Genomic DNA, 105,904 nt, shown 5'->3' with positions numbered 1-105,904 from the left:
AAAATTCTCCCGCTCTCACGTACAGTATTATATGCGGATGACCTTGGTGTGGTACGGTCGTGTCGTGTGTTCGCACTTCAAATATAGTCTGTCAAGACGTTTCGTCACTAGAAAAAAGCGGCAAATTGAATAAATGTTGGTTTTTTTTTTTTTTTTTTATTCTTTATTTGAGGCTTTTTCGTTTCACGAAGATGTCGCCTCTACAGCAACATAACGACTTAATTAACAGAGTTAAAATTGAAAACAAACTACAACCAAACCTAACTTTTATACGTTTCTGTCTTTTAGACCACATTTAACCAAATTTAAAACTAAATCTATAACCTTGGACCTGGGGTCCGACAGGTACGCACATTGTATTGCACAATCCCACGCAAATGTTGGTGTGATGTATATCTTCCCATAGAAAATTAGAATTTCGCGTTTATTTCTGGTGACGAATTGTTTGACCTGCAGGGTGAGCAGGGCAATCATGTTCGCGCGAAAACATCAGACCGTCCCTATCGCACTTACAAATAGTATGATTGTGATTGAGCCTCCGAGGGTTCCATGGTTCTTAAACGCTGATTTTGGCCGTAATAAGATAGTCACTGCACATAGATTAAGATGTGGCCATGGACCCCTTAAGGCTGCTTTCAAAAAAAACGTCAAAATAATGTAAAATTGATAGTTTTAGTCGGTGAAATACTACACTTTCCGTTATCCAATAGATTTATTTAATTCAAGTTCCACTTAGAGCATCTTATTATCTTGATTTTTATAAGACTGGATTTTTGAAAACTAACTCACTAAATTAATTATGAATTTTTCTCTAATGCACGTTTAGAAAAACGCACGTATAGAGCTGAATCAGTCGATCTTATTTGTAAAATTTGGACAATTTTGAATATTAAAACGGGTAAATTTATAATTCGTATATCCTGTACCACAATCATTTCAGACTAGATTTTTATTTTAAGTTTTTGAAAAAGAGTAGGTAAACTAGCCTAAGGCGAATTCAATTTTTTCAGCAATTACCTAAAATTAAGTGACAATTTCTTTGAAAATCTACATCACATCGAAGTAAGTTGTGTACTAAATTAATCTGCAACGTTTACTTAAATTGCTGTTATGCCTTAGTGATTATAAATTGCTATTATTGATTTTTGGCAAATTTTTGAAAACGAGCCTTCACCGGTACAATTATTACCAGTTTTGGACATTTTCTCATATTTTGTTAGACCAAGTAGAAAAAGTCCTATAATGTGATATATATTTATAAACCACTCGCAAAGCCCTTTAATTTGATACCACACACGGTATGATCGAGCGCTCGGTTGCGATTTCACTATTTTTAACACGAAAGCCCTCTTAACAAATTTAAGTTTTTAATGAAAAAAGTCAATTCCCCTATTTGCGACATCGCGCTCTTAGCCATAGAGTATGGCTTGTTCAAACTGACACTGACAAGACACTGACAGATCTGTCAGTGTCAATTTGCATACAATTTTTGACGTGATAACGTCTAATAACTCGTTACTACGGGCAGCATGCACGAAAAAGATGACGTCATTGTCCCGTTTCGCAATATAGCTTAAGCGCCATCTATTGGCGCGCGTTGGAACTAAGCGGCTGATCGATGCGCTCGGTATGGTTGTAGCCTGTGGCCTGAGTAAGCCTCCCCACAGACGAGTCTTAATTTTCATAATCTTAAAAAAAACTTGTATGCAATCTGACAGTTCAAACTGACACTGACAAGACACTGACAGATTTGAACTGTCAGATTGCATACAAGTTTTTTTTAAGATTATGAATTTTTAAGACTGTCTGTGGGAAGCCTATAGCACCGCAGCTGCGACAGGTGGCGCGCCCGTGTGTTGTTCTCGTTAAGCTGAGTTTAGACCAGCAAGTTTTGAGACGCAACTATAGGTAAGAGTGAGTGGCAAATATCTGCATCTCTTTCTAGCATATACTTCTGTCTCAAAACTTGCAGCAATAACTTGCATGTCTAAACTCAGCTTTACAAAATTAATTATTTTAATTTATACGACTTTTTACAGAACATATCCCGTCTGAACTCATCATAGATTTAGAATTATTAAACTAGATTGTGTAGTTAGGTCAAAAAGTGTGTCCACATGAGAGGTCATTGTTTGGGCTGGTGTCCCTCTCGCACTTACTGTCAATGTCAACATTATTCAGTGAACGTCGTTTTTAATTATACAAATCTTTGATTTATTGGCATCAAAATAATTACATTGTCATTATTTTCCAATTCTTTGAAATATATCGAAACCCTAGTTTGAATATAACACTAAAATAATATAAGAAGTTATAAAGTCAGGTAATATATATATATATATATATATATATATATATATATATATATATATATATATATATAAATACTACTATTATCACTTCTAACTCGTTTTATACTAGACACGCCATAGTCAAGCAAATAGCAAAATTATTGTGACATCTAAATGGCTCAACAATTAAAGCCCTTGAGTAAACTTACAACCTACCAAAGATCTTAAAAAATCGTTAGGTTAGCATTGCACGTATAGAGTATAGACATAGCGGAAACTTTAAGAGGAAGAGGATACGTGTTTTTATTGATTTCCGTCAAATTTAAGGGAAGGTTCTTTAGCTCTTTTTTTACAATAAAGTTCTAAGAAACTAGTGTCTTAACTCATAATACGAGTTATTCAAAAATAGTACATTACGCATGTGTATGTGTGTGATTTTCATGTGTGTTCAATACAATTGCGGCAATATAGAGGTAGGTAAGTAATTCTTGCATTTGAAAATCTCATCTTTTAATGTGCTTTTAATCTATACTACGGTAATGTTTGACGTTATCACGTTAAAACTACCGTCCGTAAACCGACTTTACAGACAACCAATTTTTTTTTTAAGATTATGAATTTTTAAGACTGTCTGTGGGAAGCTTAGCCTCCGCCACCCTAAACCCATATGACGTTTGCGCCTTTATACAGATTTTGAGTAAACTAACATCAAACACAGCCAATATGGTGTATAGGTTGGCGAACGCTATTCTTAACAATGTAATTTGAGTTATTTGAGGCCATGAAAAGCAGACTGACAGGGCCGATATGTAATTTTTCCTTTTGTAGCAGGATCAGGTTATAAAAACTTCAATATAAGTAGACAATATTATATTCCAAATAGGTGCTGGTTTACAAGGGTGATTAGACTAAACGGTTAAGTATGGAAGTGGTGTTTAAGGTAGCGAAGATGATGAAAGAGTGATTTGCAAGATTTGAGCTGTTAAAAACGTTGGTTAAGTTTTAGGTGCCTCATTGGCCGCGATACATCGTATGTGGTGCGCTCCTATTGGCTCTAGATAAATCTTACGGAACTAGCCGAGCGATAAGTATACAAATAAAAGGTTGCGTTCGCAACATACTGTACGGTTGGCGGAATAACAATAAAATACGGAGCTCGATTACATGTGTTTATTGTTCAAACTCAACTTACAGACTACTCAATACATGGATGATACATGACATATATATCTATAGATACACATACACCACACGCCCCCTCTTCATTTAAAAAAAAATACATAATAGAGAGTGTGTTTTTTTTTTTTTTTTTAGGAAACATATGGCTTAGTCCTATTTTTGTGCAATATATTTTGCTTATCTATATAATATAAAGCTACAACCCGACTGACATTTTTCAAAAAATAGGCAGAGGGGGTTTTTGCGGGTGGCAGTGTTTGGTGTGGTCGTATAGAGTTTGGTCCTGCGACCCCGGATAGATCAGACCGTCGGTCTACCGGTTCCGGGTAAAAAAATGTTGGACGGCCTGGCCAAACGGCTGGAGTTAGCCGGGGAGTGTTCGACCAAATGTCATAGAGGACCCTGGGCAGTTTTTGACGCCGCCATTTTTTTTTTCAAAATGGCCGACTTTTTTTTTTGTCAATTTTTCAAATTTATCGTAGAGAGCTCAAATTTTGGTCGTAGAATCTCCAAGAGGCCTTGATTCGAATGAAATAAAAAAAAATTGAAAAATGCTACAAATGTGGGAAAACTGGCCACTTTTATTTTGTATGGCAACTTTTAAACCGTAAGAGATAGCCGGGGGGTGCTCGACCAAATGTCATACAGGTATCCGAGTAGAAAAAAGTTGCATTAAAAAAAAATCAAAATGGCCGACTTTTTTTTTTTAAATTTTTCAAAATGGTCCTAGCGCGCTGAGATTTGGCACACGGGTGGACGGTCGCGCTAAGATTAGTATTCAAAAAGAAAATTTTGAAAAATTCAAAATGGCGGCCTTTGAGGGCCAATTGAAATTTGAATGGAGGTTTTTCTTTTAATTACCATAGCTCCGTAACGGTACAAAGAAGTGAAAAGTGCTCAAACAAATGTTATACAGTCACCCGAGGTCCATCGAATGGCATTAAAAAAAAATCAAAATGGCCGACTTTTTTTTTTGAAAAATTTCAAAATGGTCCGAGCGCGCTGAAATTTTGCACACGGGTAGACAGCCACCCCAAGATTAGTATACAAAAAGAAAATTTTGAAAAATTCAAAATGGCGCCCTTTGAAGGCCAATTGAAATTTGTATGGAGGTCCTTTTTTTAAATCCCCATAGCTCCGTAACGGTAGGGAAAAGGTTAATAGTGCTTGAACTAATGTTGTACAGTTATCTGAGGTCCATCGAATGGCATTTACAAAATTTCAAAATGGCCGACTTTGAAATTTTTTTTTTTTATTTTCGGTCCGAGCGCGTTCAAATTTGGCACGTGGTAAGAACGGGGGCCAAAAATAGAAATGAGAAAAAAAAAATTTGGAAAAGTCAAAAACGGTGGCGAGAGGGGACAAAGTCAAATTTCCCTACCAGTTTGTATGGAGGTTTTTTTTTTAAATTCCCATAGCTCCGTAACGGTAGGAAAAAGGTTAATAGTGCTTAAACTAATGTTGTACAGTTATCTGAGGTCCATCGAATGGCATTTACAAAATTTCAAAATGGCCGACTTTGAAATTTTTTTTTTTATTTTCGGTCCGAGCGCGTTCAAATTTGGCACGTGGTAAGAGCGGGGGCCAAAAATAGAAATGAGAAAAAAAATTTTTTGGAAAAGTCAAAAACGGCGGCGAGAGGGGACAAAGTCAAATTTCCCTACCAGTTTGTATGGAGGTTTTTTTTTTAAATCCCCATAGCTCCGTAACGGTAGGAAAAAGGTTAATAGTGCTTAAACTAATGTTGTACAGTTATCTGAGGTCCATCGAATGGCATTTACAAAATTTCAAAATGGCCGACTTTAAAATTTTTTTTTTTATTTTCGGTCCGAGCGCGTTCAAATTTGGCACGTGGTAAGAACGGGGGCCAAAAATAGAAATGAGAAAAAAAAATTTTTGGAAAAGTCAAAAACGGCGGCGAGAGGGGACAAAGTCAAATTTCCCTACCAGCCTGAGGGAGCGTTCTACGGCCCGACGGTCATTGCTCCGGTCCAAGTTCCGAGCTGCGTACAGACAGTGCTCCCAAGCAAGAAAATATAAGTAAAAGTGTCTAAAAAGCGACGCGGCGGGCCGGAGGCCGCAGGCCGGAGGTCCAACTTCCGTACAAATCCTACAATCCCCACAGTAACTACGCGGAGGGCCGAAGGCCCGGAGCGTGTCTGACAGGCTCCCAAGTACGCGAAGTCCGCAGGCCGAGCTGCGGGCAGAGTGCTCCCAAGCACGCGAAGGCCGCAGGCCGAGCTGCGTGCAGACTGTGCTCCCAAGAAAACAATAACAAAAAGTATCTAAATAAGCGAAGCGGCGGGCCAAAGGCCCGACGCGGAGCTTCGAAACCCAGCGAAGGCCGAAGGCCGAGCTCCGCGTAGGGCCGAAGGCCCGGAGCGTCCCTGATCGGCTCGCCGGCGGACCGGGAAGTTGGAGTTTAAACACGACCCAATAGTAAAAGTGTCTTAGAGAAGCGAAACGACGGGCCGGAGGCCGCAGGCCGCAGGCCCGTCGTGAGCTTCTCAAGACACTTTTAATATTGGGTCGTGTTTAAGCTCCAACTTACCTACAAATCTCACAGTAACTACGCGGAGCGTGCCTAAGAGGCTTCCAAGCACGCGAAGGCCGCAGGCCGAGCTGCGGGCAGAGTGCTCCCAAGCACGCGAAGGCCGCAGGCCGAGCTGCGTACAGACTGTGCTCCCAAGCAGAACGATAATAAAAGTCTCTAAAAAGCGACGCGGCGGGCCAAAATCCCGACGCGGAGCTTCGAAACGAAACCCAGCGAAGGCCGAAGGCCGAGCTCCGCGTAGGGCCGAAGGCCCGGAGCGTCCCTGATCGGCTCTCTGGCGGTCCGGGAAGTGCGGCCTGCGGCCTCCGGCCCGTCGTTTCGCTTCTCTAAGACACTTTTACTATTGGGTCGTGTTTAAGCTCCAACTTCCCTACAACCCCCACAGTAACTACGCGGAGGTCCGAAGGCCCGGAGCGTGTCTGACAGGCTCCCAAGCACGCGAAGGCCGCAGGCCGAGCTGCGGGCAGAGAGTGCTTCCAATCCAAGCACACAAAGGCTAAAGCAAAAAAGCAAACAAGTAAAGCAAAAAAACAAACAATCTAAGCAAAGAAACAAAAAAGCAAAAAAGCAAAGCAAAAAAACAAACAAGCAAAGCAAAAAAAAAACAAAAAAGCAACAAGAAAGACCGCGGGGCCCTCGGGCCCCGCGCACCTTTAAAAAACTAGTTTTTATTATCTAAAATGATTACATTTGGTTGTATATCCTTAACTACCTTATATGGGCCTAAATATAAAGGGTCCAATTTATTGGCGCGAGCTTCATTTTTTACCAAAATTAAATCGCCTTCTGCATATTTTACAGTGTTTACATCAGTGTCGTATCTGTATTTTCTTACCTCTTTACTTTTACAAAGATTTGTCTTAGCATCTAATTGCGACTTTTGAATCCTATATTTTAATTCGCATGGGTAATCGTTATGGTTATATAATGGGTCTAAAGTATCTGTTAGATGTGTCGGTATACTACATAATTTGCCAAAAACAAGTTCAAATGGGCTATATTTAGTTTCACTGTGTACAGTGGTATTGAAAGCAAAAGACCAATAAGGTAACCATGTACTCCAATTTTGGGGCGCGTTGTTTGTTTGAATACGTAAAAAGGAAATTAGATTTTTATGACTATTTTCTAACGCACCTATAGTTTGATGATGATAAGCGGTTGAGGTTAAGTGTGTAATTTTTAAGAGTTTGCACACTTCTTGCATGGTAGCTGAAATAAATTCCGTCCCTCGATCGGTAACGATCTCACTAGGTATGCCGTAGCGTAGAATGAAGTTGTTTACAAATGCAGTAGCAACCGCCACCGTTTCTTTAGTTGTTAGGGGATAGGCTTCGACATACTTTGTGAGGTCGCATTGTAATGTTAATATATAATTATAACCATTGTCATCCTTAATTAACGGGCCAACTAAATCTAAAAATATTCTACTAAAAGCTGACTTACCTGTGTCAGTTATTGACATTGGTTCTCGTATATACTTACTGTGTTTCTGTCTCTGACATGAATCGCACTTTTTCACGAAATTTATGACATCTTTTTCCATGCCGTTCCAGAAATACAGTCTTTTAATATTGTTTAACATTCGCCTAATGCCAGCATGGCCACTAGTTGGCAGCATGTGGTAGTCATTTAGTATGACACGGATTGTGTCTGTATCGGTAATCCTTTTTATTCCTCTTAAAATATGTAACCGTGGGCCGGTCCACGTTGGTAATTTATTAATGGCACGCGTTAACTCTTCTACTTTTTCTTTATTATTGTCATTCTTTATAACATACAAGTTATTTACATTTATATTTGTACAAAACAAACTCAACGCCCTCGCAAAGGCAGCTCGTGCGCAATACGATCGGGATGATGGTTTGACGTAAATTATAGACTTCGTTTCCAAAAATGCGAAGTCTTCGCTCTCTTTTGTGACATAATGTTGCAAATTATTGATATCTTTGTCATGTAGATTTAGCAAGAGTTCTGTGTAATTATTTGGTACTTTTAACATGTCTACCACTCGGGGTTGGGGTGTTATAACTACTTGACTGTCAGGAGATTTATTTTGTGGTTGTAACATATTTTCATGTTTCCTTCGTTGAGCCCTAGTTAGAACTGCTATGATGTTTTCATGCATTGCTTTTAATTCGTCACTACTGATTCTTATACGAGATAATGCATCGGCTGCGACATTGTTTGTCCCTTTGACATATTCGACGTCAAAATCGTACTCTTCCAGTACTAAACGGAATTTCATTTGGCGACTATTTGGATTAGACATATTAAATAAATATATTAGTGGTTTGTGATCTGTTTCGATTTTAAATTTCTTACCATACAGGTATGGTCTAAAGTATTTTATTGACCAGACAATCGCCAAAAGTTCTTTATCTATAGTAGAGTAGTTGATTTCCGCTTTATTCAGAGTGCGACTGGCATAAGCTACGGGTCTATTATCGCCGTTACTCAGAATCGCACCCAACGCATAACCACTAGCATCAGTTTTCAAAATAAATGTGTTATTTTCGTCAAAGTTTGGGTATTGAAGTATGGGTGGATTTGCTAATTTTTTTTTTATTTCATTAAAGGCTGCATTGCAGTCATTTGTCCAAACAAATGGCACATTTTTCCGGCATAGTTTTGTTAATGGTAAAGTAATTTCTGCAAAAGAGGGTATGAATTTTCTGTAGTAGTTTGCGAATGCAACAAATCTACGAACGTCATCTATATTTTCTGGAGTTGAATAGTTATCAATAGCTTTTGTTTTTTCTGGATCAGGTTTGACACCGTCTGATGACACTATATGCCCTAAATATAATAATTCTTTCTTTAAAAAGTTGCATTTATTAGGATTTAATTTTAGATTAACTTGCCTAAGTCGAGATAATATGTCTATAAGATTTTTATTGTGGGTTTGTAGGTTTCGGCCGTAACAAATTAGGTCATCAAGGTACACAAGACATTTTTCATGATGCAAACCCGCCATTGCAATTGTCATGGCCCTGGAAAAACAATTAGGGCTTGTTTTCAGACCTTGGGGTAATCTAGTTAGCTGGTAATGCCCTGAGTGTGTAGTGAATGCTGTTAGTTTTCTACTATTTGGATCTAAATTTAATTGATAATAACCTTGGCTTAGGTCAAGATGTGAGAAATACATCGCTCCTGAAAGCGAGTCTAAAATGTCCGTTATATTAGGAAGCGGAAATTTGTCATCAACGATCTGATTGTTTAGTTTTCTAAAATCTATAACTAATCGCCATTTTTTTACGTCAGAGTTAGATTTTTTTGGAACTAGGAGAACTGGGCTAGACCACTCACTATTGGATGGTTCGATAATGTCGTCTGCCAACATTTCTTTAATTTTTTTATCTATTTCATCCCTATGAATTTGTGGCAACCGATAGGGTTTCACATAAACAGGAACGGAGTCTGGTTTCAGTGTAATATTAGGTTGATAAATGTTTGTGGTCGACAACTTATCTCCTGGTAAATGGAATACGTCAGAGTATTTTGCGCAAATATTTTGTATTGAGCGTCTTTCCTCTGTATTTAAATGAGACAAATTTAAAAACGACAGCATTTTTCGAACACGTTCACTGTCTATATTGTCGCATTTTTCAAAGTTACAAATATTGTAGTTGTTTAAAGTAGTCAATTCCGGATTTAAGTTCGTTAAGGTCACGCCATCTTCCCGGGTGTTAAGTATTTGTATGGGAATTTTTCCATTAATAGGCGGACTAATACTTCCTGCAATGAAAATCCCTTTACCTATTTGTTTCGGAGTTACTATGCAATCTTCTTCGAAATTTGTCCTTATAAATATTATTTTTTCGCATCGCGGCGGTATGAATAAGTTATCATTGTCATCCGGTTGTCTTGTACATATTGGTAACGTAATAATCTTATTTAAGTCATGGTTAAATAATGAGAACATATCGTCGTAATAATCTATGAAGCAATAATATTTTTTAAAAAAATCTCTACCTATCAATGCATTCGTCCAACACGGCCAATCTTTTATGACGTGAAACTTGTGTTCAAATTCCGCACCATTTATAATGAAGCTAATGTAAACATATCCTTCGGTATCGAGACGTCCCCCGAGGCCATTTACGGGAATGCTACTTTTAGTAATCGGAATGCTAAGCTCAATTACAGTTTCAAGGCTTATAGCGCATAATGATGAGCCCGTATCTAATAGCCAAGAACATGTTACGTCATTGACGGGTAATTCTATGTAGTCACTACTATCACATGAAAATATGTTATGCACGAAAAAACTCTGATTCATTTTCCTGTGTTGCCGGATTATTTGTAGTCTCGCTTGAATTGGGTAAATTTTGGTTTTCAATGTAATTTACACTCGGGCGGTTGTAGTTGTAATTACCTCGATACATGCTACGCGAGTAACGATTACCCCGGTGCATGTGTCCTCGATAGAGCGGGCGCCCGCGGCTGCCCGTACTATAAGTCGCAGTCGAATCATTTCGAGTTGCGTGTGAGTAGGCGTGTTGACCCCTACTACTTTGGTTGTACCATGTGTTCCTGCCTCGGCCTGTAAATGGACGGGTGTTATACTCACCTGAGGGTCTTCCTCGGGATCCCGTAAACATCTCCTCTTGCGACTGCTGCTCCCTTGAAGAAAGTTCTTCGTCTTTAGCAGCTCTTATGACGTCCTTTAAGGATTTGTAGTCACGCGCTGTTAATATAATGCTTAAGTTACGTGATCTCAGGCCGTCAGTGAAATTTCTAATTGCTAATTTTTCATTAATCGGTTTTAACACGTCGAATGCTTTTTTGTCACCGTCGGCCTGCGATATCGTTAAGTCTACGAAAAGTTTTTCTAATCTTTTACCATACTCATCGATAGTGCTAGTGCCTTGTTTTTCTTGAATTAGTTGAGCGTGAAGCGCGGTAGGGGATTTTTTTGTTAATAAATGCAATTTTAGGTCGTCTATCAGGTTTTTACAGGACGTATAAGAAGATGATAGGCGTAATTTTGCGCTTTCTGTCAACCTAGTTTTTAAAATAAATTTTATTAAATTCGGTTGACTATCCGAGTCAATCATGTCACTGTACAATTCTATGGCGTCAATCAACTTCTTGACGCTGTCTTCATCGCTCGTTATTTCAGGCAATAAAGACACCGCCGTTTTAAGGTTAAACTTTTCCATGGTGTTTTTGCTTTCAATGCCCTGTGCCGTACAAAATTCTTGTAACTGTACGTACAAGTTTTCTATTCGAATACAAATTTCTTTAATAGGAATTATGTCACTACCCTTAATAAGATTTTTTGATATATCTGCATCTAATGTCTCTGAACACTTTAGGTATTGTGTATACAATTGAGTAGCTTTTAACAAGGTTTTTTGCAACACATTAGGAGTTCTTTTAATTTTTGCTAATTTTTGTGTATTGTCTTTAAGTTTTTTTTTTAAACTGTCGAAGACACTAGAAAGTTCTTCCACCATTACATACTATAACTAGGACACATTGCACTATGTAGCACACTGTTTTTTTTTCTTACGTGAATTTAACACTCACTATTACGACACCGTTGTTTAACACTGCTCCTGCATTTCCTCCTGCACTAGACGTCGTCGTCTGCTGGCCGCTTATCCCTTCTACGATACGAACGATCTTCTGAACATGACGTGATGGTTGATTTCTCGTTGAATCCACTTCTTGTGGCACTTATGGTATATTTTATATATTCCGTAAAGTAACGTCAGCAAAACAATGAATAATATAATGGCTAGGATGATGTTGGTGGTGGAGGCATGAAATTTCAATTGTTGCAAGTCGACATTGTTGCTGCCCCCTGCTGCAGTTTGAGCGATTATCACTTCTTCTTTTTTTCTCAGTGGAAGTTGAAGAACACATTTGGAATTTTCGTTGCACTGGTGTTATTAGACACTAAAACTTTTCCTGCTAACGGTTGGACTGCGATTATGCAAATTATCGGCTGGAATACTGTCTGTTCTAGTAAGGCCGCAAACAGTCTCGGTTTCGAATCACTCGCGACGCACATATTTGGTCTGATCACTGACTTATTAGGCAAACACGCGCGGCGCGTGGCGACTGGCCAAGGGTCGCCATGTACGGTTGGCGGAATAACAATAAAATACGGAGCTCGATTACATGTGTTTATTGTTCAAACTCAACTTACAGACTACTCAATACATGGATGATACATGACATATATATCTATAGATACACATACACCACAATACTCCCGGGCTTTGAGTGAGAGACTCAAGATAAACAAGGATAAAAGGGAAATTAAAGTTGAAAATTAACAAGCAAGGAAGTAAAACGACAAGCGACGTAATAGAAGAATACGGATGTCTTTTTTCTTCGGACGGATGTCGGCGACTCTGGTGACGATGTCCATGCCCAGGTGCAGCTTCGTGACGCGTCCCAGCAGTCACAGGAGAGGCGGAAGTGCGCGGTGTGCCACTGCGTCTTCTGCTGGAGGAGAGTAACATACTCATTAGAAAGGCGGTTCCAGTACTCCCCGGAAACTTTTAGGCCTTGAGATGTTTTCTTCAGTCCGACTTTTTGTAAGACTGACAGAAGAGAACGTCCAATAAGGAAATTAAAAGTGATAGGTATGTATTAGGTAAGATCAAATGAATCAGAAGGTAAGGGTGTAAGGGGCCTAGAATTCGAAATAGCTACTATCTGAATCAGGCAACAATTTAATTCTAAAAGGTATATTGAGTGTAGGTATAAAATGTGTTTAAGATAACTGTTTTCTAAGATCCGCTAAAGAGTAGGTATGTAAAAAATGAGGCTAATTTTGAGATAGGTAGAATTTGCTGCCATACCAGACTGCAGCTTAGCTTATTGTGTTAAATTAAAAATTAAAAGGTTACGGAGTTCGTTTGATGTCCTAACAAACGAAGTATGGTTGACACAACACAGAGTTTGAGGCTTTCCACGACGACTCATGAAGTGGTGGAGAGCAGTAAGAAACGACTCTGCCTGAAGACTTGTGACAAGTTCCAAATGCCTTGACTGAAAGACAAACAAATGTTAAATTATATGATTTAATGGTTTTGCTACCCCTACTCTTCGATGAGCGATAAGCATTGGTCCGGCAAAAAATAACATGTGTAAAATCGATAATTTTGAATTCTGTTTTATTTGTAGGTATATTTCCCATAGACATTTAAAGACGTTTAGCCTTGAACCTAATGCAATGCACAATTTGTGAAGTGAGTAACGAGCTGGGTTTCTACCTACCAACGATAGATAGTAGGCATTAATGTATGTTTGCTAGATGTTTACAAGTAATAACAGGTGGGATGGTGAATAACGACATATGTTGCATTATTAAAGACCAGTTAGGTTTAAATACAACACACAATAAGATTAAAGGATATTAGATAGGTAAGAAAAAGATAATATTCTTTAGGGGAATTTTGTAGGTATTTTACGAGTTCTAAAGGTTTCATTTATTAGATTGTATATTTATGTACGTATATATATATTATATATAAAGTAAGATATGAATTATGATTTTATTGTTTTATAGTTATGTATAATACGTATTAATATAGGTAGGTATGTTAATATATTAGGCAGTAGGTATATGATATTTATGAAGATATGATTTAGGAATAAGATATGTATTATACGATGTATGTATATTAAGATTGTGACACCAGATCTGCCGGGTTCAGCTTTTATATGCCTTTAAGACCAGCAGGATCATAGGGTCAGACCAAAGTAACTATGATCAACCTTCACGGTCATCGATGAAATAACTTTTGCCCGGAGTCTTGCACCAAGCAACGTGTAGGATTTGTCTCCTCATCATGCCTGAGGAACGAACAAAAATATGATGGGTTCGTATTTTTACAATAGGCAGGTATGGATCCGCACACGATCCAACCTAACGATGTTTCACGTAGTTGAGTTTTATGTTTACCTAATTTAATACGCGCAGTACCTAAGACGTCCCAAAACACTTCCGCCGCCCCGACCAATATATCGATCACGGAAGGCTCGTAAAATGAAGGGTCTGCCAATGTGATGCCGGCAGGAATAGGTATATTTCTAAGATCTATGCGACTCGGCGGCAGTGATTTATTTATTACCTCCGCAACGTAACAGCTAACGGTCGTCTTATATTTGTTATGAAGTGAATGAATAGTAATATCACAAGACTCCGGACAATGTGAAGACTGCTCATTGATACCTGTGATCGTAGCTCCAGCGCAGTGTGTCGCTAGGCCGAGCTGCCCGCACAGATCACGCGTCACAAAGTTGGGGGAAGCACCGTTGTCCAGGAGCAGACGCGCCTCATGCAGCACCCCATTCGCGTCACTCACGTGCACCAACGCTGTGGACAGTAGTCCGGAAGTCTCAGTAGGGTTGAACAGTTTAGTTTGTAGGTGGCCGCTAAAATGAACTGCTGGCATCGGAACGTCACTGCTAGAAGGCTCTTTTTCAATGTCCTTATGTAAAAGAGTATTATGTTTATGTTTACAGTATTTGCAATGAGATAATACACATTGTTTTTCTAAGTGTCCCGGCCGAAGACAGTTTTTACATACTGCGTAACCGTTCACTTTATTTATTCTACTATCAACATCTAATTTGCGAAAAGATTCACAGGTAAATAAGAAATGATCCTGTGAACAATAAGGGCAAACAATAGGTTTGCGATAAGACTTGTTAGTAGTTGTAGTTGTAAGATAAGTATGTATTTTTTGCGGCTCGTAATGAGACTGCAATTTATGTTTCGATGTTTTGTCACAATTGTCACTAACTTTATTAAAGTTATCACTGCCAAGAGACTCTAATAAGTCGGCCCTGTTATTTAAAAATGTAATGTATTGCTGCAACGTCGGCGAACCTGTTAACAGGTTCCTATGCTCTTCCCATTCACGCTTAGTTACTGCATCTAACTTCTTAGACATTATATAAATAACTAACGTGTCCCAATGATCGGTAGGTTCTCCTAAAGTACTGAGCGCACGCAAATTTTTGTTTGTCACGTCCACCATGCCACGTAACAAACAGCTCGACTCACGTTGCATAGGTTCAAGGTTAAACAGGGCCTGGATATGATTATTTATTAAGAGGCGCGGGTTATCAAACCGCTCCGACACTAATTGCCATGCTTTATGATAATTATCACTGCTAAAATCAAGACTTTGAATAACAAGGGCGGCACTGCCTTTTAAAGATGCACGAAGATAGTGAAATTTGCTAATGTCGTTTATTGAGGGATTATTATGAATAAGGGAAATATACGTATCTCTAAATCCGAGCCAATGCTGATAGTTCCCATCGAAGTGAGGCAGGTCGATCTTGGGCAGACGAACGAAGTCCTGCCGGCCGGCGCCGGCGCAGCATGACGTGGAAGCCGCTCCGCAGCCGGAGCCGGCCCGGTCGCCGCTCGCCTGCACCGTCGGACTCAAAAGAAGTCGAGCAGTCGAGACCAACACAAAGAAATGGCTTTCAAACTGCTCCCGCTCCGCGTACGCCTCCTCGGGCTTCTCAGATAACGCTTCGATCTCCATCTGCAAAGCGTCAAACTCTGGATATACCGATTCTATTTTATCTAAACGACACTGCAACTCCGTTATTTGTAACTCACTTAATCTTTCACACGATTTAGCCACGTTAATATAAGTATTAAAGAGAGTTAATTTAGCCTTAAGACTGCCACGTTTCTTAACTAACTCTTTTAATGTGTCAGCCATTTTGATTTAAACGTAACTTTAAAAATTAAATTTACCTAATATGCGTACGAGAGGTGTGAACACTAACGAGTTTAAATGCAACTGATGCGAACAAAGGAAGCGGATTAAGATAAGCAGCTGCGCGCGGAATATGATGATTTAGCAAAAATACGTTACTGAGGCGATGATAATAATTTATGGATATGGCTTTTTAATATGTATTAAGAATTATAGGGAATGCAATGTTGTGAAGCTAAGCTATTTTATTTTGACGAATTATGATTTAAAATGTAATAAGAAATTGATTGTATGAAATATGAATTATTTGTGCCTGATACGTAAAGAGCTATTCTAAATTCCAAGAAAAGTAGGTATAGAAGGGAAATGAAGGATATTGGAACGAACTCACTCTGTCTAGTCCTACGTATTCAGGTGATGCGATGTACTGGAACTGATGTCCTTGATGTGGTGGATGCCGACGAACGTCTGCCTTATGCCGGTAGACGCTGGGATGGGACCCTTGACTGCAACGCCCGCTGCGTGTTCTTCCTATGCCGAAGAAACTGAAGACAACGGTGATGGCTGCGTTGCGAAGTATGATGAAAGGCCACTTCCACGATGAACCCGCAGATGGTCAAACCAGCCCTTGTCTTAAAGGCTTCGAAGGACCATATGTAGCCGCCGTGCAGGATCAGGAGCCGACGACTTATAAAAACTTCAATATAAGTAGACAATATTATATTCCAAATAGGTGCTGGTTTACAAGGGTGATTAGACTAAACGGTTAAGTATGGAAGTGGTGTTTAAGGTAGCGAAGATGATGAAAGAGTGATTTGCAAGATTTGAGCTGTTAAAAACGTTGGTTAAGTTTTAGGTGCCTCATTGGCCGCGATACATCGTATGTGGTGCGCTCCTATTGGCTCTAGATAAATCTTACGGAACTAGCCGAGCGATAAGTATACAAATAAAAGGTTGCGTTCGCAACACCTTTAAAAATAAATTAAAAAGAAAAACTAGATGGTTTGATGATTTTTAGAACTATTATGTATAATACGCACTCGTGTTGTTATAGGTACTTTCTTTATTAATATTTCAACAATTTTTTGTTCGAAGGAATTCCTTATAATTCCATCTAGTCTAAAGTCTAGACAATAATAGTTTATAAGCTATTATTGTCTAGACTTTAGCACACTCCGCCCATTTAAATGAAAAGTAAGGCCAGCCTCAGGCATCTGTAGATTCAGGGTGGCACGCCGTGCGGCAATGTCCCAGCGCGGCAAACGGCTAATGCAGTGCCTCGACCGAGACAGCGCGCGAGTATCCTCGGTCGAAAAGCCTGCCACGTACAGTCAACCAATTGGAACCCTAGGCCACTCTACAACCATGTCAAAATGACAAGCTGTAAGAGATTTCTTACAATCTGATTTATAACGTTACTATGACATAGTTCTACAGTGGCCTAGGGTTCCAATTGGTTGACTGTACAAGGCACAGCTACGTTTATGTCGGCTCACACCGGAATAATTTTAAAGTTTGTCTACATACCTGATTGAGATAGTCAAGTAATACTGGCAGGCAAGGCTTTTTAAATATGTAGATAAAGAGATAAAGTTTAAAATTATTTCACACTAAAAGAGCTCGCTGCGTCGCTGCCATTCCGGTGTGAGCCGACCCTTAGACGTTTGCCAAGTGAGCACATTACCTCTCTCTAAGAGCAGCCTAATCTAATGACGTGTTTGTGCGTGATCAGAGCTGAAATATATTTTAATTTTTTTAACAAAAATCAAATCATTATGCATAAAATACCTAAATAGCCGGGTCCACACTGGCCGGACGCCTCGCGAGAAAAACTTCTGTGCTCATGAGCGCTAGTTTGCTTTGCGAGGCATGCGGCCAGTGTGGACCCGGCTATCATTAACACATTCGCTACCAGACAAAAAATGGCGCACTACATCATAAACCGTAATTTATAACCGCCCGTTTTTATGTCAAGATCCCACAAAGTGGGTTCTCCAGTATCTGAGTAAAGTTCACGAGTGCCCACCACGCGGCTTCTTGGTTGCGAAAGTGGTAATAAAATACATACATACATACAATCACGCCTGTATCCCATAAAGGGGTAGGCAGAACACATGAAACTACTAAAGCTTCAGTGCCACTCTTGGCAAATAAGGGATTGAAAGAAAACGAAACTGTGACATTGCAGTGACAGGTTGCCAGCCTCTCGCCTACGCCACAATTGAACCCATATCCCATAGTCGCCTTCTACGACACCCATGGGAAGAAAGGGGGTGGTGAAATTCTTAACCCGTCACCACACAGGCAAAATACATACCATGGGACATTCTGCATACAGTGGAAATGAAAGACCATTGGTATAAAATACATCAATTAATAATTCATTAACATTGAAATATTATTTACAATATATTTGTGACATAATTTTAATGACTTGCAGTCCTAAGAGTGAGGGGTTCAAGGTCTTGAATTTTTAATTAGTTTATATCTGTATTTACATAAATAAACATTTTTTTTTCTCATTCTACCTTTTTATATTCCCTGCGATCCTCAATCATTACGACTGTACATAAAAATCGGAGAATGCTTTAATGAAGAATAATTTGTATATCATCTGCTCTTTGATCAAAATCCAATGAATTCATTTTATTTTGCTTTTTTCTATAAGGTTTAGTTAAGTCGTTCTTCTTCGTGTGAGATCGCCGGTGCTGTCGCAAACCTTCCTTAGTCGAATAAGATTTGGTACAAAGCTCGCACGAATACGAAATTCCTTCAACATGTATTGCTAAATGCGTCTTCAAGTTATCCGGCCTCGCGAACTGCTTCCCGCATACTTCGCAGCAGTGTGTTTTCTCACCGGTGTGTATGGGCATGTGAGCTTTCAGGTTGTGTTTGAATCGGAATTGCTTGTTACACATTTCGCAGGCGTATGGTCGTTCACCAGTATGTCTTTTTCTATGCTGCTTCAAACTGCCTAAAGTCGTCAGCTTTGCTGGACAAAACTCGCAGGGGAACGGTTCCCGTTCTGTATGCGTTTTTAGATGACTGATATAACTCCCTCTTATCGTAAAAACTTTCTGGCACACCTCACAGCAATAACTTTCAAGATCCCCCATAGTATGTATTTTTCTATGATACAATAAACTCTTGTAATCCCAAAACTTTAATTCACAATATTTACAACTATAATGCATCTGTCCTGTATGCCGCCCCATGTGCGAGACCAACATATATTTGCTTTTAAATTTCGCTTTACATATATCGCAGTTGAAGGGCATCTCACCTCTGTGTAACATTTTGTGTCTATTCAAATAAGATGCATCTGTGAATAGTTTATCACATTCTTCACATTGAAACCGCCTTTTATCGTGCATCACTTTTACATGTCTGTATAAGCCGCGCCTGTGTGCGAATCGCTTGTTACAAGTATTGCACAAGTATGGTTTTACGCCATCATGAAAATGTTTATGTGTGTGTCTAGCTGGCCTTTAAATTTGAATTGTTGGTTGCATTCTTCACAGTTGTATCGGGCATTCATGTGTTTACGTTGGTGGTTGGCGAGGGCAGTTTTGAGTTTGAACCGTTTCCCGCAAATGTCACAGGTGTTTGGGTGAGTGAATGGAGACTTCTTTGTGTTATTTTGGGCATGTTCAAGCTTCGGGGCGCTTATAGAAGGGCCGGCGAGGGGTATGATCGGGGCGAACTCGAATAGAGGCTCTGGCTTCCAAACATCTGACACTCTGTGTCCCATGTCTGAAACAAATACATTATTTAGAATTTTATTATTTCAGAAATTGCCTAAGCATAATCAAAGGTTGTCGATTTTACTCTGATAATACAAGTTCTCAAATTTCCGTCAATATTGACTTCATTGATAATCAATTAATCATTATTAGTAAAGTAAGTAATAAAAATAAATAAATAAAATATCATGTACACAAACATACACATATAAGTACTAGTAAGTATAGTACAAGAATTTTATATATATCTCTGGATAGTGCGTGCCGACCAATGAGTTGAAGCCAGGTTCATTCACCTTTACTCCTATGTTCTATCTCATTCCAACACTGTGATGTATTGCCAGATAAGTTAATAAAAAAAACGTATAAAACATTCTTCAATCAAATTGACTTACTTTTCTTTGTATTATACAAAAAAAAACTCAATCAAAAACCTTATTTCTCCGGTATTTACCTCCTGCGTACTATGGGAACACTAATAATAAAAAAATATGCCCGATATGTCAGAATTGTCAAAATTCATTCACCGATTCAGAGATTTATTTTGCAAAATAAACGTTTTTCGACGATTTACTTAAGTTCTGAGCTATGTATTGCATAGTGAACCATTGTGGAAGTAAATGGATACCGAAATCCGACGTAAAATTTCACAAGTAAGTACTTATTTTACCAAAATGTTCATAAACCTCACTGGCAATAAATTTTCTTCTATTTTGCTTGTAATCTTGGTTAGTTCTTATCATTATATTGTTTTCATTGTCTCAAATTATATCAAAATTCCCACGAATAGGTTTAGAACGATAAATATGACCTTTAAAGAAAAATAATGCTATGTGTGGTTTTACGACTAGGGTGACCAATCTTTTATCTTGCATGGTATTTACTCTTATTGAATGGAGCTAAATCTATCAACTTGGTACGGTTTCTATGTTCATAGTTCATATCACAGTATAATAATACAAACTTTTTATAATTTATGTCTTTACAATTAACATGAATAATATTAAACTTTTCAGTGTTCCAAAAGATGAAGGAAGGAGGCAGCATTGGCTGTTGGCTGTCGATTGTACCGATAAAGGGAAATGTTTCAGAGCGTTTGACAATTTGCAGATTTGCACTTTAAGCCTGAAGATTATGACACAGAAAGAAATTTTAAAAATCAGTCCAGTAACGACGGATATATCGTGGCATAAACATTAAATTGAGATACATATATACATGCGAAGAGAATTGAAATACGTACGAATTGAGAACCACCTTCCTTGAGATTTGGGGCGGCGCTTAAAAATAAAGATACTGTTTTAAAACGTCCTAGTATTTCATTATTTCCCCATTGACAAATACTTCCCTTATATTTTCTGGTTTCCTGGCTATTCCCACTAGTTACCACCAAGTTTTTACCTGTCCTAACTACTGGGATTTCCCCCACATTGTTAATTACCACACCGGGGGTTGATAGCTACTGGGATTAGTTTTCCCAGTAGTTACTACCAAAATATTATTGTGATGGTTTAAAGTGACCAAAACACTAAAATATATATTCCATTGCATGCTTTAATAAACACAGGTGTCAGTTAGTAAAAGACAAATACTTATGTAACTCCGTATAGACAGATAAAGTCTAAGAAAAAAACGTACCTCAAAACCATACAGAAAAAGGTACGGTGAGCTAGATGGCGATACACCTTTGGGGTAGGTACGCTCAGATAGATGGCGCTAATATTAATATTTGACATTTTAACACATATCAATATCATATCAAGCTGAGAATATTGTCAAAACGGAGGTTCAAAGGTTTTAAGCCTGTATCGAGAGATGTAATACGTCAAATTCCGCGGGATGTCCCTAATGTATGCTTAATCATGGACACCCTAAAGAAAGAGATGCAAGACCGGCGTGACGTAATTCAAGGTCAAATTTTCTGGCTTCAAAGTAATGTTCGGCGTGCAACATCCATGTATATAAGATTCTTGGTATAGTAGTATTAGGACAGGACTTAACATTGGAGCTGCTAATGGAAAAGCTATGTTACTATGCAAATTAATGTTATAACTTTTCATTACTACTTGACTAGCAGTGAAATGGATACATACTTAACACAAACTCCTTGAAGACATCATCCTCATCATTGGGCAGAGGGTCCTCCGTGCTCTCAAGTTTTACTTCCACATCTGAAATGGTAAATATTGTAAAAATAACAAATATCCGACGTATTTTGATTTCCCGCGGCGAGTTTCCGTATTTAGTCAATAATGTAAACTTGAGACAAGCTGTATCTAAATCACAGAGAACCTCCTATAGAGTGCCAATAGTGTAAATTTTGTGCGCGCTGTAACTAAAACTCCGCTCAACTTTCTTTTTTACTTAGTTACTCGACTAATCAACAGTATAGCTAACCCCCCTTTAAATATACCCCGTAAATTTGGCCTTGTGATCGTCTAGCGTGAATAAGTAGAACCCTTCGATGTGAACCGTGATAACCCAGATCCTTTAATGTGTAACGACTATATTTTGAACTCTAGTTATTTTTTAGTTTGTAAATATAAATAACCTGTTGTTAGAATATACTATAAATTGAAACGTTACAGAAAATAGGAAGTTATAATAAGAATAATGATGTAATGTAAATATTTTGGGTTTTGAACTAGTTTATTGCAGCACTTAGAAAATGAATATTTAAAATATTTTTGTAATCATCCGCTACGCCTTATTAGTGGTCCCGGCTTGGGCAAGGGCTTGCGATACGGTATGGGACCCCTGACCTGACCAAACCACTTTATCAGGATCCTAAGCAAGTAAGCCTGAAGGGCTATCTATCTACGAACTAACCCCTTTTTTTGTTTTGTTTCTTTTTCCCTAGCTAAACCCCCCTTTTTCCCAATACTGCTAATAGACCATAACTTCTCGATCTTTCTGATGTTTTATCGAAACACCGAGCAGTTGCTAACTTTTATAAGAACTAAGTCTACTAACTTTTCTAAGCTTTTGACTTTCCATCAGTGGACGGCGCTCGCATGCCACTGGACCCTATAACAAACAAATCCTTTTATTCCAAAGACAGTTTGTTTCCCTAGCCGATTTGATAGAATTTACCTTGAATAACCAGTTAGCAACACTTAGCGCTCCACAGCTACATCGAAAGATCAGAAATTGCTACCACAATTATTAATTACACTCAGATAAATTAAGTATTAAGAGATTTTATGATTTACCAGTGTTACCACATATTTTAAGATAGTAAACACCACATCTAAAGTCCATTTAATCCATAGAAATACACGCCTATCAATTATACTTCAAGATCAATCATAAAACAACCCTAATTTCATAGAAATAGTGTGTGACGTTACCCTAATCCTATCTATTTCCCTACTCTAGCATATCTGAAACACCGATCTTCACTTACCATAGATCTTGTGTTCAGAATATGCACAAGTGTATCCCTACCATAAGCTGTACAGTTCAGCCAGCGAAGCTGAGATAGGCAACCTATAGGCTTGTGTCGGTCAGATCCCCCCCTCTGCGTCCGCAGACTAGGTAGCAGAGAGTAGACCGCCCTATCTGTGTATATATCCAGTATTCTAGGACACACTAACACCAGTCACTTGAGAAGACCCAGCTGCGATCAAAACTTTGTCGTTTAGGTATGGATCAATCACAACTGAAATCCCCCAGCAACCAGCACCATCGTGACCCAGAGCACCGAGTAAATAAATATATATAATACAAGACCTAGCCTCAATTACTGCTGACTTCAGTGAGCAAGGATTACTCCTAATGTCTTTCTTCAATCGCGAAAGTCCTCACTTCCATCTAGCAGCTGGACCTTGAGACCAGGGAGGAATGTTCGCCTTTTGTAAGTATAAAAAAGACGCCAAGCCTCCTCAGACTTGGAACAAAAGACTCCTAATCGCTCCTTTTTGGCACCGTTAGGTAAGAAGCGCTTAGTCGGGCAAACTGTCTGCCCAAGCAATGACCTGGCTTAGTAAAATAGCAAAATAACCCCACAGAAAACTAAATTCAATTTTACTAACACAACTCTTTGTAAAATCACATAAATAAACCGACAAGTGAAATTTCCTTTAATTACTATGATCTGGGCTTAACTTTACAAGAATCACTTCCTATAAAATCAAACACAGATGCTTTCCCAAATCTCAGCCATACATCGACCCAGTCTTTGTATTGCTTAATGACACTTAGGAAATCACAGCGTAGAAACTTCACTATACACGTTAAACTACAAATAACTCTACACTTAATTAAAATGTCACACTACACTATAAATAGAACACTAAAATAACCCCCAACTGACAGTAAAGCAATTCCACTACAAGCCTAAGTTCAACTGTACAAAGATATTGTCTTCGCACAACCAAACAGAGACACAATTTCAAAGTTTACAATCACTTAGAATAATTTCCAAGTAAATACAAACAGAGAAACAATAGCAGAATAACTTCACTCACCAGTATAATACACAATAGCCAGGGACACTGTTAGTCTCGTTGATATTTGAAGAATGACCTGTGACGGCCTGCCCCGGTCCTTTTATAGTATCTATTACAGACATAATGCGGACTGCAGACGTTTTGCAGACACAATGCGGACTGCAGACGCTTTGCAGACACAATACAGACGTTTTACAGACACAATACAGACATAACGCGGACTGCAGACGTTTTGCAGACACAATACAGACGTAACGCGGACTGCAGACGATTCGCAGACACACTACAGACGTTTTACAGACATAACGCGGACTGCAGACGATTTGCAGACACAATACAGACGTAACGCGGACTGCAGACGATTTACAGACACACTACAGACGTTTTACAGACATAACGCGGACTGCAGACGATTTGCAGACACAATACAGACGTAATGCGGACTGCAGACGTTTTGCAGACAGCTTTGTTTACTAAGCCGTACACCCTATACTTTTAACGTCCATGTTCTCTCAGCAAATAATCGTTTACCTATCAATAGTAACATCTGCATGCTTGCACGTGTTTTAGAGAGAGATGGAGATTTCTTTTATTGATTCCTCGTATGTAATGAAGCATTTTATATTGTGGTAAATATAAATATACAAATATTACTTTATCAAAGGTTTTTATCCAGTTTTGTGAATCAAATTTGTTGCAAAATATCCAATTTCCTTTTAAAAGCTACATCAAATATTGCATTCTAAATATATTTTACAGGGAGCATGTTCAAAATTAACCTTTACCAATTTCCAGACCTGTATTTGAAACCTAGATGTAATATTGGAACGATACTCAGTTGACAGCTGTCAGTGTCAGTATTCCGTCCATGTGAACGTAGCTTGTTGGTAAATAAGCTTTTCCATCCTGTTTTGCACCAAATAATAGTGAATTTTATGTGAGATAATATGATAAAACATGCGGTCAAGTACCACAGTGAAATAATTAAAATATCCAGTGAAATAATGTTGGATGAATGCTTTCCAAGGGTCGAGCAAAGAAGTCTCCAGTTGCCTTGACAATGTAAGTCTCATTTAAGAAAAAAAACAAGAACAAGACCACGAATCAAATGCTTGTTCTGTCACATTTCGGCCCCGATTGACAAATTCTTACAAATTACAAAGTTAATTTTGTAAGAATTTTCAATCTACTCTAAATAATCGATACCATAAAATAAAATATTTTTTATTTCTAGATTGGTCAGGAATGTTGCCTCCCCTTTTTTTTTTTATTAAACGTGTAGTGTGTATTCCAATACTATGCGACTGCCAGTGACTTAGCTTTGAAAACAGCTCAACAGAATTCCGACAATGAGCCATGATAACCTTTTTCCCAGTAATCTTCAGCCCGCCAGGGATACCAGGTTGTGAATCTGATAGGTCCTATTAACCCGTTCCTACGCTAACTTGTCTCTGTTCGCTACGAATATTCATTCCATCCGCATTGTTGGACCAGAACCACCTTTCTTAGTGTAAACAAGCTTCGCAAGAACTTCCCATGCAGAATAAAGAAAACCTTTTGAGCTCTCATTATAAGTCCAAAGCCTTCAAATCCCATTGTCGAAGCTCGAACCAATTTCTCTACCTAATCACTCCCAGCCACATGTTTTGGCGCGTGTCTCATACTTGAATAAAATATAATGACTTAAGGTTTGTTTGGGTGTGATGTTTTTTTTTTTTTTATAAAACAAACCTTAAATGACAAAAGCATGTACCTTGACATGGTACAATATTTTTTTTCCATCATCAAAGAATGATTTAATCAAATGAAACAATATTTGAAGATACTACACTTTTCATCTTTGAATACTTAACAAACAAAACAAAATTCATAAGAGCCTTCGTTCTCTCCAGACGATTGTGGCTCATAACTATGTCAAATGTCATATACATCCCAGTCAAGATGAGGTGTGTGGATTCAGTGTGGGTCTTATTACCTTGTAGAGTGAGTAGCCACGAAAAACTACCCTTGAAATGGGTCTAATCCAAATGGATTTTAACCTAACCGATAAGCTTTTTATGGCTAATGTGTTTCCCTCGGCCCCCCGCTGTTTATTCCCCTGAATAACCCCGACCAACCTAGTTGTGATCACCTTCCAGCACTGTCTATCTGTATCAATCCATTTATTTCATAACTAATGCAATCAAAGCACCCACCACCTCTGAACATGCATTAAGCACCAAATTTGTCTATAGAGTCTCAACCACACACACACAATCATCCCTCCTCATTTTCGCTTTCACACGATATCAACACACAGTCAGCACCTTCAAAAGTGATCACAATAAATAATACTTCAAAAAGGAAATGAACTACTGTACAAATTAAAAAAAAATATATATCTAGCCCATCTTACCCCATTTTCCCCTGTCATTTTTTTTTTCCCTAGTAACTATTTATTTAAAGTAATCCGATTACCCAACAATTTTTTTTTTCCCGACAAAGATACTTTAAATAAAATGTTTGTACAAAATAAAATTTGCCCCCCTTGTAATAAATCGTTCATTATTAATAATTTCATGCTATTATCAATTTTTTTTTATTATACTTTATTACAAGTCATAATGCAACGTCAAAATAAGTTACGCAATAAGTCATATGAAACATACGGTCAGCTGCAGAAATAGCGACTCGTTCTAGTCTGATGTTCGTACAATAAACTAAGCAAACAAGGACAGGAGCAAGGATCTGTACTCTTGCTTATATAGGCATCGTACAGAGGGAAGGTTTTTGGGGTACAAAATATCATTTTCAGGTTATAAAACCCTCATGAAAAATTTATAAAACAATTAAAACGTGAATGATATAACACATTCCTAACCATACTCATCCTTTTATAATGTCTACTCCAGACAATCTGGACTTTACTATGTATCTACAATTATTATTATGTCAAAGACCAACCAAACGGTTGTTTAATCTGATACTAAAAAAAAATTGAAAAGGATAGATGACCAAGTATGGACTGGCATTTCTTACCGTTGGAGAGGTATGTACTAAGTTTTTTTTTTTTCTCATTTAATATTTTAAAATATTACCAAACAAAGAGATTAGTATAAAATTAATTCATAATAAAATTTTTTTTTTCAAAATACTGTATCCCAATTTTTTTTTTTTCAAAGAACCTCATAAAGCATTAAAAATGGTAAAAATAAAAAAAAATACTAAAAGATAATTTATCATATTTGTGTGCTGCAATAAATTAAATTATGTATTATTTGGATTTTTCCGTACATCTCTACTAAAGGTTGTTGACCCATGCGGTCAATGTATTCATAAAATTTACATTACACCATGTAATAACAAAACCAACATGTACACTTATTTCACATATTACAACAAATTTTATTGATTTTGTATCATCCAAGCGGTGGACCCAGGCATTCTGTTCGTTCATGGAAGTAGTCCGTTGACAATGAGCTACCAGTGGCTGGTTTGGGCTGCAGTGAAGTCACAAGAGTCGCTGAAGATAGGAAAGTGTGGCGTGAGCTTGTGAAAACCCTACGCGTTTATAGGAGTTTTAGGTCTACAACATGAATCATCCTTTTGAAGTGGTTTTGATACCTCTACAAGTTTTCTTACAAATTAATTCCTTAATTAAAAAAATTCAAAACTTTATTCTTCTAACACTCAGGCACTCCGCGCCACCAGTAGACTCGATAACTTGTTAACAAGTAGGACAGTGACTCAAGAACCTTACTGTCACCTTTTCTTCCGAACGTCTTCCTCGTATTTCAAACTCTTTGACAAACCGAAATGCTACACAAATGTAATATCACACTGTTAAAATTTCACTTTAGTCACACTTCACACACCGATCAATTTTTACCAATTCTCCAACATACCGTGCACGCTTTACCCAGAAATTAATATTCCTGTGGTATCTTGAACATGTCTCGAACAACTATGTTAAAAGTCACTATTGGAGGGTTTAATTAGTCAACACAAGAATGATGAAAATGAACAGCAAGCTACGCTATTTACACAGAATAAAAGAATCGGAGCATTTCATTATATATACGCAATAATATTTCAGAATTGGCTATTAGCTTTCATTTATTTTCAGTTTTCCTTAAAAACACAAAATTACTGTACAAGATACACAACTTTCTGTCTCGTTTGCTCAATATAACAGAAATAAAACTCATTAATAAAATTTCTGAGCACTTACCACATTTATTTCCTTTCAGTTGACAAATTCAGTTCCAAAACTGGATTTTAATATTTTTTTGTGAAAACTGACACATTGCACTGGTATTGACCTGCGATTTCCAATGTCTTCAAAACTTGTTGGCTCCATGTTCATGTAGAAAGACCAGCCTGAACGTATATTCACTTTTCACACTTAAAATTTTAATATACCATTATGGACTTATTCACTTGAACATTTCACTTATAGAGACACTTTTACATTAATTCACTGTCTGGTAAACTTTTCTGTGATCGATTATCTCTTTTACTTTCCCTTATTGCGTCCACAACATAAAATAAACATAACATCCATAACCTCAAGCACGGTCATTTCGGTTTCCGCGTCTCCGTAAACCGACATCGCATATTTTGATCTAATTTATTGTTCGCACTTCGGACATTAGCTTTTCTATAACTATACTAATTTTACTTATGAAGTTCCCGAATAAAACTGCTCCAAATATTATTATCTTCCAAAGGAACGATAAACAAAACCGATTCTTGTTTGCAAAACATTTGCGACTGTCAATGTCAATCTGACACTGACACGTTGACATACGTCATATGTCAAACGTCAACTGTCATACGTCATCTGTCATATTTCATGGATTATCGACTATTTTACTCCATCTAGCGTTGAGTAGCAGCATCACTTTGTTATCCTTAAGCCAGGAACACACAGTCATACCACATCTGTAAGCGAATGATCTCGATGCAGTGGTTCGGTGCTTGTATGTTTGTGTGTGAGAACCCTTTACTTTGATAGTAACAAATTTTGTCTATTTTTAGAGCAAGTTACTTTCCAAAACTTACATAAATCAATTTTATGGATAACTAACGTAAATTTTTACAACAAATGAATTTTTAATTTGCGAAAATTGACAACCATTTTGTAATTTAAATTTAGCGCCATCCTTTTGAAAAAAAAAAAAATTATTGGTAAACGAAATGCACTTTTCGGTTAATTTTCAAAATTAAAAAAAAAACAAAACTTAAGTAATTTTAGTCTTCGATATTATTAGTTTTCCTTTGTAAATGAAAATGAATCCTCAGGATTTTTTAGAAGAAAATTATCCCATGCTGTGGGATGTGACTCACCCCGAATCTAAGAGTCGTATATTACGACGTAAAGCCAAACGAAACTTTATCTCCAATTATTATTCAAATTTTGGTATTATTTTTAATATTAAAGAAGTGAATAAATTCATTGCTACTGTTCAAAAACGACAAGTTCGTAAAAAGGTAAATAGTCTGTTTTTTTTTTTTTGTTGGTATGTCTACATGATTAACAAGAATGCTATACTGCAATAGACAGTGTATATATTTTTATTTTGTTTCCTTTTTCGTTAGAAACAAGTGAAACTACCTCCAAAAGTTGTGTCGGTTACCAAAGAAACCGCAACCTACAATAATACACTTCGGGTAAGCACTTGTTCAAAATATATGCTATCTTTATTGCTGCACCGAACCAGGTTGTCTACAAAAGTTTGAGTATAAAATGTTCCTTACTTGTGCTTACATTCGACAAAGTACATTATTTGATCATTACAATATATATATATATTTTTCTTTTAGACCACGGAGATCGAAGTTTTCCTTCCGACTATAGATGAATTTAACCGAGGACTCACAACTGAAGTAAGTAATATAACCATCTTCCCTTACATAAATTATGAATACAAATAAACTAATAATCACTAATCTATTTTATTTTATAGACAAACAAGCCCGAAGCGATGCCGACCTGTGATCCTATGACAATCATTCCGGATCAAGTTTGTCAAGAACCAAATCAAGAAATATTTCTAGAGCCATCCGAAGAGCTTCTTTTAGAGCAATTAGTTACAGTAAGTATACACAAAAAATATGCATACAGATATATGTGAGATAATTGTAGTACCACCACTAGGTCACATTGTCATGTTAGTTCACCGTTGATTAGTTATATGATTCTAGGGTAAATGATACTACAATAATTTTCTATTCTAGCACTTCACATTTATTTATTAAAACTAAACATCAATTTTCTTTCGTCAGATAGCTGAGCCACAAGGTGGAGACAGGCCACAAGATGGAAATATAAATGATATATTCGAGATAGAGGTAATGTATTTGTATCTCCTGCCCTCTTCTTTAACTTTCAACATTATGTAACATCATTCCTTTCTCATTTCAGTTGGGCATTCTTGGCACTGAAAGTAATGCAAATTGGCCAACACAAGTAAATATATTTCCATTTTTTTTTCTTTTTCTTTACATGCTAGACGCACATCATTAATGCAAATGATACAAGCACTCTCATGTGGATTGCTTCCTAATTCACTCCTATTTTCCTAGTAGGCCAGATTTAATTTCATCATGGTATTTCCAGGATGCCAAGGTCTCACTGTTTCCTGACTTCAGTTTATATGAGATGTGATATTGATGTTCCTTGTTTCTCTCTCTTAACTGGTCTATTATTGTGTAATAGTTCTTGAAAGTACATTCTCTACATGATTGTCCTAATAACCATGCAGTAACCTCCCTGTCAATCATATTTCATTAATTAATTTCATCTCATATCATATTGTATATCACACATTAATTTTCTGCTTTCAGGATTCTTCAACCCTTTAACGGATGTAATATACATTTTATCTTCACCTCAATCAATTAGAAGGTAATTATTTTATCCTTTACAATATCAGAAAATCGGAAAATCTCTCTTAAAATTACAGAATTTACTAGATCTGACAGCCTGACAACTGTCATGTCTGACAGTCTTTCATGCAACATAGGGCATCAATTCCTTTTGAATTTCTTATTTTTCAAATTTATTTCCCTTTATTTTATTCCAATATACATATATATAATTTTTTTATATTTATTTGTTTCTACATTTTACTTGAGGATATTTCTGTGAAATCTTCTTTCGACAATTCAGGACGGTTTTTTAATTACTTCGAACAGACCCAATTCGTTCAAAACTCAAAACATGATAATAGTTCAGGAATGTGATTCTTGTTTTCCTTCTTTGTTCCTTATTTTTATTGATACATAATTTTTAATGTGAAATCACTCCTTTCTAATGATATTGAACGCCATATAGTGTAAAATTTCATTAATTATTTATTTTTAATCCATGTTAACCATGTTAGAATTCTTTTGACGTTTGTAAATTTTCGAACGACACAAAGCTTAGGTTATGGAGAATATAGGTAGGGAGGAAAATTCGTCGAAGTAAAACAGCCGCAAAAATTGTAGTTATAAATCTCCCCGCTAGGAGTGCATATCTCTCTCAAGGCTCAGCGTCTTGGCATTAGACGTTTTATTCTGTATGTTGATTGAGCTACTCAAGATGTATTCCCGCAGCTGCACGCCGGCTTCGCTTGCAGGTGTTCCCTGATTCGATTCTGATAACGGTCCTTTTGTACGTTTTAAATATGTCTAGTTGTTGTTTTATTTATTTTACTTGTCTGCCCCATCTTAGGTAAATCTTGCGAATGAAACTTCGAAAAGCTGTAACAAAATATTTCAGGATAACTATAGAAATAAAAAAATTTTCATCAGGATTTTGAACCCGGAACCTTTTGCTTCGTAAGTGATGATATTATCGAGATATTTGAGAGATCGTTGACCCTTAAATACTTGCAAATGCAGTGCCATCTACTTTTTTCTTTCATATGTACACTCTTGATACATAAAAAGGTTGCTCCTTTATCCTTATTCTCCATGTCCCAGGACGTACAATGTCATGTCAGTTTCAACTCCTGCGCCATTGTAAAGTCAGGAAAATATGTGAAAACGACGGAAATTCCTTCTTTAGAAGGTTCCAAACGGGTTTATCCTAATTGTTCCTTTATCACAACATGTGGAAATCGTGAAAGTAAGCATAAATTGCCTTTGTAAGCAAAATATTTTCATAGTGAAGTTTGAGGTTATGATGGATTGCCTAGATTTGATGCTGTGTGTTTATCTCATCTTTTATTGCATTTCAACCATATGTTATCGTATTTATATATACATTTTCTCTAATTATCAGTGGCGGCGCGCTCATACAATCCAATTCCCACCGAGTTGCCCTTGATGTTCCGCAACAAATACCAAAGTTACAAACCACCATTGAAATAAAAAAATATACTTATAATAGTTATAATTAAAACATTACGTATTGCCTCACAAATAATAACACCATTTGCTTAGATTCAAATATGTACCTAAAATTATCGGGCGCGCGAACGAGAAGTGAAGCTACTTATGCCTAAGCTTTCATATTCATTCATGGTCACTCCACACAGATACAAAAATCACGCACACGCTGATAAAGACAGCCCGCTCAACTAAACTCCAAAGCAACTCGGCTTCTTATCGAGTTATTCATTTGAATAAAAACCGTAAACAATGCGTTATAAGGTTTATATTTGAAAACACGCCCATACACATTCACAAAGTCCGCGCGTGTGAGTGTTTGCCTATCGCGAACTCCTATGTACGTAATTAGGGCGCAACTATCTCTTTTACTCTACTCATAGCAGGATTGAGATGACAGAGAAGGGTGACCGCCATTTGCGAACACATAGACAGCCAAGCGCACAACATTCGATTGCTCGCACTTGTTCATTTGAATTTAAAGCTTCGAGTGAAACAAATAAGATTGATATTACAGTGTAATAATTGCATGCTAAATATTGCCATACTAAAATTATAAATGTATTAATGGGTAATATTTGATTGTGTTTTGTTATCGCACAGATATTTATTTTAAATAAAAGCCTTTAAATATTGATAGTTTCTATTAAAAAACCGAGAATTTTATTTAATTTAAGTTTAGTAATGTGATAATGAACGTTACTTCAGATATACTTTGTTTGTATGAAAAGGTTTTTAAATTCGTGGGTGAAATTGGAATAATATCACTGCAACACTTGCGTCCCGCTTGTTACCGAGGCTTCGTGTGCTTTCAAATGTTTTGTGTTATTCTCTAAGTTTTTTTTATTAACTTGCTCATTACGTGCAATATATCAGTGAAATTTAAATGATTTGGAGTGTTTCGGTGTCGTGTTTTAGTGACAGTGCAAGCCAGAGTTTCAAGGTTAGATATTATTAACCCCCGACGCAAAAACGACGGGGTGTTATAAGTTTGACGTGTCTGTCTGTCTGTCTGTCTGTTTGTCTGTCTGTGTGTGTGTCTGTCTGTGGCATCGTAGCTCCCGAACGGATGAACCGATTTCGATTTAGTTTTTTTTATTTGAAAGCTGTGTTAGTCGGGAGTGTTCTTAGCCATGTTTCATGAAAATCGGTCCACTAGGTCGCGGTCGGGGGTTTTTCAAAATTTTAATTTTTTAAGAGATAGTTAGGACTTTCTTTGGTTTGTTTAGTAATGGCAGCGTTAATTCATTTTGACTGTTGTATAATAGATTACTTACTAAATGAATCAACACGTTTTTCGACGCAAACATTCGAAATAAAGAAATGTATTGTCACGCGAGGCCGTGATCGTCCAGAGTTAAAGATAAGTTATAAGCGGAGAGATGGCTTTTTAAGCGCTTTCATAGCGGACTGTATGATAAATGCACTTGGATGGGCGCCTAAGGTACCTAATATTAAGGTAGGTTGCGTTTTTTAGGGTTCTGTAGTCAACTAGGAACCCTTATAGTTTCGCCATGTCTATCTGTCCATCCGTCCGTCCGTCCGCGGATAATCTCAGTATAATCCGCGGATAACCGTTAGCACTAGAAAGCTGAAATTTGGTACCAATATGTATATCAATCACGCCGACAAAGTGGTAAAATAAAAAGAGGAAAAAAATGTTTTATTAGGGTACCCCCCCCCCCCCTACATGTAAATTGGGGACTAATTTTTTTTTGTCATTCCAACCCCAACGTGTAATATATTGTTGGATAGGTATTTAAAAATGAATAAGGGTTTACTAAAATCGTTTTTTGATAATATTAATATTTTCGGAAATAATCGCTCCTAAAGGAAAAAAAGTGTGTCCCCCCCCTCTAACTTTTGAACCATATGAAAAAATCACAAAAGTAGAACTTTATAAAGACTTTCTAGGAAAATTGTTTTGAACTTGATAGGTTCAGTAGTTTTTGAGAAAAATACGGAAAACCACGGAACCCTACACTGAGCGTGGCCCGACACGCTCTTGGCCGGTTTTTAATTTTTGCTCTGTGTTGCCTTCCAAATATATTCACGCGCCGCCACTGCTAATTATATTCTATGGACAACCTATTAACGAACTTTTTCGAGCCAAATTGGTGTCAAAATGCTCTATAATATTTATAACCTCTCTTTGTTTTTCCCTGGGTTACTATGCTTGATGATTATTACTTTAAATGCCGTTTCCTCTTTTAGACTGTCATAATGTCCCAATTTTCCTCTTAAGTGTGTCGATATGTACCAGTTTTGCTCGGTTTCTAAACAACTTTACAGTAATTCTCTTACGCTCAATTCATGTTTGTTCTTGTTTCAGATTTGCTAATTTTCAATCAAATTAATCACATGAAGAAGAACATTATAATCAACTGTATTTTCATTTAATTGATCACGATGTTATAATCAAATCACAGGTAAATATTTTCCTTTTTTAGATCTCTTTAATCTTTTGCGGAACAATGTAACTTTAATTCTCCACCTAGTTCTAATTGCTCTTAAATTACCCTTTTGTATCCTGCTATTTATAACAATATGTTCCTAGTTATTTATATCCTGAACGCTCCGGCAAAATAGTAATTTTTCATAACGCCAAGTGTGACTTACTCAATGTTTCTGTTAAACTTCCCGATGGCCACGTGCTTATAGTCTTGTCCTTAAAGGATAACAGCCCCCTTGTTTCACCATAGAACTCAATGGCGCACGCAGTCCTTTGAGTAGTTGCTGACAGCGATCCTTCTGTACTTGTATCTAGACCGATTGATTGTACTTTAATAAATATTTTCTGTTGTACTTTTCAGGAAAGAGAAGAATCCTATTATATTTAGTTGACGTTCTATAATTTTACAAGCATGATGAAAGTGATGTCAACTATACTTGACGTCTTTCTTCAGATACTCTTCTTGCCTATATCTGTCATCTAGCTCTGAGTAAGTATTACCCCTATTATTTAAAACCATTTTGTGTATTTTGCACTCATTTCTTCCTTAATAAATGGACTAGGAAATTTGTCTTACCAGAACTTATTTATTTTCAGATCATCAAGTACTACTATTTTGCATGTTCTGAAAATCAACTGTGTGATGCCGGTGTTTTTCCCGACTTCAAGAAGCTGCATTCATGAAAGATGTATTCCACTCGGAGTGCGATAACAAACTTGTCGCTTTCAATCAGGTACTTACTACGCTTTCTCACTGCGCTAATATTCTGATCAAATTAAAGTAAGACCTTATACTGGTTTTGTTATTCAGTAGTGGTCCTAAACCAACTCTTAGTACTCGATTGGTCCTGAAGAAGATATTTTGAGAGTGTCTAAGGCTTCATACACTTTCTTCTAGTAGTTACTCACCTTTTACTCATACTTCCCTGTATAATTTCTCTCTTTTCTCCGGCCCCTCTGCTTCAGTAGATTATGGAACGCCGCTCTCGTTCTATTTGTTATTTCCTTTTTGTCACACACCTATCCATAACGGTTCTCAGGTACTTAAATGTTAAAATCATTTCTTTTTTTCTTCGATAAACTTGATCAACGAAAACATGTCTGTGATTCTCAAAGTTCTCAAATCCTTTTATTTCATAGATGTATTAGCTCACAAACATGTTCTCGCCTCAACGTAAAGTTTAGGGTTCTCTATCTGGGAGTGAAGGGAAACAAAGTAATATAGAAAACAAATTATTTATTTCAAATACACATCAGTGGTGAAACTTTCGACGTTAGGACACATTCCAAAATGTTGTGAAATATGGGAATTGTCGACATTAGTAGAAATTATTGTAAAATATTCATGATATTTCTGTTTTCAATGTTCCAATTATTTTTAATCAGGCTTAATGGATACAAAATTAATCAATTCTTACATTATAAGGTTGTACATACCACTTTAACCTACTTAATTAAAATAAAAAATAAAAAGAAATCCAAAAATTAACAAATAATCATTAATCAATATTTACCCAAAGACATAGTTATAAAACACACATGAACTTAAGCTACACAAATAAAATTATAATCATTAAATCCAATCAACATTTGATCACAATATCTAATCAAAAATTTTTTTTTTATTTATTCATAGTCCTGGTTTAATTCAGTCTTTCGGCCCCCGGATCAGCCTTTCCCGTGTAGTACCTGGAGAGGTGAATCGTGTTGAACTTACCCCTCACCTTGTCAGTATACGGATCTACCAGAATGTGAACATTTTGGAAGGGGATTGCGGCGATGACGTACGGGCCCTCATAGATAGGCTCAAATTTTTTTGTGATTTTCTGCTGAGCGTTTGACTTATTGATTTTCCTAATTTTCACCCAATCTCCTACTTGGTACTGAATTAATCTAAAATTTTGATTAAACTTAGCCTGTCTATATTCCGCGGATTTTTTTAAATTTAATTTTACTTTGTTTCTAATATCTTCAAGGTTTAACTGAATTGTTTTTCTTATGTCTTTATCAAAAGATAGTTGAGTAGGTTGTCCGTACATTACTTCACATGGTGTGTATCCTATGCTGTCGTGAAAGGTGTTGTTATATAATACCTCTAATTTTGGTAGGATTTTAACCCAGCTTTGATGCCTTTTCTCACAATAAGTCCTAAACAGTCTTCCAAGCTCTTTATTTACCCTTTCAGTTGTATTCGGCCTTGGATTACGAACTGTAGTGTAAATGACCTTTACTCCTTCATTTTTCATGAATTTACACCATTGGTCACTTGCAAATTGACTGCCGTTATCTGTCATTACTGCTTTTGGTTTAATAATTTTGAAGAATTGTTTCATTTTTCCTACTACAGTTGCAGCGGTTGCTTTTCTTAGGGCGTATAGTTTGACGAATTTACTGAAAGAATCCTGAATTACTAAGATGTAGCTCATACCGAATTGTCCTGATGGTAAGGGTCCGTATAAGTCTGCCATAATTAGGTCTCCAATGTTGCTAGTAGTTATCGATTGACAGGGTCCTACGTATTTTACATGATCAGTTTTCACCATTTGACAGACAGGGCAACATTTTAGTATATACTTAATATGTCTTGTTAAACCCCTCCAGTAAAATCGGTCCTTAATGTATTTTATGACCTTATAAGCACCCTGATGACCCATTTCTAAATGCACCTGTTGTACAGTTTCGTTTATCAATTCTTGTGGCAAGTAAATGACCTTCTCTGCCGTCCCGCCTGGGCTGAAATACAAGATCCCATTTTCTAGCGAGCATCTCTGTATTATTCTTCCGGCTCTGTTCGAATGGGTATTATTTTCTAATTCTTGAATTATTTGGCAAATCTCAGGATCATTTTTCTGTAATTCGGGTATCTTCTTCATTCTGTTTATTAAAGCTTTGTTTACACCGGTTTCTGTATAAAGTATTTCTGGCAATCGTACCTTATCTTCTTGCAATAGGTCGCTATGAGGAGGATATCTAGATAGAACGTCGGCCCCCACGTTTTCTTTACCCTTGACATGTTGTATTTCATACTGGAATTGTTCTAGATAGTTTATCCATCTTATGACGCGGGCATTGTACAACTTCCAATTCTTTACAAACAACAAAGCCTTATGATCCGTTCTTATAGTGACCTTTGATCCTCTCAGATAAGTCTCGAATTTCTCTAGACATGCTATTACTGCATAAAACTCCTTTTCAGTCGTGGTGTAGTTGAGTTGGGCCCCTCGTAAGGATTTACTATGAAAGCCTAGTATTCTTTTTTGTCCCTTTTCATCCAGTTGGTATAGCACTCCGGCCAAGCCTATACCTGAACTGTCAGTTTCCAGGTAGAACTGCTTTTTAAAGTCGGGATGCTGTAGCTGTACTATGTCAATAAAGCTAGCTTTTATTTTGTCAAATGCCTGTTGCTCTTCGAAATCCCATTTCCAAACTACGTTTTTCTTTAAAAGGTTGCACAGGGGTTGTATGTAATTATTGTAGTTAGGTACAAATCTCCTATAGAAATTGCAAAGACCTAAAAATGCCCTAACATGCTTAATTTTTCTTGGGACTGGAAAATCCTGTATTGATTTGATTTTTTCAGGATCAGTCCTAATTCCATCTGTGGATATTATATATCCTAGCATATTAACCTCTTTACAAAGGAATTTGCATTTTTCTAAATTGCAAGTAAGCCCTGCTTTCTGCAACTTTGCCAAGACTATGTCCAGGTGCTCTAAGTGTTGTTGTAATGTGCCGGTTGTTATAATTGCGAGGTCATCTAGGTAATTGACACAAAAATCTCTCACGTCATGTCCTAATATTCGATCCATCGCCCTGCTAAAGCTACCGACAGAAGTCTTAAGCCCTTGTGGTAGTACGTTGTACACATATGATTTTCCATTAAAAGTAAAACCGGTATATTTCCGACTTTCCTCCGATATGGGGATCTGGAAGTATGCATTGTTCAAATCTATTACACTGATGTAATTTGCCCCATGAAATGAGTTTAGTACATCAAGTTGTAGTGTCGGTTTCTCTGTTTCTGCAATCATATATTTATTTATTTCCTTGGCATCTAGTAATACCCGTATAGAACCATCCTTTTTTAGAGTAAATGTTAGTGGGCTGCAGTATTCTGTTTGTGAACGGCTTATTATTCCCTGTTTTTCCAATTCTATCAATTTATTCTCGACCTTATCCCTATAAGCATAAGGTACAGGGTAGGTTCTTTTGACAATAGGTGTATGTTTTTCCATTTTTATGACATGTTTGTAACAATTTGCTCTACCGAGCCTATCTTCAAATAGTTTATTGTATTTTCCCAGTACATTTTGCAAGGCTTTTTGTTCATTATTTTGTAAGACTACTCCAGTTGTATAAGAACCACGTGGTCTAGGATCTTCTATTTGAGCTTGATTTACCCAATTTAATTCGTCTTCCTGAGTATGAAATCTAACCCACTCATTTTTACCATTATGACGAATATTTACACCGCAATCATCTTTACAGAGTTGAATGGTAGCTTCCTTCTCTTTTAACCAATCAAACCCAAATATCAAAGGAAAGTTCAAGTTAGGTATTACTACAAAATTAACGTCCAATTCAAGAGTTTCTAAACGTACTGGTAGCAAAACCATGTATTTGATTTCTTTACTTTTATGTCCCGAAGCTGATTTTATGAAAAAGGTTTTTATTGGCATGATTGGAATATCAGGGTGTTTGTGTTTTATTTCATCCCATAATTCCTGTGATATGCATGTGACATCACTACCCGTGTCGAGCAAAGCCGCTATATCATAGTCCCTAACGTGAATAATTATTTCTGATCTAAAATTATCGCGTTTATTTTTTTCATTATCTAACTCTTCGAAAACAGAAGTAATAACCTTTTCATTGCCTATTAGTTCAAGTTGTTCTCCTTTTAGTTTCAAGACGTTAACGATGCAATCTAGTTCTATAATGTCTGATTCATTATTTTGGTGATATCCTAACCCTTCATTATGTTCCCTATTAGATGGTTTAATCTCTATGGGCGCCCGCAATCCCCTCCCATTCACACCTAGCAACTGCCCGGGTTTCCAATTCATTTTAGTCATTATTCTTAAACTAGCGACCCTATCTATAGCTGATCCGGGGACATTTTTGACAGCCTTTTCTAGTTTTCCGAGTCTTCGACTTCTATTGCTGATGTCTTGCGTTCTGGATTTTCAGGTCGTCGCCAGTTCTGGTAGTTATTTGGTGGTTGAGACTTCTTCTTTTCCGCAGGTTTTGTGGTGGTACTAGCGCTGGGGCTGTTGAATCGAGGTTCCTGCTTATTTACGTCGTCCATGGACCGAAGAAATTCTGCCGCTTCTAAGATGGTCATAGCTTTCGACGTAATAAACGCTTGTTGAATGTAACGTGGGAAGTGGCGCATGATGTCAGTTACTAATTGCGTCTCGGGCACGACGTAGTTGAGTGTCTTCGCTTGTCCCACTATCTTGATGAAATAGTTGTGCATTGAACCTTCATTTTTGTCATAGAATCCATGTACTATCTTTCTTCTTAGTTCGTTCTGCTCGAATTCCCCCCAATGTGATTTTAGAAAATCTTCCTTGAAATCTTCAACTGTGTTCCATCGGTCCTTGTATACCCTGGCCCAGTCTCTTGCAGTTCCTTCTAAGCATTCGATGATAGTCTCGAGTTCATGGCCTTCTGCTGAAGTCTTCTTTAGGTAGGCTTCTAGATCTTCAAGGAAGGTGACAGGGTGCGACGATGTTTTCCCAAATTTAGGTCGTTCCACGTTGATATTTTTCAGATTATAGATTATATTTCTTCTTTCTTCATGAGTTAGTTCTGGCTCGTTCGTGACGTGTTCATTTTGATTGATAGTGTCTTCTGTGATGACCTCAGGCATAAGGGCTTCTTCTTGAGGATAGATCGCCGCCTGCAGCTCGTTCCTCAACTGGCTTAACCCAGCGACCATTTTTTGCTCAGTCCTTCGTAACATATTGTAAAATAACCCTCTCCCCGTGGTAGTTGGGGTAGACGGTTTCTTCTTAGCTGGTTGTGCAACTGGTCTTCGTAGTCTCACTGGAGCGGGTTCCGCTGCAGTTGTTTCTGTTTGAGTTGGTTCCTCCGGTATTGTAGACAAAGTATTTTTCTTGGTTTTTCTAGTTGGTTCATTCTCTCGAGCTTTGGCTGTAGCCACACGCTTTCGGGCTGGTCTGTTCATTTTACTTTCTTTTCTGTACCTTAATTGTAATCAAAGTCCGGGTCAGCTATAGTTAAATCATTTCCCACACCTACCCCCTTTTAAATGAAGCATTATAATTGATAAATTAATAAGATGGGTATTAATTTTGCTATTTTTTTTTCAGGTATCAAGGAAACAAGGAGATATTAATTTTAAGTAATGAAAAATGATAAATGGGAATATTATATATGTTTTTATTATTTTTATGAATAATAAATGTTTCTTATTGTTTTAATTTTATTTAGAGTTCAAAATATAGTGTACACACTCCGCCTCACAGCAACAAAATGTAGCCTTGTAACGGCTACTTTCTATTATTTATTTGTAAACCTTGGTATTCAGGATGTGTTCTAAAGAGCGCATCCTAGATCCTGGTCACGGCACCAAATGTAACTAAAACTCCGCTCAACTTTCTTTTTTACTTAGTTACTCGACTAATCAACAGTATAGCTAACCCCCCTTTAAATATACCCCGTAAATTTGGCCTTGTGATCGTCTAGCGTGAATAAGTAGAACCCTTCGATGTGAACCGTGATAACCCAGATCCTTTAATGTGTAACGACTATATTTTGAACTCTAGTTATTTTTTAGTTTGTAAATATAAATAACCTGTTGTTAGAATATACTATAAATTGAAACGTTACAGAAAATAGGAAGTTATAATAAGAATAATGATGTAATGTAAATATTTTGGGTTTTGAACTAGTTTATTGCAGCACTTAGAAAATGAATATTTAAAATATTTTTGTAATCATCCGCTACGCCTTATTAGTGGTCCCGGCTTGGGCAAGGGCTTGCGATACGGTATGGGACCCCTGACCTGACCAAACCACTTTATCAGGATCCTAAGCAAGTAAGCCTGAAGGGCTATCTATCTACGAACTAACCCCTTTTTTTGTTTTGTTTCTTTTTCCCTAGCTAAACCCCCCTTTTTCCCAATACTGCTAATAGACCATAACTTCTCGATCTTTCTGATGTTTTATCGAAACACCGAGCAGTTGCTAACTTTTATAAGAACTAAGTCTACTAACTTTTCTAAGCTTTTGACTTTCCATCAGTGGACGGCGCTCGCATGCCACTGGACCCTATAACAAACAAATCCTTTTATTCCAAAGACAGTTTGTTTCCCTAGCCGATTTGATAGAATTTACCTTGAATAACCAGTTAGCAACACTTAGCGCTCCACAGCTACATCGAAAGATCAGAAATTGCTACCACAATTATTAATTACACTCAGATAAATTAAGTATTAAGAGATTTTATGATTTACCAGTGTTACCACATATTTTAAGATAGTAAACACCACATCTAAAGTCCATTTAATCCATAGAAATACACGCCTATCAATTATACTTCAAGATCAATCATAAAACAACCCTAATTTCATAGAAATAGTGTGTGACGTTACCCTAATCCTATCTATTTCCCTACTCTAGCATATCTGAAACACCGATCTTCACTTACCATAGATCTTGTGTTCAGAATATGCACAAGTGTATCCCTACCATAAGCTGTACAGTTCAGCCAGCGAAGCTGAGATAGGCAACCTATAGGCTTGTGTCGGTCAGATCCCCCCCTCTGCGTCCGCAGACTAGGTAGCAGAGAGTAGACCGCCCTATCTGTGTATATATCCAGTATTCTAGGACACACTAACACCAGTCACTTGAGAAGACCCAGCTGCGATCAAAACTTTGTCGTTTAGGTATGGATCAATCACAACTGAAATCCCCCAGCAACCAGCACCATCGTGACCCAGAGCACCGAGTAAATAAATATATATAATACAAGACCTAGCCTCAATTACTGCTGACTTCAGTGAGCAAGGATTACTCCTAATGTCTTTCTTCAATCGCGAAAGTCCTCACTTCCATCTAGCAGCTGGACCTTGAGACCAGGGAGGAATGTTCGCCTTTTGTAAGTATAAAAAAGACGCCAAGCCTCCTCAGACTTGGAACAAAAGACTCCTAATCGCTCCTTTTTGGCACCGTTAGGTAAGAAGCGCTTAGTCGGGCAAACTGTCTGCCCAAGCAATGACCTGGCTTAGTAAAATAGCAAAATAACCCCACAGAAAACTAAATTCAATTTTACTAACACAACTCTTTGTAAAATCACATAAATAAACCGACAAGTGAAATTTCCTTTAATTACTATGATCTGGGCTTAACTTTACAAGAATCACTTCCTATAAAATCAAACACAGATGCTTTCCCAAATCTCAGCCATACATCGACCCAGTCTTTGTATTGCTTAATGACACTTAGGAAATCACAGCGTAGAAACTTCACTATACACGTTAAACTACAAATAACTCTACACTTAATTAAAATGTCACACTACACTATAAATAGAACACTAAAATAACCCCAACTGACAGTAAAGCAATTCCACTACAAGCCTAAGTTCAACTGTACAAAGATATTGTCTTCGCACAACCAAACAGAGACACAATTTCAAAGTTTACTATCACTTAGAATAATTTCCAAGTAAATACAAACAGAGAAACAATAGCAGAATAACTTCACTCACCAGTATAATACACAATAGCCAGGGACACTGTTAGTCTCGTTGATATTTGAAGAATGACCTGTGACGGCCTGCCCCGGTCCTTTTATAGTATCTATTACAGACATAATGCGGACTGCAGACGTTTTGCAGACACAATGCGGACTGCAGACGCTTTGCAGACACAATACAGACGTTTTACAGACACAATACAGACATAACGCGGACTGCAGACGTTTTGCAGACACAATACAGACGTAACGCGGACTGCAGACGATTCGCAGACACACTACAGACGTTTTACAGACATAACGCGGACTGCAGACGATTTGCAGACACAATACAGACGTAACGCGGACTGCAGACGATTTACAGACACACTACAGACGTTTTACAGACATAACGCGGACTGCAGACGATTTGCAGACACAATACAGACGTAATGCGGACTGCAGACGTTTTGCAGACAGCTTTGTTTACTAAGCCGTACACCCTATACTTTTAACGTCCATGTTCTCTCAGCAAATAATCGTTTACCTATCAATAGTAACATCTGCATGCTTGCACGTGTTTTAGAGAGAGATGGAGATTTCTTTTATTGATTCCTCGTATGTAATGAAGCATTTTATATTGTGGTAAATATAAATATACAAATATTACTTTATCAAAGGTTTTTATCCATTTTGTGAATCAAATTTGTTGCAAAATATCCAATTTCCTTTTAAAAGCTACATCAAATATTGCATTCTAAATATATTTTACAGGGAGCATGTTCAAAATTAACCTTTACCAATTTCCAGACCTGTATTTGAAACCTAGATGTAATATTGGAACGATACTCAGTTGACAGCTGTCAGTGTCAGTATTCCGTCCATGTGAACGTAGCTTGTTGGTAAATAAGCTTTTCCATCCTGTTTTGCACCAAATAATAGTGAATTTTATGTGAGATAATATGATAAAACATGCGGTCAAGTACCACAGTGAAATAATTAAAATATCCAGTGAAATAATGTTGGATGAATGCTTTCCAAGGGTCGAGCAAAGAAGTCTCCAGTTGCCTTGACAATGTAAGTCTCATTTAAGAAAAAAAACAAGAACAAGACCACGAATCAAATGCTTGTTCTGTCACAGCGCTACAAATCACCAGTGCTTGGGGCGCGAGGAGCGGGAGGGGAATGTGTTTAGCGCGCTGCGATTGGTCGTTTCAAGGACGGCAGGCAGTCGCGCCAGATGAAAAGGGAGTCGCGTAAATAGCCAGTGTACGTTGACCTATGCCGGCTCTGAATAAATTATAAATATGACTTATTTGTGGAATGTAATACCGTCTGTTTTTAAATTTATCTTCTTGTTACCTTTCCACACCATTTCACACTACAGGTGGACATCTTTAAGGCATCAAAATACCCTTTTTCAATTTTTTTATTGCGAAAAACACGAGCTGCTTTCGGGTCGGTTACTTGGTCGTTACTGATCGGGCACGGCGAGCGCCCGCGCTTATATCATGGCAAATACAAGTAAGGCTGGTGACCGCGAGTCGTCTTGTAATGGATGTCTATAGGGGTTGGTCTGTGATCTAAATGAACTCATCCAATATATAAATCTCTACAAGGTACTCATTGTACTCAAAGGTTAGCTGGAAGAAGTGCCTTGTAAGTCTCACTTACTCACGCATTAGCATTTTGTACCTGAATAGCCTGGTGCACACAGAGCGTGGCACGCCGCGAGGCAATGTGCTCACGCAGCAAGCATAGCGTACACGTGCCTCGGCCGAGGCATGCGCGCGTTTTGCTCGGCCTCGCACGTCTACCTCGGACACTGGCGATCAAATATATGAAAGAGGCGCGTTCCTAGCACACAGTCCAAGCTCGTGTAGGTGAACGCGTACTATGCTTGTATGAGTGAAATATGACAGGTCGACTGTTCGCGTTTCTGACAGGCGGTAACTGAGGAAACCGAGAGGGGGTGGGCAGCACTTTCAGCGGGGAGCGGGAGTGGTCATACTGTACTATAGTACTCTTTATTATACTGTGGCTTTATTATGTGTGCAATATTCAATAACTTTCTTCTCTACTGTACTTGATCTATTATATTTTGCTTGGTTAATTTAAAAGAAGTCGCATCATTTGAGTGTCCAGTTGGGAAAGGTGTTCAATATATCAATATCCAATTGAATACGACGCGGCACACAACTTTTTATTATTATTATTATTAGCCCACATTGTCCCACTGCTGGGCAAAGGCCTCCCTCTTACTCTTCCACGTATCCCTATCCTCGGAAGTCTCCCACCAGTGTGTCTCAAAGGCCTCGAGTTCGTCCCGCCATCTTTGACGTGGTCTACCCCTTGGCCTTGTAATTTGTGGCAACCAACGGGTGGCTGTTTTTGCCCACAGGTCATCCGGCATCCGGCAAACGTGTCCTGCCCAATTCCATTTGAGCTTGGCGGCAGTGCTACGTCTGTAATCCCAGTTTTGGAGCGTAGTATTGTATTTTTAATGCGATCGGCACACAACTTGCTGCTCCAATATAGTGACCTAGTACTAAAATATCCATAAAACAAGTACTCACGAACGAAAGCCTCGTTTTCCACGACGTCCAACAATTCTGATTTTACCAAGGCTTCTTCATCTGCAAAAAAAAAGACAAAAATATATAAAATAAATTATATAATAACATGGGATTTACACTAAGAACATCATTGAGTACAATGTTTTAAACACAAAAGATTCATCCTCATACCCCTTGCGTTATCCTAGCATTTGCCACGGCTCATGGGAGCCTGGGGTCCGCTCTGACAACCAATTCCAAGATTTTGCGTAGGCACTACTTTTACGAAAGCGACTGCCATCTGGTGAGCGTCAGGACCCCTGGACCACTACAGATATTTGATGTTTAGTACCTATTTGATACTATTTGGTACCTGAGTACATATATTTGGTACCTCCACTGATATCGAAAAATCGAGCAAATAAAGTGGCCAGACATTCTGACGTCAGGATGTCTGGACCATTTTTGGTTTACATAGTTCTAGACAACACTACTAATTGATATCTTAGTCAATATTTACTACCTATTTGGTACCTGTCAATATATTTTTTTCAAATTTTTTTGGCATACCAGAAAAAAGTTATGACGGAATTTAAAGTTGTATGCCCGGCCGTGCCGTTGAAGTATGTAGCGCCAGTCAAAAGTATAGAGGCAAATCCGCCTGCCCTCCTGCGCGTCAACTTAAAAAGGAATTTATTTTTAGGCACTCGCACATCATTTCTACTGACTAGTGGCATTAATATAGTCGAAATATAAAAGTAATTAGTGTAATTACACTAGTTTTCAACTTTAAATTCCATCATAACTTTTTTCTGGTACGCCAAAAAAATTTGAAAAAAATATATTGACAGGTACCAAATAGGTAGTAAATATTGACTAAGATATCAATTAGTAGTGTTGTCTAGAACTATGTAAACCAAAAATGGTCCAGACATCCTGACGTCAGAATGTCTGGCCACTTTATTCACTCGATTTTTCGATATCAGTGGAGGTACCAAATATATGTACTCAGGTACCAAATAGGTACTAAATTTTAGTATGTACTAAACATCAAATATCTGTAGTGGTCCAGGGGTCCTGACGCTCACGCCATCTGACCTTCCAACCCGAAGGGTAACTAGGCCTTATTGGAATTAGTCCGGTTTCCTTCACCGAAAAGCGACTGGCACATATCAAACTCAAACACAACAGATTCAGGCAAAGATTTCAAAAGTACTTTGAACTGTTGCTTGCAGTATTTACAGACTGATACAACCTTCAAACCTTCAAGAAAAGAGTGAACACCCATATTATAGCCAGGTATGGCCTCCAACCCTTTCAAATCTAAAATACTAGTTGTTACAAATACCTTTTACAGACATAGCTCTGCGCAGCGACGCATTCAACTCGGCCTGACTCTGCTGCACTTGCAGCTTGAAGTCACTCGCGTCCCGCAGCCGCCTCACGCACACCTCACATATCCCACAGACACTGTCGCTTGATGCTGTTGTTAACTGCAAAAAATGTTTGTTCTACACCGTGTTTTTTGTTTTCCGTTAAATTCGACACGTAGCTAGTTCATTATCAGGAACCACCCTGTATATCACTTTTAGTTAAATTCGCAAAAAAAATTTTTTTTATCATTTTCATACATAATAAATGAATTTATTAGTGTGAGAGACCCTTAAGAATAACATTCAAGTTAGTTTCAAGTGATTGACGGCACATGTCAAAACAAATAACATTAGGAATTGGTAAAGGTTGTCACACACATGTTCAGTAATTATCCTTATTTTTTTAATAACTCAATAACCGTAAGAGTCAAAACGCTAGTTTCTTAGAGAAATTATTTATATTTGATCTAAAGAACCTTCCCTTAAAGTTAACTGAATTCAATAAAAACAGGTTGTACTTCTTTAATTTGAACAAATTTTCATAAAAAAAAAAAGAAACTTGGTTACAAAATAAATAGTCAAATCCACTTAGGTTGGCAAAAAATAGTTATCCTACATTTATTTACCTTAGGTACACATATTCACCTATAATATCATTAAATCATCAGTCAATGAGTTGGAGCTTACTGCATTATATGAGAGAATGTTATGTACTCCGTAACTGTCATGTATATCAGTACTTAATACCTGTTTGAATGTTTGTTATGTAATTTATAAATTTTATAATATAGATGATGTGGATGGGCTTTTATAACAAAATAAAAAAAGAACATACTTAAGAGTATTTCACTAACCTAAGTACCAAGACAAGTAATAATATCTTAATTAAAAGGTGGATGTTTCGTAATAGCCTGTAAAAATAAGTTAAGATAATAAATGTACTAGTAAATACAGCAGCTCATAATTTTAGGTATTAAGTAATACTTGTAATTTGGTCCTTTAATAAAAGTTGATTCTTTGAAAAAAAAATACTTTACAAGTGCAATCAGTATTTTATTGCTGTTATTTTCTTATGAACATCAGTGGTACTTTTATATCTGCTTTTCAAAATAATGTGTAATGGAACAAATTAACTAGTTGGGATTTTAATTCAGTTCAGCAATACTATTTAGATACAAACATAATAAAGTCGGAAAGAACATAGTACCCAAATACAAATTTGTTTAAATAGAAAAACCGATTTCAACGGTAAATTTAGAGGATTCCAACTACATTCTGATATAAAAGACAATAGTAACAATGTTTACATGAATCTCGAAGCATTCCTTGAGCATGTCCGCGTAGACCTCGGTCTTGCCCGAGTGGCAATACGGCTTCTTCAAGTCTTTGTCCGGAGGCCGCAGTAAACAGCAGCGACACGAGTTTTTTAAATCCATTATTAAAACAATTGTTTCACTGCGAATAAAACACTACGAAATATGAGACCGCAGTGGTACAGCCACCATTGTTGATGTTGACGTTTAATTTTTTTTTAATATCGACATATTGTGAAGTTCGCTAGTGTTGTGTACTTCATTACCTTCATTCGCCAAGTTATGTACGGCCAAGTTTTAAAACATTTTTATTGTTTTGAATCATTTTCCTATTTTATCATAAAATAAAAACATTGAATGATTATTTATAAAACATAAGTTATTGTGAAAATACGTCTTTGTAGTTTTGCCTAAAAAGTGAAAACATAGTAAAAACCGTAAATCTAAAATCTAAATGTCAATGTCACTTCATTATCGATTTATCAGCTGTTATCATTGTTTTTGTATACCGGGGAGTTCGATTTTATAAAATACCGAGTATCATAAAGCTAGTAAAACTTTACAAATCATAAAGTTACGATTATTAATGGACTTTAAGAATCCGTGTCAATGCTGTCTGATGCGGCCTTCAGACAAAAATTTGAAGATGCCATACCTACGCCGCGGAAAAACAGAGATATACGGAGAGATGCTCAGAGATTGTTTTGAAATAGATGTAAGCTCTGATATTTTGTATTTCCTTATAAGAATTAATTACTTACTAAAGTACTTTATTAAGTACTTACCTTAATATGAATCGCACAACTGTGTGTAGTAAAACGACTGTACTCGTGTAAGAAGCATGAGCTATCCCATATTTTCTATGTCAATTTTATTGAGAACTGAAGCACAAACGAATTGTATGAGTCATGTATCTTTTTCTTTAGCATTTTAAGGTGTTGATTATTTTACTGATAAATCCATTTTCCAATCTGTGGAGATCCTTATAAATTGTAATTGCACCCTATTGTTACCTCCTATTAAATATTAACATAAACATAACTTAACAAAGACATATATAACTCCGTAAAAGAGACAAAAAGTAGCCTATGTCACTCTCCATCCCTTCAACTATCTCCACTTACAAAAGGTCAATTCGTCGTGGCCGTGATGGCAAACACACTTTCCCATTTATAATATTAGTATGGATAACTTTGGGGTACGTTCAGATGTCGCTAATATTAATATTAGACATTTTAACACATATCAAGCTAAGAATATGGGCCAAATTGTCAAAACTTAGGTTCAAAAGTCTTAAGGCTGTGTCAAGAGATGGCAATCTATGCACTGTGATTACACATTTTACTTCGACAGTAACTCTCTATAATACTCGATCATCATTGATATTAAATAAGGATTTTTACTTGCAGCTCACACTGTTAGGTGATGAGGAGTGTGGCATCTGCGAGGTGTGTGTGGGGCGGCTGCAGGACGCGAGCGACTTCAAGCTGCAGGTGCAGCGCAGTCAGGCTCGACTGCAAGCTTGGCAGGAAGTGCCATGTGTGAAAGGTGAGATCTAGAAAACTCGTCCCATCACAAACATTTTCATGTAAAACATTGCCAAGACAATAGTATTCAGTTGGGACTGACAAAGATATAACAGATGTTTAATCGTGTACAACCGAGAACCAAGCTCTACAAAACCTAAAAACCTTGTTGTAAATCGTAGTATGCTACCTTACTGTATAACTACTTACTTATTTAAGTCCCTTTGTCTCTCCAACAGCAGTACTTATTTACCAAACTTCAAGCTTAAAACTGAAATGAGTTATGTTCAAAATTCTATGAAAAATATGTCTATTAAGACGTTATCTCAATGTGTTAATTTCTAGTTGGTGCACTTATACCTCATATAATTGCAGTATAAATGGTGTTCATTTTATTTCAGATGAAGTATCTATCGTGAAATCTGAAGAGTCTGGTGAACATGCCAAGCCACATATAGGTATGTAAATTTGTTAACCTTATATGATAAAAAATATTAAAATTATTAATCAGGAACATACTTTCCATAACTTATAGTCTGACAATACTTTAATTAAAAATATACATGTTGTGTAGCACATTCATTATTGATTTGAGCAAGGAGGTGAACGTATAGCTTAAAAAAAGTGTTTACGCATAATTTTGCTAAACTTTTGCTAAACATTAGTCATAAAACCACCTGTTGAGTCGTAAATCTTCTGCCACTACGTAATCAAGTGTTTTATCATAGATCTTTCTACTGAGATATTAATAATAATAATGATATTCAGCGAACGGTCTCATAGCGAAGAGTCTCGACCAACATCTCGAGAGACTCTCGATAATGTGTTTATATGTTTTGTAAGTGTTTTATTTTATTCAGACAATTATTTTAAATAAAGGAGATACAAATTAAATTTTTTTACAAATTAAATTTCTTTTAAAGTTTACAAATTTTAGTTTTACATTAATATTGATATTTTGATTTCAGACAGCATCGGTTTGGTCTGTTTTCCGTTTGGCAAAGGCCTCTTCCATCCCTTTCCATTTAGATATTAGAAAGTATTTTATTCTATATATTTTTTTTTCGGACCAGGAAGTCTAAATTGAGGTCTCAAAGGATCATTCAAATCAAATGCACAAGGATTTTGAGTTAGGGATGGTTTTTTTTTTTACTATTTGACTCATATACAGCATGTAGCAGGCTGAAGGTATAACTGAGACAGTTCTGAATAAAATAAAACCCTTCTTTGTTACAGTCTCCAAGATAGAAGTTGAATTTGATGACAATGAGCAAGAAACATACTTCACAAAAAAGAAGCAACTTGGAAAAGAAGAAGTCTTGACCAAAGAAGCTACAAGCCAGCCGTGCCCCGCGCCGCCGCCCGCCACTGTGCAGCAGGAGCCCCGCACACAACCCTACACCTGCGACACATGCCGAAAACAATTTGCAAAGAAACTAAATCTAATGAACCACATGAAAGTTCATAACAAAGGCAAGATTTACTTCGTGTGAAGTTTGCAACAGTGAGTTTAAACGTTTTAGGTTATTAGTTGTCCACAAGCGTGTTCACAAAGGCGAAAAACCTTTCAGCTGCGAAATTTGTAACAAGCGGTTTAGACAGACGTCGTCTTTAATAGTACATAATAGGATTCACACAGGGGATAAGCCTTTTAGCTGCGAAACATGTAACAAAAGATTTACGCAAAAAAGATGTTTACTTAGTCATAAACGAACTCATGCGACTGACGCGACTAAGGGCCAGTTGCATCAACCACATTTGACAGACACATCATCGTCACGCAGTAGAAGTCTATGGAACTCCCCATACTATAAAATTTAACGAATGCTTTAACAGTGACAGACGGTTTGGTGCAACTGGCCCTAAGGCTTACACTTGTAGCGTATGTAACAAAGGGTTTTCACAAAAGGGTAATTTAGCAGCGCACATACGTGTACATACTCGTGAGAAACCATTTAATTGTGAAGTATGTAAAAAACAATTTGGCCAACAATCTACTCTTATTCATCACATGCGAACTCACGCTGGAGGAAAACTGGGAAGAAATTACAAATACAATTGCAAGCTTTGCAACAAGAATTTCAAATCGTTGTTCACTTTAAGTTGCCACGAACGTATGCACAACGGTGAGAAACCTTATGCGTGTGAAGAATGTAACAAGCAGTTTACCCGTAAGGATCACCTGGACAGGCATAAATGGCTCCACAGTGGGACTAAACAGTTCTGTTGCGAGATTTGTGGGAAACAATTTACAGAGAGATCTAATTTGAATGCGCATAAAGTGATTCACTCGGGGACTGCGCCAGAGCGACGTCATCGACAGAACTGCTGTCGGCGTGACGCGCAGCTCACACGAACTACCAATGTTCGTACGTCATCATTAGAACACCTGATAAATGCAGTACCAGCAAAGCAAGGCGTGGATTAATGAAGTGCCTTCTGCGTGGCGCTCTGCAAGTAATAAGTTGTCGTTCTAAGAATTATTTACACAAATATACTTGGTTTTACTTTTTATAGCTTTATTTTTTATTTGTAAATAGCCGCTTGTTATTTGGAGGGAAATACCATAGTCGCCACGCTTGGCAGGCGGGTTGGCAATCGCAGTAGCTGTAAATACATCCTCGACGGACGCTGCTGCCCATCCGTCGGTTTTATTTTATTTATCCCTTTGTCGCCTCTTACGACACCCACGGGAGGTGATGGGGTGGTACTATTCTCAGCCGGCACCACACAGTAAAGGTCTCCCCGATATTCGGTCCCAATCAAAATTAAATAATAAAACATAAATATGAATAGACCACTATTCAGACGACCGGTCTGGCTCAGTCGGTAGTGACCCTGCCTGCTGCGCCGCGGTCCTGGGTTCGAATCCCGGTAAGGGCATTTATTTGTGTGACGAGCACAGATATTTGTTCCTGAGTCATGTATGTTTTCTATGTATATAAGTATGTATTTATATCTATTTAAGTATGTATTGTATATCGTCGCTTAGCACCCATAGTACAAGCTATGCTTAGTTTGGGGCTAAGTTGATCTGTGTAAGGTGTCCCTCAATATTTATTTATTTATTTTATTTACTATTTCGGATGACCTCTTTTCCCTATTGGACTCTTGGTACAGTCGCCATTAGTTCTGAAGGATGCTTGACATATCTATTGCAGTGGTACTGCGGGGAAGTAATTTTTTCCTAGGAATGACTCGTGGGCCCACGGAAAGTTTCGTATTCAAAAAGATAACTTAAAACTGGAGGAGTGGGGTCTACGGGGAAAAAAATTACCCGTGGTCCCCCTGTGGACAAAAGCCGTGGTACCACGGTTAAAACACGGAAATAAGCGTGAACTACAATACTATATACTTATTTATTTCCAATACCAACAACACATTAGGGCTACTTTTGGTTGAATGTTTAACATAAAATACACTTAAAGATGAAATTTATCACACACATAAATTTACGTTTTTAAGCAAAAAGGACCACACGTTCGGTCGTCATAAGGACGCCCTGACAGGTTATTCATAGAAATATTCGTAAAAACTTGGTTCTAATAGGCTAGTTTCCTATACTTAAAATATTTTATGCAGTGCACGAAATAAAGCACCCCGTAATTAGAAGAAAAACATGGACAGTTATAAGTACGTGTGACGCCTTACTCAGTATTTCATAGTAATTCCATATTAGCAAATCGTTTTGACATTTAAAAAGAAGCATATCTGTCTAGTAGGAAACTAGCGTATTGTAAGTGGCGATGTGGAGCGTTTTGCATGAGAACATGTTTAAGGCTCATACAGCAGAAACTCGCTAATTTTGACATCTGCAGCTTCGACGACGCTCTCATTGTTAACCGGAACATCTGCAAATAATCTGTATTTGAGTATCACTTGTAGTTGGCTCATAGCATTTGACCATAAGCTTGCTAATTGATAATGTACATTAGGGTAATGAAATGAAATGAAATATTTATTCATTAAACAAGTAATTCATCAAACGTCAAATAAAATGTGTTCTATACAATTTAAATACATTATCGCGCTAAATATTCATAACCATTACGCCATTTTTTAAATCAGCCTTGAGAAGATTTTCGTTCCTCCCTCAGTTGGAGGGGGGTATCCACTATGGGACCGGCAAGACACTCGGCGGGCCACTTCTTTTCAAAACATTACATCTTATAATTAACATGCATTAAAACAAGATACAATTTAACATGCAAAAGTATTCATCAAAAAATATTAACAGATTATAGGTACTCTATGCAAATTAATTTCAATAAATTTTACAAGGTACAAAGCTACTATGATCATTTCGAAAGTATCATTATTTCCATCCTGTCAAGTTTCCTATTTCGAAATTACCCGAGCATTTCTGTGATTCGGAATTACCTTAATGCACCTTAGTAAGAAAATTTTAAAATTCACATAGTAGCAGAATTCTACTGTGGCAGGTTATTTTGGTGTTGTTACGGGAGTAGGTAATTTACTTTTCCCCTCACTAGCTCGGAAACATATGTTTTGTCCTTTAATACCAGCGGGTAAAAACGCATTTTATCCACTAGTGGGAAAAGTAATTTGACCTTGAATAAAGTCAAATTAACTGCTTCAAAGTTGATAAAAGTAGGTGAATCTAGTAATAAAGATGATTTACCACCTGTGGAACTACTGAAAGCATGATAAACTAGTTTCCTCGCTATAGTGAGGGGAAAAGTTTTGTGTTACACTCGGGTGCAAATGTATTTTACTTCTCGTGTGTTAAAAAACTCGCAAGTTCAGGATTCTATTTGAACCACTCGCTTCGCTCGTGGTTCAACTATAGAATCCTTTCACTTGCTCGTTTTTCAATTCCACACTCGGCGTTAAAATACAACTTTGCCCCCTTGTATAACAAATAACTATTGTTTTTACTCCCGTACTTTTTATTTAAGTATTGTTTTTTCTACTCCCGAACAGTTATTCGTTATTTACAGGGTATCGTGCATAGATCTTTAAAACCCTACATAAAAGTCTATTCCCCAAAGCCAGCGTCCGCCGGCTTTCTGCGCATGCGCGCAGTATCGAAAAAACTGAAAACGCATTGTTTGGCTTTGTAACCATGGCAACGCATTGTTATAACGATACTGCGCGCGTGCGCGGGAAGGCTTTGGGCAGCTGAGCTGACAGTGCAAACCTTCTCGTCAAAATACAGGAAATAGTGTGAATTTCACGAAAGTTATTCAAGAATACTATTAGAAACTAAGTGCATGGTCGTAGAAAAAGTATTGTATGCAACGGTGTTTAACTGAGTCAAAAAATACTCGTGGCGTCTTAATAACAGTTTTCGACTTCGCCTCAAATTGTTACCCACGCCACTCGTCTTTTTTGACCTCCTTTAAACGCCTGTTGCATAGAATACTATAATAGGGTCGTGCACATATCTTTAAAATCCTACCTCCTATCTATCCTACTTGCCTTTTTGACCTATCTTAAAGAATGGTTATAATAACCATTAACCTATATTAATATATTTTCCCCTCACTAGCTCGGAAACACGTGTTTTGTCCTTTAATACCAGCGGGTAAAAACGCATTTTATCCACTAGTGAGTAAAGTAATTTGACCTTGAATAAAGTCAAATTAACTGCTTCAAAATTGATGAAAGTAGGTGAATCTAGTAATAAAGATGATTTACCACCTGTGGAACTACTGGAAGCAGTGATAAACGCATTTTTTGCGTTGTAGTTTCCTCGCTATAGTGAGGGGAAAAGTTTTGTGTTACACTCGGGTGCAAATGTATTTTACTTCTCGTGTGTTAAAAAACTCGCAAGTTCAGGATTCTATGGTTCAACTGTAGAATCCTTTCACTTGCTCGTTTTTCAATTCCACACTCGGCGTTAAAATACAACATTGCCCCCTTGTATAACAAATAACTATTATTCTATAATAATATTAACCTAAAATACCATTAACCTCAAAACATTACAATACCTACCAATATTGAGGAAATGTTCCGTGTCGTACCCGCTGTCCCGCCGCGAGGCATCGATCGCTACCCGTAAGGCGTCCACCACGCAGTGGCTTAAGCAGATCGGAGGTTCTCCCGCCGCTGGAAAACGCACAATCGTTGTTATATTACATACTAGCTTTTGCCCGCGGCTTCGCTCGCGTTAGAAAGAGACAAAAAAAACCGGCCAAGAGCGTGTCGGGCCACGCTCAGTGTAGGGTTCCGTAGTTTTCCGTATTTTTCTCAAAAACTACTGAACCTATCAAGTTCAAAACATTTTCCTAGAAAGTCTTTATAAAGTTCTACTTATGTGATTTTTTTCATATTTTTTAAACATAGGGTTCAAAAGTTAGAGGGAGGGGGACGCACTTTTTTTTCCTTTAGGAGCGATTATTTCCGAAAATAGTAATATTATCAAAAAACGATCTTTGTAAACCCTCATTCATTTTTAAATACCTATCCAACAATATATCACAAGTTGGGGTTGGAATGAAAAAAAAAATCAGCCCCCACTTTACATGTAGGGGGAGTACCCTAATAAAACATTTTTTTCCATTTTTTATTTTTGCACTTTGTTGGCGTGATTGATATACGTATTGGTACCAAATTTCAGCTTTCTAGTGCTAACGGTTACTGAGATTATCCGCGGACGGACGGACGGACGGACGGACGGACAGAGACAGACATGGCGAAACTATAAGGGTTCCTAGTTGACTACGGAACCCTAAAAAGTAGCTTATTTCACTCTCCTCTCCATCTCTTCAACTATCTCCACTTAAAAAATCACGACAATTCATTGCTCTATTTTGCCGTGAAAGGCGGACTAACAAACAGACACACACACTTTCCCATTTATAATATTAGTATGGATTCAATACCAGGTGCCGAGCCGAATGGCATTTCTGCGACGCGACACGAAATCGAAACGCCGCGAAAGGTAATCTGGCTCTGTCGCGCCAATACGCAAGAGCGATAGAGATATAGTTACGAGCGTATCGTTTCGTGAGCGTTTCGTGAGCGTTTGTGCCATTCGGCTACGGGGCCAGGTAACTTTAGTGCCTTTAGAACGCCTTTACTCTCATAAGGGGTAGGTAGAGCACATCACAGCTCAGTTTCAGTGATACTCTTTGGAATTAAGCGGTTAAAAGAAAACGAAATTCTGACATTGCAGGACAGGTTGCCGCGCCATCTCCACGATTGTGGGATATGATATGGGTTTATATCATATCCCACAGTTGACTTCTACGTCATCCACGGAAGGAACGGGGGTGATGAAATTCTTATACTGTCACCACACGGGCATTATATAAATTTTAAAATACTAATTCAAATTAAAATACTAACAGTCGTAGTATACAGGGTGTCCCAAGACCATGGGACATGAAGGGAAAGTACCTAAAATATCACAGATAGGATATATTGCTGAAAGAAGACTTTATTTTATTTTTAAAACTTGGTAAAACTGCATTCAAAAAAATTTTTTTTTTTTTTTTTTTTAATGTATGGACAAATTTTAAGGCTAAGGAGTCTGCCATGTAAAATGTTAAAATTCATGGTCTTCCTTTTATCTCCGACACTATGTTATTTAGAGAAAGATAATCTTTATGATGAAGCCTATCGATCGGTATGACAAAATTACAGGATGTTTTTTTTTTCTCGTGTAGCGGGTTTGATTCCCGGTTTAACCATGTAATTATTTAAAAATCTATGAATGGAGTTTTACTTAGTTTTAAAAATAAAATAAAGTCTTCTTGTAGCAAAATACCCTATCTACGATATTTAAGGTACTTTCCGTTCATGTCCCATAGTCTTGGGACACCCTGTATATGTTATGGACCAAGTGATAAATCGGGCATTATACATAATGCCCGGGCATTATGAATAATGCCCATTGTGAGTGGGCAGTTTGATAATAACTATTCAAATAATTAAATTGCCCGGGCATTATACATAATGCCCATCCTCTGTTGGGCAAAGTAATAATAACACATCGGAAAGCTGAATTTTGCCCGGGCATTATACATAATGCCCATCCTATGTTGGGCAAAATGATAATAACATATTGAATAGCTGAATTTTGCCCGGGCATTATACATAATGCCCGTCCTATGTTGGGCAAAGTGATAATAACATATTGTAAAGCTGAATTTTGCCCGGGAATTATACATAATGCTCATCCTCTGTTGGGAAAAGTGATAATACCACACCGGATAGCTGAATTTTGCCCGGGCATTATACATAATGCCCATCCTCTTTTAGGCAAAGTACAATGCCAAATAACACACCAAATAACTGAATTTTGCCCAAGAATAGACATTTTATAGACATTTTTTTATTTTATTTACACAAAGACGACCGGTCTGGCGCAGTCGGTAGTGACCCTGCCTGCTGCGCCGCGGTCCCGGGTTCGAATCCCGGTAAGGGCATTTATTTGTGTGATGAGCACAGATATTTGTTCCTGAGTCATGGATGTTTTCTATGTGTATAAGTATTTATATATTATATATATCGTTGTCTGAGTACCCACAATACAAGCCTTCTTGAGCTTACCGTGGGCCTCAGTCAATCTTTGTAAGAATGTCCTATAATATTTATTTATTTAAAAAAAATTACACAGTATGAGCATCCATACTAATATTATAAATGGGAAAGTGTCATAACGTCGGCGGCCTGCTGAACGGATCACCGGAAACTGGCTACCGCAGTTTCACCTCTCGACAACTCGACTCTTTAAGTGTTGCTCTGTTGTCGCACCGTGTGTGCGCCCGTTTTGCAGGGCCCACTCAATGAGTTGGCGTTGGCAAGTCACCTCCTGTCTTTTACAATTGTGAGACTTATTGTCACGGCAGGTGTTCGATAGTCTCCTCCCATAGCCCTTTATCCAGTTCATCCAACTTACAAAACAATAACCCATGACTTTAGCTCCCATCGTAGCACAAAAGACAGTGTTGCACTGCAATAGTCTTTGCACCTGGCTCCCCCATATCATATAGTTAGTGCGCTCGGGGATGGTATCCGCCACGTGTGTCTCTACTCTTGCCTTTAGATTTAAATGTCTTAAAGGGCCTCTGAGCTGTTGGCTTCGGCCCCACGCATGCTTCGCAAAGGTCGGAGACCCCACGGTCCAGAGATATGCAAAATACACACCGAATAGCTGAAGTTTGCCCGGGCATTGTACATAATGCCTATCCTCTGTTGGGCAAAGTGATAATAACATACCGAATATCTCAATTTTGCCCGGGCATTATTCATAATGCTTGTCCTCTGTCGGGCAGAGTAATAATAAAACATGTAGAAAAGCTAATAGATGGATTGGCGCAGGTTCAGCAGACTTTCGTGCCGATTTGTTCAAGAGACTGTACGCAGTTTCATATCAAACTACAAAGGACACAGCCGCGAGCCGCCTGCAGTGCCGTAGGACCTCTCGATGTCAAGGATGGCTAAGATAGGACTTATAATCGATGATTTAGAGTTAAACGACAAGTCCGACATAGGCCACAGAGCAGAGCTCGCCTCCAGCCTTAGTGAGACATAGATGATGTCGGGGGAGGGCAAGAGGAGAGCCATAAGGCGGTAAGCGCTATCATAAAAGTGTACTTTCACGATTGGCAAAGCTGGTAAATAGAATTGTACCATTTGCAAATGGTGGTCATTCGCTTAGTCGGGTTCTGGTACTCTCGAAGCAGAAAAAGAGGGGTTGACTTATTACGGGCAGCTGCAGTATCATAATGCCCAGGCAATGTGATAAAAAATGGCGTTCAGGCAAACTTGTGAAACTTATTATCAAATTGCCCAACAATCACGTAGCAGTATCATAATGCCCGGGCAATGGGATAAAAAATGGCGTTCAGGCAAACTTGTTAAACTTAATATCAAATTGCCCAACAATCACGTAGCAGTATCATAATGCCCGGGCAATGTGACAAAAAATGGCGTTCAGGCAAACTTGTTAAAATGATTATCAAATTGCCCAAAAATCACGTAGCAGTATCATATTGCCCGGGCAATGTGATAAAAAATGGCGTTCCGGCAAACTTGTTAAACTTATTATTACATTGCCCAACAATTACGTAGCAGTATCATAATGCCCGGGCAATGTGATAAAAAATGGCGTTCAGGCAAACTTGTTAAACTTATTATCAATTTGCCCAATGGTCATGTAGCATTATCATAATGACCGGGCAATGTGATAAAAAATGGCGTCTAGACAATCAACAAGTGATGATTAATCACTTTGCCCAATATGGCTAGGCATTATTCATAATGCCCGGGCATTATACATAATGCCCTTATTAATCACTTGGTCCATAACATATATTTCAATCAAAATTCTTATTTGTTTATTTCATGAGATGAGCTGTCTGATAGGAAGCGGTCGCGCGTTGATAAAAAGCGATATTCAAATTATATGTGAGTATAAATCATCCCACTTCGTCGGTTACCATTAAAGCGAGATTTACTTGTACTACTGTGGAATACTTTACCACCTCCTCTTCGACAGTGTCAATCGGTCGCATCGCTGAAGGCGAATCTAAAGAAACTGTGGCTATCGGACGAAAACTGAGACAGGGATTGTATGCGGTTTTGTAAGTAGTATATATATATTTTATATATATTAAATATTTATTGATTATTTATATATTTATTAATATATACTGCGTGATAGACTAAGGAATGAAACAAACTTGTGAAAATGTAAACAATGCTATTTCCGAAGTAGTTAATTGGTTTAGTGTTAATAACTTATTGTTAAATGAGAAAAAGACTAAATGTATTAAGTTTGTAACGAGTAATGCTAAAAATGAACAAGCAAGTGTCGTTGTGAAGGATGAGGAATTGGAACTGGTAGATAGTACAGTTTTTCTTGGCATAACTTTAGATTCTAAACTTCAGTGGGGTCCCCATATTGCTACCCTCTCGAATAGACTGAGCTCTGCAGCATTTGCAGTGAGCAAGATCCGTCAGTTAACAGACGTGGAAACAGCTCGATTAGTTTATTTTAGTTACTTTCACAGCATTATGTCATATGGTATTTTACTATGGGGCAGTGCTTCAGAGATAAATACCATATTTGTTCTGCAGAAGAGGGCTATTCGAGCAATATACAAAATGAACCATAGAGACTCACTTAGAGATAAGTTTAAGGACATTAATATAATGACAGTGCATTGTCAATATATTTATGAGAATATTATGTATGTACATAAAAACATTTGTAAATTTAAGAAAAACTGTGATGTACATAATATAAACACTAGAAATAAGCATAAGCTTGCAGTGCCCTTCACTCGGCTCCATAAAATTAAAAAATCATTCATGGGTAATTGTGTAAGATTTTATAACAAACTTCCTAATGCCATCACTGAACTGTCTTTTAATCGATTTAAACATTATGTAAAGCGTATACTGATCTCTAAAGCCTACTATAGCACACAAGACTACATGAATGATGAAACACTGTGGGATACAAGTATTGCTGAAAACCATTAATTATATAGCTTATTAATGATGATATTGATAATTCAATGTATTTTTACACAATTTTTTTGACATTTAGAATTTATTCTAGAAGTTTTTATACTAGTATTTTTTTATACAATTTAGATTGATATCATTTTATTAAATCAATGTAGTTTTAAAACAATATTGTTTATTGCACCAATAAATTGCTCTGATATTTAGAATAAGATGAATATTGTACACTGTTGACAATTTAAAAGTGCTTATTGTAAGCCTATTTGAATAAAGAATATTTTGATTGATTGATTGATTAATGTATTGTTATTATTTTGTAGTTTTTGTATTATGTGGATGTCTACCGTCTCAAACTCTCCCTCAAATGCTCAAAGGTTAACTGGAAGAGATCCCTTAAAGGGATAAGTTCGCCTTTGTACTGAAACTTTTTATTTTAAATATTATGTGCTGTATTATTTTTCTGTACAATAAAGTGTTTACTTACTTACCTTTATATAATTACTTAATCTAACAAAGTGGCTTTATAGCGATCGACAAAGTGGGATGTTTTCCCTTGCACACCCACATATATTGGAATAACATACCTTTTGACCCCAATATACCGACGGGATTAAATCTCTTCCTAGCCAGATACACTCGGAAGTCGTTGGGGATATCCTTGGCGCCCATGATGTAGTAGTTCCACGTCCTGTCCGTGTAGATCTCCCCGTTGTGGTGGTTGTAAACGGTGTCCTCCATCAGCCAGAGCGAGAGCGTCTGTACGAATGCTCCTTCGACCTTTAAATATAAAGAAAAATATAAATTCATAAAAATAAATAAATTCTATATAGCCTGTGTGGTGACGGGTTAAGAATTTCACCACCCCTTTCTTCCCGTGGATGTCGTAGAAGGCGACTATGGGATATGGGTTAAATTGTGGTGTAGGCGAGAGGCTGGCAACCTGTCACTGCAATGTCACAATTTCGTTTTCTTTCAACCCCTTATTTGCCAAGAGTGGCACTGAAGCTTTAGTAGTTTCATGTGTTCTGCCTACCCCTTTATGGGATACAGGCGTGATTGTATGTATGTATATAAATTCAATAACAGACTAGGTAACTAACCTAACCACAAAATTAAAATTTTGAAAAAACCCCCGCTCGCGACATAGTAAACCGGTTAGAACACTCCCGACTAACTCAGCTTTCAGACAAAAAAAACTAAATCCAAATCGGTTCATCCGTTCGGGAGCTACGATGTATGTTGTAATGCTAGTTCAGACAGTGTCAATACTCATTCTTAACGACTATGGTCCCTTATTTTGAGAAACATGAAACATAACCCGACTATCATGAATCTATGATACCTATTTACAATCCTGCATGTCCTCTTTCTAAAGCGACATAAACTTAATACTTGCCTGACCAACATCCAGAGCCGGATTGATAGTCCGCCCCGCATCTTCAAATACATCCGCGCGAATTATAGACTTCGTGCCCGTCAACAAGTCAACCTCCACCTCCGTCGCGGCCACACCGAAGATGGAATAGTTCTGCAGGCGAGGGTCGTTCGGACTAGTCTCGTAGTTCGCCTGCAGGAGAACGCCTCTTCGATCCGCCTCGAAAACCACTTCTTCCCATGTCGCATTCGGCATCAGCGCTCGAAACGGAGCCAATCTCGCGTTGAGCTGCTGGCAACATCTTATTACAGATAAAGCACAAGATTCAGTAGTTATACTCGACGCCGTGCTAAAATTATTAGGAGTTGCGAAATCGTACGCAGCCAGAACCTCGACCTTTTCAACAGGTACCTTTAACTCCGAAGCTGCCACTTGCGCTATCCTTGTATTAATCCCTTGGCCTATCTCGATGCCGCCTACATTTACCGCTACGCTTCCATCTCCGTGGAAAATTGAAACTAAAGCTCCATAGTTCCCGAGATACCGTGTAGGGAAAGCCATGTTATTTAGCCTCAATCCACGTTTCTTCCAACGGTTTTTGGCGTTGAACTCCTTTATATATTCGAGTCGTTTGTTGAAATCACTTTTCTGTAGAAACTCTGGGATCATTTCTGGGAGCTGGTTGTCGTTAACTCGGTAATTGTTGAAACGAACCTCGATAGGGTCTCTTTTTATTTCTTTGGCTATGTGCTCCATAACATGTTCAATAGCTGCGATCCCTTCAAAACCACCTGCAAAAAGATAACGTAGGTACGTTAGGGAACATTCATGCATAACTGGTTGTATTGTATATTTTAAGGCTGGTTTTAGTGTCACGCGGACCGTCTGCGAGCGATCAGCGTGGCCAATTTGTATGAAGTTGATGTTGTCGTCCACGCGGACCCGTCCGCGCCACTCTGAAGCGCTCCCTGAAGTTAAAGCTAGGAACATACTACGCGGACGTCCGTCGTAAATCGACCGCGGACGGGAATCTGGACAATGGAAATACACATAACCGTGCAAACTATCGGTCGACGGACGTGGACGTGGCCTTGAGCGCATGGACGTCCGATCGAAATCTGGCTCGCTGGATGTTTTGTTCCGTGCACACTGATCGGTCGCGGTCGCGGTCGTTTTACGACGGACGTCCGCGTAGTATGTTCCTAGCTTAATTCCGGTGCGGATTGCTCCGCGCGGACGGTCCGTGTGACACTAACGACTCAGCTACGTACGAGCTACGACATTGGTCTAAGCGCGACAGCGGTGAGCGGCAGCCATACGTGCGAATGAAAAGTCCCTTCGCTGTGTCTCGCTCCAATGTATGGCCGCCGCTCACCGCTGTCGCGCTTAGAACAATGTCGTCGTGGCTGAGCCGTAAAACCAGCCAAGTCCAATGTTTCGGGAGAAAGTGCGGCGAAGCCTCCCTTCTATATATATGCAAGAAACCCACGTGTAATAGGCCCGACTTTCTACGAACACCTACCAACTGAAATAAAAACCGGCCAAGAGCGTGTCGGGCCACGCTCAGTGTAGGGTTCCGTAGTTTTCCGTATTTTTCTCAAAAACTACAGAACCTATCAAGTTCAAAACAATTTTCCTAGAAAGTCTTTATAAAGTTCTACTTTTGTAATTTTTTTCATATTTTTTAAACATATGGTTCAAAAGTTAGAGGGGGGGGACGCACTTTTTTTTCCTTTAGGAGCGATTATTTCCGAAAATATTAATATTATCAAAAAACGATCTCAGTAAACCCTTATTCATTTTTAAATACCTATCCAACAATATATCACACGTTGGGGTTGGAATGAAAAAAAATATCAGCCCCCACTTTACTTTTATTTGTGCATGTTTGTTGGCGTGATTGATATACATATTAGTACCAAATTTCAGCTTTCTAGTGCTAACGGTTACTGAGATTATCCGCGGACGGACGGACGGACGGACGGACAGACAGACATGGCGAAACTATAAGGGTTCCTAGTTCACTACGGAACCCTAAAAACGAGACGTGCGATGTGACATTCAGACGCAAACTAAGAATCTTTTTAGTAAATAAATCTCTTTACTCAGTGAGACATGCGATGATGGCGTTAATCTTCAAATTACCAGTCTTATTTTTTTTGTGGACATTCAGTTACGCAAACTAAGAATAATACTTTTAGCAGTAAATAAATCTCTTTACTCAGTACAGGAATATCTCTCAATGTCAACTGACGATGACCAAGATAATACATTGTATTAGCATTTAATTTATTTTATTATGTAGTTTTTTTTCGTGGTCAACGGGTGAACTAATTCATTTGACATATTTTTATTAGACACTTTCTGTCTTTATTTATTTTAATTTGACATTATTTAATAGTACAATATTTTTTATTCATTGTGAAACCATTTTATTTAAATAATTAATGATAAAACCGATTTATAAAGTAACCAATGGTTCTTAAAATGTTTTATGAATTGAATTGTTTACATTATGTACATTACGACGATCGCTATACAATAAGTAATTGCTATTGTACTCTTTTACTTTAAATATGAAAATTGTATTGAGAGATCAATAAACTAAACTAAACGAAACTATACCTAGCTCAAGATCTTCTACTTATCTTTCGCTATGTAAGCTGTGGGTCTTTGTAAAATTGGCTCAACACGAAGTACTTAGATAGTTTTACGAAGTTTACAATGCAGAATGCCTTTCTTCCCGTGGGTGTCGTAGAAGGCGACTGTGGGATATGGGGTAAATTGTGGCGTAGGCGAGAGGCTGGCAACCTGTCACTGCAATGTCACAGTTTCGTTTTCTTTCAAACCCTTATTTGCCAAGAGTGGCACTGTAACTTTAGCAGTTCCATGTGCTCTGCCTACCCCTTTATGGAAAACAGGCGTGATTGTATGTATGTATGTATGTATGTACAATGCAGAATTTTATCTTCATTTTTATATTAAAGGAAAAAAATGAAAAATGACCGTTTTCGGCGGGACTTGAACCCGTATCTTTTGCAATCGGTGCATAACTCTTAACCAATTGAGAACGTAGATATTCGTTAGCAGACGTTTTTGCTTGTTAAATGTTAACTTAGAATTTCTTACCTGGTGCTCTCATGAAGCAGTTGGTTGGCGCGTCAGTCATAGTGCCGAAGGAGTCGACCTTCCATCTGTCAGGATTGTAGCAATTTTTCATGGACTCTGTGGCGTACGGGTTCTCATTCTCGTTTTTGGACATGCCGTCGTTGACATAGAAGGTTCCATCTAAATATTGGATCTGACCGTTTCCGTCGACACCGACCTGAAACATAGTATTTGAATAGAATAAACAAAAAAATAAAATTTTGAAAAAACCCCCGACCGCGACATAGTGGACCGATTTTTATGAAGCATGGAAATCGAAAACTCGGTTTTCAAACAAAAAAAAACTAAATCGAAATCGGTTCATCCCTTCGGGAGCTACGATGCCACAGACAGACACACGCACAGACAGACAGACAAATAGACAGACGGACAGACACTTCAAACTTATAACACCCCGTCGTTTTTGCGTCGGGGTTGAAAACAAGTCATAACAAGTTGTAAAACAACTCGTACAATTTAGGAACTACGAGTAGCTGGCAACCTGTCACTGCAATGGCACAATTTCGTTTTCATTCAACCCCTTATTTACCAAAAGTGGCATTGAAACTTGAGTTTCATGTGCTCTGCCTACCCCTTTATGGGATACAGGCGTGATTGTATGAAAGAATGACTGAATGAGTAGCTGAACTAGGCTGGGGAACTAATCCAAGCTTCAACACCAAGTGCATACTTCCTACCGAGGCTCTTGTTTTAGAATTGTTCTAGATTATTCTATTAAGAAGGAAACTGACCTCATAATCGAGCCTGGTATCCGGCCGCTTGTCGGTGATGCGCATGATATCCGGCATGCGCATGGCTATCCGGCTGGGTTGAGCTTATGCGCGACCAGCGCCGTGCCGCACGCTGCGAACATGTTTCTGGCGATCTTGCACTACCGCAACATCTTGTTCTCACTCTCTGTAAACAACTGACCTCGTAATCAAGCCTGGAATCGGGCCGCTTGTCGGTGATGCGCATGATATCCGGCATGCGCATGGCTATCCGGCAGGGCCGGTTGAGCTTATGCGCGACCAGCGCCGTGCCGCACGCTGCGAACATGTTTCTGGCGATCTTGCACTACCGCAACATCTTGTTCTCACTCTCTGTAAACAACTGACCTCGTAATCAAGCCTGGTATCGGGCCGCTTGTCGGTGATGCGCATGATATCCGGCATGCACATGGCTATCCGGCACGGCCGGTTGAGCTTGTGCGCGACAAGTGCGGTGCCGCACGCTGCGAACATGTTTCTGGCGATCTTACACTACCGCAACATCTTGTTCTCACTCTCTGTAAACAACTGACCTCATAATCAAGCCTGCTATCCGGCCTCTTGCCAGTGATGCGCATGATATCCGGCATGCGCATGGCTATCCGGCACGGCCGGTTGAGCTTATACGCGACCAGCGCCGTGCCGCACGCTACGAACATGTTTCTGGTGATCTTGCACCCGAACCCACCGCCACAACGTCTTGCTCGCACTCGGACCCTGTAATTACAAAATAACCATTTATAACCTGACCAATATACCTCTTTATTTGTGTGTCTTTGATAGAGGTCAAGCTGTTCATGACAGAGAACGCTGTAGAAGAGATAATGTCATGAAAAGACAAGGATTTGAAAGACCCTTAGTGTGTTTTCACATTGTCCGATCCCATATCGGATGTAGGACCGATATATTTAAGCCGCCATCTTTGATGTTTGCCTTTGAAATCCTTCCTACATCCGATATCGTATCAGACAATGTGAAAACCACTTAGCCAGGCTTAAGAGTCGATACAGACAGACAGCAATCCAACTGAGTACTGGAACTTAACGCCGACTGTAAAGACGGCGTGCAGCTTCCACGCAGACCATGCATCTCTTCTATAGTTCTGCGTTGTTTTGATAATTTCCCAACGAGTTTTGCAATGACTTCTCTTTTAATGAGAACACACAGCATTGTGTACACCAAAAAAATGTTCTTATAAAACCTGGATTTTACATGCTGTTTAGTATTTAAAATAAACATGCTATTGTATACTTACAAACTATTAGGAATATTCAGCAGCTGCGCGATCGCTGCTTGAGTGACGTCCACCCACTGAGTCGAGCAGTCTACCTCATATCCATTATCCACCGGACTCGTGACGGTCGAGTGCAACTCTAACATGTTGTGGTACTGTCGCGGAGAGTAGAAAGAACCCTTTATTATTCTTTGCACATTGGCTCCTCGGTCTGACGGAGTTATCCCTTGAATGAATTAATGAGTTATTTATATGTGAATATTGGGTTTAATACATTCATAGGTGTTAGTAGTAGTAAAACACTTTATTGTACCAGAAAATAATACAACACAGAAGAAAAAGAGTTTATCAGTAGTACAAAAGCGAACTTATCCCTTTAAGTGATCTCTTCCAGTTAACCTTTGAGCAATTGAAGGAGAATTGGAGATGGTAGGCATACAGCACAAACGGCGCAGAAAACGGATTCTAGGTAAATAATAAATTATAACTTATATTTATTACTTATTTTATTATTAATATTATATAAATGGGAAAGTGTGTGTGTCTGTTTGCCCGTCTTTCACGGCAAAACGGAGCGACGAATCGACGTGATTTTTAAGTAGAGATAGTTGAAGGGATGGAGAGTGACATAGGGTACTTTTTGTATCTTTCTAACCACCCACTTCCCTAAAATGGGGGGGGGGAGGTGGAAGTTGTAGGAGCATTATGAAGCCGCGGGCAAAAGCTGGTGCGAAAAGATTTGCCTTCGTATTGTTACGGAAACGTACGAACGTGTCATGCTATTTCAGCCAGTTTCAGTAAAAGATGTACTGACATTGACTGAACTATTACGAATAATACGAATGTTTCCGGAAAAACACGAAGGAAACCCTTTTCGCAATACATGTGTATTTTATATTTGTATTTCTAAGATTCTACCTATATCCTTACCTTCATAGCTTACAAGTCTATTCTCCAAGGGTGGAGCATCAATAGCGTCTTGTATAGTGAACACAAGTTTCTTCTTCGATATATTCTTATATTTAACAGTGACAAGGCAAGCAGCCTTGTCAGCTATGACTTGTGTTTCGGCCACGACGAGAGCGACCGGCTGGTTATAATAGTATACTTGGTCGCTGGCGAGAAGCTCCTCATTTTCGAACAAAAGTTGGAAGTCTCCGCGGACGATGCTGTTCACTCCCGGGATATCTTTAGATGTGTAAACTGCGGTTACGCCTTCAATTTTCTAAAAAGAAGGTAACAACATTTAAGCATTTCCTCAATTGACGTTTTAGTTTTGTACTTATTCAGTTTATTTACCGGTACCACACCTATTTCAAAGGAGCATATAAGTACGCTAACATTGGCAAACTTTAACATAGGCTTAGAATAAAGACTGACTGAGACTTTAACTCACAGCTTTAATGCTTTGTAAGGAAAGTAACTACCGACTTGGTAGGTCACCTTAATAAAAACGCCCAATCGTGGACTAATTTCCACCAAACATAGCTCAGGATACTCCCGTCTAATTCAGCTTTCAAACAAAAAAAAAATCTAAATCGGTTCATACGTTCGGGAGCTACGATGCCACAGACACACACACAGAGACAGACAGACACGTCAAATTTATAAAATCCGTCTTTTATGCGTCGGAGGTTAAAAACTATAGGTATAAGTACCTATGTATCAAAGATTTTCTTATCAGTAATAAAAAAAACCGGCCAAGAGCGTGTCGGGCCACGCTCAGTGTTCCGTAGTTTTCCGTATTTTTCTCAAAAACTACTAAACCTATCAAGTTCAAAACAATTTTATAAAGTTCTACTTTTGTGATTTTTTTCATATTTTTTAAACATATGGTTCAAAAGTTAGAGGGGGGGGACGCACTTTTTTTTCCTTTAGGAACGATTATTTCCGAAAATATTAATATTATCAAAAAACGATCTTAGTAAACCTTATTCATTTTTAAATACCTATCCAACAATATATCACACGTTGGGGTTGGAATGAAAAAAAATATCAGCCCTCACTTTGCATGTAGGGGGGGTACCCTAATAAAACATTTTTTTCCATTTTTTATTTTTGCACTTTGTTGGCGTGATTGATATACATATTGGTACCAAATTTCAGCTTTCTAGTGCTAACGGTTACTGAGATTATCCGCGGACGGACGGACGGACGGACGGACGGACGGACAGACAGACATGGCGAAACTATAAGGGTTCCTAGTTGACTACGGAACCCTAAAAAAATACTCACAAGCACATCAGCATAATCAATATTTTCTATTTGACCCCTCGCAATCGTAGACACAACAAACGAAGCGAACACCTCATCCGTTATCCTAGGTATGTCATCAGCATAATTCGCCTCCCCTGCACACTGGATCAGGCCCTCTTTCTTGAGAAGCGGTTGAGTGATCGGGTAGTCTGGTCTGTCGGTGTCGTACTCTTGGTAACTGCGACTCACGGGAGGCCGGTCTTCGTAGGCTGTAGTGGCGCCTGATGCGTATTTGGGACTGAGGATTTCGCGTGGACATAATTTGATGATGGCCTGTTTATAAGAGAGCATATTAGTACAAAAAATAACGGAAAAATATTAATAAGGTAGGCGTTGATCAATTCGTCGCTCGGTTTTGCCGTGAAAACGGACAGACAAACAGAAACACACACACTTTCCCATTTGTAATTATTAGTATGGATTATGTTAAGTTGATTCTTGCCTTAATTTTAAACTTTTGATTGTTCTGCAATTGAATATCAATGACGTCAACTGCGAGGCAACTCAGTGGATTTCATAATTTGACGCTCAAATGTTAACTGTTCGCATGTTGAAGAGGTTAATTTTACATTTCGCACACTAAGCGTAGGTTCAATGAATTAAATAGAAGTAAGGTTTAATACTTACACAAGTAGGTATTTTATAACTTAACAAATTTTTAGCAAGCAGAAACGTCCGCTAAAGATTCTTCTAATTTTTAAACCAAAGAAACAAATGGCAAAATAATACGAAAGGACTTCTTCTTCATACATAACAAAAAAATGTTTCCTTTAATACCTATAAGCGGGGCAAATCTTGACTGGGGGGAAAATGTAACTGGTCCATTTTTTTCATGTTTTACAATGTTTGCATTGTTAAATAGAGTGTCCACCATGAGTGTCTCCGTATATATGGTAGGCGTGTTCAGTGGATACATGTAGAAGTCAATATCATAATGTAATAATGGAAAAAATGGATCTGTTACAATTGCCTCCCAGTCGATTTGCCCCGTTGTACCTTAGGTATAACTTCTTACCTTATAAAATAAACCCAAAGCAACTTTCCTCCTAAAATGCGGGCTAGGTTCCGGTGGATTAAAGTCTGGGTCCACCTCCTTTTCCAAACAATGCAGAGCGCCTTGCAACGTGTCATTCGTGAACAGATTCCTCCCGATGAGGAACTGTTCCGTGTTGTAAGCGTGAGTAAACGATGGGTTTATTCCTCCGTATAGTATTGATGCTTTGAGAATCTTGTGGGACTTGGGGTCGAATTTGAAAAGGAAGGCGCCGTTCACTTCAGCGTGAGCGTTCTGTTCTTTGGGTGGTATCTGCAATGGAAGCTTGGTACTTACTTATAAACTTAGAGGTATTTAACTCTTATAGTTTTGTTGCATATTTTAATTTCAACCTATTGTGTATATAAATAAATAAAATAAATAAATAAATATTATAGGACATTCTTACACAGATTAACTGAGTCCCACGGTAAGCTCAAGAAGGCTTGTGTTGTGGGTACTCAGACAACGATATATATAATATATATAAATACTTATATACATAGAAAACATCCATGACTCAGGAACAAATATCTGTGCTCATCACACAAATAAATTCCCTTACCGGGATTCGAACCCGGGACCGCGGCGCAGCAGGCAGGGTCACTACCGACTGCGCCAGACCGGTATACTATAGGGCTTCTTCCCGATCGCTTATGATATGTTTTTGAACGTCCTAAAGGCACCCTATAGGTGCACACTTGGGTGCACATGGCTATGGTTGCAAATATAAAAAAAAACCAAACTTTTTTTTTCAGAATTATGAAAAATACCATGAACAAAAAACCGAGCACCATCGTTTTTTCTAAATATTGTTTTTTTTTTCAGATGAACAAATAATTCGACAATAACGGTTTTTCGTGAGTTGTAACATGTTTCAATAACAATACGTACATTTTCATTCGATTAACATTCAGTATACAAACGTTTATTGGGGAATCCCCGATGCGGCGTGCAGCGTGGAGAGGCGGTGGTGTTGCCAACAGTAAATAGTGATAAGTACCAACTACAGATTTCGTAAATGTTATTTAGAAATTATACAGTTAGTTAACAGAAATTAAAGTTATTTGATTAAATTCGTTTAATAGTTAACATTAAGTCTAAAAAAGTATTAACTGCTTTGCAAATTTTGAGATTTCGTACTTTAGAATACACTTACTCCAGAAAAAAACGGTTTGTTACGGTTTTTTTTTCATGTTTTTTTCAAGCCAGAAAAAACCGTTTTTTTGCAACCCTACACAGGGCCTCCACAAGATCCTTCCACGCCGTTCTATCTTCAGCCGCCGCCTTGACCTTGTTCCAGCTCATTATGATATTTATGATGAAGTAACGTCACGTACCTACGTAACCTACGTGACACGTAGACCACGGTAGATTTATTAATATAAATTAAAGCAAAAGGATAGGTTATAAATTTTGTGTGAGACCACTAGGTACACTAGTATTCCAAATTCCAATAGGTACCAAGATTTACATACGATCCTACACATATGTTCGTATACATATAGGTACGCGCGCGTTAGATTATATATGTACATAATCCTATGAGTGACTGCACCATTAGCGTGAAGTCAGCGTATGTAATAGCATCACATACATATGATACATACCTTGTAAGTCACCACTTCATGATATCTGGATAAGGGCGGCAGTTTAATCTGCGTCATGACCTTGCCCACTATGTTTGCGGTCAAAAACTCAGGCAGGCTCATCTCCGTTTGAGACATGGTACGGTCCACTACAAAACAAAAAGTATCCATGTTATGTTAGTGCTTTTTCACATTATCCGATCCGATATCGGATGTCGGAAGGATTTCAAAAAAATCCAAGATGGCGCCTCAATGTTATATCGGTCCGACATCCGATATTCGAGTCGCACTTATAGTCGTACATGGTAATGTAGGTAAAAAAATATTACCTAGAGTAACAACCGCTCCAACACACGAAAATAAAAGGAAAATATCTGACGGAAAGTCAGGGTGCTCGTGTTTCAGTATCAAATTCCCAGCCAATGTACCGATCTGTAAAAAAATACATATTATACTTATGGAAATATGATATCGGACTGCATCCAAGCCGGTTTTCAAACTACCAGCGCCCTGGGCGAGATTTCGTGTGCGTGTGGATTGAGTGAGCACCTTCCGAAAAAAAAAATATATGCTGATCATTTAGTAAAAGTTCTAAAACAATTGTAAAACGAATCTCTGAATTTGTAAAAAGATAAATCAAAAGATACATCCATTAACATGTGCTCACTCAGTTCTCACAAACTACCAATGAAAACAGTGAATGTATTCATTTAACATAACATATAATATTTATATACTAACATTTAGTAAAAAATATGCCAACCTACCTCTACAAATTTTAGATCACCTAGTTACGTATTTAATTTTTTACAAATAGTTTCTTATGCTCACACAATCCTCACACTTTTGAAAAGTCGAATTTTGATGAAAAACATAAGATTTAGACCGCTATTATATGTGTATAGTTTAGCAAAAGTGAAATGGGAATTTGTAAAATACAAAACGAACCACTAACGTGTCAGGTTTTGACGTGATAACGTCTAATAACTCGTTACTACGGGCTGCATGCACGAAAAAGATGACGTCATTGTCCCGTTCCTCAAGGCCACCAAGCAAGAGCAAGTGGTTTGTGTATGGACGGTTGGGGTATAAGCAAAAGGGGCCCGAATTTAGGACTTAGAAAATTTTTAATTATTATTTTTGAGTGTTTGTAATTTAAAAACATGAAAGATTGCATTAAAATAAGCATCTTTTATAGAATGAAGTTGCTTGAAAAACCTATTTATTTAGGAGTTAGAGCAGTACGAAGTTGCGAATTTTCCCATAGTATTTACTAAGGCGCCAGAGACAGAAAATTTACGATGATTTTTTTTACCAATATAACCTATGTTAATAGTGATAAATCATATAGAACACGTTTAAATAAGGATGTTTTGTTACATAAACTTTTTCTTTTCCATTAATATTTACTGAGATATTAGGGTTCTAAGATTAGTAAATGGCACTAGCACTTTGTCTAGGATACAAAATGACGACTTTTATATAGATATAGGTTAGGTTCGTCAGGTATCTTCAAACGGCCGAAGGCCAAATTGCACAGAATAGGAGCCCCGCATAAGCGGGGCTCCGTCGATATCGCTTTCGGTCTCTGGCGCCTTAGTAAAACTACGGGAAAATTTTGCAACTTTGCACCACTCTAACTCCTAAATTAGTAGGTTTTTAAAATAACTTTAGTTTATAAAAGATGCTTATTTTAATGCATTCTTTCAAATAAGAACAAAAAAACGTGAAAGAAGTCCCAGAATCGGGCCCCTTTTGCTATACTCTGACCGCCCCTGTCTATACTACTGTAATGTTTGACGTTATCACGTTAAACTACCGTCCGTAAACCGACTTTACAGACAACCAATTTTTTTATAATAAATTTTTGTAAGTGCTCACTCAGTCCACACGTTTTGAGAAAGTTAAAAATGTAAAAATGTAAATATGTAAAGATTTGTAGCACCACAGACACTCGAAAGTACTTCAACATTTAGTAAAAATTTTTACTAAATATCCACCATCTAATATTTTATATTCGTTGTCTGGTTTTAAAGATATTCAGACATAACTTTTCTCATACAAATGTATCATGTAGGGTGACCACACTAAGTATGTCGGCTCCTTATTTGCCAAGAGTGGCACTGAAGCTTTAGTAGTTTCATGTGTTCTGCCTACCCCTTTATGGGATACAGGCGTGATTGTATATATGTATGTTGAACAATTCTCACTCTCGCTCACACAATTTCAAGAGATTTGGTAACTCCTTGCAGCGGCAGTGAGTGAAATTCGTAATTTGAGTTTGTTTTTCATTTAAGTCCGACTTACGCTTAACTGTAGATTTCTAAATAGGCTTTCCTGTAATCTATAGATTGAAGGCTCATCAGAGGAGAAGGTTGGTAATTTTTTGCCTATTCTCTTAAATTACTTGAGAGAACGGTTACTTGACTAAAATTTATAATTTTTTAATACTTATATAGAGCTCTTTCATTTCATATGTAACACAATATAGTTCATAAAACTTTAATTTTTAATTTTCACTTTTACCCCCCAAAGTGGCCCCTATAATTAAATTTTCTTAATTTAAATTACATGTGCGTCTTCGAGTCACAGGTTTGAAGTGATGGACCGCACGGTCTTTTTGTTTAAGCACTTAAAAATTCAAATCTAACTTACCAGTGTTAAGTAGGTATTTCTAAATAATATGTATTTATAAGTATATAAATATAGGTGGCGTTGCCACAGGTTAACATATGTGCCAAATTTCAAGTTAAGTAATTGGTTTCGTAGTTTTGGAGAAACTTGGCTGTGACAGACGGACAGAGAGACGCACGAGTAATACCCGTATCTCTGCGGTCCAATGCAATAGTTATTTGTTATACAAGGGGGCAAAGTTGTATTTTAACGCCGAGTGTGGAATTGAAAAACGAGCAAGTGAAAGGATTCTATAGTTGAACCACGAGCGAAGCGAGTGGTTCGAGAATAGAATCGTGAACTTGTGAGTTTTTTAAAACACGAGAAGTAAAATACATTTGCACCCGAGAAAGTATTGTGTTACACTTTTCCCCTCACTATAGCGAGGAAACTACAACGCAAAAAATGCGTTTATCACTGCTTCCAGTAGTTCCACAGGTGGTAAATCATCTTTATTACTAGATTCACCTACTTTTATCAACTTTAAAGCAGTTAATTAGACTTTATTCAAGGTCAAATTACTTTACCCACTATTGGATAAAATGCGTTTTTACCCGCTGGTATTAAAGGACAAAACACGTGTTTCCGAGCTAGTGAGGGGGAAAATACATATTAGCGCGTTCATGTCTTCTGTATTAGCAAATTACGTACAATTTTGTCGAGTGACTATTGTAGGTACCTATACAACAGTCTTTTCAATCTTGTTACTGATTCTTTAGCAATGTGCGGTTCAAGTACCTACATTTGGTTTGTATGTAAGTACATACTTATGTTAAGAGCTGTCAAATGTAAAGTGAACCGTTAACTGCTAAAAACTCAGTTTCCTTAACTGTTCATTTTAATGTTAGGTACCTAACTCACAAACAGGCAGGTACTTACGTTTCGAACAGGTATGTGAGCAACTGCCTCTAAATGTTTTCTCAACACTTCTAAGTACCAAAAATCGGCATTGGTTTGGCTCAGTTCGTCAAATAAGTGTATAGTGTCGGTTAGCGTCGTGTTAGCTCCGAGTACCAAGTTTACATCTATATAGTGGGAACGCAACTCGGCGACACTGCTTATGTCTACTAGAACTTTGGGGTAGAACTTGATGGGGTATGCTCCTGTAAAAATACAATAAATATATATAAATAGTACACAAGGGCGGATATATAGCTTTATAGGTAGGAACAGAGGAGTTCATAAATATGAGTGCATTTTTTAATCTTATTGCAACGAGTTAAGGTGAAGAAATGTACACATATTTATGAACTCGACTGTACTCAACCCTGTTATCAAACTATATAAGATACAACGGGGCAAATCCCGATTGGGGGACAATTGTAACTAATCCAGTTTTTCCATTATTACACTATTAAGTTGAGTTCCACACGTATCCACTAAACACGCGTGCCATATATTTATAACCGGTGGACTCTCTATTTAATAATGCAAACATTGTAAAACATCGAAAAAATGGATCAGTTGCAATTGCCACCCAGTCGAAATTGTCCTACTTACTTACTTAGGTACTTGGCTGGCGTTATAACCAGAGATCGGATTTTTGTGCGTCATCTCATACTAAAAGTCATTGAAGTGTCACTAAGAATGTCGTACCTTATTTATTTGTTCTATGCTATGTAACTACTTACCTTTAGAGGTATTACCAGAAACCAACATATAGTTGCTATAGCCGTTAACTTGATCGAGAGATTCAAATATTTCCTTAATATTATTAACTCTGAACCACAATCTACCATCAGACAATGATATCCTCTTAGTTACCGCCTCTTCACCCGAAACATTTGCATTGATTAAACACCAGTCTTGGTCTTTGTCACCGCAAGTGCCACCACATTTTACTCCCGATTTTGGACATACTAAATTGTCAATGTCTTCGATGTCTTTTATTTTGTTGAGGATTTTAGGGTCAGGGTCGACCGCGAAGGATTTGAATGCTTCCAGAATAGGTCGGTAGCCGGTACAGCGGCAGAGGTTGCTGCCAAACGACTTCTCTATTTGTTCTTCCGTCAAATGGTGCTCGCTGCCTTGTATTAGACTATAAACCAAAATTATATTCATTATATAAATAACTATTCCAAATTTCAAAGCGATAGCATAAGTAGTTCTCGAGATATTTAGGAGTGAAACGTTGAAGTCAGAAATGTTTTTATAGTACCACCGAATATTTTAATAATGCAAGTAAGTTTAAGCTGATACTTAATAAGAAGTCTTTTTTTTTTTTTTAGTATAGATAGGTAGACGTTTGACCACGATCACACCGGCCCCAATTTCATATAGGTGACAGGTGCGACAATTGTCACAAAATATTACATATGTAGAATTATTGGTTTCACCACGCTGACAGGTGCGACAATTGTAGAATACAATTGTCACGACTAACCATAGGGATAAATGTATCAAATTATGAATAGTAGTTGACTCAAATGGCAATAAGTAAATTTATTTAATGGATATTTTTATATTTATTGGCTGACTATAAATTTAAATGCCTTTATTAACTTCGATAAAACTTATTTTAAACTATTCATTACCTAAATCCTCTCCCACCATTATATAATTTTTTTCGGTAACATTATTTATGTGTATCAAGTAGGCATTGGTTATGTGTTAGTATTTTGTTTCAAAAACAATATTGCAGTATGGATATAATAAGAAAGATGACTATCTTAAAATTGATTTCCGACCGCAAATTCGTGTTATTTAATAAATTTGATAACAAATTAATATCCGCAATGAAAGTTAATACTTAAATATAAAGGAATAGCTCAACGTTTGATTGAAACGGGTGTATGGCAAAGAAATAGAAATATCTAAGATATATACCTAACTTGGCACTATACTAAGTATTTAATAAGTTTGAATTATTAAGATATATAAAATTTATTTCTTATAAACGTGAATAAAAGAAGAAGAAGTAAAAACATTGACCATTAGGTACTACAATAAAAATATACAAATAACAAATTAAACAAATTAAAACTATTCTAAACTAATAGTTAAAATGCTTAACTAAACTAAAAATATTTGAATTTGGAATTCGGTGTACCTAAATACGAAGGTAACTCGTTCATTTAAAAACGCTCAAATTAATTTGAGGGTATTTGTATAAAATAATATTAATGATAGCTATTTAGGTGCATAGGTATGTAGTATTTTTTATGATACATAAGTTTAAAAACACAATTTAGTATAATAATATGTATTAACGCAGAGAAATCTCAAAAATATACCTAAGTACTAATAATGTTACGAAGGGTCCAATAGCGTTTACTAACAGCAACACTCTTAACTAATCATCGGTAGGCTTTATGCCCTTGTAATAAGGTACTAACATTGCTGCCGATGGTACAATGATAAAAATAAATTGAGATATCCGTAGTTTGCTACAATTTTAATTTCATATTTACGTAGCATTATTGAAACTTATATCGACGGCGAAGTAACAGGAACTCCTAACTAAGTACGAAAACCTAAGGAATTACTATCACTATCACTAATAGTGTCACTATACCACTCGCATGGGCAGCCATTTTGAACAACGCGTATGTCAACCACAAATTACTACAATTGTCACACAATTCGACACATCTTAATCCTCCTGTCGAGATTCACCGACAATTCTACAAATATGTCGCCTAGAAATAATAATTATTGTTTCACAACATAATTGTAATACATACAATTGTAGCAAAATGCCTGTCATGTTTGTAAGCAATTCTATAGAAAATATTTTATAAAATTGTAATTTGTCACCTGTCATCGACAATTGTCGCTCGACATATGTCACTGACAATTGTAGCCTTTTTGAAAGATGGTAAGTGATGATGCGGTCTACGGTGGAGCTCGCTTACCTATGAGATACCTATTTACTCTTGCTTTAAAGAGACCTGGATTGTACTCGTGCGGAAACACAGACTTAGGCAGGGCATTCCACTCCTTGGCGGTTCGCAAAAGAAATGTTGAAGCGAAAGTCGTGAAAAACTATAGTTCATATACATACCTGTACATGCTCATAACGAATCCAGGGCTGCAGTACCCACACTGCGAGCCAAAGTAGTTGTTGAGGCGGTTTTGTATTATGTTGTAGCCCTTCTTCCTGTTGCCGATGCCCTCTATGGTGGTGATGTCCCAGCCATCGCAGGACAGCACAGTGACGAGACACTGGAAAATATCTTCAATGAGTCCAACTAGGGTAATTAACAACCAGAACCATAGGCCTGTTAATTATATGGCAGGATTCTAATTGATAATAAATTAAGTAGCGAACATACGACCGCACCGCGACCTTGGAATGAGAAGGCACACTAAAAGGTTATGACAGATGGCGCCACCCTATTAGTCCACTGCACAGATAAAGAATTTCATACGTAAGAGCGAGATATGTTTTTTCTCTCTCTCACATGTGAATGACAGTGACATGCCTAGCACTTGCACAGGCGCCGTCTGGCGGGATAAAATGTCACTGTGCCTCCTCATTATTTCAAAGAGTTTTTTCTCGCTTTCACTTACGTAAACACAATACAATTATTAACTAATTAGCAATTTTTATGCCAACAGCTAAATCAATTTTCACCACACCAACTGGTAAAGGCTTACTTTGCTATTCGAAAACAGATAGCAAAATTGCATTTTATCCACAAGAGTGCAAAGTAATTTCATACAAATTTTAACTTGATGTCTTAAGCTGGCTGCTAGAATTTACCTATAAATGATGATTTTGAATCATAAATATTGAATAGATTAATGGATTTGATTTAGTTTGATATTTTATAGTCAGTATTCTGTTCGTGTTGGTGTGGTGAAAAATTTTGTGTTTCACTCGGTGGCAAAGTTTGTTTAACCTTCGTGCCTTGAAACCCTCGCAACGCTCAAGATTCCACTTTTTGAACCTCTCGCTACGCTCGCGGTTCAATATTGGAATCTTTCGCTTGCTCGGGTATCAATATTGGCACGTGCGGTTAAACAATAACTTTGCCCCCTTGTAAAACAAATAACTATTTTGAAATGTTTTTTTTTGTTTTTACGTACAAGCGAGTAACCACACCGCGCAAAATTTACATACTTAAGCATAATCTTCTGCAGAGGAGAAATAGTACGAATACGAATGCTGCCTTCCGCGTCGCTTGATTAAGGTCAAAACAGTCCTCAGTGCTGTCATATTCCCGCTCAAACCAGACTAAGGCTATGTTAGGTACCGTGTTGGCTCGCTGGACAGTTCGGTCGCGGTCGCGGTCGTTTTACGACGGACGTCCGCGTAGTTGACTCGCTAAGGCGCCGCAGCCGCTCGCCGCAGCCACACTCTAGACATCTCTACAGACAGTTGAAGAAATATTTAACACCCCTGCAATCAAGCTTCTACGCAGGGGTCAGTTACTGCAGTTGCACTGCATTTGACGGTACTCAAGTATATCCTGAGTTAAAATAAAACAGACTAAGGGCTACGTTACCGTGTTGACAGAGAACTCCCTCCAGACACATGTACTTAGTCCGGCGCAGGACCGCGCACCGCCGGATTAGTCCGACGCAGGACCGCGCACCGCCGGATGTACTCCGCGACCGCGTCTCGGACGTCCGTGCGCTCACCACGTCCGACGGCTAACCACCAGATTCCCGTCCGCGGTCGACGACGGAGTGTAAATACTATCGTGCTTACACACACGACACCGTCCGCACCTTCACCACAGTGTAAATACTATCGTGCTTACACACACTGACACCGCACCTTCACACACTGACACCTCTGACACTGGCTACGTTACCGTGTTGACAGAGAAGCTGACTGTCTCGCCGGCGGTGCGCACGCACACATTCACGATGCAAGCGCCGCAGCTACCCTCCAGACACATGTACTTGGTCCCGCGCAGCTCCGCGTAGCGCCGGATGTACTCCGTCAGCGTCGTGTCTACTGACATCTCCGCGCCCGCTGGGATCAAATTGCACATTATTTACGTTAGCCGGGTCCACACAGAGCGAGGCACGTCTCGAGGCAATGTGCTCACGCGACGAACGTGCAATGTGTGCTTCGGCCGGGGCAGGTTGCTTAGTCCGTTTTCACACTATCCGATCCAGAGGTCGGAACGATTTCAATGGAAAAAATCCAAGATGGCGCCTGTAATGGGATATCGGTCTGACATCCGATATCGGATCGGATAATGTAAAAACACACTTAGCCGAGCAAAACGCACGCACTGTTTCGGCCGAGATACGTTGACGACCTGTCTGGCTTAGTCGGTAGTGACCCTGCCTGCTGAGCTGCGGTCCTGGGTTCGAATCCCGGTAAGGCCATTTATTTGTGTGATGAGCAGAGATTCCTGAGTCATGGATGTTTTCTATGTATACAAGTATTTGTGTAAGATATCTTTGCCGGTTAATGTTGAAGGTATTTCTGATCCTGTAAATATATATGTTTGGGCAGTGTTTTAAAGTAGACTCACCCCTAAATTCATGTGCTATGTTTAATCCAGTAGACACTACAATGACTCCTGTCTTTGAAATAACTCCTACCATGGTGGGTAGCGCTATTAAGGGCATGAAAAGGGGTAAGTCTCCTGGATATGATGGGCTAAGTATAGAACATCTGCAACACGCAGGTCCGCATTTGAATAGAGTAATGACTATGTTTTTCACCTTTTGTTTACGCCACTCATACTTACCTTGCGACCTTATGAAAACTGTTGCGATACCGCTGATAAAAGACTCGACAGGGGACATTTCAGATAAAGCGAACTATCGCCCCATCTCGCTTGCTACAGTTGTTGCGAAAGTGTTAGATAAAATACTGGATGTGCATCTTAGTCAACATATAAACCCGTGTAATGCACAGTTTGGATTTCAGGAAGGTTTAGGTACTGAAAGTGCCATTCTAACACTGAAGCATACTGTTGATTACTATATCAAGAAAAAATCGCCAATATAGGTACGCATGCTTCCTAGACTTGTCCAAAGCATTCGATCTTGTGTCCTAAGTACAATCTGCTTTGGGACAAGTTGGGGGCTACGGGCGTAGCACCTGAGGTGGTCATGAGTCTCTTATCATATATTGGTACAGTAATCAAAAAAACAAGGTTAGGTGGGCAAATGTCTATTCTGACGAGTTTTCACTCAGCTGTGGGGTCAGACAGGGCGGTTTGACATCTCCAAGATTATTTAACTTGTATATTGATCAGCTGATTGGCGAGCTGAGTAGCACATATATCGGTTGCCGGCTAGATAATATAAGTGTTAATAATATAAGCTATGCGGACGATATGGTGTTGCTGAGTCCGTCGTTCTATGGATTGCAACAACTAATAAAAATATGTGAAAGGTATGCGGTTACACATGGCTTAAGGTATAATGTCAAAAAAAGTGAGTTCGTTATTTTCAAAGGTAAAAACAAGTTAAATAAATAAATATTATAGGACATTCTTACACAGATTGACTGAGGCCCACGGTAAGCTCAAGAAGGCTTGTGTTGTGGGTACTCAGACAACGATATATATAATATATAAATACTTATATACATAGAAAACATCCATGACTCAGGAACAAATATCTGCGCTCATCACACAAATAATTGCCCTTACCGGGATTCGAACCTGGGACCGCGGCGTAGCAGGCAGGGTCACTACCGACTGCGCCAGACCGGTCGTCAAAAGTTGCCCCTGTACATTCCACCACTTCTTCTAAACAATATGCCTCTAAAGAGGGTATCAGAATTTAAATATCTGGCCCATGTACTAACCGAGGACCTTAAAGATGACAGGGATATAGAACGTGAGCGAAGGTCACTGTCCGTTCGTGGCAATATGCTGGCCCATAGATTTACTCGTTGTAGTGTTCCTGTAAAGCTTACTCTTTTTAGAGCCTATTGCCAAAGCTTCTACTCGTGTGATCTATGGGTCGGTTTTACGCAGCGGGCGTACAGTGCACTTAGAGTGCAGTATAATAATGCATTCAGGGCATTGTTGAGTTGAGGCTCCCTCGCCATTGTAGCGCGTCGGGCATGTTTGCGGACGCCGCTGTCGATGGTTTTTATGCGATAATGCGCAAAAAGTCGGCGTCCGTAATAAGACGTGTGCGAGAGAGCGGCAACAGCATCCTGTGGATGATAGCAGACAGGCTGGACTCGCCCGTCCTTGGCCGGTTCGTGGATCTGCACGTGAGGGATCCGTGAAAGTATTTTTTGTGTTGTGTTAATGTTTTATTTTATTTGTACTAAATTATTCTAACTTAGTTATTAAGTTTTAGAGCTACTAACCATATTATGGAACCTGTCTTCTGAAATAAATGATTTTTATTTTATTTTATTTTTATATTACATATATATATCGTTGTCTGAGTACCTGCAACACAAGCCTTCTTGAGCTTACCGTGGGACTCAGTCAATCTGTGTAAGAATGTCTTATAATATTTAGTTATTTATTTATCTGTTTAAAGCATGTATATCGTCGCTTAGCACCCATAGTACAAGCTTTGCTTAGTTTGGGGCTAAGTTGAACTGTGTAAGGTGTCCTCAATATTTATTTATTTTTATTTATAGCACGTTTGCCGCGCGAGGAAATTGCCTCGCTCTGTGTGGACCCGGCTATTCTACTACTTAAGTATATATCTACTACTTAGTATTTGTCATGCGCGGATCTCATGGGGGTCATGACCCCCCTGGAGTATACAAATTGACCCCCCGTTGGGCCTGGGCCTTTACCACCCCCCCTGGGCACGAAGCTGGATCCGCGCTTGGTATTTGTAACCATACAATTCAAAATATTTTTATTTATACACTCCTCCAATGATTATTGATCCGAAGCATAGAACGTTCTGATGTGGCTTGCGAAACCAAACTTGGTTTTGAAAATGCGATCACAGGGTGCTCAATGAAGCTGGCCGGCTGGGTTGTATATAGCTATACGAAGGCTTCAGTCGCATCTTGCGGAGACGGCGCTCAGCATCCAGGCCCCGTAGCCGAATGGCATTTCTACGACGCGAAACGATAACGAAACGCTGCGAAAGGTAAGTCGGGCTCTGTCGCGCCAATACGCACGAGCGATAGAGATAGATATCTACGAGCGTTTCGTTTCGTGAGCGTTTGTGCCATTCGGCTACGCACCCCTGTCTTCTAAACTTATTCTTTATTTATATAGGCAATATATATTTAAAAAATATTTTAAGCGGGTTACTCACGTGTTAAGTCGATATAGCGTCGTTCAACATGTTTCGATACATTTTCGTCGTCATATTCGTCGCGCTCTCGATATGTAAAGGCGGGGTCGCTACTCTTGAGAAAGATCCTCGAAAATGGATCGAAACATGTCGAACGCTATATCGACTTAACACGTGAGTAACCCACTTAAAATATTTTTTAAATATGTTTGAGTCTCACGGGAGTTTTATAGTTAAAATTATAGCAAGTACTTTTAAATTGTTTTTCTACTCCCGAACTGTTATTCGTCATTTACAGGGTCGAGCATAGATCGTTAAAACCCTACATAAAAGATGCCCGCCCCCGCCCGGCGCCCCGCGCACCCGCGCATACGATATAGCTCTTAAAGTATTGTTAGGTAGCCTTTCAGGGATATAGCGTGGGTGCGCGGGGCGCCGGGGATTGCGGCGTCGCGGGGGAGTGCGAGCGACAGGGTGAGTGCAGAAACATTGCAGAGGACAAGTCAAAATACTTATAGGAAACAGTGCGAATTTCACGAAAGATATTCTAGAAAACTATTCAAGTATTCAAAAGTAAGTGCATGGTCGTAGAAAAAGTATTGTATGCAACGGTATTTAACTGAGTCAAAAAACTACTCGTGGCGTCTTAATAACAATTTTCGGCTTCGCCTCAAATTGTTACCCACGCCACTCGTCTTTTTTTACCCCCTTTAAACGCCTGTTGCATAAAATACTATAACTTTGTGTTAAACGGTGGCGTCATTGATACATTATGCAGGATTGCGAGTCAAGCGTGCAGTAGGTATATGCGATCAATCGCGCGCGGGGTGCGCGTTTACTCCTCATTCAGTCGCATTGTATTTTTATTCAATTGTAGCGTTGTTTTTGTAAAGATGTTTTTGTATATACTTTTAAGTACTTACATGTAAAAAGGTTTTGTAAAATCTTACTTACCGCTAAATGGTTTCCCATTGATAGTGAAATGAACTCTATCCATTTTGCACAGTCGTTTGCCTGAACCGGTATCCACTTATTTACAGTTTGGCAAAAAAAAGTAGAAGTGGCACTAAAGATTTAAATCATGGCATATCAACACTTACTTTTCTCATACCACAAAATTAAAATTTTGAAAATAACCCTGACATAGTGGACCGATTTCCATTAAACATTGCTAAGAATAAGAACACTGCCGAATAATTCAGCTTTCAAACAAAAAAAACTAAATAGAAATCGGTTCATCCGTTCGGGAGCTACGATGCCACAAACAAACACACACACACAGACCGACACGTCAAACTTATAACACCCCGTCGTCTTTGCGTCGGGGATTAAAAAGTGCCATAATAGTTGCCACATACACGGCAAAACGCTTTAGATAGACGGTGATGCTCCTATTTATTTTCTATTCTTTTTTGCCAGTTGCTGTAATTTTGGTAGGTCTAGTTACCAGCTGTCACATTCACGTATCGAAGCGATTTATTTTATTTTATTATTCAAATAAGTTACACAGCAAAAAATACAAAACAGAGAGAAGAAAAAAAATACAATATTCTATTTGGGCGACGACGTAACAGCGTGGCTCCGTTGCGTCGTCTGACTATATCCGAATCACGATACTGAACATCTATCGTTCGTTGCATCACTTGCATCACGCCCATAAACACTTTCAAATTAATCAATGTTATGTGAAATTAGCGGAAACATTTAAATGCGCTTAGGATAATTATTATTGGTTCAATGCATACAGGATGATTTAGCACAATTTTCTTTTTTAACCCCCGACGCGAAACGACGGGGTGTTATAAGTTTGACGTGTCTGTCTGTCTGTTTGTCTGTCTGTCTGTGTGTGTCTCTGTCTGTGGCATCGTAGCTCCCGAACGGATGAACATATTTAGATTTAGTTTTTTTTTGTCTGAAAGCTGAGTTAGGCTTCCCACAGACAGTCTTAAAAATTCATAATCTTAAAAAAAACTTGTATGCAATCTGACAGTTCAAACTGACACTGACAAGACACTGACAGATCTGTATCTGATCTGTTTAAGACTGTCTGTGGGAAGCCATGTTTCATAATCTTAAAAAAAAATTGAAAATCAGTTCAAACTGTCAGTCAATCTCTTTGTCGCGGTCGGAAAATCGGTCTACTCTGTCGCGGTCGGGGGTTCTTTCAAAATTTTAATTTTTGATGAATACTTTTGCATGTTAAATTGTTGGATTATATTTCACACAGAGACTTCAACATAATTATAATTTTAAATCGTGGTGACCTTAATCTTAATTATTTAGTAAAAGCTATTAGTACTATTGTGGGGGATATCCCACAGGTCTAACACTATATAGCAGAGATCTATAGCACAAGGAAACCAAGAAAGTGTACACCAGGAATTTATTCAATGTTTACATGAGAACTGTTATTGACCGACTGACTTACAAAACGTAAACAAACATATCAAAGAATCGGTTGCTATACCAAATACAAAATATGACAGTATTCCTTCAACAGCCAGTACTGTGGCCTCTTAGGCACAACTCGATTCCATCGAATATCTCATTATCATTATATTCAATAACTATCACATAACACTTACGTTTATATTTGGCACTACTTTAGTCCGTTTTCACATTATCCGATCCGATATCGGAAGGATTTCAATGGAAAGATCAAGATGCCGTCTGTAATATACGGGACATCGGTCCTACATCCGATATCGGATCGGATTCTGTGAAAACGTACTTAGTCCGCCTGTGACCACGTGCGAAACGTCGGGCCAAATGTAAACGTAAGTGTGACACAATTAAGTCCCGGTTTAATTTAATAATATGTGTGAAAATTGTGTTAGTTTAAATCGATATAACCTTTGAGGAAATGAGTAGTAAATAGTATACGTGGCATTGCGAACGGAATTATTATGTACAGTCGACTACAAAGAGATAAAAAAAATCGTTTATTCTCAAAATAAACCCTAAAAAAAATCGTTTATTCTCAAAATAAACCCTTTTATAACAATTAAGTAAATCTTCTGCCAAACTGCACCTTATTGCATTGTAATAAGGTGAAACAATGGATACATCTCTTTGTAGTCGACTGTACCTATGGATTACATTTTAATAGGCTCCTAGACTCATATATATCTAATCTGGCACAATAAATGATTGTCTTCTGTAATATTTGACATAAGAAACCAATATTTAATGATTTTGGTTATTAAATGTGTGATGACTACGTATTTTCTAATTCAAAACGATATCCGTCACCACACAAAGTTTTTTGCCCTACCTCCTCTCAAACGCGGTAGGTCCGCACCGAAAACGCTCCGTCGTAAATCGACCGCGTCAGTGACGTAATAGAATTCATGGACGTCCATGCGCTCAAATCCAATCACTTATGACATAATGATCTTTATGCTTCATACTTAAAGTGTCAGATAGTGTTGTTTTCGCACTGAATGACTTCATTCACAGAAAATCTATAGATGACATTGCTGATGTTGTTTTCGCCTGATTAGGTAAAAGTATTCTTTAAAAGTATTTTTTGCGGTTTAATAAGTCATAATAAAATATAGTGATATTTTTTTCGGTCGGACAGTAAGTAATAATATAAGACAAACTTTAAAAAAGGGTCAAGTAGCCTATTTCACATCTAAGTAAAAGTTACCTAATTAGTAATTACATTATAGTAATTGATATTAGTAATTCCTTTTCTGTTCAAGTTGCGCGTCTGTGGAATAGTCTCCCTGTCAAAATTAGACAGTCTCCGAATAGGTTTACTTTTAAAAAATCCCTCAACACATTTTTTGCTGGCAATTCAGAAAATTCGTAGTAGGTATATCTGTTTTGTACACCTCATCGGATTGTATGTATTATATATACTTATATGTATGTAATTTTATGTATTAGTATTAATATCACCTATATTAATTAATATCACCTATATTATTTTTTTTGCATGCATTGTGTCCTTAAAAGTAGGTACCTAATTATAGTTCTTTTGTGTTTGTAATTTTGCACCGCCTACAACTTTTCTGCTTTGCCTAAAGGTTGACTGGTCGAGAATGCCTTATGGCATTAAGTTCGCCTATTGTACATTGTGTTTCTTTGTTCAATAAAGATTAAATAAATAAATAAATTATATTTCTTATGTCTTAGGTATACTAACAACCGTGAAATTCACCCGTATTAGATTTACACACTGATACATACTATATATAGCTTAATCAATGTTTACCAAATAGAGGCAATTATTTATACTATAAATAATTGCATCACGCAATATACACTATAAATCACTATAAATATTATAGTGATTTATAGTGTATTTGCGATTTGCGTGATGCAGTATATATGGTTGCGTCACATTTGTTTGCGATGTAAGCCGTTTTTATTAAGGTTCCGTACCTCAAAGAGGAAAAACGGAACCCTTATAGGATCACTCGCGTGTCTGTCTGTCCCTCTGTCACAGCCGATTTCTCCGAAACTACTAGACCGATTTACTTGAAATTTGGCACACGTATGTAAACCTGTGGCCCAAAGACGGACATGTAATATAATTAAATTAAATTAAACGAAATTTAATCATAGGGGGCACTTTTGGGGGGTAAAATTGAAAATTAAAAATCAAAGTTATTAGAACTATATTGTGCTACATATCAAATGAAAGAGCATTTTATAAGCATTTCAAATATATTTTTTTATAGTTTTTATTTTGGTAATTTAAAAGTACTCACTGCCGCTGCAAGTATACTTACTAAATGTTTTGAAATTTTGTGAGCGCCATGGACAGGTAGAAAGAAATTCATTTCTGTTTAGAAATTGTTAAAAATTTTAATCATTTGCCAAAATGACTTAAGTTCCTACTAAAAAGAGGCGCTTAAGACTGTTTAGAACTGCACTGACCATAATATTGCCCTAATAGGTCCAAAAAATGGTGTATATATACGAAAACAAAAAAATTGTGCCACGGACAACCAAAATCTGAAGTCTATTTGCTCTATCTCTTATAGTTTCCAAAATATACGCAAAATCTTTAAAGTACTACAAATCTAGTGTACGTTGCCATCACATGTCGTCAGGCGCTCATGACCTTTTTGTATGGAAATGTCGAAATCCGACTCGCACTTTACCGATTTTCATAGAAAGTTGTGTTTTATTATAGTTTTGAAGGAGGTTTCTTGTTTTTAACCACCAATGCAAAAACGACGGAGTGTTATAATAATAATAGGTTTGACGTTTGACATGTCTGTCTGGCATCATAGCTCCCGAACGAATCAATCGATTTTGATTTAGTTTTTAGGGTTCCGTAGTCAACTAGGAACCCTTATAGTTTCGCCATGTCTGTCTGTCCGTCCGTCCGTCCGTCCGTCCGTCCGTCCGTCCGTCCGTCCGTCCGTCCGTCCGTCCGTCCGTCCGTCCGCGGATAATCTCAGTAACCGTAAGCACTAGAAAGCTGAAATTTGGTATCAATATGAATATCATTCACGCCAACAAAGTGCAAAAATAAAAAATGGAAAAAAATGTTTTATTAGGGTACCCCCCTGTTAGCGACGCGTCGAAATATATGTAAAATAGCATAAGAATTCGATTAAGACTGTATTCGCAATAAAGATTATTTCGTAGGTAGGAAACGGGTAGAACTGCGTTAGTTAAGTTAATTTTGTCAATTCCGATTATTAAGTATGATAATAAGACTCATATGTGATGTATTCGATAGCAGGCAATTCCCATATTCCTTCCTTCCCAAGTCGCGGAAACCGAGTCCAAAGTTCAATCTAAACTCAGACTGTCCATTGGACTACGATTAACAGCCAATAAGCACTAACGTGAGAGGCTTAGAGCGAGAAAACCGAACTCTCCTCTGATTGGCTAAAAATATTTCCTTAAAGTTCCGAAATCATTTTCCTTTCACCCGAAAATTGCCTTAGGATTACTCGAATCCAAGCCAATAACTCGATAACTATAAGACATATGAAGATGTAAATAGTTTTAAAACGTAGCTGGGAACTTACGTAACACGATAACCTACATTTCCATAGTAATATTCCGTTATCGATAACAATGGAGCTCAAGGCAAGCTGAGAAACCAGTCTATTGTATGGCCCGGACGGCTAATCACCTCTTCTATTGTGTAAAAACGTAAACAAACGCAGGTGCATTCCACTCGAGGTGAATGACCCTAGTGTCAGGTGCATTGTTACGTAATTTCGAAGCGATAGCCTAATTAGTTTATAAGTAATTAGGATTTGAACGAAAAATGATAGCGTTAAATTCACGTAATCGAGCGCCGTAACGCGTTCGACCAATCACGACGCGCCATCCGTCGCCTATCGGGCGCAATTATTTACCTCTCTATCGCACGGAGCCTCGCGCTCAGCCGAGTCGTGATTGGGCGAATAAATTGAAATGTTTCTTTCCGTGAAGCGTAGGCGCATTCTGAAAAGGGGTATAAAAGGAACGATCGCTCGGTATGGGACATTCGAATTCGACCGGAACAAGAAGAACCAGCAGCCTCCAAGGAAAACCAGCAGCCAGCAGCCTACTACAAGCAGCCTACAGCCAGCAGCCAGCAGCCTACAGCCAGCAGCTAGCAGCCTACGGCCAGCAGCCAGCCACCCTCCACGACGGGTAGCGGCAGCAGCAGAAAACGACAGCATCGCGACGTATCGTCCGTACCGAGCGTTTCGTTAGGATATTAGCTTAGGAGTATTTTTATAACCGCGTTAAAATTAGAGTCGTTGATTATTGTAAATATAAACCATTTGATTTGATTCGTTTTTTTAGTTAGTGTATTCCAAAATCATAATCGGTACGGTTGATTGCTGAGGACGACATCGAAGCTCAAGGTACAGGCCCGGGACGAAAGAGTGAGTCGCACGAGCTCCAGCACATTCTCTCCACTTCGAGCCGTCGATAGGAAGCTTTGCGGACGCGGTCTGCAACAGTTTCTGGTCCTTCGAGCCGGATCTTCGTGCGGACTACGGGTCTACAGCGACGTACCTGTCATGAGCGACGGCAGGATGGTAAGGACGAGGTCCAGGTCCAACCGAGCTGCGTCAGTGACGAGCGAAGAGGAGAGGCAGCAACTACTCGACGAAGGCGCGTCGGCGGCCCGCGAACGAGAGGCCGCACGCGCAAGCGCTGAGAGGGCGATGGGCGCCGACGCGGCGCGCCCTCCCACCCCCTCCGGACCCGCTGGCGTAACGGAAGGGCTTAGCGTCGCCGGCGCGCAACCGATGGGCGCGGCGACAGCTAACAGCACGCTCAGGTATGGATTAACCGTAGAGACACCGAGGTCACCGTCCTACGACACGACATTGCTATGGCGAAGGGATTTAGCCAAGCGGTTACGGCGTCGTTCCAGACCCACGCCGATCCCAGCTAGACATCCCAAGGCTGCCGTCATAGACAGAACTACCGAGAAACGAAAGTCGCTGCAGGAAACTACCAAGGAGGTAAATAAACCAATTATTAAAGCTCAGTCCGTCAGATCACATGCGAGCAGTCGCACTGTGATAGAAGCGCAGCTGTCTCAGGCGGAGCTCGAGGCCAGCGAACGGCTAGCGGAGATATCCCGGAGGGAGTTGCAGCTAGAAGCGGACATGGTACGTAAACGGCTAGACGCCAGAAAACTGCAGATCCGCGCTAATGCGGATAGCGCAGACGAGCACGAATCTGCTGGTAGCGTGCGGAATTCGAATCAAGATCGATTAGACGAATGGCTAGAGAACTCGCGAGACGCGACGTCAAAACCCATTTGTAAGAGGTTAACCGACGAACCTCTACCCAAGTACGAGACTCCGAGACGACCTGCGCAGGCGGAGCGGCATATTCGAGGCCTCTCACCGGACCGCCAGGTATATCAGCGATCGATATCGCCACCGTCGGAGTCGCGTAGGCGATCGATATCGCCACCGGAGCGACGCAGGCGATCGACGACGCCGCCGGCGCGTCGCGAGCGATCGACGTCGCCACAGCTGGACGCGCGTACTCCGCACACGGCGCACACGCGCGCCACCGAAGGTACTGTAGCAGAGTCCATGCTGCACCTGTTCGAGAGGATGCAGATGGCGGCCCGTCCAGCCCCGAAAGATATATTCGAGCTGCCGCATTTCTACGGAGACGTCAGCGAGTGGAGAAGTTTCTACAATACCTACGCAGAGACATCGAAGCGGTATAAGTTTACTGACTACGAGAACGTGGCGCGGCTCAGGATGGCTTTACGCGGGGACGCAAAGACGTGTGTGTCTCACGTGTTATCGACAGCCACCAGACCCGATATGATCGTGAGAATACTGAAAAAGCAGTTTGGACGCAGCGAGGTATTGTTAGACAAGGCGATTGACGACCTGCGAAAGTTGCCGCAGTTGGGGCCTACCGCGAACGACCTCAACACTTTCGCGATAAAAATAATGAACGTGGTATCTACAGTTATGGATATCGATCGAAGGCACTATGCCGATAACCCCATGCTCATCAGAGAGGTTACGGACAGGTTGTCGCCGCATCTTCGAAGCAGATGGTGCGACTACGCGAAGAAACATCGAGACAGCAAGGACCCGGAGATTCTGCAGTTGGCGGATTTCCTCATGGAGGAGAGCGAACAGGAGATGTCCTTCTGTCACGCCCGCGCCGCCCCGAGGCGAGCGCAGGCGCCGTTATCAGTGCCGCACGCGCGCGCAGCCGGCGCTCGCGTGAAAATATCCGCAACGCACAACCCGCCGAGAGCTCCCACAGGACGTCAACACGAGGTGCAGAAAGTGACGTACGCGACACGTCAAGCCACAACATCCCGTTCGACGACGTGCCTGTTCTGCGGTGGCGGTCACCCGACGCCGGACTGCCGCAAGTTAGCCGCCCAATCCGTGGGCGCTAGATGGGAGTGGGCGAAATTAAACCGTATATGCTATCGCTGTATCGACGCGAAGCATATGAAAACACAATGCAAGGCCAAAGCGTGCGGCGTTGCAGGCTGTCCTCACGTACACCATCGACTGCTTCATGCGGACTCGCCGCAGGAAGTGCGTGAGGATACGGCTATGGTGCTAACACAAGAAATCAGGTCAGTACCTACATCGTCAGCAGTGACGTCATCGGCCGAGCCAGCGGACACGACGGAGCCGCGAGCTGCGGACGACGAGAACGACGCCCGCGTGTACGTGTCGTCAACACCGGACTACAGCGTGCTGCTAAAGGTACTACCCGTAACCGTATCAGGTCCAAAGGGAACGGCGCATATCTTCGCTTTCCTTGACGATGGATCCACCTTGTCAATGATCGACCAGGACGTCGCGGACGAGATCGGCGCGGTCGGTCAAGACGAGCCGCTATGCATAAGAGGTATTCAGCGGTTGAAACTTAGCTCAGTGACACAGACGGTCAAGGCTAAAGTAAGCCCCGCTCGTGGCGGCTTGACATACGATATATCCCTAAAAACGGTAGACGGACTAGGGATACGCTCGCAGTCATTAAATAAGAAGCGTCTATTGGAATACGAACATCTGGCGGACTTGGGCGACGAGTGCTACACGGGCATGGGCGTGCCGCAGATGTTAATAGGCGGAGACTTCAGTCATCTTATAAACCCGACGGAGGTGAGGCAGGGCGGCGAGGACGAGCCGTGCGCAGTTAAAACCTCGTTAGGATGGGTTTTCTTCGGGCGAATGCCGAGGTATGTACCAAATAACGAGCAGGTCGTGATGCACTGCCACAGTGACGACAGTGATCTCGTGGAGCAGGTCAAGAAACACTGGGCAGTCGAGGCGCTTGGCATAACGGCAAAGGACAACATTCGACCCGACGACCAGCGAGCGATCGATACATTCGAACGAACAGTAAAAAAGGTAGGACAGAGATACGAAGTCGGCCAACTATGGGCTGCCGACGACATAAAGCTGCCACCGAGTTTCAACATGGCGAAGGCGAGATTACGCAATCTAGAAGCCCGCATGTCGAGAGATCCTGACTTCGCCAACGAGTATCAAGCACAGATACACAAGCTTCTGGAAAAGGGGTACGCAGAGCGCATCATGGAACCACCGCAGTCAGATCGGATGTGGTTTCTGCCCCATTTCAGCGTCTACAATTTAAATAAAGGAAAGTATCGCGCTGTATTCGATTGCGCCGCGAAAAGTCAGGGATGTGCATTGAACGATTTCATCCTCGCGGGACCGGATTTACTACAGAGCCTGCTGGGGATACTACTTCGATTCCGTGAGTGGGAATTCGCCGTCACCGCGGACATACAGGAAATGTTCCTTCAAATACAGCTGCGAAGAGAGGATCGGCATAGTCAGCTCTTCATCTGGAGGGGATCGCGGCGTGACGTGACACCGTGGACGTACCAGCTAAACCGGGTATGTTTCGGTAACATCTCTTCTCCTTTTCTCGCACACTCGGTGCGGAATAGGAATGCGACGGACAACAAGGATCGCTATCCGGACGCGGTCTACGATATCCATAATAATCACTACATGGACGATTATGTGGCATCATATGAGACAGAACGGGAACTCATATCAACAGCGACACAGGTGAGACTAGCACACGCGGAGGCTAGCTTTCGGCTGCGCAGCTACGCTAGCAACAGCGAGTTGTTAATGCGAAACATCGATCCGGAGGAGCGAGCGACGGGACCTTCTCATCTCGGAGAAAAGCAACAGACCGTCCTCGGAATGACGTGGGACCCAGAGACGGATACGCTGGGGTACAACACGAAAATGCTACGAGTGCCAGACGACGTGAAAAGGTACGAGCGATCGCCCACTAAAAGGGAACTTTTGAGTGCCGTAATGTCAGTTTACGACCCATTAGGCCTCATAGCGCAGTATATGATAAGCGCTAAGATCATATTCCAACGTGTGTGGACAAAGGGCACGGACTGGGACGAGCGGCTGCCGGCGGAGGAAGCGGAGGACTTTTTCCGGTGGCTGAGGGCACTGAGCGACGTGTCCGCGCTGCGAATACCCCGACGATACGCCACGCCCACCGGTGCAGTTAGAAGAGAACTGCATATTTTCAGTGATGCATCGACCGAGGCCTACAGCGCGGCGGCCTATTGGCGAGTATCGAACGACGAGGAGGAAACGCAAGTGAGCTTAGCTATAGCGAAAAGCCGAGTTTGCCCGCTAAAGGTAATGACAGTTCCCAGGCTCGAATTAACCGCAGCAGTCGTCGGCGTGCGGCTGGCGGAGACAATTTTACGCGAGCAGCGTTATCCTGTGACAAAGGTGACGTATTGGACAGATTCCATGGTTGTTCTCGGATGGGTTCGCGATGACGCGCGAAACTATCGTCCGTACGTGTCACACCGACTTGCGGAGATCGCCGAGAAAACAGATAGAGACGCGTGGAGGTATGTACCAACCGCTCAGAACCCCGCAGATCGAGCGACGAGATGTCAACCAGCGCAGAGCGTGCGCATCGAGGACGAGTGGTACGAAGGACCGCGCTTTCTCTATGGACCCGAGACATCATGGCCTAGTCACACATCGAATCGAACAGACGACCTGCCTGAGAGGAAGGCGAGGCCGTCAACCGAGACATCACTGGCGATCATCTCAGCGAAGCCAGACCCTTCGAGCGTACTGCCAGACGTGAGACGGTTTAGCAGTTACGACAGACTGTTGAACGCGACAGCGAACGTCTTGCTATTCATCGAGAAAATGAGAACGAAGAATAAAGCCTTGCAGCTACAAGTCAGACATTTGAGAAAGGCAGAACACATGTGGTTGCAATACAGTCAACGACGAAGCTTTCCCGAAGAGCTTCGAGCCTTAAGCCAGAATAGGCTCATCGATCGCAAATCGCGATTATACGACCTGGCACCCGAGCTAGGCGATGACGGCGTGTTACGCATGAAGACGAGGCTGGGCAGCGCTCCAGTATTGTACACCGCGCTACAACCGATAATACTGGATGGCCGCGAGCCGTTCACCCGTCTACTCATCCTGCGAGCTCACCGACGATCAGCGCACATTCACAACGAAGCAGTAATCAACGAACTGCGACAAGAATATTGGATACTACATCTGCGGCCGACCGTGAAGTCTGTAGCTCGAAACTGCGCGCTATGCACACTACGACGAGCAACACCGAGAGCGCAGCCCTTAGGCGATCTCCCGCCCGAGCGACTACAGGCGTATCAACGTCCCTTCACTCACACCGCACAAGACTACATGGGACCGATGTTCGTCACGATCGGACGGCGCAGAGAAAAACGCTGGGTGTGTCTATACACGTGCCTAGTGACGCGCGCTATTCACCTTGAAAGCGTGCACAGTCTTTCAACCGACAGCGCGCTACTATCACTACGAAGATTCGCCGCGAGAAGAGGATGGCCCAGGCCGATGTACAGCGATAACGCGACGTGCTTCAGGGCGGCGGCGACGGAACTACGTGAGGCGTACCGGCAATGGCTGCCTGTACTGCAAACTTACGCCACTCAGAACCGAATGGAGTGGAAATTCATCCCACCTGGCAATCCTTCGGCCGGGGGCGCGTGGGAGCGAATGATAAGGACAGTTAAGATAGCGATGTCCTACACTTTCAACGAACGAGCACCGAAACCCGAAGTTTTCGAAACTCTACTCGCCGAGATAGAGAATATCGTCAACCGACGACCACTTACACATGTCAACGTCGATCCAGACTCCGAAGAAAGTTTGACTCCAGCACACTTTCTACTTCTTCATAACGCTAACCTACCGATGATTGGCGTTTACGACGAGAACGAAAAGAAGCAATGGAAGATGGCCCAAGCGCTTGCCGACCACTTTTGGCGGCGCTGGACCAAAGAGTACTTTCCTCTACTGGCACCGAGGAAGTCGTCCCACGACGGAGGGCGGCAACTTCAACCAGGCGATGTGGTCATCGTCGCTGAACCCAATGGTCCACGCAGCGTGTGGCCCCGAGGCGTCGTCGAGACTACCTACCCGGGACCCGATGGACGGGTCCGCTCCGCTGACATCAGAACGAGACACGGGACGCTACGCAGGCCCAGCTGCAGGCTGGCGGTCATCGCGTCGCAACCCATGCACCAGGAGTCTTCGACTGCGGGGACAAAATGTTAGCGACGCGTCGAAATATATGTAAAATAGCATAAGAATTCGATTAAGACTGTATTCGCAATAAAGATTATTTCGTAGGTAGGAAACGGGTAGAACTGCGTTAGTTAAGTTAATTTTGTCAATTCCGATTATTAAGTATGATAATAAGACTCATATGTGATGTATTCGATAGCAGGCAATTCCCATATTCCTTCCTTCCCAAGTCGCGGAAACCGAGTCCAAAGTTCAATCTAAACTCAGACTGTCCATTGGACTACGATTAACAGCCAATAAGCACTAACGTGAGAGGCTTAGAGCGAGAAAACCGAACTCTCCTCTGATTGGCTAAAAATATTTCCTTAAAGTTCCGAAATCATTTTCCTTTCACCCGAAAATTGCCTTAGGATTACTCGAATCCAAGCCAATAACTCGATAACTATAAGACATATGAAGATGTAAATAGTTTTAAAACGTAGCTGGGAACTTACGTAACACGATAACCTACATTTCCATAGTAATATTCCGTTATCGATAACAATGGAGCTCAAGGCAAGCTGAGAAACCAGTCTATTGTATGGCCCGGACGGCTAATCACCTCTTCTATTGTGTAAAAACGTAAACAAACGCAGGTGCATTCCACTCGAGGTGAATGACCCTAGTGTCAGGTGCATTGTTACGTAATTTCGAAGCGATAGCCTAATTAGTTTATAAGTAATTAGGATTTGAACGAAAAATGATAGCGTTAAATTCACGTAATCGAGCGCCGTAACGCGTTCGACCAATCACGACGCGCCATCCGTCGCCTATCGGGCGCAATTATTTACCTCTCTATCGCACGGAGCCTCGCGCTCAGCCGAGTCGTGATTGGGCGAATAAATTGAAATGTTTCTTTCCGTGAAGCGTAGGCGCATTCTGAAAAGGGGTATAAAAGGAACGATCGCTCGGTATGGGACATTCGAATTCGACCGGAACAAGAAGAACCAGCAGCCTCCAAGGAAAACCAGCAGCCAGCAGCCTACTACAAGCAGCCTACAGCCAGCAGCCAGCAGCCTACAGCCAGCAGCTAGCAGCCTACGGCCAGCAGCCAGCCACCCTCCACGACGGGTAGCGGCAGCAGCAGAAAACGACAGCATCGCGACGTATCGTCCGTACCGAGCGTTTCGTTAGGATATTAGCTTAGGAGTATTTTTATAACCGCGTTAAAATTAGAGTCGTTGATTATTGTAAATATAAACCATTTGATTTGATTCGTTTTTTTAGTTAGTGTATTCCAAAATCATAATCGGTACGGTTGATTGCTGAGGACGACATCGAAGCTCAAGGTACAGGCCCGGGACGAAAGAGTGAGTCGCACGAGCTCCAGCACATTCTCTCCACTTCGAGCCGTCGATAGGAAGCTTTGCGGACGCGGTCTGCAACACCCCCCTACATGTAAAGTGGGTGCTGATATTTTTTTTCATTCCAACCCCAACGTGTGATATATTGTTGGATAGGTATTTAAAAATGAATAAGGGTTTACTTTGATCGGTTTTTGATAATATTAATATTTTCGGAAATAATCGCTCCTAAAGGAAAAAAAAGTGCGTCCCCCCCCCTCTAACTTTTGAACCATATGTTTAAAAAATATTTAAAAAAATCACAAAAGTAGAACTTTATAAAAACTTTCTAGGAAAATTGTTTTGAACTTGATAGGTTCAGTAGTTTTTGAGAAAAATACGGAAAACTACGGAACCCTACACTGAGCGTGGCCCGACACGCTCTTGGCCGGTTTTTTAATGTTTAAGGTGAATTCGTCGAGAGTTTTTTTTTTGTACCACGTAGGTGGCAAACATGCATACGGTCCGCCTGATGGAAAGCGGTTACTGTTACATATGGACGCCTGCCACTCAAGGAGTGGCACATGTGCGTTGCCGACTCGACTCATTAGAAACTTGTACAAACCTGTACTTAGAAGAAGCCTGGGTGCCGACGACTCAAAGGACCGAAGGAAGGAGGAGGAAGGAAGGAAGGAGTACCGCACCCTCGTTGAGCTCTGGCTGCCTTACTCACCGGCAGGAACACAACAATGAGTAAAGTCTAGTGCTACTTGATTGCGGTCTTTTGTAAAGCGGAGGTAATTCCCCAGTTAGACTCTGCTCTACTTAGAGTATATTCAATTTAGTTTTAGAGTTATCAGTCAAGAAATTCAAATGCAGCGTCATCTATTATTAGTTTCGACAACTTTTCATGTGACTTTCCATGCCTAAAGGTTCGCACAAGTCTAGTCTGGCCCAAAAAAGGGTATACCAAAAATGGCATGTCGAAGGCTACAGCACTGGGCTATATTCTTGTCAGGGTTTAACTACACTATCCATCACATAAAAACTGATTGTAACCCAGCAGATTACTTATCTCGCAATCCTACACCAGACGATAGTACTTTTAGTCACCCAGTATTAGATAGTAGTGAAATAAGTGTGTTAAAATTCTTGTCATTATCAAATTTTGAAACTGTAAATTGGAAAATGGTGGAACAAGAAACAAAAAAATGTACTACCCTATCAACTGTAATGAGATATTGTACTGATGGTTGGCCTGATAAAACAATGTTAAATGAAGAATTAAAATCTTTTTATGAGAAACAAAATGAACTAAGTATTGATCAGGGCTGCCTACTGTGGGGCACACGGGTAATCATTCCAAAAAGCCTGCAGAATTTAGTTATGAATGAGTTGCATGTAATTTTGGCCATTTTGGAATAAATAGAATGAAACAAATTGCTAGGTCATACTTTTGGTGGAAAACAATAGATAAGGATATCACAGATATAACAAATGCATGCATGATTTGTTTAGAGAACAGGAAGGCCCCCGAAAAGGTACCTTTAACGCCCTGGCCACAGGCCCATACAGTCTGGGAGCGTTTACATGCGGATTTTCTTGGACCTTTCTGTGGTAAGATGTTCCTAGTGGTAATAGATAGCTTTTCAAAGTGGCCAGAAGCATACTTAATGTCTAATATAACGGCCACTAATACATTGAAAGTCTTTAAAACACTATTTTCCAGGTATGGTTACCCGCTCCATTTGGTGGTGGATAATGGAACAACGTGGACAAGTACTGAATTTAAAGATTATTGTAAAACTAAAAATATCAAAATAAGTTACACCCCACCTTATTATCCAGCCACGAATGGAGCCGCGGAACGTTTTGTACAGACTTTTAAAAGCCATGTAAAAAAAATAATAGCCAGTGGAAAGTCACTAGAGGAAGCTATAAACTTATTTTTATTCGATTATCGGACAAGTGTAAATAGAGCAACTGGTGTCAGCCCCTCGAAACTAATGTATCAGCGGGAGTTAAGAACTAGATTTTCCTTGCTTAGACCACAGCCTGTAAGTGCGAGATTGCAAATAAATAATGAAAAATTGGTAGAGTTCAGTAGGGGAAAGCGAAAAGTGACGTTTGACGTGGGAATGAAAGTCATGGTTAGAGATTATAGAGATAAAAAACGAAAGTGGATTGCGGGGGAGGTCAAGGAGTGTCTGACACCAGGGGTTACATATATGGTACAGGTGGAGGGGAGAACCATAAAACGCCATGTTAATCAAATGTTAGCTATAAGTAATAATTAGGGTAAGGTTAAGTACTCTGTTCTTTTTATAAATGTGCTGGGGGGAGAGTTGTGGTAACTAAACGCCTGCTCCGTCCCCCCCTCCCTCTCTTGGGATAGATATACTAACGTGAAGCTGTTGTGTATCAATTTATTACAATAAATAATAGTTAAAGCATTCAGATTGGTATTAATTAATTACCATATGCTACCAATAAACCCACTTGAGCACCTGGGTATCACAATTACTTAGTAAATTTTGCCGAGAGACGGCGTTAAATACAATAATACTCATTAGAGTACCTAGATACTTCTAGTCAAAGACATGATATAACTCCGTATAGACAGATAAAGTCTAAGAATAAAACGTACTTAGTACCACACAGAAGAAGGGCTCAGCTAGATGGCGCTAATATTAATATTTGAAATTTTAAAACATATCGAGCTAAGAATATGGGCCAAATTGTCAAAACTGAGGTTCAAAAGTCTTAAGCCTACGTCGAGAGATGGCAGTCTATGTACTGTGATTACACATTTTACTTTGACTCTAACTCTATAATACTCGATCTTCTTTGAGTTTCTTAGCACACCTCACATCAGACACTGGGGATCAAATATTTGAAAGAGGCGCATTCCTAGCACACAGTCTTAGATCGTGTAGGTGAACGTACTATGCTTGTATTGAGTGAAATTTAATATGACTGGTCGACTGTTCGTGTTATTGACAGGCGGTAACTGTGAGGTAACCGAGAGGGGGTTGGCGGCACTTTCAGCGGGGAGTGGGGGTGGCCATACTGTACGATAGTACTCTTTATTATACTGTGCTTCTAGACAAGTCTTATATGAGTACCAATTGTGGTAGGGGATAGTCAAAAAATAAGATCAGATCCCTCAGAGGCAACTAATATGGGCGTAGCGCAAGAATCGTCAGTATCTAACATACTTTTTTCACTTCTCTCAACGACCTACCGGTTGCGATACAGGCTGCCAACATTTTAATGTACGCCGATGATGTTGATGCCATAGTTACTGCACCAACGTCTGAAAGTCTTCAGCGACCCTTGAATGAAACGACAACTCAGCTGTCTCAATGGTTCGCATGGAATGGCTTAGCTTTAAATCTCAAAAAGATTCACTTTGTGCATTTTAATCTTTCGGGCCGCATGACCACGCCGTTGATAGTTCATAATTAATGGGAAAATACTTGAACAGGCATCCACGACTACTTTCCTAGGTTTAAAGATTGATCAGGGCTTAAAATGGGACCAGCAAGTAGATAAACCGTGTGGTAGTCGGGGCAGTGCGTGCTTTGCCTTAGGTCGAGTTGCAAAGTCTGTGGCTCCAGAAGTAGCCCGGACATGCTATTTCGCCACTGTCCATTCATTAATACAGTACGGTGCGGAGCTCTGGGGACGTTGTGCTGAATGGGAGAGGGTCTTTCGCTTTCAGAACCGAGCTGTCAGGATCGTTGCTCTCAGGTACCTGTAGACAGTAGACACTCCGGCCAAAGAACTCTTTAAAAATAAGAATCCTTACACTCATTACACTGCCTGCAATAGTTATCATGCAGGTAGCCATTTATGTACGAGTAAGAGAGAACTTTTCATAATGGCAAATTGACATACAAACCCAGGGACTCGTCGGCTCAGCATACAAAACGATACTATCATCGCGCTACAAGTACATGTCAGCGGCCGCGAGTTCGCGGCCCATTCATTGGCGACGACCTTCGCGCGGCGCAATAATAGTTATTTGTATAATAGTTATTTTTAGAATCATGAACTTGCGAGTTATTTATAGAATCCTGAACTTGCCAGTTTTTTAACACACGAGAAGTAAAATACATTTGCACCCGAGTGTAACACAAAACTTTTCCCCTCACTGTAGCGAGGAAACTACAACGCAAAAAATGCGTTTATCACTGCTTCCAGTAGTTCCACAGGTGGTAAATGATCTTTATTACTAGATTCACCTACTTTTATCAATTTTAAAGCACTAGTGGATAAAATGCGTTTTTACCCGCTGGTATTAAAGGACAAAACACGTGTTTCCGAGTTAGTGAGGGGAAAAATTCAATGTTGGCTGCTCGCGTGCGGTCCGTTTGTTAATGTAGGTAAGAATTTAGAATGGCGTCATTTTGTGAACATCAAACGAGTGAGCCTTCTGTACTTGTACTATTATACATATATTCTGTGACCAAGTACAACATTTGAAATGCCGGAAAGTTAGTAGGTAGGTATCGACCGTAAATTGGCGAAATCCAATTTACGGTCAAATTAACACATGTGATGGACCCTGCCGTCTATAAAAAATTGCCGCAATATGTGGTTGAAGCGCCTAGTGTGTCGAACTTTAAGTACCTATCGCTTAAAAAATTGGCTGGTCGAGCACCCGTTCTACACTTATGACATTTTTTATTACCTATTAATATTTAAAAATATTTACCTAATTAGAAAAAAAAAATTTGTGCATTTTTTATGTGAATATTGCCTAACTTTTTGTAATTTCAATCTTCTGTCTAATTATTCTCTAAGTATTATTGTTGTATGAATATTATTTTTTTAAATCAAATCTTGACGTGTAACATGGCGTTGAATGAATAAATGAATATGAGTATGAATAGTATGATTATTTTAACCATTGAAAGTTTGTACGGAACCCTCGGTGGGCGAGTCCGACTCGCACTTGGCCGGTTTTAAGCAAAAGGTACCATTGTCCAAGCAGGCAATTATGGTCGCGCGATAAATGATAAAACATCTGGCCGTCCCTATCGCACTTACTAATAGTGCGATCGGGACGGCCTGATATTTTATAGTCTATCGCGCGACCATGCTACCCGTGCAAATGTTGGTACCTTTTACTTGAAAATGTCACATATAAAGCAGAGAGTTGCGCTACGAATGTTTAATTTTTTTTACGTTGTTTGTATATATATGTAAGTATTAAACTCTTTATTGTTCAAATCATAAAACATAAATATGGCACAAGATAGGAAGGAAACAAAGGCGAACATAGTCCTATAAGGGATTTCTTCTAGCTAACATTGGAGTAGGTGAAATATTAATACAAATATAGCACTTAATACAGCAAAATATAGGAAAGTTATTTAATATAAAATTGTCGAAAATAAATATGATCAAATAAAAAACCGGCCAAGAGCGTGTCGGGCCACGCTCAGTGTAGGGTTCCGTAGTTTTCCGTATTTTTCTCAAAAACTACTGAACCTATCAAGTTCAAAACAATTTTCCTATAAAGTCTTTATAAAGTTCTACTTTTGTGATTTTTTTCATATTTTTTAAACATATGGTTCAAAAGTTAGAGGCGGGGGGGCACACACACTTTTTTTTCCTTTAGGAGCGATTATTTCCGAAGATATGAATATTATCAAAAAACGATTTTAGTAAACCCTTATTCATTTTTAAATACCTATCCAACAATATGTCACACGTTAGGATTGCAACCCTAAAAATGGAATATAAGGTACATAAAATATATACCTAATATGTACAGTTTCTTTACATCGTCGATTACCTCAGGATGGAAGCAATTTTTCCCAAAGCTGAACCGCTCGCATCGCCACAGAATATATAATAGTACAAGCACAGAAGGCTCACTGCTTTGATGTCCTCAAAATGCCGCCTTTCATAAGTCTTACCTACATTAACAAGCGGACCGCTCGCGAGCATCCGACATTAAGTTCTATTGTGCCGCGCGAAGGTCGTCACCACTGAATGGGCCGCGAAAGCGCGGCTGCCGGCATGTACATGTAGCTCGGCGAAAGAATCGTGACGCAAAAGATATAAGTAGATTTGGTAAATTTGTACGCAATAGTTCTAGTCTCGTATGAAAAACTAACGTCTAAAAATTCTATTATTGCGAAAATTACGTTGAAAAAACCAGCCTTTTTACCTAACGACATATGTAACTCCGTAACCGTATAGACAGATAAAGTAAGAAAAAAAAAAAAACCGGCCAAGTGCGAGTCGGGCTCGCGCACAAAGGGTTCCGTAGCAGCAAACCAAAATTACAGTTAAATCAACCTATCTCAAAAACTATAAGAGATACTTTGATCAAACCAAAAATCGTTGAAAGAGTTAATTAGCATGCATCACCTCTATTTTTTTTAGAATTTTATACCCCGTAGTTATAAAAAGTAGAGGGGGGGGGGACTATTTTAAAATAACTTTGAGAGCTGATATCTCAAAAACCGTTCACTTTAAGAAAAATGTTTATATATGAGTAAAATATATCATTTTAAAAAACCTTTCCATTGATACCCCACACGGGTATGTACATCGAAAAAAAAATTTTCATCCCTCAGTTACATGTATGGGGGCCCCACCCCCAATTCTTTTTTTTACTATTTAGTGTCATAATTTTGTAGCGGTTCATACAACACATATTCCCA

General features: G+C 39.2%; 4 protein-coding genes and 1 long non-coding RNA gene across 9 annotated transcripts; 2 read left to right on the top strand and 3 right to left on the bottom strand.

The window, feature by feature from the left end:
* Positions 1-12,243: 12,243 nt before the first annotated feature.
* LOC125239742 lies at positions 12,244-15,760 on the bottom strand. 5 transcript variants are annotated; one of them, XM_048147395.1, is made up of 3 exons: positions 14,219-15,760; positions 12,891-13,032; positions 12,244-12,483 (listed from the first exon to the last, which is right to left on the bottom strand). In XM_048147395.1, exons 1-2 carry the CDS (start codon positions 15,729-15,731, stop codon positions 12,908-12,910), a joined length of 1,638 nt encoding a protein of 545 aa, XP_048003352.1. In that variant the 5' UTR covers positions 15,732-15,760; the 3' UTR covers positions 12,244-12,483; positions 12,891-12,907. The 5 variants fall into 5 exon arrangements, with proteins under 5 accessions (XP_048003352.1, XP_048003353.1, XP_048003351.1 ...); XM_048147396.1 differs by having other exon boundaries at positions 12,244-12,480; XM_048147394.1 differs by having other exon boundaries at positions 12,244-13,032.
* Positions 15,761-18,092: 2,332 nt separating this feature from the next.
* On the bottom strand, positions 18,093-48,863 carry LOC125239748 (zinc finger protein 354C-like). The gene is made up of 5 exons (XM_048147407.1): positions 48,674-48,863; positions 47,342-47,486; positions 46,015-46,074; positions 21,565-21,642; positions 18,093-19,481 (listed from the first exon to the last, which is right to left on the bottom strand). The coding sequence occupies exons 1-5, from the start codon at positions 48,800-48,802 to the stop codon at positions 19,174-19,176; spliced, it is 720 nt and encodes a 239-aa protein (XP_048003364.1). The 5' UTR covers positions 48,803-48,863; the 3' UTR covers positions 18,093-19,173.
* Positions 31,875-41,334, top strand: LOC125239749. The gene is made up of 5 exons (XR_007178556.1): positions 31,875-32,017; positions 34,613-34,709; positions 35,094-35,222; positions 35,330-35,466; positions 41,071-41,334. It is a non-coding gene; the product is annotated as an uncharacterized LOC125239749 (long non-coding RNA).
* A 462-nt stretch (positions 48,864-49,325) lies between the features above and the next one.
* On the top strand, positions 49,326-51,842 carry LOC125240088. The gene is made up of 4 exons (XM_048147934.1): positions 49,326-49,394; positions 50,089-50,227; positions 50,607-50,663; positions 51,442-51,842. Exons 1-4 carry the CDS (start codon positions 49,326-49,328, stop codon positions 51,696-51,698), a joined length of 522 nt encoding a protein of 173 aa, XP_048003891.1. The 3' UTR covers positions 51,699-51,842.
* Positions 51,843-53,575: 1,733 nt separating this feature from the next.
* On the bottom strand, positions 53,576-86,072 carry LOC125239740 (xanthine dehydrogenase-like). The gene is made up of 17 exons (XM_048147388.1): positions 85,826-86,072; positions 81,493-81,656; positions 79,734-79,894; positions 77,362-77,768; positions 76,610-76,833; positions 73,387-73,489; positions 73,079-73,206; positions 71,451-71,741; positions 70,415-70,708; positions 69,110-69,404; positions 68,201-68,405; positions 67,479-67,662; positions 66,158-66,353; positions 63,050-63,819; positions 62,238-62,430; positions 56,167-56,280; positions 53,576-54,056 (listed from the first exon to the last, which is right to left on the bottom strand). Exons 1-17 carry the CDS (start codon positions 85,866-85,868, stop codon positions 53,980-53,982), a joined length of 3,849 nt encoding a protein of 1,282 aa, XP_048003345.1. The 5' UTR covers positions 85,869-86,072; the 3' UTR covers positions 53,576-53,979.
* Positions 86,073-105,904: the final 19,832 nt, after the last annotated feature.

Source organism: Leguminivora glycinivorella, chromosome 26 (genome assembly GCF_023078275.1).
Source record: "Leguminivora glycinivorella isolate SPB_JAAS2020 chromosome 26, LegGlyc_1.1, whole genome shotgun sequence".
NCBI classification, from domain to species: Eukaryota; Metazoa; Arthropoda; class Insecta; order Lepidoptera; family Tortricidae; genus Leguminivora; species Leguminivora glycinivorella.
Note: the sequence above shows the minus strand (reverse complement) of the source record. Positions and strands in the feature narration are given on the sequence as shown.

What these genes read in the sequence shown, in the direction of transcription:
- LOC125239740 (XM_048147388.1), bottom strand. Translation starts at nt 85,868, where the DNA reads ATGGATAGAGTTCATTTCACTATCAATGGGAAACCATTTAGCG. An exon ending in CAATGGGAAACCATTTAGCG is followed by an intron (nt 81,657 to 85,825) that starts GTAAGTAAGATT and finishes ATTTGATCCCAG; the next exon opens with CGGGCGCGGAGATGTCAGTA. An exon ending in TAGACTTGTAAGCTATGAAG is followed by an intron (nt 68,406 to 69,109) that starts GTAAGGATATAG and finishes AATTCATTCAAG; the next exon opens with GGATAACTCCGTCAGACCGA.
- LOC125240088 (XM_048147934.1), top strand. Translation starts at nt 49,326, where the DNA reads ATGCCATACCTACGCCGCGGAAAAACAGAGATATACGGAGAGATGCTC. An exon ending in GAGATTGTTTTGAAATAGAT is followed by an intron (nt 49,395 to 50,088) that starts GTAAGCTCTGAT and finishes TTTTACTTGCAG; the next exon opens with CTCACACTGTTAGGTGATGA. An exon ending in GGAAGTGCCATGTGTGAAAG is followed by an intron (nt 50,228 to 50,606) that starts GTGAGATCTAGA and finishes ATTTTATTTCAG; the next exon opens with ATGAAGTATCTATCGTGAAA.
- LOC125239742 (XM_048147394.1), bottom strand. Translation starts at nt 15,731, where the DNA reads ATGGCTGACACATTAAAAGAGTTAGTTAAGAAACGTGGCAGTCTTAAG. An exon ending in CGCTGGAGCTACGATCACAG is followed by an intron (nt 13,033 to 14,218) that starts GTATCAATGAGC and finishes TTTGTCTTTCAG; the next exon opens with TCAAGGCATTTGGAACTTGT.
- LOC125239748 (XM_048147407.1), bottom strand. Translation starts at nt 48,802, where the DNA reads ATGGATTTAAAAAACTCGTGTCGCTGCTGTTTACTGCGGCCTCCGGAC. An exon ending in CAGAGCTATGTCTGTAAAAG is followed by an intron (nt 46,075 to 47,341) that starts GTATTTGTAACA and finishes TTTTTTTTGCAG; the next exon opens with ATGAAGAAGCCTTGGTAAAA. An exon ending in GGAAAACGAGGCTTTCGTTC is followed by an intron (nt 21,643 to 46,014) that starts GTGAGTACTTGT and finishes TTACCATTTCAG; the next exon opens with ATGTGGAAGTAAAACTTGAG.